This window comes from Lathyrus oleraceus, chromosome 7 (assembly GCF_024323335.1).
Source record: "Lathyrus oleraceus cultivar Zhongwan6 chromosome 7, CAAS_Psat_ZW6_1.0, whole genome shotgun sequence".
In the NCBI taxonomy this organism is placed as follows: domain Eukaryota; kingdom Viridiplantae; phylum Streptophyta; class Magnoliopsida; order Fabales; family Fabaceae; genus Lathyrus; species Lathyrus oleraceus.
Genome location: NC_066585.1, coordinates 50,169,106 through 50,313,284, shown reverse-complemented (window position 1 = coordinate 50,313,284; position 144,179 = coordinate 50,169,106). Strand labels below are relative to the sequence as shown.

The following is a 144,179-nucleotide window of genomic DNA, read 5'->3' as shown; positions in this document are numbered from 1 at the left end:
GGCCGAATCACCATAGACATCAAGATGCTTGATCCTGAGATCAATGCATTCCTCCAATCCCATAATGCAGGCCTCATACTCAGCCATATTATTCGTGCATTTGAAAGTTAGCCTTGCTGTAAAAGGAATATGTGTGCCCTGAGGAGTAATAATCACTGCCCAAATACCATTTCCATACTGATTTACAGCGCCATCAAATACCATACTCCATCGGGAACCAGGCTCTGGCCCTTCATCGAGTGTGGGTTCATCGCAATCTTTCATCTTCAAATACAGAATCTCCTCATCTGGGAAGTCATACTGAACTGACTGATAATCCTCGATCGGCTGATGTGCCAGGTGGTCAGCCAAGATACTACCTTTGATAGCTTTTTGGGATCGATACTCAATATCTTACTCAGACAACAACATCTGCCAACGAGAAATCCTCCCAGTTAAAGCAGGCTTCTCAAATCTGTATTTGATTGGATCCATTCTGGATATCAACCAAGTCGTATGATTTATCATTAACTGGCGTAAACGCTTAGCAGCCCAAGCCAAAGCACAACATATTTTCTCAAGCATCGAGTATCGAGACTCACAATCAGTGAACTTCTTACTTAAGTAGTAAATAGCATACTCTTTCTTTCCTGATTCATCTTGCTGACCAAGGACACAACCCATTGAATCTTCAAGAACCGTCAGATACATGATCAAAGGTCTCCCTTCCACGGGCGGAGACAGAATCGGAGGCTCGGACAGATACTCTTTAATACTGTCAAAGGCTTTCTAGCAATCCTCGGTCCAATCATGAGACTGATCTTTCCAGAGGAGCTTGAATATCGGCGCACATGTGGCAGTCATGTGGGATATGAATCTGGAAATGTAATTCAAGCGGCTAAGAAAACCTCAGACTTGCTTCTCAGTTTTGGGCGCAGGCATCTCTTGTATTGCTTTGACCTTTGCAGGATCAACCTCAATACCTCTCTCACTGACGATAAAGCCCAATAACTTGCCAGAACGGACTCCAAATGTACACTTGTTGGGATTCAGACGAAGCTTGAACTTCCTTAAACGCTGAAAAAGCTTCAACAAGTGCTCTATATGTTCAACTTCCGTTCTTGACTTAGCAATCATATCATCAACATATACCTCAATCTCCTTGTGCATCATATCATGAAACAAAGTGGTCATAGCTCGTTGATACGTGGCTCCGGCGTTCTTCAAACCGAAGGGCATCACTCGATAACAGAATGTTCCCCAAGGTGTGATGAATGTTATCTTCTCCATATCCTCGGGTGCCCTTTTGATCTGATTATATCCGGAAAATCCATCCATAAATGAGAAGACTTTGAATTTAGTTGTATTGTCTACCAACATATCAATATGTGGTAGGGGAAAATCATCTTTCGGAATAGCTTTACTCAAATCTCTATAGTCCACACACATCCAGACTTTTCCATCTTTCTTAGGCACGGGCAAAATATTGGCCACCCATTGAGGATATGTAGAAGTCACCAGAAACCCCGCATCAATTTGCTTCTGAACTTCCTCTTTGATCTTCACTTCCATATCAGGATGAGTTCTTCTGAGCTTCTGCTTTACAGGCACGCACTCAGGCTTCAAAGGTAGGAAATGTTGCACGATATCAGTATCTAGACCAGGCATGTCTTCATATGACTAGGCGAAGACATCGACGTATTCTCGTAGCAATTCAATCAACCCTTTCTTAACAGATTCTTCCAGGAGTGCCCCGATCTTCACCTCTCGCACACAATCCTCAGACCCCAAGTTGATTGTTTCCAGATTCTCAAGGTGCGGCTGAATGATCTTCTCTTCCTGCTCAAGTAGACGGGTGATCTCATCAGGAGTCTCTTCAACATCATCTTCCTCTGCCTCAAATATAGGGAATTCAAAATTGGGAGATGGCATTGGGTCATTATGTTCAATCGGTCTAGAGATCAACCTGCATAATGATTTTGAATATGAAAAGCTTTAGAATTCAAACAAGGCAAATCATTATGCAGATGAAAAGATTGATTTTATTCTTTTTTTTTTTAAGGTTTTATGTGATCACCAATTTCATGCAAAAAGCGAAAAGGGAAAATAACTTGGAAAAAACAAACATTTAACATGAATTTATTGAATGAAAATATCATTGTATTTATGTTGCCAACAATGTCATCACTTCTCCTTTTGGCATGGGCGAAGGGTTTTTAAACAAAGTGATCATTACGTTGACTTGTGGATAACTGTAGGAATATCCACAACGACCCAATTGTTGCAGATCCCTCCAGGGATGATGAAATTGCCAGAGTCCTCTGCATCCTCTTCCAAGACAACAACAACTTCCTCATCCTGACCAGTATGGATAAAACCTCCACTCTTGAACAGCCCTTTCTCGTTGAAGACCCCAGAAGAAAAGCCAATGCCAGCCCGGGACTTGTTGTCTTCCAACTCAATCATTTTTCCTAAACCAGCAGTTGCACCACATTCGATGGCCAACTTTGCATCTTTATAGGAAGCAAATGAAGGAGTTCTCTTCTCAACAGGCTCAGCTATAGATAAAGCTTGGAAAGGAGTTCCAACTTCATCCTTAGCATCTATGTATGAGAAGGAAGACAAGTGGCTAACCAGGAGAGCTTTTTCTCCCCCTACCACTACCAGTTTCTTATTCTTCACAAATTTCAGCTTCTGGTGTAGGGTGGATGTCACGGCGCCAGCCTCGTGAATCCATGGTCTGCCTAAGAGACAGCTGTATGACGGGTGAATGTCCATAACCTGGAAGGTAATTTGGAAATCACTTGGTCCAATCTTGATTGGAAGATCAACTTCCCCAATCACAGTCTTACGCGACCCATCAAAAGCTTTCACAACTACTCCACTCTGCCTCATGGGAGGCCCTTGATATGACAGTTTAGAAAGAGTGGACTTTGGCAACACGTTCAGGGATGACCCAGTGTCCACCAGCACATTGGACATGGCGTCGTCTTTACAGTTCATGGAGATGTGTAATGCCAAGTTGTGGTCTCTTCCCTTCTCAAGGAGATCAGAGTCACAAAAACTCAAATTGTTACAAGCAGTAATGTTTGCAACAATGTTATCGAATTGTTCTATCGTGACATCATGATCTACATATGCCACATCCAAAACTTTCTGCAGAGCCTCTCTATGGGGTTCTGAATTCAGAAGTAATGATACCACAGATATTTTGGATGGCGTTTGTAGAAGCTGGTCTACAACATTGTACTCGCTCTTCTTGATGAGCTTCAGCATCTCATCGCAGTCTTCTTTCACATTGCCACTCGGGCCAACAGAAGTAGGAGTTATCAATGTAGAGGAGGGTTTAACAGCAAGTGCCGGATTCAGAGAATTCACTGTATTCCCAATCGGGCGTTCAACAAAATCAGCATTAGCTTGGGGCTTGGGAGGTGCTGGAAATACACGACCACTGCGGGTCAGCCCACTTACATCAGCAATATTAACAACAGAGGAGGAAGGCAAAGGCACTTATTTCTCTCCTTCTACAGCAACAACATTGTAACGGAAGGGAATTTCTTTTTCAGAAGAGTACGACATAGAACCGACAGGCTTGATGATAAGAGCAGGGGAAACCTTCTGCTTGCTACCATCGTACTTGATAATAACAGGCTCGGGCATCCGGAACACTGGGGAAATTACGTTGACCTCAGGCTCATCTTCGTCAACATTCCTATTTTGGAGGATCTCAATAACTCTTTCATCAAGCATTTCCTGAAGATCTTTACGCACCTGGCGACAACCCAATCGGTTAACAGGGCAGATTCGGCATCTATCATGATCGTGCTCATAGTGACTGTACTCACACAGCAAATGGTGCAACTCGACCAGAGACTGTCGGATATGACTGACATATTTGACCTTGTATTTGCCAGGGCAGCCCTGGACCATTTTAACAGATTTCCCATGCTCGGGCAATGGGTTCTTCTTCACGTTAGGACCTACGTCCTCAAAACACAGAATGCCACACCTCACAAGGTCTTGAACCTTGGTCTTCAAAGGATAACAATTCTCCACGTCGTGGCCGGGAGCACCATAATGGTATACACAATGCAATTCGGGCTTATACCACCACTGCGGGTTAGCAGGTATAGCCGGTGGGTCTCTCAGAGTAATCAGCTTCCTCTCTATCAAAGAGGGATATAATTCTGTGTACGTCATCGGAATAGGATCAAAAGTGACCTTTTTCCTCTCGTAACTCGTGCTGGTTTGATTACTGTTTCGAGGCTGGTAGGCCTGCTGTTGCGGACGGTGCTGTTGTTGCTGATATTGCTGAGGTGATTGCTGATTGTTGCTATGATGCTGATACTGTTGATTGTCTCTGAAAATAGGTGCTATATGAGCCACCTGGTGCTGGTTACTGGCTGGACGCACAGTCTTCCTCCTCACAAAGGGTCTTCTTGGTTTCACATGGGAGGTCACGACATGTGCCTCTCCATCTTTCTTCTTTGCAAACGCCCTATAACGCTTGGCAGAAGAGCCTTCCTCTCTGGTTAGACGTCCTTCTCTAACCCCTTCTTCTAAACGCATCCCCATATTCACCTTCTCGGTGAAGTCAGAAGGAGCGCTAACAATCATCCGCTCGTAATAGAATGAACTCAAGGTCTTCAGGAAGATCTTGGTCATTTCCTTCTCTTCTAGCGGAGGCATGATATGTGTTGCCACCTCTCGCCACCTCTGGGCATATTCTTTGAATGTTTCCTTGTCTTTTTGGGACATGGCCCTCAACTGATCCCTATCGGGAGCCATATCCATGTTGTACTTGTATTGCTTGACGAAGGCCTCGCCAAGATCGTTGAAGGATCGGATGTTCGCGCTGTCTAAACCCATATACCAACGCAGAGCAGCACCGGACAGACTGTCCTAGAAGTAGTGGATGAGAAACTGGTCGTTATCAGTATGAGTAGACATCTTCCTGGCATACATGATCAGGTGGCTGAGAGGACAAGTATTTCCTTTGTACTTTTCAAAGTCAGGAACCTTGAATTTCACAGGAATCTTCACGTTTGGAACTAAGCAGAGATGGCAGCAGACTTGCCGAAGAGATCCTTTCCTCTAAGAGTCTTCAATTCCTTGCGAAGCTCAAGAAATTGATCATTCATAGCGACCATCTTCTCATAGACATCTGGGCCTTCAGACGGCTCAGAATGATTGATGGTGTCGTCTACCCTAGGCATGGTATGCACGACGGGAGGAGGAACAGCAAGGACCAGGCTAGATGCCGGCATAGAAGCAAAAGTTGGAGCAGGACCCTCGGGAATAAAGTTAGGAGGCATTCCCCACGGAAACCCGGTTGGCATGGCTGTTGGAGCAAAGTGTGCACTGGCAGCAGGCACAGTTGAGGATACCATCTCTGAGATGACTATCCTCTGGGGAGGAGTTGAAGGCGTTGGAGAAGACTGGCTCTGGGCGGCCAAGAAGGATTCCATCAAAGCACTTAGTCTGGCGACTTCCTCTTTGAGTTCACGGTTCTCTTGCTCTAGTTGATCCATCAGTCTTGAAGAGTTGGCTCTAGTGTAGTACCGGTGAGTCAGCTTGTCTTCAAAATAGATGAAGAGCATAGAGTTAGACCACAGGACAAGAGACCGGAAACAAAACCTGCTTATGCACATGATGCATGCAATGCTTGTGCATATGATTTGTTTTTATATTTCAAAGGAACTTTAGGGTTTTATTTGCAAATTTTGGGAATATTAAGCATTTTATCACATATGGAAATATCTCGTCAAATAATATCAGGGAAAAGAAGTACAACATTGTCAATCATGTACAAGAGAAGAGGAAAATAATCATCCTATGGATCCCTAGAAACAATCATCTAAAGCTTGGGACACAGGAAGATAAGATGCACGAAGCCTCTTCACTTCCCTTTCATAGGCTGCCTCCATATCTACCTTCTCTTTGGCAAGTCGGTCGTACTTCCTCTTCCAAAACTTGGAAGACTGAGGGAGTAGAGAAGTCCATGCATCGTTAGGATCATCAATAACTTGATGCTCGAGGAACTCAATCAAAGCATCCTTCTCCTTAATCTGCTGAAGCAACTCTTCACGTTCACGGATCCAGGCACGTGAGCGGTCTTCGTCTCTCAACTCCTCTACTCCTTGATTAGGGACGGTTGAAGGCCCAACCACAATCATAGGTGTAGGTCTCGGATACTCGTAAGGCAAGAGATACTCAGACGCTCTCTTCCTTACCCAAGCAGTGTAAGGCTCCAAAGCAATGCAATTCTTAGGGCCCAACTCCTTCCTTCCTTTCCTATGAATCTTACGCCAAGCACGGACCATCCTAGCTTTCAGGCCTTGGGGATCTTTACCCTCCTGAAAGAACACACCTTCTAACAGAATGTTATTAGGTTTATCCTTTAGGGGGAACCCAAGCTGACGATGTGCCAAAACAGGGTTGTAGTTAATCCCACCACATGTACCAAGAAGAGGCACATTGGAGAATTCACCACAAGAGTCGATAATCTGCACACCATCATACACGCGGTTATACCAAGAGATATCATCATTAGTGAGAGACATAAGTCTCGTGGACCACCGTAGACATCCCTTGTTCTCCTTGAAAGCGACCGTCTGAGGTAAGTGAGAAATAAACCACTTATACAACAGAGGCAAACATCACACAATGGCGCCACCACCCTTTGCATTCCTCATATGCAAAGAGAAATAAGTATCTCCCAACAGAGTAGGAACGGGATTAAGAGTAGAAAAGATCCTAATAGCGTTCACATCCACAAACTTGTCGATGTTGGGGAATAAAACGAATCCATAGATGAGAAGTACAAATATGGCTTCAAAAGCATCCTCACTCATGGCCTTCCCATACATAGTAGCTTGAGCAATGAGGAACTAAGAAGGGAGACCTTGAATTCCACCTTTGGTAGTCATATGAGCACCAACCAAAGATTCATCTATGTGCAACATGTCTGCTAACTCTCGAGAAGTAGGAATACTCTCCAAGCCACTGAACGACACCTGATCCAGAATATGTATACCCATAAGACAAGCATACTCCTCAAGGGTAGGCAAAAGCTAAAAGTCCGGAAAAGTGAAGCAACGGTACAAGGGATCATAAAAATGCACCAATACACTCATCAACCCTTCATCCACCTGTGTAGTCAGAAGAGGAAGAAGCTTCCCAAAACGAGCTTTGAAACCCAAGGGATCTAGTACATAGGATGTCAAATTCCTTAACCCTTTCAGATCTGGTTGTCTGAAGCTGTACTTCTTTGTATTTCTTCTTTGTCTTTCCATGTCTGAAAATTTTGCAAATAAACCCCTTAAGTTCCTTGAAAATTTCCTTTTATTATTGATGATATGGATGCAAATGAGTGCATGAATGCATGAATGCAACAATCACACTCAAGGAGCAAGCAAAGCACACCAAACAAAGGTCATGGGATGGATCATATTATCCTTAATATCAATCATCCATTTTGGTGGATTATGGTTTACACCTTATCAACACCCAAGTTCCATTGATATTAAGGATATATGAACGGATCAACCATGAATCAAGGGTTTGTTGCAAGTCACGAGCATGGAGTCTTGGTTAAGAACCACCCAAAGGGAATGTACTAGAGTTTAAACCTGCCAAACATGTTCTACAAGAGGTTCCCATTGTCATCATCCCATCTTTCGGATATTATCGGAGAAACGACTACTCGTATTCCAAATATATTCTCAAGAGAGACTCTTATGAGTGTAGTATCACGTAACAATCGTATCAAATCTTACACTTGAACGACTTTCGCACTACATCCTAAGAATAGGCCAAGATGGGTTTGGTAAACTAAGGTCCTTGGCTTCTAAGGTCTATATTGGAAAGAGTAATGTCTAACCACAACTTACTTGTGTGACATTATTGATCCCAACATGACCTCCACCAAGTGAATGGACTTGCAAATCAACTTGCTAAGGAATAACTCCACACAAGTCAACAAGACTATGCCATTCTCCTATCCTAAGTGCACTCGAGTCCGGGTGTAGAACTCATCTCACAAAGATCACCAAACATACAAGGAATTAATATCAAGCAAATCAATCATTACATACAATACAGTAATCCCAAATTTGCACAAAAATATGTCACAAAACAATACAATACAACAAGCATGAAAAGTTGGCAAAACCCACTAGGCACTTGGCTCCCCAGCAGAGTCGCCACTTTTCTGTAGCGGGGTATTCGTTACCATTAGAGATATTGACTAAATCCAAGGTAAACCATACAAGTCGAGTCGCCACCGCACTTCTATTTATCCAAAGGAATGGTTAGAAAGCGAACAAAAACCTAATAGTTTTAACAAAAACTAGTAAAAGAGACAGAGATCTGGGTAAGGGGGGTGGTTATGCCAATGGGAAGGTGTTAGGCACCCAAAACATCCTAGGTACTCCTAGGGAGCCCTTTTCATACTTGTTGTAAAGGTTGTTGTTTTTTGTGAAAAATTTGTTTGGGCAAACATGATTGAAGAGATGAGAAAAGAATATACAAGTCTATTTACATTTTATGTTTGGATGGATAAACCCATTGCCTACGTACCATCTTAAAAAAGATTAGGATCAAAACCTCGTAGTTCAGGGTAAAAATCTCAAAACAAATGAGTGGATTGATTGGTCCAAAAGCCTTAAGGTCTTTTGTTATCAAAGGGAGAAAACCCAACCTAAAACCACAAGTCCACCATGTGAGGATAGCTTCAACATACTAGTGAGGGGTTAACCCTATAATAAGCATGGAAGGCTCATTGTCCATCACTAAGGACAAAGGTGAGTATTACATCTACCACAAAGATAACTCAAACCTAATAGCTAAAGGTTATGGAAAAATTTGATTAAGAAGTGGCCATTGGAACCACAAAAGAAATTTGAATGGGTTATATTTACCAATTAGAAGTATGTACAAAAATGGTCAAAGTTGACTTATAGATTCAATTCAAAATAAGTGTTATGAAAAGAAGGTTTGAAAATCAAAAGCATAAGGATTAGGTTTCTAATGTTGAAAACAAATGAAATGTTTGCACAATTTATTTTTGGCTTGGGTTAGAGTGGAGAGAAGAAGAATGGCTAAGTCCTAAGTGAAACAAAAAGGTGAGGGATAAGAAAATGAACCACACTAGGAGTTCCTCTCTTGAGATCATATTGATGATCCAAGTAGCTCCCATCCTTTGGAGTAAGCAAGCACAAGTAAATATTTCAAGCAATCAATCAAGCAAAGAATGCTTCATGAATCCTCCAATGGCTTTTGTATCTTTCATTTTGGATGCTCATGGTAATGGTTCCTCAAAGTTACTCAAGGTTGGAATCCCCTAGCACAAGAAAAACACACATCAAAAAGTTCTATAAACAATCAAGGAATGGACAAGAGGGGGTTTTAGAAGATAGTCCTTTCAAAGTTCTCTTCAATCTTTATAGCACTCTAAAGGCCCAATGCCTAGTTGCTCTTTGACTTTTATAGCACTCTAAAGGCCCAATGCCTAGTTGCTCTTCAAATTCCATTTGCTTAGGTAAGGTCCTAAATTCTAAGTCTATATTTTCCAATTCTTGGTATGTGGTTCACAACAAACAGACAAACACAAACACAAAAGATATATACACAAATATAAACCCAAGTGGGCAAAAGGCAAATGGCATTAACATAAACATGTACTCCAATGAGCAAAGGAAAAAGCAAATGAATAATATGTGCAAGAATTGTAAATTGCATAAAAGTAAATTGCATAAAGTAAAAGTTAGTTGTTAGTGGTTAATAGTTAGTATGCCATAAGGCAAAATTTAGCGCTATGTTAAGCAATCGTAATTGGACTTATGTAGAAGTCACAACTATCTGAGGCCGGTCAATAATAATGTAGGCAACAAACACAAGTTAGGAGTCTTGATTAGTGAACCAAGTCCCAAAAACTTGCCATGCCAAAAAAGAAAATGAGAATTGATCTTGTATTGGTTTAAGCCTTTTGCAGGATTTAGAAGACAACATATCCTTAATGCAAAGCCATTCACTTGATCAATTGATCAAGATGAATTAGATTTGAATCAAGGAATGTTAAGTCTCCCTAATCAATGCTAACTTATCAACCTTCAACTCATTGATCAAAAAGAAAAGAAGTAGAAGAAGAAGAAGGAGAAGATGGATAAAAGAAAATGGAAATGACAAAATAAAATGCATTAAACGGAAGGTCATGTACCAATCCTCATATGTTGACCAATAACATTGAAAGTCAAGGTCAAACAACCAAAAACAGAAGTGGGATGAAGATTGGAAGTCAAGAAATGAATAAACTATTTTTGGCATTTTTTTTATTAAAATAAACTTGAATTAAAAATAAATGGAAAGGTCAAACTTCAAAATCACCTCAAATCAACTTTGAAAAGTCCAAGTGATTTATCCTAAGTTCAACAAGGTCAAACAAAGTTTGACAAAAAATTTCAGCATTTTTAAAAGTCAGAAACTATTTTTAACCAATTAAAAATGAATAAAAATAACCTAATTGAACTAAAATCTCAAATAAATCTCAAATCAATTCAAAAATTGATGAGAATATTTTTCATAGATCCATCATCATTCAAATAGGTTAGGAAAATAATTTTGTATTTTATGAATATCAAAAACTATTTAAAATGAATTAAAAATAACCAGAAAAGAGAAAATTACTAAAAAATAGCAAATGATAAAATAAAAAATATTAAAAATCATTTTTAGAAACTAGAATTTATTTGGGAAATAATGCAATTGGTCCCATATTTTTTGGAATTAAAATGAGAGAGATATGCTTTTTTGAAATAAAAGGAAATAAACAAAATAAAAACGGAAATTAGAAAATGCAAAAAAACGAGAGCCCTTGGATCTGAGCTCATTAATTGAGCTGGCAGATCCAAGAATCCAGAGACGCGCGCTCATGAAACACCACAGTCAATGCGTGCACACGTGAAGAAATTAAAGGTCATAACAAGCAACGCTCCTGATTGCATCTGGAAATCAGATCAAGCGGTCCAGATTCAAACTGGACACGATGAAGCCACCGGAAACTTCATCTTCTCCGGTGAGCTTCCCAGATTCCGGCCATGTTCAAAAAAATGCAGAAACGCAAATGGCCACCAAATGAGGCGATCTATATATCAATCAAAAGAGGAAGTTATGTACATCATTCCTATACCATGCACTTCCACTCTAGATCCCTATAAATGGAGAAATCAGAGCTGGAAGTATGATGGTGTTCATCATGAACTTCATGTTTTTGCAAAATTGAAAGCACAAATCAAATGCCTCTATTGAAAGGACTTCAGCCAACATTAGATCCAAGCAAAAGAGTCCATGGATGAAGAGAATCGAGGAAATTACCAGTTGGAGTGCAAGCTTGAGTTCTGGTGAATTGAGCACGAAACCTTGCTTGCTTTATCAAAACAGAAGTCCAATGGATCAAGGTGAAGAGGTCTAGGAACTTTTAGATCAAAGAAAACAGTCGAGGAAACTGAATTCAAGATCTGAAATTTTTAGAGAAAAGAGAGAGTTCCTTTGGTGTGAGGGTGTGGATTCAATTCAACAGAGTTTCAGGCACCTTCAGGTTACTCAAATGAGAGGCATGAGCATTGTATTTATAGCAAAAACATGGCTGAAATGCATGATCAAAGTGTTGCATGAATGGAAAGGGCCTCCATGCATGGGCCTGTACAGGCGCATGGAGGGCCCAATTCCACTTGGATTTGCAAGCTGATGCCAAATAGAATGAGAATGGACGTGCAGATGGTGTATGTTGAGCTCATGCAATGCAATTTTAATTGATTTCCAAAAAATGCACCAATACGTTCATGCTTTCGAAAATGGCATATCCAAAAGTGACACATAGCCTTATGGGTAATGGTTGGAAAGCTTTTTGCATAAGGAACAAATGTCAAGTTGATCAAAATTTTATTTGGGCCTTGGAAATTAGTGAAATTTGAGCTTGAAGGGTGATGTGCAAAACATGCCAAGGCAAGGTTTCTAAAATTGGCCAACTTTCAAGCCCTTCTGTTTTGATGATGCAAGCTCCAAATGAAACAACCTCCAACATCAAAGTTGTAGATATTTTCAAGAAAATAAAAATGGACTTAAATTTTGCATCATTTAGATTTTTTATGAAAGAGTTATGGGCACTTGAAGTTGGACTTTTTTGACTTTTAATGCATTTGGTCAAAAAGGACCTATAATGTCTTGCATTATCACATGTACATCCTTTGAGATTTTGAACTTTTGTTCAACATAACATTTGAAGTAGACATCTTAAGCTTTCCAATTAACTTGATCCCACCTTAAAATCATAAAAAATGAGTGAGTTATGTCATTGGGAAGTTGACCCAAAATTAGGGTTTTAGTCAAGATGACCTATAATGTATTGGAATGGAAGATGGTCTTCCAAGATTAAAATAAATTTTTGATGAACATGAAATTTGTTCATGTAGTCCTTAAGAACAGTTTTTCTTTTGGAACCATCTCCATTTGACCAACACATAAAAAGTTAGGTCTCAGTGCATTTCAAAATAGTCAGATGAATTGACTGATCAACTTCTCAAGTCCATGACTCATACCTTGATGAATTGATGATTGAGGATACTCAAATAAGTTCAAATATGCATGAAATGATGAATTAAAGAACTTCCCTTGATTGTATTTGACCATGGGCTGAGGTTGCTTCATGAGCAAGGCATTGTGATGCACAGATGGATTAGGGCTTCTCTGGGGAACAAACCTCAAATCCTTTGACTTATCTTGATCAAATTGACAAATTGAGATACTTGGGAGGCATATATGATGATTTAGAGCTTTGGGAACCATTTTCATGCTTGCTTCCTCCTCCTCCTGACCATGTTTTTTTACCAATGACCTCCTTGAAGCTTTTGATCTTGTGATTGCTCAAGCTACAACCAAAAGATGTTAGTGACATATTTTTGTGCTTTTGGTTAGTAAACAAAATGAGAAAAGCAATGATATACAATTAAAGCATGCTTGGTGATCTCAAACCACTCACAAAGAGTCCCACCCAAAGGCAAAGGGAACCAAGATGCTCAATGATCCTTGAGGCTATGCAATGAAATGTTATGATGCCATGGGGGATCTTAGGGGCAAAATTAGGGTCTTACAGATGCCCCTATTAAAGGTCATTCTAGCCGGAGAAGGGAAGGTTAAAATCTTCATCTCGACGAGGTAGAATGGGCTTAAATAATAACAAAGAAACGAATTTTGGTCCCTAAGAGAACTCATGATGCAAATGTATGTATGCAAAAGGTAATACCCTGTGGGTATATGCGTCCACAATGGTAAAGATTAAGAGGAAAGTGATGACTCCCATGAATAATTCATTCTATGGGGCAGAGACTCTACTGGGGAGTAAAGGACTAAAAATGCGTGAGCAGGTCACGACTCAAAACCGGGGAAAAGAATCTCCAAAGGGAATAAATCCATTGGAAAGACTCGAGCTGACTCAAAGATGCATGTATTGGGGAATATGCCAATACAGCGAAACTATCCGCAATGGATACTTCGGATAAAAATCCGGACGAAGACAATCCACTAAGGACTCGCTGGGGATACCCAACAGAATCTCCTAGGGAAGCAGGGGGATGAGGTATTACCGGTTACCGGGTAATAAGCTCAAAGAGACATGTGATTTGAACACCGGTATAAGGGTGAGAGATACCACATACTCAGGAAGAAATGAATATCTAAGACCGGTATAAGGGTGAGAGATATCAAAACTTCAAAATATCTGAGGAAGACCTAAAAAGGTATATTTAAACTCAGGAACTCTGACTCCACAGGGGACAAAAGTCATAAAAGGGAGCAGAAGGAAGGGACACCAGGGATACCGGTTACTGGGCATATAATAGGTGACCAACCAAGGCGTGAACTGGGGAATATTTCTAAGACACTCATCATACGAAAGAGCGCTCAAAGCAAACTCGATTACGGGATGGACATTCGATTCCAAAAAGGGATACGAATCTTACACAACTGGGGAAGAACAAAAGGCTTCGACCAAAGAGTGCATGAGATATATTATCTATTACCGTCAGAACGTAGATAATATACTCGCATGGAAGATTATCCACAACCGGTTACGGGGTTAATAAAGGATAGATCGACCGACAAAGAAAGGCATCGGGATACCGAAACTAGGTATATAATGATGACCATTCAAGGGGAGCAACAACCTTTACCGGCAATCGGTATATGAAAGATGACTTGCTGGGGATAAACTGCCTGATCAGAGCAATCATCCAAGAGATATATCACCGGGGGTGAAGGATTTATCAATACCGAATATTGGATAATGATAACCGTCAAGGAGGGGATTACATCTATCGGATACTGGGTAGAAAACCACGGAAAGGTAACCGTCATCGATTAGGATGAAAAAGAGGTTAACTCTGCAAGGGGAAGAGAATAGGGTTTACAACCACCGGTATCAGGTTAAAAGACCACAGGTTCCGTCGGGGTAATATGAATGATCACTAATCATGAGTAATTATTCATTTATACCACAGGGAAGCAAAAGGAAACAGTCATAAGATGCCAATTTAGGATCAAACCAAAGAGGCAAACTGAATCAAGACTCGCCCTAATGAGGATATAACTCAATTGGGGGACCCATCCCAATATATGTGTTGGGAGGAAACGGAAGCAATCATCATCCACAAGGATATATCTCAGTGGGGAATATGGAAGAAAGGGATAGACGCTTTCTGCCTATGGAGCTAACTCTATATGGAGAGATCATACACACACATCTGCTTGGGGAAATCTATATCACCATTAGCAGGAGACAACAAAAAAACGATATATGGAAAAGAAATGCAGCATGAATATCTGAATGTTATAATTATGCATGTATATGCGTTATTTATGTATGATGAATGCTGATAAACAGACATATCTAACACAAACAGATCCAGGAAGTAAGCACACAAACATCCGGTACTTCATCTCAAGAGAGAAAGCCAAAATCACCAGAGAGTGACCAATCTGCCGGGGATCAGAGATACCAGAGGACAATAACATCTCTGCAGGGGATGAATCATCAGTCTCAGCTGGGGAAAGAGCTTAGGGCACAGGTAGAATCTACCACATAAGCAACTCTATCGGGGAATCTATCCGAGGGATAAAGTGATTCTGGGGACTAACCACCAAGAATCGAATCTTCCGGAGAGAGCATATCTGCTGAGGAGGAAAGATCACTGCTCTGCTGAAGGGAATAGAGGTAAATAACCTCAACAAGCACTCCACTTGGTGGGATAAACCACAACAATATCTGGGCGGAAGAGGATACAATCATGCCAGGAATATGAACAAGTGTCTTACCCTGTTGGAGACCATACTACCCTTGGGAGAGCACTGAGGATCTCTTAAGTATCCTTTTGTCTCTGTGAATGTTCACTTTTTTTTAAAACAATTTATGAAGAAATTTGTTTGTTTAAAATAATGATATTTTCTCAACTAAAATCTGCAAAACATTTGTTGAATAGAAACAAATAAGAGTGCAAATAACAGGATAAAAGGCTCAAACTTATTTGATGGAATGGTAGTCTGCAAATGGCAAGACTCCATAGATATTTACAAGTTTGAAATTGGTGATATATATTGGAAAAGGGCTATATTGAACATAATGACCATTTCTCCACCAATTCCGAATCCGATGTATATGAAGCTCCAGTTAATGACGAATGAACGAGAATCTCTGACGGATGATAACGGTAGAACAAAGTCTTGTCAGGATGTAATTACTTGCCAAATCCCTAATTTTTGCCTAGATTGCCCCAGGATGAGGTATCAATCTAGCGGGATATAAATATTCATCATTTTTTATGTCTCTAACTTTTTCCTGGACCGTCCTTTCGGGTTTCCAATCCACCGAGACGTTCATTTTTGCCTAAGCTGCCCTTTCGGGTTTTCAACTTAGCGAGCTATTCTGTTTTTATTTTTAGGCGAAGTATTTCTTGACTGCATCTGAATTCACAAGACGAGTGAAATCCTCCCCATCCATAGTTGTAAGTATCAAAGTGCCGCCTGAAAAGGCTCTCTTAACAACATATGCACCTTCATAGTTTGGAGTCCACTTGCCCCTGGAATCGGGCGCGAAAGACAAGACTTTCTTGAGCACAAGGTCACCTTCTCGGAACACACGAGGCTTGACCTTCTTATCAAAATCTTTCTTCATTCTCTGCTGATATAACTAACCGTGGCACATGGTAGTCAATCTCTTCTCTTCTATCAAATTCAGCTGGTCATAACGACTCTAAACCCATTCAACATCAGTCAACTTGGCCTCCATCAAGATTCTCATTGACGGGATCTCCACCTCTACTGGGAGTACGGCCTCCATGCCATAAACAAGAGAGAAAGGGGTTGCCCCTGTTGAAGTGCGGACAGATGTACGATATCCATGTAAAGCAAATGGCAGCATCTCATGCCAATCCTTATATGTGACAACCATCTTCTGGATAATCTTCTTGATGTTCTTATTAGCGGCTTCAACAACCCCATTCATCTTTGGTCTGTAAGGAGAAGAATTATGATGTTCTATCTTGAACTCACTACACAGTTCTTTCATCATCTTATTATTCAAGTTAGATCCATTATCGGTAATGATCTTATCTGGCACACCATATCGGCATATGAGTTGTTTCTTGATAAACTTCACAACCACCTGCCTGGTCACATTTGCATATGATGCCGCTTCAAATATGCATGAAATAAGTTCAAATATGCATGAAATGATGAATTAAAGAACTTCCCTTGATTGTATTTGACCATGGGCTGAAGTTGCTTCAAGAGCAAGGCATTGTGGATGATCAGATGAACTAAGGTTTCCTTGAGAAACAAACCCCAAATTCTTTGACTTGATTTGGTCAAAAATGATTAATTGAGATGCTAGGTGTAAGACCCTAATTTTCCCCTAAGATCCCTCATGGCATCATAACATTGCATTGCATAGCCTCAAGGATCATTGAGCATCTTGGTTCCCTTTGCCTTTGGGTGGGACTCTTTGTGAGTGGTTTGAGATCACCAAGCATGCTTTAATTGTATATCATTGCTTTTCTCATTTTTTTTACTAACCAAAAGCACAAAAATATGTCACTAACATCTTTTGGTTGTAGCTTGAGCAATCATAAGATCAAAAGCTTCAAGGAGGTCATTGGTACAAAGACATGGTCAGGAGGAGGAGGAAGCAAGCATAAAAATGGTTCCCAAAGCTCTAAATCATCATATATGCCTCCCAAGTATCTCAATTTGTCAATTTGATCAAGATAAGTCAAAGGATTTGAGGTTTGTTCCCCAGAGAAGCCCTAATCCATCTGTGCATCACAATGCCTTGCTCATGAAGCAACCTCAGCCCATGGTCAAATACAATCAAGGGAAGTTCTTTAATTCATCATTTCATGCATATTTGAACTTATTTGAGTATCCTCAATCATCAATTCATCAAGGTATGAGTCATGGACTTGAGAAGTTGATCAGTCAATTCATCTGACTATTTTGAAATGCACTGAGACCTAACTTTTTATGTGTTGGTCAAATGGAGATGGTTCCAAAATCAAAAATGTTATTAAGGACAACATTAATAACTTTCATGTTCATCAAAAATTGATTTGAAGCTTGGAAGACCATCTTCCATTCCAATACATTATAGGTCATTTTGACTGAAACCCTAATTTTGGGTCAACTTCCCAAGGACATAACTCACTCATTATTTATGATTTTGAGGTGGGATAAAGTGCATTGGAAATCTTAAGATGTCTAATTCAAATGTTATGTTGAACAAAATTTCAAAATATCAAAGGATATACATGTGATAATGCAAGACATTATAGGTCCTTTTTGACCAAATGCATTAAAAGTCAAAAAAGTCCAACTTCAAGTGCCCATAACTCTTTTATAAAAAATCCAAATGATGCAAAATTTAAGTCCATATTGATTGTATTGAAAATATCTACAACTTTGATGTTGGAGGTGTTTTCATTTGAGGCTTGCATCATCAAACCAGAAGGACTTGAACATTGCCCAAATTTGGAAACTTTGCCTTTGCATGTTTTGCACCTTACACTTTAAACTCAAAATTCACTAATTTCCACACTTCAAATGGATTTTTGTCCAACATAACATTTGTTCCTTACATCAATACCTTTCCAACCATTACTCACATGCTCATGTTTGGATTTGGCAAATGGCATTTTCAAAGAGGAAAAGTTTTAGGCATAATTGTGCATAACATGTTGGAACTTATTATACAAGCTTGTGCATTGCCAATTACACGTCCATTTCAGCTCAATCATGTCTCAGATTTTATTTGGCATTGAATTTGGGCCTTTTGAATGATCATACAAGCCCATGCAAAGAGTATCCATTTGCCATGCACACTGATTGAATCACACTTGCCTTGCCTCTCCATCTATAAATAAGAGCATCATTCTATTCAATTTTCATCCATGAACCAACCTGAAGTGCTGCAGAAATCAAAACCGAGCCACACCTAAAGGAATTATTTCAATTTTCTTCAATTTCTTAGATCTCAAATTCAACTAAATCAGGTTGAATTTCTAGATCTAAAGTTCCTAGACCTCTCTCTCATACTCCATTGATCTTCTGTTTGGCCAAAGGAAGCAAGGAAGCAAGCTCAAATCTCCAGAATTCAAAGGTGATCATCAACTGGTTTTCTCTTCGAAACTCATTACTCTTTGATCTATTTTCCTGGCCAATGTGTTCTCTGAAGTCCTCACTTGAGAGGCAAGCTAGTGGTAGCTTCAATTTCGTGTTTTATTGAACTGTATTTTTTATACCTGAATCTTCCAGCTCAGATTTCTTACTCTATAGGAATTTTGAGTGTGATTCAAGGTTACAAGGGTGATGTACATCACCCCAGCTTCATTTTGATATGTGGGTCGAGAATTTTGGTTGAGGTTTTTGAACCTGCAATTCTGGCCGGAGTTTATGTACTCACCGGAGAAGACGGTGGCGCTGGCCACCGTCCCATTGCCAGATTGATCCTGGACCGTTGGATGCTTTCTCCAGTTTATATCACAACCGTTTGATCTTATGACTTTTATTAAGTGTCCATGTGATGCGTTTGACTGAGGACCATGGTGAGTGCGCGTATAAGATCCATTAGATCTGCCAGGTCAATTAATGAACTGGATCCAACGCCTCTCCTTTTTCCTGATTTTCTGAATTTTCATTTAATTTCTTTTATTTCCATTTTTTTTCAAAAATTCATATCTACTTTATTTTTAATCCAAAAAATATGGGACCAATTGCATTCTTCTCCAAATAATTTCTAGTTTCTAATTTTGATTTTTTATATTTTATATTTTGTCATTTGATATTTTTTATGAATTTTCTCTTTTCTGGTTATTTTTAATTCATTTTAAATAGTTTTTGATATTCAAAAAATACAAAAATATTTTCCTAACCTATTTGAATGATGATGGATCTATGAAAAATATTCTCATCAATTTTTTAATTGATTTGAGATTTATTTGAGATTTTAGTTCAATTAGGTTACTTTTATTCATTTTTAATTGATTAAAAATAGTTTCTAACTTTTAAAAATGCTGAAATTTTTTGTCAAACCTTGTTTGACCTTGTTGAACTTGGGATAAATCACTTGGACCTTTCAAGGTTGATTTGAAGTGATTTTGAAGTTTGACCTTTCTTTTATTTTTTTATTCAAGTTTATTTTAATATTAAAAATGCCAAAAATATTCTGCTTATTATTTGACCTCCAATCTTCATCCCATTTCTGGTTTCTCATGGTTTGAATTTGACTTCAAATGTCATTTGGTCAACACACATGGATTGGTACATTTTATTTCACCTTATGCACTTTATTCTTTTCATTTCCCTTTCCATTATTCATCTCTTTCTTCTTCTTCTTCTTTTTCTTTTTGATCAATAAGTTGAAGGTTGATAAGTTAGCATTGATTAGGGAGACTTAATCTTCCTTGATTCAAATCTAATTCATCTTGATCAATTGATCAAGTGAATGGCTTTGCATTAAGGATAGGTTGTTTCCTAAATCATGCAAAAGACTTAAACCAATACAAGATCAATTCTCTTTTTCTTTTTGGCATGGCAAGTTGTTAGAACTTGGTTCACTAATCAAGACTTATAACTTGTGTTGTTGCCTATATTATTATTGACCGGCCTCAGATAGTTGTGACTTCTACGTAAGTCCAATTACGATTGCTTAACATAGCGCTAAATTTGCCTTATGACACACTAACTACTAACACTAACTATTAACCATTAACATTTACTTTTGCTCTTTACTCTTATGCAATTTACTATTCTTGCATATATTATCCATTTGCTTTTTCTTTTGCTCACTTGAACACATGTTTATGCTAATTCCATTTGCCTTTTGCTCACTTGAGCATATAATTGTGTATATATATCTTTTGTGCTTGTGTTTGTCTGTTTGTTGTGAACCAAATGCAAAAAATGGACAAAAGGACTTAGACTTTAGGACCTTCCCTATGCAAAATGGAGTCAAAGAGCAACTAGGCCTCATGCCTTTAGAGTGCTATAAATGTCAAAGAGCAACTAGGCCTCATGCCTTTAGAATGCTTAAAGCTTGAAGATGAACATTGAAATGACCATATTCTAAACTCCCTCTTGTCCATTCTTTGATTTGTAAATAGAACCTTTTGATGTGTGTGTTTCTTTGTGCTAGGGATTTCCACTTGAGCCAAATTGAGGAACCATTACCGTGAGCTCCTAAGAGAGAGAGATTCAAGACATTGAGGAACCTTCCAAAAGTTCATTTGATTGTTGATTGCTTGAGTTTATGCTTATGTGATTGCTTATTCCAAATGATGGGAGCTACTTGGATCATCCATATGATCTCAAGAGAGGAATTCCTTTTTGTGGTTTTGTCTCTTATCCCTCACCTTTTGCATTGCTTAGGATCTTAGCCCTTCTTCTTCTTCCCTCCACTCTAACCCAAGCCAAAGCTTTTGTGCAAACATTTAACATTTGTTTTCAAACATTAGAAACCTAAGCCTTATGCTTTTGATTTTCAAACTTCCTTTTCCTAACACTTATTTTGAATTGAACTTCTAAGTCAACTTTGACCAAATTTTGTACATACTTTTCATTGGTAAATATAACCCATTCAAATGTCTTTTTGTGGTTTCAATGGCCACTCTCTTAATCAATTTTTTCATAACCTTTAGCCATTAGCTTTGAGTTATCCTCGAGGTAGATATAATACTAACCTATATCCTTAGTGATGGACAATGAGTCTTCCATGCTTATTATAGGGTTAACCCCTCACTAGCATGTTGAAGCTATCCTCACATGGTGGATTTGTGGTTTTAGATTGAGTTTTCTCCCTTGGATAACAAAAGACCTTAAGGCTTTTGGACCAATCAATTCACCAACTCATTTTTGAGATTTTTACCCCGAACTACGAGGTTTTGATCCTAATCTTTTTTAAGATGGTACGTAGGCAATGTGTTTATCCATCCAAACACAAAATGTAAATAAACTTGTATATTCTCTTCTCATCTCTTCAATCATGTTTGCACAATAAATTTTCACAAAAACAACAACCTTACAACAAGTATGAAAAGGGCTCCCTAGGAGTACCTAGGATGTTTTGGGTGCCTAACACCTTCCCATTGCATAACCAACCCCCTTACCCAGATCTCTAACTCTCTTTTACTAGTTTTTGATTCGATAAAACTTTTAGGTTTTTGTTCGCTTTCTAACCATTCCTTTGGATAAATAGAAGTGCGGTGGCAACTCGACTTGTATGATTTACCTTGGATTTAGTCAATATCTATAATGGTAACAAATACCCCGCTACACAAAGGTAGAACTAGTCTGGATTTTCAGCAAGGCTCATCAACTGCAAGGTCTGAGGATATGCAACTTAGCTTCTGTGGCAGAGGGTTCATTCATGGCAATAACAACACTTAGCTGATGTGCTAGAGGATGACAAAGAGGAAGACTGCACCAATTTTGTGACGCGTGGAAAGGCTTGCAACAATTGAATTGTTGTTGATATTCCTGTTATTTTGCATCGATCTAACTAATTGCTTTTATATGTTTTAAAAAATCCTTCTCCTATGCCTAAGGGAGAAGTGAACATGTGTGGGCATTTTGAAATTGATCATTAATAAAATTAATTCTATTCATCCACATCTATGATGTTTTGTTTTTACTTTGTGCTTTATTATGAAAATGATAATCACAAAAAACATAAATAAACAATATAATTGTCCATCTGCATAATATTTGGTCAATAATTCACTTCTCTAAAATTAAAATATCAAATCATTATGCAGGTTGGTTTCTAACCCCATTGAATACAATGATCCTTCTCCTTCTCCAAATTTTGAATTCCCTGTGTTTGAGGCTGAGGAGGAAAGTAATGAAGAAGTGAGTAATGAATTATCTCATTTTCTTGAGCATGATGAAAAGACCATTCAGCCATTCGAAGAGCAGATTGAGTTAATCAACTTGGGTTCCGAGGATGATGTGAAGAAAGTCAAGATTGGGTCTCGACTGTGTCCAGATGTTAAGAAGGGGTTGATTGATCTTCTTCGAGAATATTCAGATGTGTTTGCTTGGTCCTATCAAGACATGCCTGGTTTGGATTCTGATATTGTGGAGCATAGATTGTCGTTGAAGCCAGAATGCCCGCCAGTCAAGCGGAAGTTGAGAAGAACGCATCCTGATATGGTTGTGAAGATCAAAGAAGAAGTGCAAAAGCAAATTGATGTTGGTTTCCTTGTGACCATTGAATATCCGCAATGGGTGACCAATGTTGTGCCTGTGCCGAAGAAAGATGGAAAAGTTTGCATGTGTTGACTATAGAGATTTGAATAAATCCAGTCCGAAAGATGATTTCCCTTTGCCACACATTGATATGTTGCTAGACAACACTGCTAAATTCAAAGTCTTTTCGTTTATGGATGGATTTTTCGGATATAATCAGATCAAGATGGCACCCGAAGATATGAAGAATACCACATTCATTACACCTTGGGGAACATTCTGTTATAGAGTGACGCCTTTCGGTTTAAAGAATTCTAGTGCAACTTACCAAAGAGCAATGACTACTCTTTTTCATGATATGATGCATAAAGAGATTGAAGTTTATGTCGACGACATGATTGCTAAATCAATTGATGAAGAGAAACATGTTGAGCATTTGTTGAACCTATTCCAGCGTTTGAGGAAGTATAAACTCCGTTTGAATCCCAATAAGTGTACTTTTGGTGTTCGTTTTGGTAAGTTGTTGGGCTTTATTGTCAGCGAGAAGGGTACTGAAGTTGATCCTGCCAAGGTCAAAGCAATACAAGAGATGCCTGCGCCTAAAACTAAGAAGCAAGTCAAACGTTTTCTTGGCCGCTTGAATTATATCTCAAGATTCATTCCACACATGACTGCCACATGTGCACCTATATTCAAGCTTCTTTGGAAATATCAGTTTTGTGATTGGCCCGAAGATTTCCAGAAAGCTTTTGACGGTATCAAAGAATATCTGCTTGAACCTCCGATTTTGTCTCCGCCTGTGGAAGGAATACCATTGATCATGTATTTAATTGTGTTTGAAGATAGTATGGGTTGTGTTCTAGGTCAATAAGATGAGACTGGAAAGAAAGAATTTTCAATTTACTACCTCAGTAAGAAGTTCACCGACTGTGAGACTCGGCATTCTATGCTAGAGAAGACTTGTTGCGCATTGGCTTGGGCTGCTAAGCGTCTGCGTTAGTATATGTTGAATCATACCACTTGGTTGATATCCAAAATGGATCCAATCAAGTATATATTTGAGAAACTTGTTTTAACTGGGAGAATTGCCCGTTGGCAGATGTTGTTATCAGAGTATGATATTGAATACCGATCTCAGAAAGCAATCAAAGGTAGTATCTTGGCCGACCATTTGGCTCACCAACCAATTGAAGATTACCAGTCAGTGCAATATGATTTTTCTGATGAAGAGATCTTGTACTTGAAAATGAATTATTATGATGAACCATTGCTTGAAGAAGGGCCATAACCTGGTTCCCATTGGGGCATGGTATTTGATGGAGTTGTTAATCAATATGGAAATGGCATTGGGGAAGTGATCATTACTCCTCAAGGCACACATCTACCATTTAAAGCTAGATTGACTTTCAAGTGTACAAATAATATAGCAGAATATGAAGCCTGCATTATGGAGCTCGAAGAGGCCATTGATCTCAGAATCAAGTATTTAGATGTCTTCGGAGATTCTGCTTTGGTTGTAAATCAGATCAAAGGTGAATGGGAGATGAATCAACCCTATTTAATATCGTATAGAGATTATGCGAGGAGGATTTCAACTTTCTTTACCAAGGTTGAATTTCATCATATCCCTCGAGATGAGAACCGGATGGCAGATGCTCTTGCAACGTTGGCATCAATGATTATAGTGAAGTATTGGAATGAAGTTCCCAATTTGACTGTAATGCGTCTTGATAGACCAGCTCATGTGTTTGCTGTTGAAGAGGTCAAAGACGACAAGTCGTGGTATTACGACATCAAATGTTTCCTCCAAAGTCAGATTTACCCGTTTGGGGCATTTTTGAAAGATAAGAAGACTTTGACAAGATTAGCCGGCAATTTCTACTTGAATGGTGATATACTGTACAAGAGAAAGTACGATATGGTTCTGCTCAGATGCGTGGATAAACACCAAGTAGACTTGTTGATGACCGAAGTGCATAAAGGCTCCTTTGGTACTCATTCCAATGGACATGCGATGGTGAAAAAGATGTTGCGAGCAGGTTACTATTCGCTGACAATGGAATCTGACTGTTGCAAGTTTGTGAAGAGATGCCACAAGTGTCAAATATATGCTGATAAGATTCATGTTCCTCCGACACTATTGAATGTTATCTCTTCCCCATGGCCCTTGTCCATGTGGGGAATCGATATGATTGGGATGATTGAGCCCAAAGCTTCGAATGGACATCGTTTCATTTTGGTGGCAGTCGAAACTTCACAAAATGGGTTGAAGCGGCATCATATGCAAATGTAACCAAGCAAGTTGTTATGAGGTTTATCAAGAATCAGATCATATGCCATTATGGTGTTCCAAGTAAGATCATTACTGATAATGGATCGAACTTGAATAATAATACGGTGGAAGCTCTTTGTAAAGACTTCAACATTGCACATCATAATTCTTCTCCCTACAGACCTAAGATGAATAGGGATGTTGAAGCTGCGAACAAGAACATCAAGAAGATCATTCAGAAGATGGTTGTGACATATAAAGATTGGCATGAGATGCTCCCATTTGCTTTGCACGGGTATCGTACATCCATCCGCACTTCAACAGGGGAAACCCCTTTCTCTCTTGTTTATGGCATGGAAGCACTGCTCCCCGTAGAGGTTGAGATTCCATCATTGCATGTGCTCATGGAAGCCAAGTTGACTGAGGTTAAATGGTGTCAGACCAGGTTTGATCAGTTGAATTTAATAGAAGAGAAGAGATTAACTGCCATGTGTCATGGTCAGTTATATCAGCAAAGGATGAAGAAAGCTTTTGATAAGAAGGTCAGACCTCGGGTGTTCAGAGAAGGTGACCTTGTGCTAAAAAAGATTCTATCTTTCAAACCAGATTCTAGGGGAAAATGAACTCCTAATTATGAAGGCCCATATGTTGTTAAGAGAGCCTTTTCAGGCGGTGCTTTGATTCTTACAACTATGGATGGTGAAGAGTTCACTCGTCCTGTGAACGCAGATGCAGTCAAGAAATACTTCTCCTAAAAAATAAAAAATAAAGAACAACTTGCTAAGTTGAAAACCCAAAAGGGCGTCTTAGGAAAAAAATGAGCGTCTTGGTGGATTGAAAACTCGAAAGGGCGATCCAGGCAAAAATTAGTGACATAAAACAGAAGAATTTTCCTGATAAGTTGAGTACCCCTACCTTGGGGCAACTTATGCAAAAAATTAGGGATTATGGAAAGTAACTGCATTTTGCCGATCTTCCAGTCCTGGAAAGACTTTTTTGAGCACAAGGGTTGACGTCAATTCATCATCCCCGGTAGCGGTCAAAAGCACAGTGGATATCAAGAGTTGGTGGAAGGATTGGCGGTCAATTGTATTTAATGTACCCCTTTTCCATGTAAATTACCATTTTCAACTTTGTAAAGATCTATGGAGTCTTGTCATTTACAGACTACCATTCTATTAAATAAAGTTGAGCTTTTATCCAATTGTTTCTACTCTTATTTATTTAAGCCAAATAGTTTTAAATTTTATTATGATCATTTTTGAAATTAAATTTTTTAATCAAAATCATTTTCTTAGACATATAAAAGAAAGAATTTTTCAGAGGCAGTTTTAAAGCAATATCAACAGCATTTCGAAAAATAGCAAGTCTTAAGTGTGGAGCTCTATGGGTTCCCCAAGCAGATAACCCTTCAGGTATCCCTAGCCGAGTTTGTTGATCTAGTTCCCCTGTGGAGTGTTTGATCCCCAGCGGAGCTTCTATACTTTTCCCAGCTGAGTTGGTTTATTCAGTCCTCGACAGAGTTTGTGTACTCCTTAGCAGGGTTGATTTTCTATTTTGATCTTCAGCAGAGTAAGATGATTTCCCTAGTAGATCACATTGGTTTCTCCATCAGTAGCCATCCGACTCACTCCCAGTCAGAGTTTCCACCTGGTTTCTGAGCAACTATTTGTGTTTATCCTCTGTATGGTTGTCTCCCATTTGATATGGTGTTGACCTAAAATTCCCTGCAGATTCGATAATATTTCCTTTCCTCAGCAGATCTCCTCCTTCCCCAGATAATGTTGAGCCTTTGGGATGTTGATTTGCCTGTTCTCCGGCAGTTGTATCCCTTTGTTGTGGATTGACCGAGGATTGTACCGATGATTCAAATTTTTGCGACACCTTTGTATCCTTTGCGATTGTTTTGTCAGCATAATCATCATACATATACATATACATATACATATACATATACAATCATAATTTCATGATTACATATTTTTGCATAATCATATTTGTTGATTCATTGCCTGAGATTCTATTTCTTTGTTATGGAGGTACTTTATCCCCTTACAAGTTCGGTATCTGTCATCTCAATGGTAGAAGTGTCGGCCCCTTAAGCAGAAAGATTTTAACCTTTCTCCTTTCCCCACTGAGTTATTTCCTCGTGGATGATCATTGTTTTAGTTTCCTCCCCAGTTGATTACCTGGATGGAATTACTCCCCTTGAGTTATATCCTCATTGGGTTGAGTCTTGAGTGACCTTTTCTTTCTAGATCTTACCTAGATAGATGCTTTTGGTCCCCCGAGAGCATATTACCTAGTAACTGGTAATATTCTTCTCATGTTTTCCACTTTTGCCCAATACCCGGCAAGAGCAACTTTTTCTCCCCAGCGGATTCGTTTTCACGTTTCCCCAGGAAGTATATCCTTGATATGTTCATCCTAACCGATGACATATATTTTCTTCCCTTGCCAGAGTCTATCCTTGATATGTTCATCCTAACCGATGACGATACTCTCATCCTGTGGTATTCTACCCAGTAAAAAGGTAGTTGTAATCCCTATTTTGTTCCCCAGAGGGTTAATCCTTGATATGTTCATCCTAACCGATGACAAATTTCCTCCTCTTTGTAGTCTTCTATCCAGTAACCGATAGTTGTAAATCTTGCTCTTCCCCTCAACAGAGTCTATCCTTGATATGTTCATCCTAACCGGTGACATATTTTCTCTTTGATGGTATTCTATCCGCATTCGATAGTTGTAATTCCTCCTTTTTGCTCAGTTAGTTTATCCTTGATATGTTCATCTTAACCGATGACAGATATCCTCATTAACATACCAAGCAAGTCTATCCTTGATATGTTCATCTTAACCGATGACAGATTTTCTTCCATTCTGAGTCTATCCTTGATATGTTCACCTTAACCGGTGACGGATATTCTCATCTTTGGTCTTCTGCCCAATAACTGGTAGTTGTAAATCCTATTTTCTACAGTTTTCCCCGACAAGGCTATTTTTACCCAATAACCGGTAATGAATATTCCCTCCTAGTAGTTCCCAGCGAGTCATCCTTGATATGTTCATCCTAACCGATGATGGATGTCCTCTCTAACAGATCTCTATTATCTCCTTACCCAGTAATAGGTAGCGGATAATAGATTTCTGCTCCTCCTGCGTTGAAGTTTATTTCTTCCCCAGTTGAGTTGATTGTGCATTTTCCTTAGTAAAATAACTTTTCCCTGCATTGATTCAAGAACTTCAGTTTTATCCTGATCTACTTGTAATCCTCTGCAAATGTTTTGTGTCCCCGACTGAGTCTTTCCATTTTATGGAATTCCTCTAGTCTGGCCATCAGTTTTAAGTCGTAGCCTGGTTTACGCGTAACCTTTTATCCCCCCATAGACTTTGTCTCCCCAGTGAGTTTTCCTCACGGAAAGCGTTATACTCCTGCGGATCTTCGGTCTCTCTGATTTCTTTTCCTTTTCGACAACATTTCTCCACAGAGAATTTGCTTTTACATTCACATCATATGCATCATGAGGTCTCTTAGGGACCAAAATTTGTTTCTATATGTTGTTATTTAAGCCCATTCTACTGAGTCGACACGGAGATTTTAACCTTCACCTCCTCAGTTAGAATGTCCTTAAATAGGAGCAGCTGTAAGACCCCAATTTTGACCCTAAGATCCCTCATGCAATTTCATTATATGAATTAGCATTGGGATCATACCTTGGCATCCTACTTACCCCTCTCTCATTGGGTTTGTTTTGGGAGAGATCACCAAGCACCATGTGATTGTATCATACTTGTATTTTATCATTTCACTAACCAAAATACCAAAAGTATGTCTTTGTATTTGCCTAACTCTTTTGTAGGTAGGGCATGATCATCAAAATTCATCAAGTTCACACCTAGGGTTTGAGACCCTAATGGCTAAAAGCACAACCAAGGATTGATCCACAAATGGTTATAAGCATCATATATGAGTCCCCATGATCTCTACATGTCATATTGATCAAGTATTCTTCAAGAGTTTGGAGGTGATTTGCCTTGGAAACCCTAGTTTGACTGGGTATTTTGAGTAACTTCTCCAATAAGCTATCTCACCAATTGATCAAATTTCTCAAAGGTACACTTCAAATTTCATTATCTTATGCATATATGATCTACCATGGGCCTAAAAAGTCAAGAGAATTGAAGGTTAGCAAATTGGTTGATGGTAGTTGGCCAGATGAATTCATCTAATCAAAATTGGGTCTCCCTAGACCCTATCTCCTACAATTTTCATCATATGAAAATAATTCCAAGAGAAACGTTACTCTAAATGACATTCCAAACAACTTTCATGTTGAGACCTAGAGCTAGTTTTGCTTGGAAAATCATTTTCTATGTTGAAACATTATAAGTCATTTTGTCTAAACCCTAATTTGAAAATCACCTTCCCAAGGCCATAACTTGCTCAATTTTTATGAGATGAAATATTTCCAAGTTGCACAATAAAATTCAAGATGTATGATTCAACTTTGATGTTTGGAGTAAGAGCCAATTCAACTTTTATGAGCATGTGATATGAGGTTACATTATAGGTCATTTTTGCCTTATACCTTTGAGCAAGTGATTTTCCCCAACTTCGAAAATGCATAACTCTATCATTCTAAATCCAAATGACATGAAATTAGTGACCATTTTGAAGTTATTTGAAATAGCTACAACTTTTAGGAAGACACCTTTCTCATTTGAAACTCGTATAAAAAGTTAAGTAAGATGGAATATTGAGATATATGACTTAACACTTAGAAAAAATTTCAACATGTTGAAATTTCCAAACTTGCACCTCAAAATTCACCATGATCCAAGTTCCAAATGAAAAATTGTCCAACATCAAAGTTTTTTCCCTTGATCTAAGCTTTGCAAAGAACCCAAATTCATGCATTTTGGATAAGGTTTGCTAGGGCTGCGCATGACTTTAATAGGTCTGCATGATTGGAAGAAATCAAATGGCAAAAACTCCATTTCACTCTGCCTTGACATCCAAGCATAGTTTGAACTTCAGAACAGTTGCAAGTGGATCAAATTGGATTGCTTCATGGGCTTGTACATGCCCTAGTAAGCTTGTGCATGAAATGTCCAAATTTAGCAAATTTTCAAGTATGCAAATATCAATCCCAATTACTATAAATACAGGCCCTTGGAGCTCAATTCAAACACACCTTGCGCGCCAGTTTTTCCCCCCAATTCAAACCCTCACATTTCAAAGGAAAACTTGAGAATCTTCAACTTGAAAATTGAGTTTGAATCTCACTGTTTGGAGATTCAAAAACTCCAGGATCCAAAGACTTGTACCATTGCTAAACCTCTCCTGCAAGCTTCTCAAGTGTGATAAGATAAAGTAGGAAGCAAGCAAGATCCATTTCTGCACATCATTGAAGGTAAATTTCAGAAAAATTCTTCTCTTCGATTCTCACTTAATTCTCATCAACTCTCTTAGATCTTTGGTTGTCTGAAGTCCTACCAATGTAGGCAAGAAGATTGAGTTGCTTTGAGGTCAAATCGAAGCAACTCAGTTGACACACCTCAAAATTTAACTCCTCATATCTTTCTATATATTTTGAGTTAGTTAAAATTGAGGTCAGATTCGTGCTCTACGCCATTTTTTCATTCAGATCATGTCCTCCATTTTCATTTTCTTGATGGTGATGAGTGAACCAGTCAGGTGGACCTCGCCTGAGAAGGTGACCGGAGGTCCAACGCCGGTGGTGGGATGGATAGGTTCTGAGCCATTGATCTCTTTTAAATTGTTTTAATCTCATGCGTTGCTTTTAAATACCAAGCCTACACCGTGTTGACTGCAGTGCATCATGGAACACGTGCGCTGGTCCACTTGATTTTTGTTTTAATTCATTTGATTTTCATTAATTCATATTAAAATATTGATCCAAAAAATATGAAAGTTTCACAAATTTTTTTTAAATAAATTCCTCTTTCATATTCTAAATTAAAATTATTTTTTGGGTCATTATTAATATTTTTCATGATTTAATTGATTTTGTGATTATTTTTAATTGTTTAAAAATACTTTTAAGTCTTTAAAAATTCTGAAAATTTTCTCCAAGGTCCTTTGACCTTGTTTGACCTATGATAAATCTCATGTTCATTTCTTTTGTGTTTTGAAGAGGTTTTAGGAATTTGACAAACCATATTTAATTTGAATGCATTATTTTAGTATTTTTAAATTGAATAAATGCCAAATAATTGTGTTGACCTCTTGTGATGGTTTGTGTAAGTTTTACTTGTGTTGTTGGGCCTTAGTCGAGGTTGATTTTACTTTGCTAGGTTAATATCATTAGATTTAGGGGATTGATGGAATGTACATTCCATCTCCCAAAATGAATGAATGATATTAACTTGGTAAAAGTCTCCTTTGACCAATTTGAGTTATGATTCATTCCCCTCCCTCTTCATCTAATTCCCCTTCTTTATGCATTCATTTCATTTGGCCTATGACATCTCAAAATCCTAAGGCTAGTTGATTGCAAAATCAACATAAGTATGGATGAAATTAGGCCACCTCTTTGCGTATTCTTTTTGTGTGTGGTATGTTTCATGAGCATAGTCCATTATACTATGTCTCTAATATGCATTAACACCAAAATTCTATTGCCCGACCTTAAATAGTTGTGACTTCTACATAAGTTCAATTACGATTGCTTAACATAGCGCTAAATTTTTGACACAAAAGGCATAACATTCTAGTTAGTGAGATTGTAAGTCTCCCCCTTTTCATGGTATTGTATGGAAACTTGGCCTTTTTTTCCTTCCTTTGGAAGATGTCTTGGTTCAAGGATCCATGCTTATGACAAGTGGGTTGAGTGTTCTCCAAAGAATGACTTAAAAAAAAAAGAAGCAAAAGCAAAACAATACTAACTTCTAACTCATTAACAACTAACATTTAATTTCAAGCCATTTACTTTAAAGTCATTTAATTTCAAGTCTATATTCATTTACCATTATTCATACCATTCTAATTGTTTATGTTAATGTCATTTTCACTTTGTCCATTTGGACCATATTGTGTGATATATCTTGCTTATGTATATTTTGTTTGTTTGTGTGGTCTTTGACCATTAATGTACATAATAACAACAAAAAAACCCTCAAAAACTTTTGTGTGGACTGTTGACTTGATCTTGGACTATTGGACTTAGAATTTAGGCAACATTCCTATGCTAAAGGACTTGGCCAATGTCAACTTTTGTGAAACCAAGTGCTTGTAACTTGAAACTTCATCTGATACATCTTTGAAGATCCCTTTGAGTTCATCTGCAACATGATCATTATGAAACTGTTATTTTGAACCTGTGACTTGTGAAATTCATCTGCTATATGGGCTAATTTGAAGAAGATCATGGAGTGGCTAAGATTGGATATGGATATCTTTATTTGATACCTTGCTCTTCAAGATTGATATAATATGCATTGTGTGTTGCTTGATTCTAAATGTCCAAGGGAATTTGGGTTTCTATATGACATTCTTGTCTATTGGATTGCTACCCATTGGTTAGATCTTTTCAACTCTTAACTTTTATTTTTGTGCATAGGATTAGTCTCTTCATCTCCTCCCCACTTCTTTAATTTAAAAAACTCTCCCTCCTTTTAAAAATTCTTCTTTGCTTGAGCTAGTTTTGTTTTAAACTTTGACCACTTTGCAAACTAGAAACTTTGGCCTTATACCATTGCATTTCAAACTTCTTTTCTTAATCAAACTTGTAAATAGACTTAACTATACTTGACTTAAAATTTCAAAAGCCAAAAATAACTAACTCATTCAAACCATTTTTAGGCCCTTGTGCCTTTCAAATTTAATTTTTGATTAAAAGCAATGCATCCGCTTTGAAATTTGTATCACGAACTACGAGGTTTTGATCCCTCATTTTTATGTTGCTATGTAGGGACAAGTCGGAAGGTCTTGTCAAACACAAAAATATAATTAATGAATTCTTTTCTCATCCCCCCATTCTATTTGTTTGTAAACATCACTTTGTACAAAATACATATGCACACAAGAAACGGCTCCCTAAGAGTACCTAGGACACTTTGGGTGCTAACACATTCCCTCTGTGTAACCAACCCCCTTACTTGTAATCTCTGACATTTTATTAGTTTTGATTCGAAAACTTTTTACTTTTGGGTTTTGTTCGTACTTTTCCCTTTTCCATTGGAAACAATAAAAGCGCGGTGGCGACTATGGTTTTATTGATGTCTAGCTTATCCATAGCTTGATGATCATGAATTTACCGCTACAGGAATTAGGAAGAATATCCGTTACCGGTTAGGGTAAACATATCAAGGATAAACTTCCTAAAAAAGTAGGAATTATATATATCGGCTACTAGATAGAATACCAAAGAGAATATCCATCACCGGTTAGGATGAACATATCAAGGATAAACTCAGCAAGGGGAAACAGGATTTACAACTACCAGTTACTAGGCAGAAGACAAAAAAGAGGAAATAACCCGTCATTGGTTAGGATGAACATATCAAGGATTAACTCTGAGGGGATAAATAAGGTTTATATCTACCGGTTATTGGGCAGAATACCAAAAAAAAGAAGAAAATCCATCATCAGTTACGATGAACGTATCAAGGATTAATTCTATAGGGAATGAAAATAGGGATTATAACTACCTTTTTACTGGGTAGAAAACCACAAAAAGAAGAATATATGTCATCGGTTAGGATGAACATATCAAGGATAGACTGCCTGGGGAAACGAGGAAACAAATCCACTAGGGATAGCAAAAGAAGTAAGTTACTTTTACCGGGTATTGGGCAATAGTAAAATACTCGAAAATTGAGAGGAATATTACCAGTTACTAGGTAATAGACTCTCAAGAGACCAAAGATATCTATCTAGGAAAGAGCTAGAAATACACGGTCAAGCAAGGATTCAATCCAATGAGGATATAACTCAAGGGGAGTAGTTCCATCCAGATAATTAAACTCGGGAGGAAACTGAAACAATAATCATCCATGAGGAAATAACTCACTGGGGAAGTGAGAAAGGTTAAATTCTTTCTTTCTAAGGGGCTGACACTCTACAATTGAAAGAGGACAGACGCACCAAACCTGTATGGGGAAATAATGTCACCATAACAGGGGATCAGAATAATGAAATGCCATAACAAATACATAATGGATTATCTGATGTTGTAAGTTAGGAATGAATATGTATATGTTTGATGATTATGATGACAAAACTATTACAATGGATACAAATGTTACAGTTTTGAATCATCACTACAACACTCGACCAATCTCGACAAGATGGAAACACCAACTAGAGAAACGTGTTAGGGAAGATACAAATCATCTGGTGTTGAATGCTTCAACCCTGGATGGGGAAAGAGCAAGAAAATATGTCGGGGAGAAAAATTGTCCACTATGCAGGGAATTTTAGATCAACACCATATCATATGGGAGATAACCTCGCAGGGGACAACTTCAAACATTGTTCCAAAACAAATACCGTTGTATCTGAAGATGAACTCCGCCGGGGAGAACATGAGAAAAGACTATGTACGGGTTCTAGGAAAATTGTTGAGGGTGTGAGCCCATAATTCAGCTAGGGAGGTGATTACGAACACAACTGGGGAAACTGACTTGCTGTTGGGGAGAGGTTATCAACTCAGCTACTTGGGGAAGACCAACCATGCTTCTCACTTTAGGACTTACTTGTTCTCAAATTGCTCTTGATATTCCTTACTGAAATTGATTGCTTTTTGAAGTGATTGCTTTCATATCTTAAGAAAAATGATGACTTTTATTATTTAATTTATTTTGAAATTATCATCATAAAATTCAATTCTATTAAACTGAAAAATAAATATGAGTAGAATCAATTGGATAAAAGCTTAACTTTATTTAATAGAATGGTAGTTTGTAAATGACAAGACTCCATAAATCTTTATAAATAGTTGAAAATGGTAATTTACATGGAAAAGGGCTACATTGAATACAATGATCACTACTCTCCTCCTACCAACTTCAATATCCGTTGCACTTTTTGGCTTCGGTTGAGAATGATGAATAAAAAATGAATGACTTGCTCAAAACTGCTCCCACGCTTGGGGGACCAAACGATTGCAATTACTTGCCATAATCCCTATTTTTGCATAAATTTCCCCAAGGTGGGGTACTCAATCTATCGGGATGGATTTTCGGTTTTATGTCTCTAACTTTTGCCTGGATCGCCCTTTCGGGTTTTCAATCCACCGAGACGCTCATTTTTGCCTAAGCCGCCCTTTCGGGCTTTCGAATTAGCGATTTGTTCTTTTTCTTTTTAGGAGAAGTATTTCTTGACTGCATCGCCATTTATAGAACGAGTAAACTCCTCACCATCAATAATTGTAAGAACCAAAGTACCGTCTGAAAAGGCTCTCTTAACAACATATTCATAATTAGGAGTCCATTTGCCCCTGACATCAGGTTCGAAAGATAGAATCTTCTTGAGCACGAGGTCACCTTCTCTGAACACACAAGGCATGACCTTCTTATCAAATGTCTTCTTCATTCTCTGCTGATATAGCTGACCATGACACATGATAGTTAATCTCTTCTCTTCAATCATGTTCAATTGATCATATCTGGTTTGACACCATTCAGCTTTTGTCATCTTGGCTTTCATCAAGACACGCAATGATGGGATCTCAACCTCCATGGGGAGTACAACATCCATACCACAAACAAGAGAGAAAGGGGATGCCCCTATTGAAGTGCGGACGGATGTACGGTACCCATGCAAAGCAAATGAGAGCATTTCATGCCAATCTTTGTAGGTTACAACCATCTTTTGAATGGTCTTCTTGATGTTCTTATTTGCAGCTTCAACAACCCCATTTATCTTAGGTCTGTAGGGAGAAGAATTATGGTGTGAAATCTTGAAGTCTTTGCAAAGATCTTCCACCATATTATTATTCAAGTTCGATACATTATTAGTAATGTTCTTACTTGGCACACCACAACGGCATATAATCTGATTCTTGATAAACCTCACAATGACTTGCTTGGTTACATTCGCATATGATGCGGCTTCAACCCACTTTGTGAAGTAGTCAATAGCCACCAAAATAAAGCAATATCCGTTCTAAGCTTTTGGCTCAATCATGCCGATCATATCAATTCCCCACATGGAGAAGGGCCATGGAGAGGAAATGACATTCAACGGTGTCGGAGGAACATGAACTTTATCTGCATAGATTTGACACTTGTGGCATTTCTTCACAAACTTGCAACAGTCAGGTTTCCATTGTCAGCCAATAGTAACCTGCCCTCAACATCTTCTTCGCCATAGCATGTCCGTTGGAATGAGTACCAAAGGAACCTTCATGGACTTCAGTCATCAATAAGCCTGCTTCGTTTCTATCCATGCATCTGGGCAGAACCATATCGAAGTTTCTCTTGTAAAACAAATCACCATTCAAGTAGAAGTTGCCAGCTAATCTTCTCAAAGTATTCTTATCTTTCAAAGATGCCCCAGGCGGGTAAATCTAACTTTGGAGGAAACTCTTGATATCAAAACACCACGGCTTCTCATCTTTAACCTCCTCTACAGCAAACACATGAGCTGGCCTATCAAGACACATCACATTCAAATTGGGAACCTCATTCCAAAAGTTCACTACAATCATTGAAGCCAATGTTGCAAGAGCATCTACCATCCGGTTTTCATCTCGAGGGATGTGATGAAACTCAACCTTTGTAAAAAAAGTGGAAATTCTCCTTGAATAGTCTCTATAGGGTATCAAACCAGGTTGATTTGTCTCCCATTCACCTTTGATCTGATTCACAGCCAAAGATGAATCTCCGTAAACGTCAAGATATTTGATTCTGAGATCAATGGCCTCTTCAAGCCCCATAATGCAAGCTTCATACTTAGCCATATTGTTTGTACACTTGAAATTCAATCTAGCTATAAATGGAAAATGAGTGTGCTGAGGATTAATAATCACTGCCCCTATGCCATTACCATACTGATTAACAGCTCCGTCAAATATCATGCCCCAGCGGGAAGCAGGTTTCGGCCCTTTTTCAAGCAATGATTCATCACAATCTTTCATTTTCAAGTACAAAATCTCTTCATCAGGAAAATCATATTGCACTGACTGGTAATCTTCAATTGGTTGATGAGCTAGATGGTCAGCGAAGACACTACCTTTGCTCAATTTTTGAGATCGATATTCGATATCATACTTGGATAACAACATCTGCCAACGGGTAATCCTCCCAGTTAAAGCATGCTTCTCAAAGATATACTTGATTGGATCCATTTTGGATATCAACCAAGTAGTATGATTTAACATGTACTGGCGCATACGCTTAGCAACCCAAGCCAATGCACAACAAGTCTTCTCAAGCATAGAATATCAAATCTCACAGTTGGTGAATTTCTTACTGAGGTAGTAAATAGTGTATTCTTTCTTTCCAAATTCGTCTTGCTGACCCAGAACACAACCCATACTCTCATCAAGCACAATTAGGTACATGATCAATGGTCTCCCTTCAACAGGTGGAGACAAAATCGAAGGCTCAAGCAAATACTCTTTGATACTATCAAAAGCTTTTTGGAAATCTTCGGTCCAATCACAAGACTGATCTTTCCGAAGAAGCTTGAAAATAGGCGCACATATGGCAGTCATATGCAATATAAATCTTGAAATATAATTCAAGCGGCCAAGAAAAACTCTGACTTGCTTCTCAGTTTTTGGTGCAAGCATCTCTTGTATTTCTTTGACCTTGGCAGGAGTAACTTCAATACCCTTCTCGCCGACAATAAAGCCCAACAACTTGCCAGAACAAACACCAAAAGTGCATTTATTGGGATTCAAGCAGAGTTTATACTTCCTCAAACACTAGAATAACTTCAACAAATGCTCAACATGTTCTTCTTTATCACTCGATTTAGCAATCATATCATTAACATATACTTCAATCTCTTTGTGCATCATATCATGAAAAATATTGGTCATAGCTCTCTAGTAAGTTGCACCAACACTCTTTAAACCGAAAGGCATCACTCTGTAACAGAATGTTCCCTAGGGTATAATGAATGTGGTCTTCTCCATATTCTCAGGTGCCATTTTCATTTGATTATAATTGGAAAATCCGTCCATAAACGAAAAGAGTTTGAATTTGGCTGTATTATCTACCAACGTATCAATGTGTGGCAAAGAAAAATCATCTTTCAGACTAGCCTTGTTCAAATCTCTATAATTAACACACATGCGGACTTTTCCATATTTCTTCGGAACAGGCACAATATTGTCCACCCACTGCGAATACTTGGAGATAATCAGGAAACCAACATTGATCTGTTTCTGCACTTCCTCTTTGATCTTAACTTCCATGTCAGGATGAGTCCTTCTCAATTTCTGCTTGACCGACAGGAATTCTGGCTTTAACAACAATCTATGCTCCACAATCTCGGAATCCAACCCAGACATGTCTTGATAGAACCAAGCAAACACATCTGAATATTCTCGAAGAAGATCAATAACCCATTCTTAGCCTCTGGAAATAGTTGAGACCCAATCTTGACTTCCTTCACCTCATCTTCGAAACCCAAGTTGACTAGTTCAATCTACTCTTTGAACGACTGAATGGTTTTTTCCTAATGCTCAAGTAGATGGGATAATTTATCATATACTTCATCATCAGTCTCTTCCTCAGCCTCAAACACAGAAAACTCAAATTTTAGAAACGGAGTAGGATCATTGTATTCAATGGGTTTGGGAACCAACCTGCATAATGATTTGATATTTTGATTTTAGAGAATTGAACTGTGACCAAATATTATGCAGATGGGAGATTATTATTTTTCTTATGTTTTTTGTGATTACCATTTTCAGAAAAGCAAAAAAGTAAAATTAAAACATCATAAATATGGATGAATAAAATTGCATTTTATTGATGATAATTGAAGTGCCAACAATGTTCACTTCTCCCTTAGGTACAGGAGAAGGATTTTCTTAAAAATGAAAGACAAATTACTAAGAGAGATGAATAATAGTAGGAACATTGACAGCAACCCAATTGTTGCAAGTCTGACCATGCGTCACAAAGTTGGCGGAAGCTCCGTCTTCATCGTCCTCATACTCGACCATAGCAGTTGAGTGTTAATCATTACCATGAATGAACCTTCCACTGTGGAAACTCGGTTGAACATCTTCAGCTTTGACATTGAATGACCCTTGTTGATATCCTAATCTAGCCTTGTTCTTGTTTTCAACGATCTCTATCACACGACCCCACTGATCATTGCTGCCAGCCTCAATAGCCTTTTGTGCATCCTTTAAAGAATACATGGGTGCCCCAACTTTCTTTACTTCATCAGCAATAGACAAGGCTTGGAACGGCGTTTGAACCTCCTCCTCAGCTTCAACATAAGAAAAGGATGACAAATGACTTACTAACAGTGCTTTTTCTCCACCAACAACGACAAGTTTTTCGTTCTTCACGAATTTCAACTTCTGGTGTAGAGTCGATGTCACAGCTCATGCTTCATGAATCCATGGCCTGCCTAATAAACAGCTATAGGCCGGGTGGATATCCATTACCTGGAAAGTAATTTGGAAATCACTCAAACCTATCTTAACTGGCAACTCCACTTCACCAATGACGGTTTTGCGAGAACCATCAAATGCCTTAACGATCACGCCACAGTACCTCATAAGGGCGCCTTGATAAGAGAGTCTAGATAGATTTGATTTCGGAAGCACGTTCAAAGAAGAACTAGTATCAACCAACACATTGGAGAACACATCTTCCTTGAAGTTCATTGAAATGTGTAGCGCCTGATTGTGATTTTTGCCTTCCTTAAGAAGCTCTTCATCACAAAAGCTCAGATTATTGCAAGAAGTGATGTTAGCCAAAATATGGTCAAACTGATCCACAATAACATCGTGCTCACTATAGGATTGCTCTAATACCTTCTGCAATGCTTATCTGTGTGCTTCAGAGTTCATTAATAGGGACAACACTGAAATCTTTGACGAGTTTTGGAACAACTGTTCCACCACATTAAACTCACTCCTCTTAATCAATCGTAATACCTCATCATCATCATTAGGCTTCACTTTGTTGGATTCACCCGAATGACACACTGGAGCACTAACTGGATTCACCAAAGGCACATCCACCTTCTTATTGGCTAAAACATCCTCTACTTCCCCCGGAAAGACCGGACCGAAGACACGACCACTACGGGTCACCTTTGAATATCAGTTATATTCACCACAGAATCAACTACGGGTAATGGAATCTCTTGACCATTCTCCACCATGGTGGCATTATACTGATAAGGAACAACTCTATCGGATGCATACGGGACAGGGCCCGCTAATCGTATAACCAACGGTGACCCCGATCTATTGACGTTATTGCTACTGCTGCTATCAAATTGAATTATTACCCGCTCAGGGGTCTTAAACACTAGAACAATCACGTTAACATCATCTATATCCCTTGACTGTTGAATCTGGATTACATTCTCATCCATCAACCTCTGGATATCTATCTTGATAATCAAACACCCCCGAGGGTTCATGCTACAAATCGCACAAACATCATGGCCGTGCTCACAGTCACTGATTGTACACAAGATCCTATGAATCTCTACCAACGACCTACGGATACGTCGTACATCAAACACCCGGAAATTCCCTGGACAACCATCTACCATGTTGACTGAAGCATTACCATGAGCAGGCAACAAATTGGCTTTCACATTAGGCGCACGGTCCTCGAAGGACACCATCCCACTCTTCACAAGTTTTTATACTTCATATTTCAGCGGGTATCAGTTCTCAATATCGTGGCCAGGGGCTCCTTGATGAAAGGCACAACGGAGTTCAGGCTTGTACCACCATGGAAGTGGTTCGGAAATTTGTGGAGGATTTCTGGGTTGAATAAGGTTCTTGAGAACCAAAGATGGATATAATTCGGCATATGTCATAGGAATAGGGTCAAAGGAGACCTTTTTCCTCTCAAAATTTTGTGGTTGATTATTTTGTTGTTGTAGTTGGTTCTTTGTTGCGGTTGTTGTTGACGTTGTTGTTGTTGAATCGGAACAGATTGATTATTGAAAAACACAAGAATTAAGGATGAAACTTGATGTTGATGCTGACGAGGTTGAGAACTCCTTCTGACATGAGGCCTCCTCTATCTATCTACAGATACTGAATTGGTTTCCCCCTCCTTTCTCTTGGAGAAACCACCACCATACTTCTTACTAGATGACACCTCTTCCTTGGACATGCGTCCTTCACGGACTCCTTCCTCTAACCTCATCCCCATATTTACCATTTCGGTAAAGTCATTGGGGGAACTGGAAATCATACATTTGTAATAAAACGAACTCAGGGTCTTCAAGAAAATCTTCATCATCTGTCTCTCTCTTCCAATGGAGGATTAATCTGAGCAGTAAGTTCCCTCCACCTTTGAGCATACTCTTTGAATGTCTCCTTATCCTTCTGAGACATAGACCTCATCTGATCTCTATCAGGCGCCATATCCATATTATACTTGTACTTCTTAACAAAAGCTTCACCCAAATCATTGAAAGTACGAACACTTGTACTCTCTATCCCCATATACCATCTCAGAGCAGCACTAGTCAAACTGTCTTGAAAGTAGTGAATCAACAACTGATCTTTATCAGTTTGAGTTGACATCTTTCTGGCGTACATGACAAGATGGATAAGTGGACAAGTATTTCTCTTATACTTTTCAAAGTCAGGGAAATTTAACTTCATCGGGATCTTCACATTCGGCACTAGGCAAAGTTCAACAGCACTTTTACCAAACAGGTCTTTTCCACTCAATGTCTTAAACTCCTTTCGTAACTCAAAGAACTGATCCTTCATCTCGTCCATTTTCTCATACATGTTTGGACCCTCAGATGGATCAGAGTGGTAGATAATGTCCTTGACACGAGGCAAAGTATGAACAAGTGGCGGTGGCACATACATGACCGGGCTAGATGTCGGCAGAGAAGCAAAGGTGGGTGCAAAACCTTCAGGCATGAAGTTTGGTGGCATTCCCCATGGGAATCCAACTGGCATGGAAAGACCGGAATGGCTGGAAGAAATGTGAAAAATTGAGGTAGCAACCTCAAAAATATCCGTCCTTTGGGGAGGAGTTGCAGGAGTTGGTGAAGACTGGCTTTGCGCAGCAATAACAGACTCTATCATGGCAGTCACCTGTGCAATCTCATCTTTCATCTCTTTGTTTTCTTGTTCCAAATGTTCCATGATCTTGGGTTGATTGACGCAAGTGTTGTATCGGTGAGTTAGCTTGGCTGAAGCACAAAAGAATAACCAATAAGACAATCTGGTAGAAGAAAACCTGCTATGCAAATGATGCATGAAATGCAATGTTTTTGTTTGTTTTCAATTTCAAGGAACATATGAAATTCTATTTGCAAATATTAAATAGTAACAATTTGATTTACCATAAAAATCTCTTTTTATTCATAAAATTTGGAAGGATTACACTAAGTACAGTTTCAGAGACCAAAATATAAAGTACAAGAGAAAAGGAAACTAATCATCCTAAGGATCCCTTAGCAATGGTGTCAGATGTTCTAGATGTGGGCGCGTACTTCCTTCGAATGCATTGAATCTCGGACTCAAAATATGTCTTCACCTGAGCTTTCTCAAGGACAAGATGATCAACAATCTTCTTCCAAGCACCGGAAGGCTGAGGCATACTAAAGGAAGATGAACCTTTTGGCTCTCTCTGTCTCTTCACTGCTCGGTCTTCAAGAAGTTCAATAAGCGTGTCTTTGTATTTCGACTCAGACTGCAACTCTTCATACTTTCAACTCAAAGCATGGAACCATTCTTCCCACATATCTCTCTCTTGCTTCATCTTAGTGAGTGTGTATTCTGACTCCTCTACGTCTTAGTTAGGGAGAGTTGATGGCTCAGCCACAACCAACGACATAGGTCTTTCACAAGCATACGACATCTTCAACTCCAAAGCTCTCTTCTTCACCCAAACAGTGTAAGCTTCCAAAGTTACACTGTTGCACGGACCAAGCTCGGATCTTCCCTTACTATGTACATTATGCCAAGCATGTGTCATCTTCTGCTTCAAATGTTGGGGATCTTTACCCTCCTGATAAAAAAGACCTTCTAACTGAGTGTTATTAGGTGTATCTCTCAAAGGGAACCCAAGTTAACGACGAGCCAAAGCAGGGTTTTAATTGATTCCTCCTTGTGTACCAATGATAGACACATTAGATAACTCACCACAACTATCAATAATATCCACACCACTCAATGCAGAACCATACCAAACAATATCATCATTAGTGAGAGACATGAGTCTCTGAGACCACCGTAGACATTGTTTGTTCTCCAAGAAAGCAGGCGTCTGAGGCAAGTGCAAAATAAACCACTTGTACAGAAGAGGCACACAACAAATAATAGTTCCACTCCTTTTAGAATTCCTCAAATGCAAAGAGAAATACATGTCACCCAACAGAGTAGGAACAAAATTCCAAATCAAGAAGATTCTAATGGCGTTGACATCAACAAAACCGTCAATGTTAGGGAACAAAGCCAAACCATAGATGAGCAAAACAAAGATGGCTTCAAAAGGATATACACTATCATCTTGAGCAAAGACAATAGCTTTTCCAATGAGGAACTCATAAGTCAACCCAAACATTCCTCCTTTCTTCACCCAATGAGTCTCAATCTCAGACTTCTTCAAGTGAAGAGCTTCAACTATGATGTGAGATCTGGGAATCTCTTCCAATCCACTAAACGTCACTTTTTCAGAAACGGGTATTCCCAAGAGATGGGCATACTCCTCTAACATAGGCATAAGCTGATAATCAGGAAAAGTGAAGCAACGATAGAGAGGATCATACAACTGAACCATCACACGCATAAGTCCTTCAACTACATCAGCGGATAACACATATAACAACTTCCCATGATGTTGCTTGAAGTCCAAGGGATCTAATACAAATGATGACAACTTCCTTAGCTCTTTCAAATCCGGACATCTGAAATTGTACTTCTTAGTGTTCCTCCGTCCATAATCCATGGTCCGAAAATATTAGCAAATAAGACCTTAGTTCCTTGAAATTTACTTTCTTTGATGAATGTCATGATGCACATGTATGCATGAATGCAACAATCACAAACAAGGGATCACACACAAGGCAAGCACAAACAAAGGGCAAGGGATTGATCAAGTCATTGTCAAGATCAATCATCCATTTTGGTGGATTATGGTTTTCACCTTATCAACACCCAAGTTCCATTGATATTGACAAGACTTGATCGGATCAACCAAGAATCAAAGGGTTTCTTGTGAGTCACGAGCATGGAGTCGGGTTAAGAACTATCCCAAAGAGGTGTACTAAGGATATCAACCTGTAGATCATGTTCTAAAAAGTTCCCAGAGTCTTAATCCCATCTATCGAATATTATAGGTTAGGATGACTGACTCATCAACCCATAATATTCTCAAGAGAAACTCGTTTGAGTGTGGTATCGCGTAACAACTGTTATCAAGTCTACACCTGAACAGTCTCCGCACTACGTTCTAAATAGGCCAAGTTGGGTTAAATGTTCTACGATCCTCAGCTTCTCGGACCCCAAATTAGAGAAAGGAATGCCTATCTACAAATAACTTGTGTGACATCAGTAACTCTAAAAGGGTCTCCACTGAGTATATGGATCTCAAGCCAACTTGTTAAGGACTACTCCACACAAGTCGAACATGACTATACCATCCTCCTATCTTAATTGCACTCAAGTTCGGGTTAGAACTTATCTCACCACTTAGAGATCACCAAGCACAACAAACAAATTATATCACACAAACAAACATACAAACATCAAATATACAAATATATACACATAAAAAGTAGGCTAAACCCACTGAGGACTACTCCCCAGCAGAGTCGCCACTTAATTTCTGTAGCGGTAAATTCATGACTATTAAGCTATGAATGAACTTAACGTCAATAAAGCCAAAGTCGCCACCGTGCTTTTATTGTTTCCAAAGGAAAAAGGAAAAGTACGAACAAAACCAAAAGATAAGAAGTTTTCAAATCAAAACTAATAAAATGCCAGAGATTACAGGTAAGGGGGTTGGTTACACAAAGCGAAGGTGTTAGCACCCAAAGTGTCCTAGGTACTCCTAGGCAGCCTTTTTTATGTGTGTAAGTGTATTTGGTATAAAAAGATGTTTGAAAAAAAATAGAGTGTGGGGATGAGAAAAGAATTCATTGATTATATTTTTGTGTTTGACAAGACCTTCGGTCTTGTGCCTACACACCAACATAAAAATGAGGGATCAAAACCTCGTAGTTCGTGGTAACAATTTCAAAATGAGTGAATTGATTTTAATCAAAAGTTAAGCGAAAAGAGGAATAAAGGGCCCAAAAGTTTGAATGAGTGTTAGTTCTTTTTGTCTTTTGAAATTTAATAAGTAGGAGAAGATGAAGAGGCTATCCTAAGCACAAATTAAAAGTTAAGAGTTGAAAAGATCTGACCAATGGGGTGAAATCCAATAGACCAGAATGTCGTATAGAAAACCCACTTTCCCTTTGGACTTTGAATCAAGAAATTATCCACAAGCAATTAGCAATATGAAGATCAAGGCATCAAATAAAGATAGCCACATCCAAGCAAGTAAATCCATAACTAGCATTCTTCTTTGCCTTCTCATGTATCAAATGAAATAATCCTTGATCAGCCCAGAATAAGACATTAGACACAAGATCAAAATAACATTTGGAATCTAGACAATGTAGCAGATGAACTTAAATAACCCCCAAGACTTGCATCAGATGAAGCTCAGTTCACAATAACTTGGTCTCTGAATGTTGGCATTAGCCAAGTCCTTTTGCATATGGAATGTTGCCTAATTCTAAGTCTAAAAAATTCAAATCAAGCTTAACAGTCCACACAAACATTTTTCTAAGGTTTTTGTTATTTATTAAGTATTTTAAGGTCCTAAGACCACAAACACAAACAAAATACACAAACAAATATATACAATCACAATATATGGCTCAAATGAGCAAAGTAAAAATGGCATAACATAAACAAGTTAATAAAATGAAAATGGTAATGAAAGGTAAATGACTTGAAATTAAATTACATAAATTAAATGACTTGAAAGTAAAGCAAAGTTAATAATAGTTAGTGTTAGTCAAAGTTAATTAGATGTTAGTTGGTTTTGCTTTTTAATTGATTAAGTCATTCTTTGGAGAACACTCAACCCTCTATTCACAAGCATGAATCCTTGAACCAAGACATCTTCCATAGGAAGGAAAAAAGGCCAAGTTTTCACATAATACCATGAAAGAGGGGAGACTTATAATCCCACTTACTAGAATGTTATGCCTTTAGGGTCAAAATTTAGCTATATGTTAAGCAATTGTAATTGGACTTATGTAGAAGTCACAACTATCTTAGGCCGGGCAATAAAAATTTAAGTGTTAATGCATGTTAGAGCTTTGGTATAATGAACCAAACACCTAAAATATACCACACACTAAAAGAAAATATCAAAGGGGTGGACCTATCTCATCCCTACTTGTATTGGTTCATCTGATATAAAGTCATTGATGAACCAAATAGCCTTAGGATCTTGAGACTTCATTGGTCAATGAAAGGAATGGGAAATAAAGGGGATGAAGACGAAAGGGGAGGTGAGATAAGAGAAACACAAATTGGTCATGGAGGAAGTTTATCAAATTAAAATCATCCATTCATTTTGGGAGATGAAATGTACATTTCATCATTCCCCTATATCCAATGATTTTTATCCAACAAAAGTCAAATCAACCTGGGCCAAGGCCCAAACAAATAGTCAAACATCACCAGACCAAAGCAATAGCTCAACATAATTTTTACACTATTAATCAATTAAAAATCTAATTAAAAATGAATTAAATTTCAATTTCAATTGGCCAAAACATAAAACCTCTTCAAAACACTAAATAAATAGCCAATAGATTTATCCTAGGTCAATAAAGGTCAAAGGACCTTAGACAAAAAAAATCATGATTTTTGAAAAGTCAGAAGTATTTTTAAACAATTAAAAATATGCATAAAAACAATTAATTCATGAAAAATACCAAAATTAATCCAAAAAATAATTTTAATTCAGAAAATGAAAGAGGAAAATATTTAATTTTTTTTGGTGAAAGTCCCATATTTTTTGGATTAAAAATGAAATTAATATGAATTAATCAAAATAAATAGATTAAATGAAAACCTCTTCAAAAAAACCAAATAAATGGTCAAGAGATTTATCCTAGGTCAATGGAGGTCAAAGGACCATAAAAAAAAATCATGATTTTTGAAAAGTCAGAAGCATTTTTAAACAATTAAAAATATGCACAAAAACAATTAATTCATGAAAAATATCAAAATTAATCCATAAAAAAATTTTAATTCAGAAAATGAAAGAGGAAAATATTTAAAGATTTTTGGTGAAAGTCCCATATTTTTTGGATTAAAAGTGAAATTAATATGAATTAATTAAAATAAAGGAATTAAACATAAAATCAGAAATTAAAATAAAATCCAAAAAAACAAGGGCCATCAGATCTCCCTCATTAATTGAGGTGGTAGATCTGATGGCCAAGCGCGCACTATCCACGATGCACCAAGTCAAATGCGCCACACCAATGGTAATCATAACCAATGGCTAAGATTAAAACATTTTGAATGGAATGGCTGAGAGGCGTGACAACACACCATCGGAGCTAGGGCTCCGATCTTCTTCTCCGGTGGACCTCACCAGACTGGTCCACCATCAACCATCACTAAAATAAAAAGCAAGGATATGGATTCAAAGAAAAAATGCATAGGAGCTCGAATTTGGCCTCGATTTTCTCCAATTCCAAGTATATAAAAAGATACAGAGATTTGAATTTTGATGATCATGATCTGAGTTGCTTCGATTTTACCTCACGGCAACTTAATCTTCTTGCCTACATTGGTAGGACTTCAGCCAACCAAAAATCACAAAAATGGTGAAGAATTGAGGGAGAATCGAAGAGATGAAAATTTTGAAAAATTACCTTCGAGGGAGCTTCAAACTTGCTTGATCTTGATTCCAATTGTGCTTGGCTTTATTTCAGAAGCTTGTAGGAAGTGATTGAGATCAGAAAATGGCCTGGACTCTTGGAGTTTCAATCTCAAAACAAAATGAGATTTGAAGCTTGATTTTCAAATGAAAACCTTCAAGATTATCCTTTAATGGCAAGGGTTTGGATTGCAGGTTCAAAGCTTGGGCACGAGGTCCTTAATTCTGAGCATGAGGGGTTGCATTTATAGGCCATGAGATTCATTTCCACACACTTCCAAAAATTGCTAATTTTAGCAATTCACCTTGCATGAGTGTGTGATAGGCCCATCAAGTGATGTATTCAGGTTCAAAAATGAGTGAGAATCATGCTGAAATCATGTCATGTGGACATGCATTTGAGTTTGAAATGTGGAAGTGAAAATCATCCAAATGGTACCTTTCATTGCACCCATGCGCAAGTCCTTCATTCTTTGGCCAAATGAGATGATCTTGAACTTTTTGGAAAGGTGAGATCAAGGGGAACAAATTTCATGTTTAATAAGTTTTTATTTGAAGATTATATAATGATTAATTTTGAGGTTGAAGTTTGTGAAATCAAACATATTTGAAAATTTTCGAAGTACCAAGCCATATGTTCACTTCTTCCACCTTGAATAACTTTTTCTATAGACTTCAAATTAAAAATGTTCCTTCATAAAAGTTGTATATCTTTCAAAGATATTAAACTTGATCACAAATTTGACCCCATTTGGATTTGTCATGAAGGAGTTATGCATTTTAGAAGTTGAGGAAAATCACTTGTTCAATGGTAATGGCCCAAAATGACCTATAATGTTTCCTCTTGGCACATGCATTTTCAAGTTGAATTTGAACTTCCTCCAAACATAAAAGTTTAATTATACATCTTGAATTTGATCATGGAATTTTAATGGATTTCATCTCATAAAAAATGAGCAAGTTATGGTCTTGGTAAGTTGACCTCCTAACTAGGGTTCAGACAAAATGACCTATAATCATTCATAATAAAAAATGACTTTCCAAGAAAAACTAGCTCTTGAATTCAACATGAAAGTTGTTTGGAATGTCATTTTGAGTAGCGTTTCTCTTGGAATCATTTTTATATGACAAAATGTGTAGGAGATAGGGTCTAGGGAACCCCAGTTTTAACCAATTGACTTTCTCTAGTCAACCACCATGAACCATCTTGCTATCTTGGAATTATCTTGATTTTTGGGACTCATGGAGGATAATATATGTGTAGGATAATATAATATGAAGTACCTCTTGAAATATTTAATCATATGTTGAGAAAACTTGTTGAGGAAGTCACACAAGATACCCAGATGAATTAGGGTTTCCAAAGCCAATAAGTTTCAAATTCTTGATGAGTTCTTGATCAAAATGATATGTGAAGACCATGGGGATCCATGTATGATGTATAGATCCATTGTGAACCATTTCTTGATTGGTCTTCTTGCATTAAGGGTCTTAAACCCTAGATATGAGCTTGGTGTGGCATTGGTGAGCCCACACACTACCTACAAAAGTAAAAAACTATACATTGACATATTTTTGGTATTTTGGTTAGTAAATAATGAAAAAAAAGTATGATACAATCAAATGTGCTTTGTGATCTCTCCCAATGCATACCCAATGAATGAGGGGTAAGGAGGATGCCAAGGTATGATCCCAAGGCTAATGCATATGATGAGATAACGTGAGGGATCTTAGGGTCAAAATTGGGGTCTTACAATAGGCAACCTCCCTATGCTTTAACGATTTGGCCAATGCCACTATCTGAGACAAAGTTATTCTTGATTGTGCCTTTCATCTGATGCAAGCCTTGAGAGACCTTAATTTATCTGTCACTTTGTCTTTGGGCTTAAATGTTATACTGTTATTATTGTTGATACCTGATGATTGCTTCTGAGTTCACTACAAGGAATATTTTCATCTGATACATTGGAAGATATTGAAAACTTCTAGATATTGGAATGCTTGATTGGACATTATGGCTATCTTTATTTGATGCATGGGTCTTCATATGGTTTGCGTAGATATTGCTTACGCTTGTTGCTTGCCCAAAAGTCCAAAAGGAAAATGGATTTCTATATGACATTCTTGTCTATTGGATTGCATCCCACTGGTCAGATCTTTTTAACCCTTAACTTTTAATTTTTGTCTAGGATAGTCCCCTCACCTCCTCCCACTTCTTTAATTTCAAAATCTCTCCCTCTTTTCAAAAACCTTCTTTGTTTGTGTTTTTCAATTTAGACATGTTTTAATGATTAGAAACTTTGGCCTTATGCCATTGAATTTTCAAACCTTTTCTTAAATCAAACTTGTGAATGAATTTAACCATATTGACTTAAATTTCAAAAAGACAAAAAGAACTAACAACCCTATTCAAATCTTTGGTCTTTTGTGCCTTTCTTTTAAACTTTTGATTAAAACCAACTCCCCAACTTCTTTAATTTTTTTACCACGAACTACGGGGTTTGATCCCTCATTTTTATGTTGGTATGTAGGCATAAGACCGAAGGTCTTGTCAAACAAAAAATATAATTAATGAATTCTTTTCTCATCCCCCCACTCTATATTTTTATCAAACATCATTTTAACCAAAACACTTGTAAAAAGGCTCCCTAGGAGTACCTAGGACACTTTCGGTGCTAACACCTTCCCTCTGTGTAACCAACCCCATTACCTGTAATCTCTGACATTTTATTAGTTTTGATTTGAGAACTTCTTATCTTTGGGGTTTGTTCTTAATTTTTCCCTTTTCCTTTGGACACAATAAAAGCGTGATGGCGACTCTGGTTTTATTGACGTCAAGTTTATCCATAGCTTGACGGTCATGAATTTACCGCTACACCCACTAACACGTTATACTCTTTGTTTATACACTAACCCCTTTACTAACTTGCTACTATTATGTCTTGTTCATATAACTTGTTAATATTGTGCTTTTTCCATATAATTTGTTCAATATAACTTGTTAAATAAATAAAATCAATCTTTCAATTTTGGATTGTATAGTCTTCTTTTTGTTAATCTATTTATAGATGGGCTTGAGGTTGAACAACTTTCATTGTTGAAAATCTAGGGTAAGTTGATCCATTCATCATCTTACTTACTTTTCATTAGTGATAATTTATCCCTCGATGCACCATATTTTGAATCTATTGACCTAAAGATAGATAATCCTGAAAAGTTGTCCACTTGTTCATAACCCTAACTTTAACTTTGTTAACTTTGATTATGAGTAACCTTTTATTGTTATTATTATCATTGTTATCATTCATTGTTATTTACTATCATTTCATTTACATTTAAGTACTCATTATCATCATCATTGTGCAAACTCATCATACATATTTTACTATTGTCTTTAATTATTGTCATCATAAAATCAACCAAAACATGGTAAAATTATAAGACCAAAAACAAATCATGGTACTTAATCAACTTAGACTTAGAGGATTCCATTTAAGACCTCTGAATGGAGCCTTTTCCAATTCCCTTGTGATACTTTGTAAACTTTGGATTTCATCTGTAACTTGCATATCTGTTGTAAGAATGATATCATAGCACCACCTTAGGGGGACATGTTTGTAAGACCATTATTCTTTGTTTAGCATATGTCACTTTTTCACACACAAGGCTTTCTCTAAGTCTACCTTACAATGAGACCCCTTTATTTTCTTGTTAGTTACTTTGCATTCATGTTGCATAAGCCAAATTTCTCAATCAACTAAATAAACTCTTGATCCAACGTCAAGTGGATTTTTCCTAATCAAACTTAATACACTTAATAACTACGATTAGTATTGTACGCCACGAGCCTTAAGTGGTGGAGAATGAGTGAGAATGGAGAATTCCTTCTCTCACTCTTATTATTTTGGACACAAGATGTTTGGCTTGTTATCTAGAATATTCACCTCTACCCATATACTTTAGTACAATCTAATCATAAACTCTTTTCATAAACCCTTGTTCAAGGTCAAATCAACACAACCCATCAAACCCAATTTTTGTGCCTTAGGGCACCCATTTCAAAAACCCTTTTCTCAAAGGTAAAATCAATCAACACACAAACATTTTCTACTCTGAACTACGGAGCTCTAATTCCTCATCCCCGAATGAGTGATACGTAGGAACAAGGGCCTCAATCCTTAGCGAGCACTATAATAAAAAACCAAAACCCCTCTCTTTCACACACTTTATTTTGAAAATAAAACAATAACTGATAAATCCCCATGTATGTAAACAACCCAAATGGTTCCCATGCATGGACGTGAGGGATGCTAATACCTTCCCCTTGCGTAACCGGCTCCCGAACCCTAATCTCAGTTACAAGACCGATTCCTTATTCTTTTCTAGCACTTCTTGTGTGTTTATATTTTTTGAGGGTTTTATCGACTATTTCCCCTCGCCTCTCTGATGGAGGCACACAAATAAAATTCAGTGGTGACTCTCCTGATTTAGTTCAAAAGTCCCAACTTTTCGTTATCACATTTAACCCCGATAGCGACAGCTGGAGACTCTGCTGGGGAACATAGATTCCTAAGCAAGTCTAGCCTATTTTGGATTGTTTCTCTTACATATGTACGTGGAGGTTTATTTGTTATTTATTTTTCCTATATATATTACTTTTATTTCTAACTTGTGTTTATTGTCTTTGTTTGATCGTTGGCCCGTAAATTTGGTCTCGTGACGAAGAAAATTTTGAAGCAATAATGATTGCAAAGAAAACCTTGTGTGAAAGACTCGCCACCCGATTCTAAGAGTTTGCTTGAGATAGGAGAGGTTGATTAGTATTGGTCCGTGAGGTTCCTTCCTCCTTAGGGTCGTATGAGAACCTCACTTAGTGGTTGATTCTCTTAAGGGATTGATAATTGTTGTGCTTTCGGCGTCAGCATCCTTTCATTTACTAGAGTCAGTAACTGTAGCGGTAAATTCATGATCATCAAGCTATGGATAAGCTAGACGCCAATAAAACTAGAGTCGCCACCGCACTTTTATTGTTTCCAAGGGAAAAGGGAAAAGTACGAACAAAACCCAAAAGTAAGAAGTTTTCAAATCAAAACTAATAAAATGTTAGAGATTACAGGTAAGGGGGTTGGTTACACAGAGGGAAGGTGTTAGCACCCAAAGTGTCCTAGGTACTCCTAGGGAGCCCTTTTTTGTATGCATATGTATTTTGTACAAAATGATGTTTACGAACAAATAGAATGGGGGGATTAGAAAAGAATTCATTAATTGTATTTTTGTGTTTGACAAGACCTTCGGACTTGTGCCTACGTACCAACATTAAAATAAGGGATCAAACCCTCGTAGTTCGTGATAACAATTTCAAAGTGGATGCATTGCTTTTAACAAAAATTAAGTTTGAAAGGCACAAAGGCCTAAAAATAGTTTGAATGGTTTAGTTCTTTTTGGCTTTTTTAAAGTTTAAGTCAAGTATAATTAGAAGTATTTACAAGTTTGATTAAGAAAAGAAGTTTGAAAATGCAATGGTTTTGAAAAGAAGTTTAAGCCAAAGTTGAAGGTTAAGAAAAACAAGAAAGGGGGTTTGAATTGTTTTGGAAATAAAAACTTTTTCAGAAATTAGACACACACAGAATAAAAAGGAAATGACACGGAACTTTATACTGGTTCGCTTGAAATTCAAAGCTACTCCAGTCCACCCGGCCAAGATGATTTCGCCTTCAAAAAGGACTTAATCCACTAATCTTGAAAGATTACACAACCAATCGTCTAAGAGAATAATCTCTCAGCCCTCTCAAGTATTGAGACTACGCAGAGTCACTTGAGGATGTAGTTCAAGAAAGAGTATAAATTGTAATGTAAAGTGCTTCTAACAGACAAGCAAGAATTACAGAATTATAAAAAGAATAGCTTTTCACGTAAGAGCAGCAACTCGTGAAAGAGAAGAATGAAATTGAGAGTTTTCGTTTTCTTGTGTGTCTCAGGTGTGTTCTCTTGTGAAGTATTTCGTCCTTTATATAGTCGTTTTGAAGGACCGTTGGAGTGATGACAGGATCTTGGTCATTGAAGAATTTTTAATGTCATTACTCTCCTTGTTTCTTTCTAAAACAGTTTTGAGAGCCTCATTATTTCCTTCTTGAAATAGTTTCTTTCCAAATACAGATTTCTTTTCAGTTACGTATTCTGAGCTGGTGAGTCTGCGTCAGAGTCTTGATAGATCAGAGTTTGCCTTCAGAGGATAATTATGTCTATCCACATCAGAGCTTTTCAATGCTCTAGACTTCTTTAGATTTAGAGTCTGGATTCAGTATTCTTTTATCGGAGTTTCTGACTTCTTAATGTTGCACTGGTATCTGCATTGATCAGAATCAAAACCTTTTGGACACATTCTTTCTGAGTAACCTCTGATAATCGAATATTTTGTATCTGATGTAATTCTCTATCTGATGTTTGATCAGAGTCCTGCACACTAAGAAAAAATCTCGTTAGAGTACTATTTTTGTTTCATCTTTTGTAATCATCAAAATCTTAGAGGTATATTGTAGAACCAACTTTGTTCTTACAATCTCCCCCTTTTTGATGATGAAAAAACAATACAGAGTAAAGGTGAACATTAAAGGAAATTTTAGATCAGATAGTACAGTGGGCTCCCCCTGAGTTAGATCCTTAGATAACTCAGAAGTTCTTACCGGACCTTCCTTGGTTTAGTGCTTTAGCTACTTTCCTGCATATCTTTAGTCATTGATTTAGTCAAAGTTTATTGAAAATGTTTGCAGTGCTTGAGAGGATTTAGTTATGTTTTCATCAGAGCTGTTTAATTCTCCCCCTTTTTGTCAGAATCAAAAAGACATAGCAAAAAAAGGTTGATATTGATAAAAGGCATTTACATATAAGCAACACATATGTCAGAAAGCAGAAAGCAAAGAGAAAACAACAAAATCAGAGAAAGCAACACGCAAATAGCCTAGGTGCCTAAGGGTTTGGAGGCGGAGGCATCCTTTGGAGCAACTGGGACAACATTATCTAAATGTTGACGTTGACTGAGTCCTGTTAATCCAGCCTGGTCCGAACTACCTGTTGTTCTTTCTTGAGTTCCTCTAGAGTCTTCAAGACCAGAGGGACGAACCCAGAGTTGGAGTGCTCCCCCTGAGTCAGTTCATCAGCATTGGCTTTGGCAGTAGCTTCTTCAGCAATGTGAGCTGCTTCTTCAGTGTCGGCTTTAGCTTTTGCCTCAGCCTCAACAACAACAACGTCAACATCAACCTTTGCTTCAGCTTCTCTGATTCTGTGAAGTTCTTCTTGGCGCGCTTTCTCTTCAGCTTCCTTCCTTGCCCGTTTCTCAGCTTCTCTGGCTAGGCGCTCTTAAAGTCTAATACCAGCGTCTCTGATAAAGTCGTTGCAGACTTGTTCAGAGAGGCCTTTCAGCTTGAAGGCTTTAGAGGTCATCCAGCTTATCACTCTGTTCCAGCGGATCCTTACAGCATAGGGCTCATCACTGATACTAGAGTTGATGGTCAGAGACTTGACCTTCTCAACTGAAGACTCTGCAAAAACCTAGATTGCTTCTTCAAGGGTATGAAGGGTAGTTTCTGGTTCAGTGGTAGAGGATGGGGAGGGTGAGGAAGGTGAGTTAGGGGAACTTAGATTAAGTGTGGGAGTTGTTGGGTCAACAGAAATGACGGGTGGTGGTATGTCAGAGTGGGTTTGTGAGGATAATTTAGGTTATGGGGTTGGTTCAGAGTGGGTTGGTTGTGGTTCAGATGATGTTTGAGGTGATTCAGATGTGGTTGGATTTGGATGTTCTGGAGGTGGGGAAGTGACTTCTGGTTCTGGTTCAGGTTCAGGATGTGATGGTTGTTGAGAGGTCATAACACGGGCTTGGAGTTGAGCCAGAGTGGGGGATTGGGGGTCAGATGGTTCGGTATCAGAGGAGAGTTCGTAGTAAGGTGGGGATTGAGGAGATGGTGATGATGATGGTGAGGTGGTTTCATTCAACATTTTTGCTTCTGAAACTGGTAATGTTGTGGTGGCGAGGTTGAATTTCAGAGAAGGTGGGTTAGAAGATTTGGTGGTCGAGGGAGGAGTTTCAGCAGAGGTATATATGGGAGTTGTTTGGGGAAGAGAAGAAGCAATTGGTTTAATTTTGACAAAGCGAGGGAGAGATACAGACTTACCTAGAGAGCCAACCAGAGGAACTAGGGGTCTTGATCTAGAGGATTCTCCCAACTTAGCTTTCTTCGCCTTATTGGATTTCTCAGAGGGTTCCCGTTTCCTCTTCATGAAGTGATGTGGATGCTCATGAAGCCAATCCACTGTGAATTCAGAGATATCCACCCCTTGATTGGCAAGATCCTGTAGATAGTAGGCTACTACCTCTGGAGGGTCAATCTTGGAGAACAGGTAGAGTCCGTTGGGAATCTCCCTCTGATCTCTGAGTGCTTCCTAGGAGGTATCAAGTGTTGGTTTGACTCTTACTTGATCAATGATTCCAGGCTCTTCAGATTCCAAGCATTCATAGGTCTTCCAGTGTCAATGGTGACATCTTCCATGAGTCTGAGCTGAATTAGGTGATCCACGAGGCAACTCTCGATCAATACATCAGATATCAGCCTCCCCAAAGGGATGTAGTTCCTTGTCTTCATGTTGTTTCTGGTGTCTTTAACTGAATCTCTAAGGTATTTGAAGAGGAATGCAGGTAGACACAGTTTCAGACCCTTGTGAATGTAGTACAAGATACACTTCTGATCTGTGTTGATGTAGTCGGAAGAGTTTGAAGCAGGATGATGATGGATGGTGCCTAAGATGATCTTCAGCCAGACCCGGAGGTTCTGATGTAGCTCCTTGTTCTTGGAATGCTTGCCTTCAACACTCTGTTGGAATATGGTAGGGTTGATTTCCTGGGACAAGTACTTTTCCCTAGGGTTTATGTTGTAGATGCGTCTTTCTCCTGTCTTCTCCATGTTCATAAGGGAGGCAATTAATTTTTCAGTGATGACTATCTTGACTCCCAGAATGTAGGAGACAATGTAGTGATCATCTGAGTCTGCGAAGCACCAGAACTCCTTCACCAGATTCGTGTACACAGGGCCATAGAGGCGTTGAAAGTAGGTTTCCCACCCTTGCATTTTCAATTCTCCAGTAAGGTCTACACCATTTCGCTTCATGTTTTCGAAATCAACCAAAGATTTACATAGAACTTCAAGCTTATCGAAGGGAGTTGCTAGATGAATATGGGGCTCACGATCAAGGACGTGGGGTTCCCTGTAGACTGGGGTTGAGACGACGCTGGTGGTTGCAGTAGTTTGTTGGCTAGAACTGGGTGCTTGCTCTGTTGAGTTCATTTGTTGGGAGAAGTTGTAAACGGATTGTTGCTGAGAATCCATGAAGAACAGTAGAAGATGATGATGAATGTTTGAAGATCTTGATGAAGACTGCAGAAATCCCTTGAAAGAGATGAAGAACTGAGAGAGAGGGGTTTGTGAGGTCGTGGGTGTTAAAGTGTGCAAGTGTAGTTTGTGAAATGAATATATACATATTTAGGGTGCATGCAAAACGACAATAGAAAGTGAGTTTAACAGTTAAGAAATTGAATGCAGCACGTTAACCAAGTAAGCACGTTTGGAGGAGAATGATTACAACCCATGATGGAGGTCTAATCCCCAAATCAGCACACTGCTCGAGGAGATATCAAGAGTCTTTTTCTGGATTTTTACTAGACAGCTGTGTAGAAGTTCTAAGGTCAGACGCAAGATGTACCAAATGTTACTTTATCTGACCTTCAGGAATACCAAAGGGTTGGATCCTGAGGATTTCTAACTCAGATGACTTCTAACTGGTAGTAGCATCAGAGTCAGATACAGATTCCAGGTGTTTACTTCAGAGTCTTATTTTTCTATTTCAGAGGCACATTTCATTCTGGACAATTTTGAATGTTTAGATTTTTCAAGATAAAAAAGAATCTATCTTCAGCCAGGGCTTTGGTAAAAATGTCAGCCCATTGATGGTCTGTATCAATAAATTTTAAAGTGATTACCCTTTTCTGAACATAGTCTCTAATGGAATGATATTTTATTTCTATGTGCTTAGCTCTGGAATGCAAAATAGGATTCTTACTTAAACAGATGGCAGCAATATTGTCACAGAAAATAGGAACGTTACTCTCAAAAATCAGAAGATCTTCAAGTTGATTCTTCATCCAGAGCATCTGAGTAGTGCATAGTGATGCTGATATATATTCTGCCTTTACGGTGGACAGAACTATGGTTGATTGCCTTTTGCTGGCCCAGGATATCAGATTCTTTCCTAAGAACTGACAGTTCCTAGATGTACTTTTACGTTCCATTCCGTCTCCTGCGTAATCTGCATCACAATAACCAGAAAGTCTATACTCTGATGTTTTCTCATACATCAGGCCCAGGTTAGGGGTTCCTTTCAGATACCATGAGTATTCTTTTAACAACTGTTAAATGAGATTCTCTAGGATCTGATTGGAATCTGGCACAGAGACATACACTAAACAGAATATCAGGATGTGTAGCAGTCAAATAGAGAAGAGAGCCTATCATACCACGATAGAGCTTCTGACAAACTTTCTGGCTAATTTCTTCTTTTCCCAGAATGCAGGTTGGATGCATAGGTGTCTTAGCAGGTTTGCATTCATCCATTTCGAATATCTTCAGAATGTCTTTTATGTATTTACTTTGATAAACGTAGGTAGCTTCTGAAGCTTGATTGATTTGAATCCCTAGAAAGAACTTTAGTTCTTGCATTAAGCTCATTTCAAATTCTTCCTGCATTAGCTCAGAGAATTCTTGACATACAGAAGGGTTAGCTGAACCAAAAATAATGTCATCAACATATATCTGGCATATCATGAGATCATATCTAATGTTTTTACAGAAGAGTGTAGAGTCAACCTTTCCTCTAATAAAATCATGTTCCAGAAGGAAGTTACTTAATCTATAATACTCAGTGATTTCTTAAGTTTAAAAACGTGTTCTTGACATTTAGAGTTTTCAAAACCTGGAGGTTGATTGACATAAACTTCTTATGATATATAACCATTAATAAATTCACTTTTGACATCCATTTGATATAGTTTAATAGAATGATTTACAACAAATGAAACAAGTAAATGAATAGATTCTAACCTGGCGACTAGGGCAAATGTTTCATTGTAGTCAATGCCTTCTTGTTGACTATACCCTTGTGCCACCAGTCGAGCTTTATTTCTGACAACTTCTCCTTTCTCGTTCAGTTTGTTTTTAAACACCCATCTAGTTCCAATAATGTGAGTTCCTTTAGGCTTTGGAACAAGATCCCAGACGTCATTCTTTGAGAATTGATCTAGCTCTTCTTTCATAGCTAGAACCCAGTCATTGTCTTGAAGTGCCTCATCACAGGAAGTAGGCTCAATCAGAGATACTAGTCCTAGAGGGATTTCTTCAGGAACTTTGAATGTTGACCTAGTTCTGACAGGTTCATCCTTGTTTCCCAGAATCAAATCTTCAGAGATGTTGGGGCGGCTTCTTGGTTTCTTCTGGATAGTTGAGGCTTCAGTTGCATCTGGACTTTGTTTATCAGATACTTCTGGTGCTTTGGTCTTTTCGTCAGAACCTGCAAGAGTAATCTCCAGATCTGCAAGTTTCTCAACTAGTTTTGACTTTTCAGGGTCAAGCTTATCATCAAATCTAACATGGATTGATTCTTCCACAATTTTGGTTTCTGTGTTGTATACTCTGTAGCCTTTAGAGCGTTCTGAGTATCCTAACATAATACCTTTTTGTGCTTTTGAATCAAACTTGTTCAGATGTTCTTTAGTATTCAGAATAAAGCAAGAGCATCCAAAAGGATGGAAATAAGAAATGTTGGGTTTTCTTCCCTTGTACATTTCATAGGGAGTCTTTTCCAGAATAGGTCTTATAGAGATTCTATTCTGAATATAATGCGTTGTATTTACTGCTTCAACCCAAAAGTGCTTAGCCACATTTGTTTCATTGATCGTGGTTCTGGCCATCTCTTAGAGTGTCCTATTCTTCCTTTCTACAACTCCATTTTGTTGTGGAGTTCTAGGACAGGAGAAATCATGGGATATTCCATTAGAATCGAATAGTTCTTCAAAAAATTTATTTTCAAATTCTCCACCATGATCACTTCTGACTCTGATGATTTTGGAGTCAAATTCGTTTTGCACTTTTGAACAGAAGCTAGTGAATACAGAGTGAGACTCACTCTTGTGCTTTAGGAATTTTACCCATGTCCAGCGACTAAAATCATCAACAATGACTAGTCCATATTTCTTTCCATTGACTGATGCTGTTTTAACAGGCCTAAACAGATCAATGTGAAGAAGTTCCAGAGGCTTAGAGGTGGAAACAATATTTTTCTTTTTAAAAGATGTTTTGGAAAATTTCCCTTTTTGACATGCCTCACACAAAGCACCTGAAGAATACTTCAGCTTGGGTAGACCTCTGACTAAATCGAGTTTTTTAGCTGAGAAATTTTTCTCATGCTAATGTGGCCCAAGCGTCTATGCCATACCCATTGCTCTTCGTGAACAGACATGTTGGTTCTATGTGTTGGCAGCAATTTTGGTAAAACAAAGAGTGTTCACAAGATGTTATGTGTGATGTCTTAACATGAGATATCCTATGTACCTGCTGGAGTTCAAGAACATGATAATGCAGGATTGTTTCAGAATGTCATACACAAGGTCATGGCATCTGATATATGTGTACCTGCTGGAGTTTAAATGAAAGACATGTTCATGCAGGATTGTTTCAAGATGTCATACACAAGGTCATGACATCTGATATGGTTGTACCTGCTGGAAGTTATAAAAGGAATTATGGAATTATGCAGGATTTTTCCAGGATGTCAGACCCGATGTCATGACATCCTGTACATAGAATATTCAGTATGAATGTCTAGTGTTTTGTGATTGCATAATTAATGGCAATCTATGTATGATTGAAGATCTGATTTGCAGGCACATTCAATCATGGATTACAACCTGATTTACTTATTTTCCAAAGAGATCTAAGCAGCTGTCATAAGAAGATTTGATTGGAAAATAGATTTAGGGTTTTCAAGATGTCCAAGCCCAGCTGAAAGCTTCTATAAAAAGGGACTTAGAAAACCTGTTTTACAACACAACCAATACTGAGCGAAATATAGAGAGAGAGCTAGGGTTTGTGTCTGTTTAGTCGTGAGACTTGTAAGCCATTCAAGTCATCTTTTGATGATTGAATTGGACTGATTTGTGGTTGTAATTTGTCACTCTAAAGCTGTTAAGCAAGAGTGTGTGTCTACTTGATCAAAGCTATGAAGCAAGATCAAGTGTGTGTCTTCTTGATCAAAGTTGTGAAGCAAGATCAAGAGTGTGTCTTCTTGATTGAAACTGTGAAGTAAAATCAAGAGTGTGTTATTTAAAAATGTTTTCTTTTCTCAAGGGATTGTTATTTAAGATCACATGTGTGATTGTAGGGAAGTGAGTGGGTTCTCATAACTAAGAGTGCTTAGGTAGAAATTGCACGGGTAGAGATTAGGTGAGAAAGACTGTAACTTGTTGAAGTGTACGGAGAATCTTTGAACTGATTCTATTTTAGTGAATTTCCTTCCTGGCTTGGTAGCCCCCGGACGTAGGTGAGTTGCACCGAACTGGATTAATAATTGCTTGTGTATCTTGCATTACTATTCTCTATCTTTATTCTGTTTGCATTACTCAGATATTAGTGTTGTGACATTACCTTCGACATCTCATATCTGATACCAGAATTTCAATTGGTATCAGAGCAGGCATCCTGCTCTGGTTCTGGGTGAGATCTAGGGACAACACTTTCTGGTACAATGAAGAGAGATAGAGGATCTGTTCACAGGCCACCAATTTTGGATGGTTCTAACTACGACTATTGGAAACCTCGAATGGTAGCCTTTCTAAAATCTCTTGATAACAATGCTTGGAAGGCTGTGTTGACAGGCTGGGTGCACCCTGTAGTTACTAAAGAAGGAGACGCCACTGTTGAGGAAAAGCTTGAAGAACAATGGTCCAAGGAGGAGGATGACCTAGCCCTTGGAAATTTTAAAGCATTGAATGCCATCTTCAATGGAGTAGACAAGAACATCTTCAGATTAATAAACAACTGTGAAGTAGCTAAAGATGCTTGGGACATTCTCAAAACCACTCATGAAGGCACCTCTAGAGTGAAAATGTCTAGACTACAGCTGCTCACCACCAAGTTTGAAAACTTAAGGATGAAAGAAGATGAAAATATTCATGAATTCTACATGAGTATCCTTGAAATTGCCAATGCCTCTGGAGCTTTGGGAGAGAAGATGTCAGATGAAAAGTTAGTAAGAAAAATACTCAGATCACTCCCCAAGAGATTTGCTATGAAAGTAACAGCCATAGAAGAATCTCAAGACAACTCAAATATGAGAGTTGATGAGCTAATTGGATCCCTCCAAACATTTGAGATGGGAATATGTGATGGAGGTGAAAAGAAAGCCAAGAGCATAGCATTCATGTCAAACGCTGAAGAGGAAGATGAGGAAGGTGGTCAAGATATTGATGAAGATCTGGCAAATGAGATAGCAATGCTTGGAAGACAGTTCAACAGACTGATGAAAAAAGTAGATGTGAGAGCAAAGGGCAATGTCAAGAACATCGCATCTGACATCAGTAAATCCAACAGCTTTGGTAAGAAAACAAAGTCTGAAGAAAAGCCCAAAGAAGTTCAGTGTTATGAGTGTAATGGGTATGGTCATATTAAAACTGAATGTGGGACCTACCTCAAGAAACAAAAGAGGAGTCTTGTTGCCTCTTGGTCTGATGGAAGTGAAACAGAAGAAGCTACAAACTATGTGACTGCATTGACAGGAAGATGGGGGTCTGAGGAAGAGTCAATTGATGATGAAAGAACCTTTGAAGAGCTGGCCACTACCTACAAAGAGTTGTGCCTCAAAAGTGCAGGAGTGTGCAAACAAGTTGAAAGCCAGAAGAAAGTGATAGCTCAACTGGAAAATGAAAAGGAAGAGTATGTGGAAACCATCTCAAAATTGAAGACTGAAGCTGTATTCTTGAATTCCAAATTAGATGAGATGACTAAGTATGTAAAAATGCTTAACAATGGATATGCCATCTTAGACAAGATTCTCCAGACTGGCCAAATAACAGGAAACAAATTTGGCATTGGATTCAAGGTTGAGTGCAGTTACACTGGTTGCAAACCAAAATCCAAACCTAAATGCAGCCATGTTAAAAGCAAACTTGAGATGTCACATCAGATGTCACAACAGCGGAAAGGGAAACATCAAAGATGGAGATGTCAATACTGTGGAAAATTTGGCCACCTAAAGCCCTTCTGCTATAAGCTATATGGTTATCCTGGCCCTGTTCAGTCTCAATACCAACCAAGATCCAAGCATCACAGGACTGTCAACAAAAAGCAATGGGTTCCTAAGACAAAAGTTAAAAGTCTAATAGCTCACACTTCCCTCAGAGTTTCAGCCAAAGAAGATTGGTATTTTGACAATGGTTGCTCCAGAAATATAACTGGGAACAAAAATCTGCTAACTAAACTTCACCCTCATGCCATGAGTTATGTTACCTTTGGTGATGGTGCAAAGGGTGAAATCAAGGGAATGGGTAGGCTGGATTGCCCTGGAGTTCCTGACCTTGACGATGTCCTACTTGTTAAGGGATTAACTGCTAATCTTATAAGCATCAGTCAATTGTGTGATCAAGGTCTGAATGTAAACTTCACCAGAACTGAATGTCTGATTACTAACAAGGAAAATGAAGTAATCATGAAGGGAGTTAGGTCCAAATACAATTGCTACATGTGGAGCTCTCAAGAAACTGGATACTCTTCAATGTGTACCTTAGCCAAAGAGGAAGAAGTGAAGATATGGCATCAAAGATTGGGCCACCTGCACCTTAAAGGTATGAAGAGGATCATATCAGTTGAAGCTGTTAGAGGAATTCCCAACTTAAAGATTGATGAGGGAAAAATGTGTGGAGAATGTTAGATTGGAAAACAAACAAGGATGTCACACCAGAAGCTCAGACATGACACCACTACCAAAGTCTTGGAACTTCTTCATATGGACTTGATGGGACCCATGCAAGTAGAAAGCCTTGGTGGGAAGAAGTATGCATATGTGGTGGTGGATGATTTCTCCAGATACACCTGGATCAATTTTATAAGAGAAAAATCTGATGTATTTGAAGTCTTTAAGGAGCTTTGTCTGAAACTTTAAAGAGAAAAAGAAAGTCTTGTTATCAAAATTAGAAGTGATCATGGGAAGGAATTTGAGAACAACAAATTTGCTGAATTCTGCTCTTCAGAAGGAATTCATCATGAGTTCTCATCTCCCATCACTCCCCAGCAAAATAATTTGGTGGAAAGAAAAAATAGGACTCTTCAAGAATCAGCCAGAGCTATGATTCATGCTAAGAAATTGCCCTACCATTTTTGGGCTGAAGCCATGAACACAGCCTGCTATGTTCACAACAGAGTGACATTAAAGAAAGGGACTCCCACAACCTTATATGAAGTATGGAAAGGAAGAAAACCTACAGTCAAATACTTCCATGTATTTGGTAGCAAATGCTATATCTTGGTTGATCGTGAGCAAAGAAGGAAGATGGATCCCAAAAGTGATGAGGGAATTTTTCTGGGCTATTCAACAAACAACAGAGCTTACAGGGTCTTTAATTCCAGAACTAATGTATTAATGGAATCCATTAATGTTGTGGTTGATGACCAATAGACTGATGTCACAGACGATGTCGAGACATCTCTGAATGATTCTCTAGCTGACTTCTTAGACAAAAATAAGGAAGGAGAACCTCCTCAAGTTGAACCTGAAGATGACAAAATCAACAAGGGACCCTCTATCAGAATTCAGAAGGATCATCCCAAAGATCTTATCATAGGAGATCCAGATAAAGGAGTCACTACTATATCAAGGGAAGTGATCTCACATGGCTGCTTTGTGTCAAAGATTGAACCCAGAAATGTCAAGGAAGCCTTGATTGATGAGTTCTGGATCAATGCCATGCAAGAGGAGTTAGGCCAATTCAAGAGGAATGAAGTATTGGAATTGGTTCCTAGACCTGAAGGAGTAAATGTCATAGGTACAAAGTGGGTATATAAGAATAAATCTGATGAACAAGGGGTTGTTACTAAAAACAAAGCTAGATTAGTAGCTCAAGGATATACTCAAGTTGAAGGAGTAGACTTTGATGAAACATTTGCTCCTGTAGCTCGCCTTGAGTCCATTAGATTATTGCTTGGAGTGACATGTATTCTGAAATTCAAACTGTTTCAAATGGATGTAAAAAGTGCCTTCCTGAATGGCTACTTAAATGAAGAAGTATATGTTGAACAGCCTAAAGGATTCACAAATCCAAATCTTCAACAACATATGTACAGATTGAAGAAAGCCCTCTATGGGTTGAAGCAAGCTCCCAGGGCTTGGTATGAGAGACTCACAGTGTTCCTCACTGACAATGGATACAGGAAATGAGGTATTGACAAAATTTTGTTTGTGAAGAATGAAGGAGGGAAGCTCATGGTGGCACAAATATATGTAGATGACATTGTATTTGGTGGGATGTCAGAACAGATGGTTGAACATTTTGTTAGACAAATGCAATCTGAGTTTGAGATGAGCCTTGTTGGAGAGTTGACCTACTTTCTTGGGCTACAAGTCAAACAAATGGAAGACTCTATCTTTCTATCTCAAAGCAAGTATGCCAAGAACATTTTGAAGAAGTTTGGCATGGAAAATGCAAGCCATAAAAGGACACCTGCTCCTACTCATGTGAAAATCTCCAAAGATGAAAATGGTGTCAGTGTAGATCAGAGTCTATACAGAAGCATGATAGGTAGTCTGCTATATCTCATAGCAAGCAGACCTGACATTGCATTTGCTATAGGTGTTTGTGCTAGGTATCCAGCTGAACCAAAAGTCAGTCACATAAACCAAGTGAAGAGAATACTGAAATATGTCAATGGCACCAGTGACTATGGGATGTTGTATACTCGTGGATCTGGATCCATGCTGACTGGTTACTGTGATGCTGACTAGGCTGGAAGTGCTGATGATAGGAAAAAAGCACATTTGGAGGATGCTTCTTTTTAGGGAACAATCTGATTTCATGGTTCAGCAAGAAACAAAACTATGTATCTCTATCCACTACTGAAGCTGAATACATAGCAGCTGAGAGTAGCTGTTCTCAACTGGTCTAGATGAAGCAAATGTTGTCTGAATACAATGTCACACAAGAAGTCATGACATTATACTGTGATAACCTGAGTGCTATAAATATTTCCAAAAATCCTATTCAACATAGCAGGACAAAGCACATTGACATTCGTCATCACTTCATTAGAGAACTTGTAGAAGAAAAGATCATAACTCTGGATCATGTTACTACTGAAAAGCAATTAGCAGACATTTTCACTAAAGCTTTGGATGCCAATCAATTTGAATGTTTAAGGGGGAAGTTGGGGATCTGTGTTCATGAGAACCTATAGCAAGCAAAGGAGTTTGTGTTTGTTTATCCCAGAGGATATTTCTGACTGGGTGAAGTGTGCTGTGGCGAAGACTGGTCTAGTATGGCTGAAGATGTGTTGCTGATGTTCTGGATGCTGAAGTTTTATTGTTTTAAAATGTGTAATTTGTGGGAGTCCTCATTGATGCTTGTTTGTAATATTTTGGGCTCTTAATGAGTTCCATGGATTTGTTCATTATCTCAGCTATCTCAGCTGTGTATGATGATGGTTTGTATCTCCTGAACAATTATGTTTTAACATTTTTAATGTTATAACATATGTGCTGACATTCTCTGCTAGGATAATTGACATTTATTTTGTCTAATTGGTCTCCTTTGGTCAATTTTGACTAAAAAGGGGGAGTAATGTTTATGTGGAGCTGGAGCTGTGAGGAGATGTATGTGCCTGGACAGCTATTGTTGGAGGAAGTGCACAGGTATTAAAACAGAACGTGGGATGACTGATGTGGTGCACAGGTGTTGATGTTGAAGCAGATGTCAGAATGACATTCTGATTGTTACAGGTGCTGTTATTTTCATGGAGATGAATGCAGAGATTTAGGGGGAGAAGTAGTACCCTTGTGCATTTGTGTGTCTTACTAGTTGCATCCATAACTAGTAATTTTGTTTTTGTTGCACATATTTAGGGGGAGGAGAAGTACCCTTGTGCATGTGTGTATTACTAGTATCTATTTCTAGTAATTGTGTTTGCTTCTGCTGCTGTTTAAACTGTTGTTTAACTACTGATAGTTTTCTTGTGAACAAAAAGGACAAACATATGTTTTAGCCAAAATTTGCCAAAGGGGGAGTTTGTTGGTTCTATGTGTTGGCAGCAATTTTGGTAAAACAAATAGTGTTCACAAGATGTTATGTGTGATGTCTTAACATGAGATATCCTATGTACCTGCTGGGGTTCAAGAACATGATAATGCATGATTATTTCAGAATGTCATACACAAGGTCATGGCATATGATATATGTGTACCTTCTGGAGTTTAAATGAAAGACATGTTCATGCAGGATTGTTTCAAGATGTCATACACAAGGTCGTAGCATCTGATATGGTTGTACCTGCTGGAAGTTATAAAAGGAATTATGGAATTATGCAGGATTTTTCCAGGATGTCAAACCCGATGTCATGACATCCTGTACACATAACATTCAGTATGAATGTCTGGTGTTTTGTGATTGCACAATTAATGGCAATCTATGTATGATTGAAGATCTGATTTGCAGGCGCATCCAATCATGGATTCCAACCTGATTTACTTATTTTCCAAAGAGATCTAACCAGCTGTCATAAAAAGATTTGATTGGAAAATAGATTTAGGGTTTTCAAGATGTCCAAGCCCAGCTGAAAGCTTCTATAAAAAGGGACTTAGAAAACCTGTTTTACAACACAACCAATACTGAGCAAAATATAGAGAGAGAGCTAGGGTTTGTGTCTGTTTAGTCGTGAGACTTGTAAGCTATTCAAGTCATCTTTTGATGAATGAATTGGACTGATTTGTGGTTGTAATTTGTCACTCTAAAGCTGTTAAGCAAGAGTGTGTGTCTACTTGATCAAAGCTGTGAAGCAAGATCAAGTGTGTGTCTTCTTGATTGAAATTGTGAAGTAAAATCAAGAGTGTGTTATTGAAAAGTGTTTTCTTTTCTCAAGGGATTGTTGTTTAAGATCACAAGTGTGATTGTAGGGAAGTGAGTGGGTTCTCATATCTAAGAGTACTTAGGTAGAAATTGCACGGGTAGAGATTAGGTGAGAAAGACTGTAACTTGTTGAAGTGTACGGAGAGTCTTTAAACTGATTCTATTTTAGTGAATTTCCTTCCTGGCTTGGTAGCCCCCAGACGTAGGCGAGTTGCACCGAATTGGGTTAACAATTGCTTGTGTATCTTGCATTACTATTCTCTATCTTTATTCTGTTTGCATTACTCAGATATTAGTGTCGTGACATTACCTTCGACATCTCATATCTGATACCAGAATTTCAAGACAGAAGGCATTTTACATTTTATTCTTTTAGGTCTGAAAGATTTATCTTGTAAATATTATTTTTCCTCCTGCCAATGAATAAGACTGTTCCATTGTTCTGATTAATTACTTTACATGCTTTTTGATTGAAGATTACATCATAGCCGTTATCACTTAATTGACTTATTGATAACAGGTTATGCATTAATCCTTCTACATAGAGGACATCAGATATAGAGGGAAGAGTTCCATTACCAATAGTTCCGGAGCCTCTGATTCTTCCCTTCTGATTTCCTTTGAACTCTACAAAGCCCACATCTTGAAGTTCCAGGCTTTGGAACATATACTTTGTTCCCGTCATGTGTCGCGAGCATTCAGAGTCCAGGTACCATGACTGGTGTCTTAACTCGGCTGCATAAGATATCTACAACATAAACATCTTATCCTTTGGTACCCAGAATCTTTTGGGTCCTTTATGATTAGTTTTCCCAGAGTTTCTTAGAACTTTGGGTTTTCTAGCATTATCAAAACGTTGTGCTTGTGTATGTGTGTAGTGATAAGAAAACGGAGATTTAGGTTTGTCATTTGTGGAAGATTTATCTTCACTGGGGACATACCCTATTCCTCTTTTATTATTCCGACTTACTCCATAAATCATGGATGCCATTTTACTTCTCTCTATCCCATTTTTCAAAAACTTTTGAAAAGATTTTTGATATTCATATATTACTGTGTTCGAAGTTTGTGGAGCTTGAGATAATGCTTCTTCAAGTTTTGAGCATTGTTTCTTTATGGAATCTATTTCTAATATCAAAGTTCGGTTTTCATCTTTTAGTTCTGAAACTGTCATCTCAAGTTTACCACATTCTTTTATGGTTTCTTCAAGAACCTCTTTTATATCTTTAAATTTTTGTTTAAGTTTCTGATATGACTTTAGAGTTTTATAAAGGCATGATTCAAGGTCAGAGAGAGAAAGATCAGAAAAGACCTCTTCAAAGTCAGATTCTCCATCTGATGTATTTCTGGAGGTGGTAGCCATGAGTGCAACATTTTCCTGTTCTTCAGAGTCTGATTCTGAGGAATCAGATCCACTATCATCTCAGGTGGCCATCAGTCCCTTTTTAGTTCTGAAAGAACTTTTCTTGAAATTCTCTCTTCTAGAGCTTTCTTTCTTCAACTTGGGACATTTATTTATGTAATGACTTGTTTCCTTACATTCATAGCATGTTATATCTTTGTTTGACTTACCTCTGGAAGTTGATTCTGATCGATCCCCCTTGGGTCTTGGTCTTCTGAAGTTACTATTCCTTTTTCTCCAGAGTTGTCTTACTCTTCTGGTTAAAAGGGATAATTCTTCTTCGTCGTCAGAGTCTTCCTTCTCAGAGTCATCATTGTCTTCCTCTTCAGCCTGGAAGGCTTTGTTTCTATCTGGTTTGCGTCTTTCGGATCTGGACTTTAGTGCTACAGACTTGATCTTTTTTTGAGCTTCATCGTCCTCCAGTTCTATCTCGTGGCTTCTGAGTGAACTGACGAGTTCCTCAAGAGTGATATTGTTCAGATCTTTTGATAACTTTAAAGCTGTGACCATGAGTCTCCATTTCTTTGGCAAGCTTCTAACGATCTTTTTGACACGATCCGCAGTTGTATAGCCTTTATCCAGCACTTTGAGTCCTGCAATTAAAGTTTGAAATCTAGAAAACATTACCTCTACAGCTTCGTCGTCCTCCATTTTAAAGGCTTCGTATTTCTGAATTAGAGCCAGAGCCTTTGTTTCTTTGACTTGAGAATTTCCTTCGCGAGTCATCCTCAGGGAGTCAAGTATTTCTTTAGATGTTTCCCTGTTGGTGATTTTTTCATATTCATTGTAGGAAATGGCATTGAGCAGTATTGTTCTGGCTTTGTGATGGTTTTTGAATTCACGCTTCTGATCATTATTTCCTTCTTGAAATAGTTTCTTTCCAAATACAGATTTCTTTTCGGTTACGCATTCTGAGCTGGTGAGTCTGCGTCAGAGTCTTGATAGATCAGAGTTTGCCTTCAGAGGATAATTATGTCTATCCACATCAAAGCTTTTCAATGCTCTAGACTTCTTTAGATTTAGAGTCTGGATTCAGTATTCTTTTATTGGAGTTTCTGACTTCTTAATGTTGCGCTGGTATCTGCGTTGATCAGAATCATAACCTTCTGGACACATTCTTTCTGAGTAACATCTGATAATTGAATATTTTGTATCAGATGTAATTCTCTATCTGATGTTTGATCAGAGTCCTGCACACTAAGAAAAAATCTCGTTAGAGTACCATTTTTGTTTCATATTTTGTTATCATCAAAATCTTAGAGATATATTGTAGAACCAACTTTGTTCTTACAAAAGTTTCTATCTTTTTGCAAAGTGGTCAAAGTTTTAGGAAAAAACTAGTTTAAACAAAGAAGATTTTAAAAAGGAGGGAGAGATTTTGAAATTAAAGAAATGGGGAGGAGATGAAGAGAATAATCTTATGCACAAAATTAAAAGTTAAGAGTTGAAAATATCTGATCAATGGGTAGCAATCCAATAGACAAGAATGTCAATAGAAACTCAAATTCCCTTGGACAATTAGAAGCAAGCAACACACAAATGCACAATTATATCAATCTTGAAGAGCAAGGCAATAAATAAAGATAGCCACATCCAAGCTTTAGCCACTCCATGATCTTCTTCAAGATAACCCATGTAACAGATAAATTCACAAGTGAGAGGTTCAAAATAACAGCTTCATAATGATCTTGTTGCAGATGAACTCAAATGGATCTTCAATGATGTATCAGATGAAGTTTCAAATTGCAAGCACTTGGTTTCACAAAAGTTGGCATTGGTCAAGTCCTTTAGCATAGGGAGGTTGCCTAAATTCTAAGTCTAATTGGTCCAAAATCAAGTCAACAATCCACACAAAAGTCTTTTAGGGTTTTTATTCTTATTATGTACATTAATGGTCAAAGACCACACAAACAAACAAAATATATACAAACAAGATATATCACACAATATGGTCCAAGTGGACAAAGTGAAAATTACATTAACATAAACAATTAGAATGGTATGAATAATGACAAATGAATAAAGACTAAAATTAAATGACATTAAAGTAAATGGTTTGAAATTAAATGTTAGTTGTTAATGAGTTAGAAGTTAGTATTATTTTGCTTTTGCTTTTTTTACTTGAAGTCATTCTTTGGAGAACACTCAACCCACTTATCACAAGCATGAATCCTTGAACCAAGACATCTTCCAAAGGAAGGAAAAAAGGCCAAGTTTCCACGCAATACCATGAAAGAGGAGAGACTTACAATCTCACTAACTAGAATGCTATGCGTTTTGTATCATAAATTTAGCGCTACGTTAAGAAATCGTAATTGGACTTATGTAGAAGTCATAACTATTTAAGACCGGGCAATAGAATTTTGGTGTTAATGCATGTTAGAGACATAGTATAATGGACTATGCTCATGAAACATACCTGTCACACCCTGATTTTGACCCTAAATCACGGATTCCGTACATCCATCATAGTTGTCACATCTCAACATAGCAAACCATGCATTCCATACCGCAAATGCCTAGAATATCAGTCGAAATAATTTTTTTGGATCTACAGGCAAACCGATTGAATTAACCGACGGATGTGCGTCAAGTCAGTGGATGAAATTTTTTAAAATCAAGCTTCTAGACATCAGCTTTATTAATCTATGTTTTGCGTAGTTTAATCTAGTATGCTTGATTTATTTTTCAACTAATTTTTTGGCCACTTTTTGATCAGCTCGAGCCTGTTTAACCGGTCAAAATTTATTTCAAAATTAAAAGAAACGTTGTATTTTTCCAATAAGTTTATTTCGCACTGATCATTTTGGTGCATTCATTTTAATTTTTCGAGCACTTTCGCGCTCGACTTTTATTCATTTTGAGTCCATATATTTTTATATTTTTGTCAACATGTTCATAAAAAAATAAATAGAATTAATAAAATAGTTATTTTAATTTTATCTTATTTTTTTAGAAATATTTTATTTTTATTTGACATAGTTATTTTAGTTTCATTTTGATTTCAAATAAATATTGAAGGGTAAATTTGGCATTATTGAATATTAGAAAACCCTATATTTATGCTATATATACTTTCATTGACAAAATGAAAAGGGAGACCACTAAGCTGAGTGACACAAACGGCGGATTTCTCTTTGTTTTCATATTTTTTTTCTTTTTCTTGTGTTTGATTTTTTAAGAAAAGAGATAGCAAAGGATATTTAATGATTCTCTCCTTTTTTATCCAGCATACCACTATTCATGAAACGATTACACAAATACAACATCACTTCCTCTCCTCCTTCTCACACTAAAAGAACCAATTGAAACATCCATTTTTCTAACTTCGGGGAAATTCATCACTGGTACATCGGACTACTGCGCCAGGCACGCCTAGTACCATCGTGGATTCAATCACCTTCATGTAGTTTTCTTTTTCTTCGATATTCAAACTTTTACTTATTATGTATTTTACTACATTTTATTTTGATTTTTACATGTTATATATACTCTTAGTTTTAAATGTTTCATATATATATATATATATATATATATATATATATATATATATATATATATATATATATATATTTGTTGAAATTTGTGTATATAACATTGCTTTTTATATGTATAAACTTAATAAAGCTATTGTTTGATCTTAATAGGTAGATATTTATGGTTTATTTTAAGTTTATTTTATATATATATATTTTAATTGTTATATTTTTTAAGCTTAGTATTTTCTTTTCTATTTTGGTTTATATATATATATATATATATATATATATATATATATATATATATATATATATATATATATATATATATATATATATATATATATATATATATATATATAATGTGGTAATACTATTATTATATTTTATTCTTTTAAGTTATTATTATTATTATTATTATTATTGTTATTATTATTATTATTATTAATTTTTTTTATTACTTTGAGTTGGTGTAAAATTGTAACACTGTTTTAATAATAACAATATGCTTGATTGTTGATTGGTTTCATTGCTTTGTGACTGCGGAGTTAAAATCAAATTTAACTTTCGAAAATTGTTTGCTCGCATAGATTTTGGTTGTTCAGCTTTTTATAGAATGATTCATACATGAATCCACTCTATGTAGCTTAGAGCTAAATTCTGTTTGCTCTCGATTTCGGTTGACTTTTAGTCTCGTGGTTTACTCTTGGGCCATCTTACAATGAGCTATTTTCTTTTTGCATACTCACATTTACTTGTTTGTATTTCAATTACCCTAAAATTATTTCAAACCATTTTCTTAAATAAAATTGGAAGAAAAGGATTACCTGGGTGAAAGGTCCAGTTGTAATCTCGAATGCTAGGCCCAAGTTGTAAGAGCTTGCAAGCCATAAGTATTCGTCTTCTCTTCAAAACACTCCAATATTCAAATTATTTTCATAAGTAAGTTGGAAGAAAAAGATTACCTGGATGAAATATCCAGTCGTAATCCCAAATATTAGGCCCAAGTTGTAAGAGCTTGTAAGCCCTACGTGTTCGTCTTCTCTTCAAAATACTTGTAAATATTAAAACCTCTTTTCTTAATAAATTTGAAAGAAATAGATTACCTGGGTGAAAGGTCCAGACGTAGTCCCGAGTATTAGATCCAAGTTGTAAGAGTTTGCAAGTCATAAATACTCGTCTTTCAAGCCCAAAAATATATTCAATCAATCAGAACTCTTTTTTCGCCGTCGTGCGATTGATCTTAAAACCTTTTCATAAACGAAATACATCTTGTCTTAAGATGATGTGAAGCAATTCTTCGGCCATAATTGTTGAGTTGAGATAAGTGACATTTTTCTGAATGTTGATTTGTAAATCTATTCAATGTGTGGTATATGTCTGCTCCACATCTGTTTTGGGCAAAACAATGTTTTCGTCGATTAATACAATATAGATTTCGCTAAAATCGACCAACAAACAAACATTTTCTACCCAGAACTACGTGAGCCTTGAGTTATCTATTGCACATAGAGATACGTAGGAGCAGGATTTGTAAATCTTGTCAGGCCCATTAATAAAAAACTTAGGTTTAGTCCCCTTCGTTTCAAAATCCAAAAACATTCTTCTCTCTTCTGTTCTTTCTTTCCCACCTAATAACTTGAGAAGCCTAACACTTCCAACTAACACTAACGCGCACAACTAACCTAATGGTTCCTGTTGAGCATAACAGACGTGGGGGGTGCTAATACCTTCCCCTTGCGTAATCGACTCCCGAACCCTGACGTTGGTTGGGAAGACCATAATCATTATCGTTATTTCTTGAGTTTTATCGATATTTCCCTTTTCCTTTTAGGAATAAATAAAGTTCGGTGGAGACTCTGTTTGGTCCATCATGCGAGCGTGCGATTGCACTTCGTTTAAGTCGTGTTCTCGTTTTTCGAGGTGCGATAAATGGCGATTCTGCTGGGGATAACATTTCCCTAAGTGAGTCAAGCCTAGTTAGGCCGTTTGTGTGCCTTTGTTTGTTTACTTGTGTGGCTTTTCTTTATTGTTTTTGCTATCTTTATTGTCATATTGATAAAATATGTTATATTGGTTCCACTATGCTTTGGTACTTGGATACTCTGGTTGCAAATCTTGTGGGAAAAACTTTTTACCCGAGTCTCGAGTAAAAACATAAGATAGGACGAGGTTGAGTAGTGCGGGTCTGCGAGATGAATTTCTCGTTGGGTCAGTACGAGAACCTCACTTAGAGTAGATCCTTTGGAGGATGTTGTTGCTCGGCAAGTAAGTTGCCGTAAGCTTCGATATTTTCATAAGGATCCATGACTCTAAGGACCATTTGTAGAACCTTAATCATGTGTATAACTAGGAAAGATGGTTGCGTAGTATGGGTCTGCGAGATGAATTTCTCGTTGGATCGATGCGAGAACCCCACTTAGAGTAGATTCTTTGGATGAAGTTGATGCCCGACAAGTAAGTTGTCATAGGCAGCAAACAGTATAATGGATCCATGACTCTAGGAACTTTTTTGAAACCCTAGATCATACCCGGTGAGAACCTATTCTTGGAAAGTAATCAGATTCATCACTACCTCAGAATTTTGAACCCGTGAATTGAGGAAAAAACAAATATGCATGGCTTGCATTGAATTCATTCACATTCCATTACATCTGCATCTCATCATAATGCATGTCTTTTTCAAGACAAAATACCAAAAAAGCTCATCCATCCTTTGTCCATGATCAGCAAAGTGATTCCTGATACGCGTTTGGAACAAAGAACCATGTCTCAAGAGATGATGGACGAGCTAAGGAAAAGTCAAGAAGCATTGAAGAAGGAACTCAATCTTTTGAAGAGCCAAATGGGATGGGTCGTGGAAACCCTGCAAGCCTTATTGAGAAAAGAGGTTCATCCCATACCCATTGCTGCAATGGAGGGAGCTACTGCTCCACATCCATCCGGTGTTACCCCAAGTCAAGGGCAATTCTATATGGCAACTCCTCATCTACCGGCATATGGCCCTCCCTCAGGATGTCATCATCAACATCCTCTGGATATTCCTCCTCAAAATCACCAAAGTCAGGTTCGGAACAAAAATCAGAATCAGAAGAAGGGGAACAAAAATCACAACGACCCGATTCCGGTGCCATATAGCAAGCTTTACCCGCAGCTGATCCAGAATGCTTTGGTGACCCCTCGAGCTCTCACACCTACGTCACCATACCTGCCATGGTACAATCCAAAGGCAACATGTGAATTCCATAAAGGGGCAGTGGGACATGACCTAGATTCTTGCTTAGCACTGAAAGCCTTGGTACGAGAGCTGATTAACAAAAAGCGCTTAGTCTTTGAAGAAGATCACCCGAAGGTCAAGTGCGGATACCATACTGGAACAATGGGGCACTCCTTCGAGGAATGAAAGAGTTTTAAGTTCAAGCTTCAAAGATTGATTGACATTAGGTCACCAACACTCAAGGAGGAAAGCTCAGGTACATACATCTTGATTTCTGGGCCAAGTAGCGAGAAAGGCAAAGGACCTCAAAAACCCCTCAAGGTTTTGTACCACAAGGAAGAAGTCAGGGAGGTGGATAACGAGATATCATCGTTTCACGATAAGAGAATTGAGATATCACCTTGGATTTTTAATGTCACGATCCATGCAAACGAAAGCAAAGGAGAAGTAAGTAATGGATCCAAGAAGGCGGGTTCCAATGATGAGATTGAAGATAAAGAATTTGAAGATCGTCGTGCCAATGTAAAAAAGCTTATTGATCCCAACTTTCAAGTGGCTGAAAATGAGCAGTTAGCAATGCCTAAAGTGCCAAACCAACAACCACTACCTTTTGGTATTCATTGCCAACAATCTTGGTTTACTCCTCATCCAAATCAACGAGCCCAAGGCCCGAGATATTGGAATCAACGTCAAAATCAGCCTAGGCCTCAAAATAACTTGGAAAGAAGAAATGTTCCTTGTCATCCAATCCTCATGACATATAGCCAACTTCTACAACCTCTAATTCAAAACTCGTTAGTGGTTCCCAAGTCTCTCAATCCGGATTCACAACCTTACCCACCCGGGTATGACCCAAATGCGCAATGTGGATATCATGCCGGACCAGAAGGGCATTCAACCGAAGACTGCAGTGCTTTCAAAGCCAAAGTACAACAGTTGATTGACAACGGGTACATAGCCTTTCAAGAAGGAAGCTTGGTGGTAAACGTTAACCCATCGACCGGATAAGTGCGAAGATCTCAAGGGGTGTCCCCATAAGTTAATGGATCAAGTTTGAAGAAGTCATTCCCTAAAGATGGCAATCATTTGGTTATTTCAGCATTTCTTTTGTAGTTTCCTCGCATGTTGATTGTTAATTGCTTTTAAGCATTGTTGTTTTCTTTGAATTGGTAAGACTAATGAAATGTTTATGCATCTTTTGAATTAATCCATTCGTATTCACTCGTTTTTCATTTATGTTAAAAAACAAAAATACTCCTCTCATTAACTTTTGTTTATCAAACCGTTGTGTTAACAAAGATTAGAAGGAGGATGATGAAAATGAAACACCTGAAATTGTTGTGGTATGCTTTTGAATAAAACCTTGTCGATGATGTAAGGCATTGTTTCAAATTCCCAAACACTGAAGAGATAAGGAGTTAATCCCTAGTCAGCCACTTTGAGCCTAGAAGTTGGTGTTTATTTCGGATCTAAAACCCTTAATCTTAACCTGGGGTAGGGTAGTTATGTTCAGATAGTTTGACTGTGCATTCGATCTTTCAAAAGAATCTGTCCATCTGTACACCTCCAAATAGGTTCAACCACTTGTTATTCTTTGCACACATCTTGAAGTGTCGTAGAAACTGAGAAAATAAAAAAATTATAGTGGTTCTACCTCATCCACCAATAATATGGCAGTCTCCACCTTTCAAAAAGAAAAGCCCGCTAAGTCAAACACCTCAAAAAATGGCTTAGGCAAAAATCAGGGCATCCCGATGGATCGAAAGCTTCAAAGAAGTGGTCCAGGCAAAATTAGGGATAAAGAAAATCAATCAAGTGAGGTCACCAAAATCCTCAACAAAAACAAAATAAGGTGACTCCCATTTCAAGAGAATCTCATCTTGAATCCTCATTTTCACTTTCGCACCTTCGAAGTCGAATGCATGTATTGAATTAACTGAACATAGGAACTGGAGATCATCAAACAGAAGGGGTGGTAAAAATTAAATTTTGAGCCTTATATCCTTTTGTTTCAAAAAAACCGTGAACCAGACCATATTACAACCCTTAAAAGACCTAATTGAGGCAAGGTCTATTTTGAAAACATACTACGACAAGGTTGTGTTAACCTAACTCCAAACGATCTTTGTTAATCATTTGATTACACCATCTTGTACACTATGAGTGACTAGATCATCATTGTGTTCTTCTCATTGACCCACTCACTATATTTCACCCATTCATATCAATAAATTTTGATTTCAAATTTTTGCATAAGCACTGCATTAAAAGTACCATTTTTTGAATGAACAATCTTATTTGCAAGTCAACACTTAGAATTAAAGAAATTCCAAAAATATACAATTGAGGAACTTGATAGAGTGGAAGAAGTCCAGTCAGGGGAAATCACTTTGAGCATCAGTCGATCCGAGCCAATCACCTCAAGGTTCAGTTAGCCAAGAGTAATTTGCTTCGAGACTCAGACTAGGGCACCACCTCAAAAGCTCATTGAGTCCAACTAGACAAGGACAGTCAATCAGAAGTATACCATTCCAGGTTTTGGTTAATTAGGGTGAGATCACTGCGGTATTCAAACATTAGGGCAAGCCATCTCGAGATTGTCTCATGTCAAGTTGTTTCAAACTCACTTTCAAGGTGAACATTTTCAAAGATCAAGCAGACTGGGACAAGATGAGCTACAGAGGGGCATACCCCTTCATGCTTTCAAACTGCTCAAACAAATTCTGCCATACGTCAACAACTATTGAGTTCGAGAAGAGTGTCAGAAAATCATGCTAGTATAGTTCATTAATCCTAAAAAAAGGATCACATTGGCTAAGTTTGTGGCTGTCAAGATTGATAGAATTCTCCTTTGACAATATCTATCACATATATTTGGTTGAGTTCTTGGTGTTGAGGAATCATGATCTCCATAAAAAGCCTTTACAAACTCCCAATCCACTCAACTGTTAGCATCTTCATATCATGATCATTCATATGTAATCTATAAAAATAAATTCAAATCATGCATAGCCGAAATGTACTTCACGCTCATTTTGAATTGACCCAGGTCTTTTTGTTGATCCTATATATTTTGACCTCTAGTTCTAGTTTGTGTTGGGTGCCCTTAAACCATCATCCAATTTTCGCAGTCATTTTCAAGTCCAACTCAGTTGGCACCTATCAAAAAATTTGTCCAAGAGCTTCTTTTCCTTTTTGGATTATCCGATGAATTTACGGATTACTCCTTTGTTTATTGATGTATTCCCATTTGTTTTCCCACCTATCTTATGTATTCTTGAGTAAGTTTGTATGTATTCTGATGTATTTCCAGAATTTCCTTGATGTATTACCGAATGTGTCAGTATTCTGATGTATTTCCAGAATATCACTTTTAATTCTGATGCATTACAATAATTCGTTTCTTTTACTCTCCGATGAATTCCCAAACATGTCATTTTTGTTCTGATGCACTTCCAGAACTTCTATGCCATTCCTTGGCATGATTTCAAGACTTATTGGTGTCTCTTAAAATTCAGTTGTTACTAGGCATTATTCCAATCTCAGTGGTCACTAGAACTCATTTTAAACCCAATTTTCGTTGGCATCACTGTCACTCCATTTGTAAATACAATCGTAATTGGTATCTGAAGTTTGGTTGTCGCCAACATCATTTCAAAGTCCAGTTGTTGTTGGAAAACTCTGTTGTAGCCGATATTTGTTTTACTAATGCCTTCGAACAAGTCCAATTGTTGTTGGCAAAATCCGTTAAAAGATGGTTGCAATCCATTGCTTACGATAAAAGTCCAATTGTTGTTGGCAAAACCCATTAAAAGCTGGTTATAATCCATTGCTTATGGTCAAAGTCCAATTATTGTTGGAAAAATCCGTTAAAAGTTGGTTGTAATCCATTGCTTATGGTCAAAGTCCAATTGTTGTTGGAAAAATCCGTTAAAAGCTGGTTGTACTCCATTGCTTACGGTAAAAGTCCAATTGTTGTTGGCAAAATCCGTTAAAAGCTGGTTGTAATCCATTGCTTACGGTCAAAAGTCCAATTGTTGTTGGCAAAACCCGTTAAAAGTTGGTTGTAATCCATTGCTTACGGTTAAAATTCCAATTGTTGTTGCCACGTATAGAGAGTTTGATTACCCTGTCTTTCCTGATGGTTTCGTGAAAGTCATGTATGACTCATCATCTTGAGGAATTCCTAGAAGCTTGGAGGTTTTTCGTGTTAGAAAACTCCAATGATGTTGGTTTTGTTTGATTTCTTTGTAAAGAATCATCGTAACTTTTTGCGTGGATGATCTACTTTTAAGAAGACTCTCGCTTATCTTTGCTTTGCATAAGTTCCCTGTTAGAAATCTCCAAAACTGTCAGATGTATCCTAAAGTGTCAGGTCATGTATGAACCTATTGATGAAACTTGCTTTGTTTGTTTTCCAATATTTTCAGGACATGTGTGAACCTGATGTTGAAGTTTTCTTTGGGTTTTCTAGTGTTATCAGGTCATGTATGAACCGTTTGTTAAAATCTATGTGAAACCTCCAGAATTGTCAGGTCATGCATGAACCTGTGAATATACTTTCTTTGAATTTTCCAGTGTTGTCAGGTCACGTATGAACCTGTTTATAAAACTCCCCTCAATTTTTCCAAGTATTGTTAGGTCATGTATGAACCTATGGATGAAACTTACTTTGAATATCCTAATGTTGAGGTCATGTATGGACCTATTGATTTAGCTTTCCTTGATTTTCTAGTATTGTCAAGTCATGTCTGAACCTGTTGCTAAAACACTTTGAATTTTCCGATACTATCAGGTCACGCATGAGCCTGTAGATGGAACCTTTTGATATCCCCCAACATTTCCAGGTCACATTTGAACCTATTATTGAAACTCTTTGAATATTTCAATGATCAGGTCATGTATGAACTAACCGATGGAATTCTTTGATTTTTTCCAGTGTTGTCAGGTCATGTATGAACTTGTTGACTAAACTTTCCTTGATATTCAAGTTGCCATCAGGTCATGTCTGAACCTGTCGTTCAAACCTTCTTTGTATGTTCCCAAATGCTGTCAGGTCATGTTTGAACCTATTAATTGAGCGCTCTTTGAATATTCTGGCTTTGTCAGGTCATGCATGAACCTGTTGTTAAAATCTCTGTGCATATTCCCCAGTTGTCTTTCCTCTAGTAGGATTGTTATCTCTAATGAATTTCTAACCTCATTTTTTATTTTATGTGGGTCACCTTTACTATATGTCTACATCATTCCCCATAGATCTTTATTTCGTCCTGCATCCATCATAAAGCATCCTACTAGGATTTATCTTATGTTTGATCATATCCCTAGCAGATCAAAATAAAAAAAGGAGAGAGTCTTGCATCAGCGCATATCATATCATATCATGTCATAGGGATTCAGGATCAAAATCTAGGTCTTCTTAGTATTTAACTATCTTCCACTATGATCATATGAAGAGTGTCCTACTTCATATTCTCTTGTTGAGGACACTTAAATAGGGGCAACTGTCACACCCTGATTTTGACCCTAAATCACGAATTCCGTACATTCATCATAGTTGTCACATCTCTACATAGCAAACCATGCATTCCATACCGCATAATGCCTAGAATATCAGTCGAAATAATTTTTTTGGATCTACAGGCAAACCGATGGAATAAATCGACGGATGTGCGTCAAGTCAATGGACGATTTTTTTTAAAATCAAGCTTCCAGACATCAGCTTTGTTAATCTATGTTTCACGTAGTTTAATCTGGTATGGTTGATTTATTTTTCAGCTAATTTTTTTTGCCACGTTTTGATTAGCTCGAGCCTGTTTAACCGGTCAAAATTTATTTCAAAATTAAAAGAAACGCTGTATTTTTCCAATAAGTTTATTTCACACTGATCATTTTGGTGCATTCATTTTAATTTTTCGAGCACTTTCGTGCTCCACTTTCATTCATTTTGAGTCCATATATTTTTATCTTTTTGTCAACATGTTCATAAAAAAATAAATAGAATTAATAAAATAGTTATTTTCATTTTATCTTATTTTTTAGAAAAATTTTATTTTTATTTCACATAGTTATTTTAGTTTTATTTTGATTTCAAATAAATATTGAAGGGTAAATTTGACATTATTGAATATTAGAAAACCCTATATTTATGCTATATATACTTTCATTGACAAAATGAATAGGGAGACCACTAAGCCGAGTGACACAAACGGCGGATTTCTCTTTGTTTTCAGTTTTCTTTTCTTTTTCTTGTGTTTGATTTTTTAAGAAAAGAGATAGCAGAGGATATTTAGTAATTCTCACCTTTTTTATCCAGCATACCACTATTCATGAAACTATTACACAAATACAACATCGCTTCCTCTCCTCCTTCTCACACTAAAAGAACCAATTGAAACATCAATTTTTCTAACTTCGGCGAAATTCATCACTGGTACATCAGACTGCCGTGCCAGGCATGCCTAGTACCACCGTGGATTCACTCACCTTCATGTAGTTTTCTTTTTCTTTGAAATTCAAACTTTTACTTATTCTGTATTTTATTACATTTTATTTTGATTTTTACATGTTATATATATTCTTAGTTTTAAATGTTTCATATATATATATATATATATATATATATAATTGGTTGAAATTTGTGTATATAACGTTGCTTTATATATATATATATATATATATATATATATATATATATATATATATATATATATATATATATATATATATATATACACTTAATAAAGCTATTGTTTGATCTTAATATGTAGATATTTATGGTTTATTTTATATATATATTTTTTAATTGTTATATTTTTTAAGCTTAGTATTTTCTTTTCTATTTTAGATTATATATATATATATATATATATATATATATATATATATAATATGGTATTATTATTATTATTATTATTATTATTATTATTTTATTACTTTGAGTTGATGTGAAATTGTAACACTGTTTTAATAATAATAATAATAATAATAATAATAATATGCTTGATTGTTGATTGGTTTCATTGCTTTGTGACTGAGGAGTTAAAATCAAATTTAACTTTCGAAAATTGTTTGGTCGCATAGATTTTGGTTGCTCAACTTTTTATAGAATGATTCATACATGAATCCACTCTAAGTATCTTAGAGCTATATTCAGTTTGCTCTCGATTTCGGTTGACTTTTAATCTCGTGGTTTACTCTTGGGCCATCTTACAATGAGCTATTTTCTTTTTGCATACTCGCAATTACTTGTTTGTATTTCAATTACCCTAAAATCATTTCAAACAATTTTCTTAAATAAAATTGGAAGAAAAGGATTACCTGGGCGAAAGGTCCAGTTGTAATCTCGAATGCTAGGCCCAAGTTATAAGAGCTTGCAAGCCATAAGTATTCGTCTTTTCTTCAAAACGCTCCAATATTCAAATTATTTTCATAAGTAAGTTGGAAGAAAAAGATTACCTGGATGAAATATCCAGTCGTAATCCCGAATATTAGGCCCAAGTTGTAAGAGCTTGTAAGCCCTACGTATTCGTCTTCTCTTCAAAATACTTGTAAATATTCAAACCTCTTTTCTCAATAAATTTGAAAGAAATAGATTACCTGGGTGAAAGGTCTAGACGTAGTCCCGAGTATTAGACCCAAGTTGTAAGAGCTTGCAAGTCATAAATACTCGTCTTTCAAGCCCAAAAATATATTCAACCAATCAAAACTCTTTTTTCGCCGTCGTGCGATTGATCTCAAAACCTTTTCATTAACGAAATACATCTTGTCTTAAGATGATGTGAAGCAATGCTTCGGCCATAATTGTTGAGTTGAGATAAATGACGTTTTTCTGAATGTTGATTTGTAAATCTATTCGATGTGTGGTATATGTCCGCTCCTCATCTGTTTTGGGTAAAGAAATGTTTTTGTCGATTAATACAATATAGATTTTAATAAAATCGACCAACAAACAAACATTTTCTACCCAGAACTACGTAAGCCTTGAGTTCTCTATTGCACCCGGAGATACGTAGGAGCATGATTTGTAAATCTTGTTAGGCTCATTAATAAAAAACTTAGGTTTAGTCCCCTTCGTTTCAAAATCCAAAAGCATTCTTCTCTCTTCTGTTCTTTCTTTCCCACCTAATAACTTGAGAAGCCTAACACTTCCAACTAACACTAACGCGCACAACTAACCTAATGGTTCCCGTTGAGTACAACAGACGTGCTAATACGCCCCCCTTGCGTAATCGACTCCCGAACCCTGACATTGGTTGCGAAGACCATAATCATTGTCGTTCTTTCTTGGGTTTTATCAATATTTCCCTTTTCCTTTTTAGGAATAAATAAAGTTCGGTGGCGACTCTGTTCGGTCCATCATGCGAGCGTGCGATTGCGCTTCGCTTAAGTCGTGCTCTCATTTTTCGAGGTGCGACAATACCACACACAAAAAGAATATGCAATAGAGGTGGTCTAATCTCATCCATACTTATATTGATTTTTCAATCAACTAGGCTTAGGACTTTGAGATATCATAGACCAAATGCGATGAATGCATAAAGAAGGGGAATGAGATGGAGAGGGATGGGAATGGATTAAAACTCAAATTGGTCAAAGGAGGACTTTTACCAAATTAATATCATTCATTTATTTTGAGAGATGGAATGTACATTCCATCAATCCCCTAAATCCAATGATATTAACTTGACAAAGTCAAATCAACCTTGACCAAGGCCCAACAACAAGAGTCAAACTCAAATAAGTCGTAACAATTGGTCAACACAATCAATTGGCATTAATTCAAATTAAAAAAACTAAAATAATACATTTAAATTAAATATGGTTTGCCAAATTCCTAAAACTTCATCAAAAAAACCAAAGAAATGGCCATGAGATTTATCATAGGTCACACAAGGTCAAAGGACCTTGGAGGAAAAGTTTCAGAATTTTTAAAGACTTAAAAGTATTTTTAAACAATTAAAAACAAACACAAAATCAATTAAATAATAAAAAATATGAATAATGATCCAAAAAATGATTTTAATTCAAAATATGAAAAAGGAAATTATTTGAAATTTTTTGGTGAAACTCTCATATATTTTGGATCAGTATTAAAATTAATATGAATTAATGAAAATAAAAGGAATAAAAGAAAATCAGAAAATACCAAAAAAAACGTGAGCCACTTGATCTCCCTCATTAATTGAGGTGGCAGATCAAGTGGCCTGAAACGCGCGTTCCACCAAACACACGGGTCAGCACGCTGCAGGGATGGTATTCATAATAAGCGCTCAGGATTAAAACAAATCAACTGGATCCTATGGATGGAAGACGTGCCAACATACGACCGAAGCTATAACTCCGGTCTTCTTCTCCGATGGACCTCACCGGACTGGTCCACCCTCAACCATCACCAAAATAAAAAAGGAGGACATGATCTGAAAGAAAAAATGGCATAGAGCACGAATCTGACCTCAATTTCAATTAACTCCAAACATATAAAAAGATATGATGAGTTGAATTTTGAGGTGTGTCAACTGAGTTGCTTCGATTTAACCTCTACGCAACTCAATCTTCTTGTCTATATTGGTAGGACTTTAGACAACCAAAGATCTAAGAGAATTGAGTAGAATTGAGTGAGAATCAAAGAGATGAAGCTTTTTGAAAATTACCTTCAATGCTATGCAGTTCTTGATGTTGTTTGCTCCAAACATGACCTGATCACATATGAGAAGCTAGCAGGAAGTGATTAGAGAGGTTGCAAGATTGTGGATCCTGGAGTTCTTGAATCTCCAACAGTTGAGATTCAAACTCAAATTTCAAATTAAAATTTCTCAGGTTTTCCTTTAGAATGAGAGGGTTTCAATGGGGGGCAAAGCTGGCGCGTAAAGTCTTGTTCAAATGAGCTTAGAAGCATTCTATTTATAGCCAAAGGGAATGATATTTGCACACTTCAAAATCTGTCCAAAATTGGCAATGTGGATGGCACGAGTGCATGGGCATGTGTCCCATGATGCAATGCATTAAGGTCCAAAATGATTCAAATTGAAATCTGAATGAAGCTTGAATGGCAAGGCAATGTGAACTGAAGTTTGTACAATTGATTCTTTCCAATGATGCAACCCTGTTAAAGCCATGCGTAGACCTAGCAATCTTCATCCAAAATGCATGAACTTGGACTCTTTGGAAAGCATGGATCAAGGTGAACAAGTTTAATGTTCAACACTTTTTCATTTGGAGCTTAGAACATGGAGAATTTTGAGGTGGAAGTTTGGAAATTTCAACATGTTGAAAATTTTTCTAAGTGTCAAGCCATATATTTTGATATTCCACCTTGCTTATCTTTTCATGTGAGCTTCAAATGAGAAACGTGTATTCATAAAAGTTGTAGCTCTTTCAAAGACCTTAAAAATGGTCACCAATTTCATGGAATTTGGATTTAGAATGATAGAGTTATGCATTTTTCAAGTTTTGAAAAATCACTTGTTCAATGGTATAGGTCAAAAATGACCTATAATGTATCCTCATATCACATGCTCATAAAAGTTGAGTTTGCTTTCATTCCAAACATAAAATTTGAAGTAGACATATTGAATTTGATTGTGAAACTTCGAAATATTTCATCTCATAAAATTTGAGCAAGTTATGGTCTTGGGAAGTTGACTTTCAAATTAGGGTTTAGACAAAAGGACCTATAATGTTTCAACATAGAAAATGATTTTCCAAGCAAAACTAGCTCTAGGCATCAACATGAAAGTTGTTTGGAATGTCACTTAGAGTAACGTTTCTCTTGGAATCATTTTCTTATGATGAAAATTGTAGTAGATAGGGTCTAGGGAGACCCAGTTTTGATTAGATGAATTCATCTGGCCAACCACCATCAACCAACTTGCTAACCTTCAATTATTTGGAATTTCTTGGTTCATGGTAGATCATATATGCATAAGATGATGAATTTTGAAGTGTCCCTTGAGAAATTTGATCAATTGGTGAGATAGCTTGTTGGAGAAGTTACTTAAGATACCCAGTCAAACTAGGGTTTCCAAGGCAAATCACTTCCAAACTCTTGAAGAACACTTGATCAATATATCATGTAGGAAATCAATGGAACTCATATATGATGCTCATAACCATTCTTGGATCAATTCATGGTGGTGCTCTTTGGTCATGAGGGTCTCAAACCTTAGATGTGAACTTAATAGATCAGTGGAGATCATGCACTGCCTACAAAAGAGTTAGGCAAATGGAAAGACATATTTTTGTATTTTGGTTAGTAAAATGATAAAATACAAGTATAATACAATCACATGGTGCTTGGTGATCTCTCCCAAAACAAACCCAATGAAAGAGGGGTAAGGAGGATGCCAAGGTATGATCCCAATGCTAATGCTTATGATGAAATTGCATGAGGGATGTTAGGGTCAAAATTGGGGTCTTACAGCTGCCCCTATTTAAGGACATTCTAACTGAGGAGACGAAGGTTAAAATCTTCATGTCGACTCAGTAGAATGGGCTTAAATAACAACATAGAAACAAATTTTGGTCCCTAAGAGACCTCATGATTCATATGATATGAATGTAAAAATTAATGCTCTGTGGGGAAATATTTCCACAAAGGAAAATAAATCAGAGAGACCGAAAATCCGCAAGAGTATAATGTATTCCGTAGGAAAACTCACTAGGGAGACAAAGACTCTGGGGGGAAAAGGGTTATGCGTAGGCCAGGCTACGACTTAAAACTGTTGGGGGACTAGAGGAATTCCATACAAAAAATGGAAAAGACTCAGCCGGGGAAAAACAACATCTGCAGGGGATACGAGTAAGTCAGGATAAAACTGAAGTACTTGAACCATGCAGGGAAAGCGATTTCACTAAGGAAATGCGCATTCGACTCGACTGGGGAAGATAAACTTCAACACAAGAGGAGCAGAAATCTATTATCTACTACCTGTTACTGGGTAAGGAGATAATAAAGATCTGACAGAGAGGACATCCGTCATCGGTTAGGATGAACATATCAAGGATGACTCGCTGAGAATCGCCAGGAGAGAGTATTCATTACCGGTTACTGGGTAAGAGTAGCCTTGCTGGAGAAAACTGCAGAAAATAGGATTTACAACTACCAGTTACTGGGCAGAAGACCAAAGGTGAGAATATCTGTCATCGATTAAGATGAACATATCAAGGATAGACTCAACAGGGAAGAAAATCTGTCATCGGTTAAGATGAACATATCAAGGATAGACTTGCCTGGGGCTGTCAAGGAGGATACCCGTCATCGGTTAGGATGAACATATCAAGGATATACCTGTAAGACCCCAATTTTGACCCTAAGATCCCTCATGGCATCATAACATTGCATTTACATTGCCTCAAGGATCATAAGCATCTTGGCTCCTTACCTTTGGGGTGGGGTCTCTTGTGAGTGGTTTGAGATCACCAAGCAGGCTTGAATTGTATATTATTGCATTTTTCATTTTTATTTACTAACCAAAAGCACAAAAATATGTCACTAACATCTTTTGTTTGTAGGTTGAGTAGTCACAAGGTCTAAAGCTTCTAGGAGATCCTATGTGCATTGATATGGGCAAGAGAAGATGAAAGAAAGCATGGAAATGGTTCCCAAAGTTCTCATCCATCAAGTGTTCCTCCCAAGTATCTTAATTCATCATTTTGATCAAAGCAAATCAAAGGGTTTGAGATTTGTTTCCCAAGGAAACCCTAATTCATCTGTTCTTCAACTATGCCTTGCTCATGAAGCAACCTCAACCCATGGTCAAATACAATCAAGGGAAGTTCTTTAATTCATCATTTCATGCATATTTGAACTTATTTGATTTCCCTCAATCATCAATTCATCAAGATATGAGTTTTGGACTTGAGAAGTTGATCAGTCATTTCATCTGATTATTTGAAAATGCAATAAGACCTAACTTTTTATGTGTTAGTAAAATGGAGATGACCCCAAGAGAAAAACTGTTCTTAAGGACCATCTGAACAACTTTCATGTTCATCAAAATTTGATTTGAATCTTGGAAGGTCATCATCCATTCTAAGACATTATAGGTCATTTTGACTGAAACCCTAATTTTGGGTCAACTTCCCAAGGACATAACTCATTCATTTTTCCTAATTTTGAGGTGAGATCAAATGAATTGGAAAGCTTAAGGTGTCTAATTCAAATGTTATGTTGAGAAAAATTGCAAAATCTCAAAATAAATACATGTGATAATGCAAAACATTGTAGGTCACTTTGGACCAAATGCATTGAAATGTGAAAAAGTCCAACTTCAAGTGCCCATAACGTCTTCATCAAAAATCCAAATGATGCCAAATTTAAGTCCAAATTGATTGTCTTGAAAAGATCTACAACTTTCAGCTTAAAGGTTTTATCATTTGGAGCTTGCATCATTGAGACATAAGGGCTTGAACTTTGGCCAAATTTGAAAATTCCACATATGCATGTTTTGCACCCTACACTTCAAGTTCAATTTTCACTAATTTCCAAGGCCCAAATGGAGTTTTGATCAACATGACATTTGTTCCTTATGCAATAAGCTTTCCAACCATTACTCATAAGGTTGCATTTTAATTTTGGACATGGCATTTTCAAAGACATCAATGTAATAGTGCATTTTATGAAAATCATTTCAATTGCCATGCATGAGCTCATACAATCTAATCTGCACGTCCATTCTCATTTACTTTGACATAAGCTTGCAACTTCAAGTGGAATTGGGCCCTCCATGCGCCTGTACAGGCCCATGCATGGAGGCCCTCTTCACCATGCACCCACTTTGCTCATGCTTGCAGCTCCCTTCATCTATAAATACAAGGCCTTGGCTTCATAATTTCTCAATCTAAAGGCGCCCCAATTACTGCTCAACTGAAAACTCAACCCTCACTAAAGGAATTATTGCATTTCTGTTCAAATTTTTCAGATCTGAATTTTGATTTCATTGATCAATCTTCAGATCTCAAAGTTCCTAAACCTTCTCTACTTGATCCATAGTGCTTACTATTTGCAAAAGAATCCAAAGATCTTGACTCAAATCCTTGCAATTCAAAGGTTTTCTTCAACTGAATTTTGCTTCGAATCAGCTTGTATAGTGTTCCATTTGCTTTGATATTGTGTGATCTGAAGTCCTCTGCATAGAGGCAACATTGCTATGCTTTCAATTTTTGAAAATCATTGAATTCACTTGAACACCACAAAATTTTCTACCTCTGATTTCTCTCAATCTAAAGATCTAGAGTGGAATTGAGTGGTACAGGGGTGATGTACATCACCCCAACTTTCGAATGATGCATGGATCGTGCATTTTGGTTGCCTTTTGAATCTCTACAAATTTTGAGGTGGCCGGAAGTTGGCCGGAGAAGACGGTGGCGCTGGCCACCGTCTGGTCTCCAGATTCAATCACATCCGTTCATGGCCTTTTCCAGATTGAATCTCACGTGTCCCTTGTTATGACTTTTTTTTAATGCTCCATGTGATTAGTTTGACTCACGTGTTTGGTAGGCGCACACTGTGATCCATATGATGCGCCAGCTCAATTAATGAGCTCAGATCCAACGCTCCACGTTTTTTTTTCTCATTTTCTATTTTCTGATTTTATTTTATTTTATCTCTTTTAATTCCATTTTATTTCTAAAATTCATATCTCTCTCATTATTGGTCCAAAAATTATGGGACCAATTTCATTCTACTCCTCTTAATTTCTACTTTCTAAAAATGATTTTTAATATTTTTTATTTTGTTATTTGATATTTTTTAGTAATTTTCTCTTTTCTGGTTATTTTTAATTCATTTAAAATAGTTTTTGATATTCAAAAAATGCAAAAATATTTTTCCAACTTCTTTAAATGATGAAGGATCTATGAAAATATTCTCATCAATTTATTAATTGATTTGAGATTTATTTGAGATTTTAGTTCAATTAGGTTACTTTTATGCATTTTTAATTGATTTAAAATAGTTTCTGACTTTTAAAAATGCTGAAATTTTTTGTCAAACTTTGTTTGACCATGTTAAACTTGGGATAATTCACTTGGACTTTTCAAAGTTGATTTGAAGTGAATTTGAAGTTTGACCTTTCTTTATTATTTTAAGTCAAGTTTTATTTTAAATATTAAAAATGCCAAAAAATATTTGATTTGTTTCTTGACTTCTAATTCTCATTTTGCTTCTGTTTTCCATTGTTTGACCTTGATCTTCTCTATCTTTGGTCAACACTTGTTGATTAGTACATACCATTTCCATTAATGCACTTTAATTCTTCATATTCTTCTTCTCCTTCTTTTTATTTTTTGATCAATGAGTTAAAGATTGGTGGTTAGCATTGATTAGGGAGGTTTAAGCTTCCTTGATTCAAATCTAATTCATCTTGATCATGGATCAAGTGAATGGCTTTGCATTAAGGATAGATTGCTTCCTAAATCATGCAAAGAACCTAAATCAATACAAGATCATTTCTCATCTTCTTTTTGGCATGGGAAGTTGTTGGAGTTTGATTCACTAATCAAGATCTCTAACTTGTGTTGTTGCCTACATTATTATTGATCGGCCTCAGATAGTTGTGACTTCTACATAAGTCCAATTACGATTGCTTAACATGGCGCTAAATTTACCTTATGGCACACTAACTATTAACACTAACCATTAACTATTAACATTTAATTCTTGCTCTTTACATTTATGCAATTTACTATTCTTGTACATATTATTCATTTGCTTTTTCCTTTGCTCATTTGAGCACATGTTTATGTTAATGCAATTTGCCTTTTGCTCACTTGAGCACATAATTGTGTATATATTATTGTGCTTGTGTTTTGTTGTGATTGTTGTGGACCAAATGCAAAGAAATGGATAAATGGACTTAGTTTCTAGGACATTCCCTATGCAAAATTGGAGTAAAAGGATCTTAATATTGAAGATGGATTAGAAGGATCAAACCTCTAAACTCACTCTTGTCCATTCTTGATATACTTCATAAGACTCTTTGATGTGTGTGTGCTTTTGTGCTAGGGGATCCTATGAGAATTTAACTTGAAGAATCACTGCCATGTTCACCCAAAGTGAAATATACAAGAGGCATTGGGGATCTTCTAAGAAGCTTGTTTGATTATGTTGATTGCTTGAGCTTATACCTATTTTGCTTGCATATTCCAAAGGATGGGAGCTACTTGGATCATCAATATGATCTCAAGAGAGGAACTCCATTTATGGTCTCGATTCTTATCCCTCATCTCTTGTATGATTAGGACTTTAGCCATTCTTCTTCTTCCCTCCACTCTAACCCAAGCCAAAACTTTTGTGCAAACATTTAACACTTGTTTTCAAACATTAGAAACCTTAGCCTTATGCTTTTAATTTTCAAACTTTTTTTCCTAACGCTTATTTTGAATTGAATATTTAAATCAACTTTGACCATATTTTGTAAACACTTTTAATTGGTAAATACCACTCATTCAAATATCTTTTTGTGGTTTCAATGGCCACTCTCTTAATCAAAAAAATTTCATAACCTTTAGCTATTAGGTTTGAGTTATCCTTGAGGTAAATGTAATACTCACCTATATCCTTAGTGATGGACAATGCGTCTTCCATGCTTATTATAGGGTTAACCCCTCACTAGCATGTTGAAGCTATCCTCACATGATGGATTTGTGGTTTTTAGGTTGAGTTTTCTCCCTTGGATAACAAAAGACCTTAAGGCTTTTGGACCAATCAATTCACCAATATTTTGAGATTTTTACCCCGAACTACGAGGTTTTGATCCTAATCTTTTTTAAGATGGTACGTAGGCAATGGGTTTATCCATCCAAACACAAAATGTAAATAACTTGTATATTCTCTTCTCATCTCTTCAATCATGTTTGCACAAATAAATTTTCACAAAATACCAACCTTACAACAAATGTGAAAAGGTCTCCCTAGGAATACCTAGGATGTTTTGGGTGCTTAATGTAACACCCCGATTAAAATAAGAGAATTATTTAATTGAGTTAATATTATTTTATTAATTTAATTAAATAAAGTTGAATTATTGGGAATTATTATTATTATTATTATAGATGTTATTGATTTTAATAATAATTAAATAAATAAAATAAATGGAATATGAAGAGTGGAAGGGTAAAAGTGGAAATGGGATAAAAGAGGCCAAAGTGAGAACTCAGGTTGTTTTCACGTGTTTTGCCTCAGAGTCAGAGAAAGAGGGAGAAACGCTGAAGAGAAAGAGAAGGAAGAGGAAAAGGCCAAAGAGTGCTCAGAGTTTCCTTCAATCCAAAGAGGTAAGGGGTCTGAACCTTATTAAACGATAATATGCGAGCAATTTCATGATATCTGTTGGATTATTGATGGATTTTGGGGATTTTAGGGAGATTGGGAAAGTTGGGGTTTTGATGGGAAATCCTCCGATCTGTGAGTTTTGTTGAGTTATATGCACTGTAATCGAAGTATGTTGTGTATATATGACTGTTAAATGTCGATATTGAGTTGTTAGCTGTGGAGTATGAGTTGTGGCGAGTAGAGAAGCAAAGCTGCGCTGGTTTCCTCAACAGAGGGCTTCTGTTCGCACGCGATTCGCGGCGCGAAGCCCAGTTCGCGGCGCGAACTGGGCAGGATTCAGAGGAGTTCTGTAACGCATCGTTCGCGGCGCGAACCCTGCTTCGCGGCGCGTACTGAAGCGAATTTAATTGTTCGCGACGCGATCCTTCGTTCGCGGCGCGTCCTGGAAAAATGGAGGAGTTCGCGGCGCGTCCCTATGTTGGCGGCGCGAACTGGGAAAATGCAGAAACTAATGTTGGTGAGTTTTGAGTACGTTGAGTTGCGAAACTCTTAGTAAGTCGCTGTAATTGTATTATAGACAATTAACAGTGATTATATGATTGTGTATGAGGTGTTTATGATGATAATATGTTGAATTTACGTGTTTACTTATGAATGTGTTATGTGACGATGTGATATCGTTGTAATGTTGTTGTTGTTTTGTTGAGTTGAATGTCATGCTATTAATGATGATGATAACATGACTATATGATGCTGTTGTTGCTATGTTGATTATGATGCATGTTTGGTGTGCATGCATTCATGAAAGGCCGATGCCTAGTGATGAACGGACTGAGTTCCAATGATGTTGTTGACTCCGGGCTTGTTGAGAGGCTTGGTTCCTTGTGGGGAACTCGGATTCTATGGTGATGAATCTGGGAGTGGTGATCCTGTAGTTGGTCACAAAATGGGTATACCGAGTCGTGTTAAGTCATGCATGGGTGTGTGCATTGCATTTGATATGTTGTTTTGTTGATGTTCATGAGTATGTTGATTATGATGATTATGATGAGCTGTGTTGGTATATGTGAAATATATTTATGTTTATATTTCTGTCGTGATATTATTATTTAATAATGTAATTCTCACCCCTTCTGCATGTGTTTATGTTCATCTATGATGAGCAATGTGCAGATAAAGAGGAGTAACTATTGTTGAGGTTTGAAGAATAAGTGTAGAGTTATTCTACAGAGTCGAGTCAAATGCTCTGGTCATGTGACACCGGGGTTATGGGATTCGATAGATAGTGGTCATTATTTAAGTTGTTTATGATGACTAAATGTTGAGATGTTTTGTTGAGAATATGTTGAGATATTATTATGAATTGTTATATGATGAATTATAATATTAGTGTCGTTGTCCGCTGCGAAGTTTTAAATATTAAATAATATGTTTTATGTTGTAATGCAATAAGTGTTATGTTGTAAGAAATGTAAACTCTTCTACATGTTGTACTCTGATAATATATTTAAATATGTCGTTTGGGTAGAAGGGTGTTACATTAGTGGTATCAGAGCATTGTCAGTCCAGTCGAGTCATAATGTGATGTTTTCCCTGTTGGTCGATTAGTGTAAATGACACTGTCGATATTTAACGGTTGTAGTTGTGTCGTGCAGAGTATGGCTGGAGAAAATGACCGTGCGATTGCTGAGGCTTTGGCTGCTATGGCGCAGGCTATGCAGGCGCAGCAGAATCCGCCGGTCGACGAGTTTAAGAATTTGGGAAGGTTTCTGAAGAATAACCCTCCTACATTCAAGGGGCGCTATGATCCAGATGGTGCTCAGATTTGGCTGAAGGAAATTGAGAAGATTTTCCGGGTGATGACGTGTACTGAAGCACAGAAGGTGCAGTTTGGTACGCATATGTTATCTGAAGAGGCTGAAAACTGGTGGGATAACACTCGACAGAGGATTGCAGTACCAGGTGCTGAGATGACTTGGGAAAGGTTCAAGACGGCCTTTCTGGAGAAATATTTTCCTGCTGATGTGCGATGTAAGAAGGAGATGGAATTTCTAGGACTGAAGCAGGGTAACATGTCTGTTGCTGATTACGCTTCGAAGTTTGAGGAGCTGGTGCAGTATTGTCCTCATTATAATAATGCTGATGCTGAGGAATCCAAGTGTGTCAAGTTTGAGAACGGGTTGCGTCCCGAGATCAAACAAGGCATTGGTTACCAGGAGATTCGTAGGTTTCCTACACTGGTTAACAAGTGCAGGATATTTGATGAAGATAGCAAGGCTAGGACTGCTCACTACAAGAGTCTTAGTGAGAAGAAGAATAAGGATCGTGGTAGTCCTTATGCATCTCCGAATGGTAAAGGTAAGCAGAAAGTGGTAGATGAGAAGAAGCCAAGTGGGGGAGGATCTCCCATAGCTGGTAAATGTTTCAAGTGTGGCGAGCCAGGCCACCGTGCCGATAGCTGTACCAAGAAAGTGCTGAGATGTTTCCGATGCGGTCAGGCGGGTCATAGAGTTACGGAATGTAAGGATGCTGGTCCGACATGTTTTAATTGTGGCGAGAAAGGCCATATCAGTTCGCAGTGCTCGAAACCGAAGAAGGCGGCTACTGCAGCTCATACTACTGGTAGGGTGTTTGCTCTGAGTGGGACTGGAACTCCTAAAGAAGATAATCTGATTAAAGGTACTTGCTTGATTAATAATGTTGAATTGCTTGCTATTGTTGACACTGGTGCTACTCATTCGTTTATTTCGTATGAGTGTGCAACCAGGATTGGTGTGATCATGTCGTCCCTAGGCGGAAGTATGGTGATAGATACTCCCGCTAATGGTTCTGTGAAGACTTCTGTTGTCTGTCGAGGTTGTCATTTGACGATCTTTGAGAGAGAGTTCGTGGTTGATTTGGTGTGCTTACCCTTGCACCAAATTGATATTATTCTGGGAATGAATTGGCTAGAATTCTATGGCGCGTTTATCAACTGCTATAGTAAGACGGTGCGGTTTTCTGAAGTTGGTGAGAATGATGAGGCAAGATTTCTATCTGCTAGGCAGGTGGGGGAATTTGTGAAAGATGAAGCTCAGATATTCGCTTTATTTGCGTCTCTGCAAGCGGATAAGAAAGTGGTGAGTGTAGATTTTCCTGTTGTCTGTGAATTTCAAGATGTGTTTCCGGAGGATGTAAGTGAATTACCTCCAGAACGGGAAGTCGAATTTGCCATTGACTTAGTACCAGGTACGAGTCCAGTGTCGATGTCTCCTTATAGAATGTCGGCAACTGAATTAGTTGAATTGAAGAAGCAACTTGAAGAATTGCTTGAGAAGAAGTTTGTGCGTCCAAGTGTTTCTCCTTGGGGTGCACCAGTATTGTTAGTAAAGAAGAAAGAAGGTACGATGAGGTTGTGTGTCGATTATCGGCAGTTGAATAAGGTGACTATCAAGAATCGGTATCCATTGCCGAGGATTGATGATTTGATGGACCAGTTGGTTGGAGCTCATGTTTTCAGTAAGATTGATTTGCGGTCGGGTTATCATCAGATCCGAGTGAAGTCAGATGATATTGCGAAGACTGCTTTCCGTACGAGGTATGGTCATTATGAATACACTGTAATGCCGTTCGGTGTGTCTAATGCTCCAGGTGGGTTTATGGAATATATGAATCGTATATTTCACCCGTACCTTGATAATTTTGTTGTGGTGTTCATAGATGATATATTGATATATTCTAAGACGGAAGAAGAGCATGCAGGACATCTGAGAATTGTTTTGCAGGTGTTAAGAGAAAAGAAATTATATGCAAAGTTATCTAAATGTGAGTTCTGGTTGAAGGAAGTGAGTTTCCTTGGCCATGTGATTTCGAGTGGTGGGATTTCTGTTGATCCTGCTAAAGTTGTTGCTGTATTACAGGGGGAGACTCCGAAGTCTGCTACTGAGATACGCAGTTTTCTGGGGTTAGCTGGTTATTATCGCAGATTTATTGAGGGCTTCTCTAAGTTGGCATTGCCGTTGACGCAGTTGACTAAGAAGGGTCAAGTGTATGTGTGGGATGCAGCTTGTGAAGCGAGCTTTGTGGAGTTGAAGAGGCGGTTGACCAGTGCTCCAGTGTTGATCTTGCCTAATCCTGGTGAGTCCTTCGTTGTTTATTGTGATGCTTCTTTGATGGGTCTTGGTGGTGTTTTGATGCAGAATGGTAAGGTTGTAGCTTATGCTTCTAGACAGTTGAAAGTTCATGAGAGGAATTATCCTACGCATGATCTAGAACTTGCAGCTGTTGTATTTGTGTTGAAACTGTGGAGGCATTATCTGTATGGTTCCAGATTCGAGGTGATCAGTGATCACAAGAGTCTGAGGTATCTGTTTGATCAGAAAGAGTTAAATATGAGGCAGAGGAGGTGGTTAGAATTACTGAAGGATTTTGACTTTGAATTGAGTTATCATCCCGGTAAGGCTAATGTAGTTGCAGATGCGCTGAGTAGAAAGTCTCTACATATGTCTATGATGATGGTTCGGGAGCTTGAGTTAATTGAACAGTTCCGTGATATGAGTTTGGGTTGTGAAGTTTCCGCTGATAGTGTAAAGTTGGGTATGCTGAAGTTGACTAGTGGAATTCTGGAAGATATTCGGAATGGTCAGCAAGTTGATGTCGCTCTAGTTGATCATATTACTATGGTTAACCAGGGTAATGGTGGTAATTTTGAGATTGATGAGAATGGTATCCTGCGATTTAAAGGTAGAGTTTGTGTTCCTGAGGTGTCTGAATTGAAAAAGAGTATTCTTGAAGAGGGCCATAGGAGTGGATTGAGTATCCATCCAGGTGCAACTAAAATGTATCAAGATTTGAAGAAGTTGTTTTGGTGGGCTGGTATGAAAAGAGATGTTGCTAAGTTTGTGTATGCCTGTTTGACTTGTCAGAAGTCAAAGATTGAACATCAGAAACCGGCAGGTATGATGCAACCTTTGAAGATTCCTGAATGGAAGTGGGATAGCATTTCCATGGATTTTGTGACGGGATTGCCGAGGACGGTGAAAGGTAATGATTCTATTTGGGTGATTGTGGATCGATTGACTAAGTCGGCGCATTTCTTGCCGATGAAGATTAATCACTCTTTAGAGAAGTTGGCGGAGTTGTATATTGAGGAGATAGTGAGGCTACATGGTATTCCATCCAGTATTGTGTCTGATAGAGATCCCAGATTTACTTCTAGATTTTGGGAAAGTTTGCAGAAAGCGTTAGGGACTAAGTTGAGGTTGAGTTCAGCTTATCATCCTCAGACTGATGGTCAGACTGAAAGAACTATCCAATCCTTGGAGGATTTGTTGAGAGCTTGTGTGTTGGAGCAGAGTGGTTCTTGGGATAGTTATTTGCCGTTGGTGGAGTTTACTTATAATAATAGTTTTCATGCTAGTATCGGTATGGCTCCATATGAAGCATTGTATGGTAGGAGGTGTAGAACTCCATTGTGTTGGTATGAATCAGGTGAGAGTGTTGTACTCGGACCTGAGATTGTGCAGCAGACGACTGAAAGGGTTAAGATGATTCAGGAGAAAATGAAGATTTCTCAGAGTCGTCAGAAGAGTTATCATGATAACAGGAGAAAGGCACTTGAGTTCCAAGAGGGAGATCATGTGTTCTTGAGAGTTACTCCGACGACGGGTGTGGGTAGAGCTTTAAAGTCTAAAAAGCTTACTCCGAGGTTTGTGGGTCCGTATCAGATTTTGAAGAGGGTTGGGGAAGTGGCGTATCGGATAGCTTTACCGCCGTCGCTTTCTAATCTGCATGATGTGTTTCATGTATCTCTGTTGAGAAAATATATTGCGGATCCTTCGCATGCTGTTCAGTTGGATGATATCCAGGTGAGGGATAATTTGACCGTTGAGGTGTTGCCAATTCGGATAGATGACCGAGAAGAGAAGACCCTGAGAGGTAAGAAGATTGCTCTAGTGAAAGTTGTTTGGGGAGGTCCAGCTGGTGAGAGCTTGACTTGGGAGCGTGAAGATCAGATGAAGGAGTCGTATCCGGCTCTATTTGCTTGAGGTATGTTTTCGAGGACGAAAACTCTTTTAGTGGGGGAGAGTTGTAACACCCCGATTAAAATAAGAGAATTATTTAATTGAGTTAATATTATTTTATTAATTTAATTAAATAAAGTTGAATTATTGGGAATTATTATTATTATTATATAGATGTTATTGATTTTAATAATAATTAAATAAATAAAATAAATGGAATATGAAGAGTGGAAGGGTAAAAGTGGAAATGGGATAAAAGAGGCCAAAGTGAGAACTCAGGTTGTTTTCACGTGTTTTGCCTCAGAGTCAGAGAAAGAGGGAGAAACGCTGAAGAGAAAGAGAAGGAAGAGGAAAAGGCCAAAGAGTGCTCAGAGTTTCCTTCAATCCAAAGAGGTAAGGGGTCTGAACCTTATTAAACGATAATATGCGAGCAATTTCATGATATCTGTTGGATTATTGATGGATTTTGGGGATTTTAGGGAGATTGGGAAAGTTGGGGTTTTGATGGGAAATCCTCCGATCTGTGAGTTTTGTTGAGTTATATGCACTGTAATCGAAGTATGTTGTGTATATATGACTGTTAAATGTCGATATTGAGTTGTTAGCTGTGGAGTATGAGTTGTGGCGAGTAGAGAAGCAAAGCTGCGCTGGTTTCCTCAACAGAGGGCTTCTGTTCGCACGCGATTCGCGGCGCGAAGCCCAGTTCGCGGCGCGAACTGGGCAGGATTCAGAGGAGTTCTGTAACGCATCGTTCGCGGCGCGAACCCTGCTTCGCGGCGCGTACTGAAGCGAATTTAATTGTTCGCGACGCGATCCTTCGTTCGCGGCGCGTCCTTGAAAAATGGAGGAGTTCGCGGCGCGTCCCTATGTTGGCGGCGCGAACTGGGAAAATGCAGAAACTAATGTTGGTGAGTTTTGAGTACGTTGAGTTGCGAAACTCTTAGTAAGTCGCTGTAATTGTATTATAGACAATTAACAGTGATTATATGATTGTGTATGAGGTGTTTATGATGATAATATGTTGAATTTACGTGTTTACTTATGAATGTGTTATGTGACGATGTGATATCGTTGTAATGTTGTTGTTGTTTTGTTGAGTTGAATGTCATGCTATTAATGATGATGATAACATGACTATATGATGCTGTTGTTGCTATGTTGATTATGATGCATGTTTGGTGTGCATGCATTCATGAAAGGCCGATGCCTAGTGATGAACGGACTGAGTTCCAATGATGTTGTTGACTCCGGGCTTGTTGAGAGGCTTGGTTCCTTGTGGGGAACTCGGATTCTATGGTGATGAATCTGGGAGTGGTGATCCTGTAGTTGGTCACAAAATGGGTATACCGAGTCGTGTTAAGTCATGCATGGGTGTGTGCATTGCATTTGATATGTTGTTTTGTTGATGTTCATGAGTATGTTGATTATGATGATTATGATGAGCTGTGTTGGCATATGTGAAATATATTTATGTTTATATTTCTGTCGTGATATTATTATTTAATAATGTAATTCTCACCCCTTCTGCATGTGTTTATGTTCATCTATGATGAGCAATGTGCAGATAAAGAGGAGTAACTATTGTTGAGGTTTGAAGAATAAGTGTAGAGTTATTCTACAGAGTCGAGTCAAATGCTCTGGTCATGTGACACCGGGGTTATGGGATTCGATAGATAGTGGTCATTATTTAAGTTGTTTATGATGACTAAATGTTGAGATGTTTTGTTGAGAATATGTTGAGATATTATTATGAATTGTTATATGATGAATTATAATATTAGTGTCGTTGTCCGCTGCGAAGTTTTAAATATTAAATAATATGTTTTATGTTGTAATGCAATAAGTGTTATGTTGTAAGAAATGTAAACTCTTCTACATGTTGTACTCTGATAATATATTTAAATATGTCGTTTGGGTAGAAGGGTGTTACACTTAAAACCTTCCCATTGCATAACTAACCCCCTTACCCCGATCTCTGACATTTTACTAGTTTTTGATTCGATAAAACTTTTTAGGTTTTTGTTCGCTTTCTAACCATTCCTTTGGATAAATAGAAGTGCAGTGGCGACTCGACTTGTATGATTTACCTTAGATTTAGTCAATATCTCTAATGGTAATGAATACCCCGCTACAGAAAAGTGGCGACTCTGCTGGGGACATTTGCCTAGTGGGGTTTGCCTACTTTTCATTTTTGTTGTATTGTATTGTATATTATTTTGTGACATATTTTTGTGCAATTTTGGATTACTGTATTGTATGTAATGATTGAATTGCTTGAATATTAATTCCTTGTATGCTTGGTGATCTTTGTGAGATGAGTTCTATACCCGAACTCGAGAGCACTTAGGATAGGAGAATGGCATAGTCTTGTTGACTTGTGTTGAGTTATTCCTTAGCAAGTTGACTTGCAAGCCCATTCACTTGGTAGAGGTCATGTTGGGATCAATAATGTCACACAAGTAGTTGTGGTTAGACATTACTCTTTCCACTATAGACCCTAGAAGCCAAGGACCTTAGTTTACCAAGCCCATCTTGGCCTATTCTTAGGATGTAGTGCGAAAGTAGTTCAAGTGTAAGATTTGATACGATTGTTACGCGATACTACACTCATAAGAGTCTCTCTTGAGAATATTTTTGGAATACGAGTAGTCGTTTCTCCAATAATATCCGAAAGATGGGATGATGACTATGGGAACCTCTTGTAGAACATGTTTGGTAGGTTTAAACCCTAGTACACTCCCTTTGGGGTGGTTCTCAACCGAGACTCCATGCTCGTGACTTGCAACAAACCCTTGATTCATGGTTGGTCCGTTCGTGTATCCTTAATATCAATGGAACTTGGGTGTTGATAAGGTGTAAACCATAATCCACCAAAATGGATGATTGATATTAAGGATGACATGATCCATCCCATGACCTTTGTTTGGTGTGCTTTGCTTGATCCTTGAGTGTGATTGTTGCATCCATGCATTCATGCATCCATTTGCATCCATATCATCAATAATGAGGAAATTTTCAAGGAACTTAAGAGATCTATTTGCAAATTTTCAGACATGGAAAGACAAAGAAGGAATACAAAGAAGTACAGTTTCAGACAACCCGACTTGAAAGAGCTAAGGAATTTGACATCCTATGTATTAGATCCCTTGGGTTTCAAGGCTCGTTTTGGGAAGCTTCTATCTATTCTGACTACTCAAGTGGACGAAGGATTGATGAGTGTGCTGGTGTAGTTCTATGATCCCTTGTACCGTTGCTTCACATTTCTGGATTTCCAGCTTTTGTCCACACTTGAGGAGTATGCCTACCTTGAGGGTATACCTATCCTAGACCAGTTGTCGTTCAGTGGCTTAGAGAGTGTTCCTACTTCTCAAGAGATAGCTGATATGTTGCACATAGATGAATCTCTGGTTGGTGCTCATATGACTACCAAAGGTGGAATTCAAGGTCTCCCTTCTGAGTTCCTCATTGCTCAAGCTACTATGTATGGGAAGGCCATGAGTGAGGTCGCCTTTGAGGCCATATTTGTACTTCTCATCTATGGGCTAGTGTTATTCCCCAACATCGACAAGTTTGTGGATGTGAACGCTATTAGGATTTTCTCTACTCTTAATCCCGTTCCTACTCTGTTGGGTGACACTTACTTTTCTTTGCATATGAGGAATGCAAAGGATGGTGGTACCACTGTGTTTTGTTTTCCTCTGTTGTACAAGTGGTTTATTTCGCACTTGCCATAGACGGTCGCCTTCAAGGAGAACAAAGGATGTCTACGGTGGTCCACAAGACTTATGTCTCTCACTAATGATGATATCTTTTGGTACAACCGTGTATACGATGGTGTGCAGATTATCGACTCTTGTGGTGAATTCTCCAATGTGCCTCTTCTTGGCACATGTGGTGGGATTAACTATAACCCTATTTTAGCACGTCGTCAGCTTGGGTTCCCCCTAAAGGATAAACCCAATAACATTCTGTTAGAGGGTGTGTTCTTTCAGGAGGGTAAAGATCCCCAAGGCTTGAAGGGAAAGATGGTCCGCGCTTGGCGCAAGATCCATAGGAAAGGAAGGAAGGAGCTAGGTCTGAAGAACTGTATCGCTTTGGAGCCTTATCATTCTTGGGTGAGGAGGAGAGCTTCCGAGTACCTAATGCCTTATGAGTATCCAAGACCTACACCTTTGGTTGTTGCTGGGCCTTCAACCCTCCCTGACCAAGGAGTAGAGGAGTTGAGAGACGAAGACCGTTCACGTGCCTGGATCTGTGAACGAGAGGAGTTGCTTCAGCAGATCAAGGAGAAGGATGCTTTGATAGAGTTCCTCGAGCACCAGGTTATTGATGATCCTGATGATACATGGACTTCTCTACTTCCTCAGTCTTCCAAATTTTGGAAGAGGAAGTACGATCGACTCGCCAAAGAGAAGGCAGACATGGAGGCAGCCTATGAGAGGGAGGTGAAGAAGCTTCGTGCATCCTACCTTCCAGTCTCCAGAGCTTTAGATGATTGCTTCTAGGGTTCCATAGGATGATCATTTTCCTTCTCTCTTGTATTGTATTTGGTTATCAATATTGTACTTCTTTGGTGTAAAAATATTTCCAAATGATATTGATATAATATTTCCATATGTGATAAATGCTCCAATATTTGCAAATAGAACTCTAAAGTTCCTCTGGTAAATAAAAAACAAATCATATGCACAAGCATCGCATGCATCAAGTGCATAAGCAGGTTTTGCTCCAGGCTTCTTGTTCTATGGTCTAACTCTGTGTTCTTCATTTATTTTGAAGACAAGCTGACTCACTGGTACTACACCCGAGCCAACGCATCAAGACTAATGAATCATTTGGAACAAGAGAACCGTGAGCTTAAGGAGGAAGTAGCCAGATTGACTGCCCTGGTGGAGTCATTCATGGCTGTCCAGAGCCAGTCATCTCCGACACCTTCAACTCCTCCCCAGAGGACAGTCATCTCTGAGATTGTCTCTTCAACCGTGCCTGCGGCCAACGTCCACTTCGCACCAACAACCATCCAGCCAGGTTTCCGTGGGGGATGCCTCCCAACTTCATGCCTGAGGGTCCTGCACCCATCTTTGCTTCTCTACCGGCATCTAGCCCGGACCTAGTTGTTCCTCCTCCTGTCGTGCATACTATGCCCAGAGTAGACGACACCATCTACCATTCTGAGCCATCTGAGGGCCCAGATGTCTAGGAAAAGATGGATGCTATGAACGATCATTTTCTTGAGCTCCACAAGGAATTGAAAAACTCTCCAAGGAAAAGACCTTTTCGACAAGTCTGTTGTTGAACTCTGTTTGGTCCCTAATGTCGAAATCCCTGTAAAGTTCAAGGTTCCTGACTTTGAAAAGTACAAGGGAAATACTTTCCCTCTCAGCCACCTGGTCATGTATGCCAGGAAAATGTCGACTCAAATCGACAATGACCAACTTCTCATTCATTACATCCAGGACAGTTTGTCCGGTGCTGCCCTGAGATGGTATATGGGCTTGGATAGCGCGAACATCCGATCCTTCAATGACCTTGGCGAGGCCTTCGTCAAGCAATACAAATATAACATGGATATGGCACCCGATAGGGATCAATTGAGAGCCATGTCCTAGAAGGACAAGGAAACTTTCAAAGAATACGCCCAGAGGTGGCGAGAGGTAGCAACACAGATTGTGCCCCCACTGGAGGAGAAAGAAATGACTAAGATCTTTCTGAAGACCTTGAGTTCTTTTTATTACGAGCGGATGATTGTCATCGCTCCTTCTGACTTCACCGAGATGGTGAACATAGGGATGCGTCTGGAAGAGGGAGTCAGGGAAGGGCGCCTGACCAGAGAAGAAGGCTCTTCTGCCAAACGGTATGGGACATTTGGAAAGAAGAAAGATGGAGAGGCACATGCTGTGACCTCCCATGTTAAACCAAGAAGACCCTCGGTAAGGAGGAAGACCGTGCGTCCGGCCGGTGACCAGCATCAGGTGGCTCACATAACATCTGTTTTCAGAGATAATCAGCAATATCAGCATCACAATAATAATCAGCAACAATAACATCCGCAATATCAATAACAACAACACCTGTCCTCAACAGTAGGCCTACCAGCCTCGAAACAGTAATCCATCCAGTACAAGCTACGAGAGGAAGAGGGTCACCTTTGATCCTATTCCCATGACATATGCAGAATTATATCCCTCTTTGATAGAGAGGAAATTGATTACTCCACGAGACCCACCGGCTATACCTACCAACCCTAAGTGGTGGTATAAGCCCGAATTACACTGCGTTTATCATTCCGGTGCTCTCGGACATGACGTGGAAAACTGCTATCCACTGAAGACCAAGGTTCAAGACCTTGTGAGATGTGGTATTCTGTGTTTCGAGGACGTAGGTCCCAATGTAAAGAAGAACCCATTGCCCGAGCATGGGAAATCTGTCAACATGGTCCAGGGTTGCCCTGGTAAATACAAAGTCAAATATGTCAGTCATATTTGACGATCTCTGGTCGAGATGCATAGACTGCTGTGTGAGTACAGTCATTACGAGCACGACCATGATGGATGCCGAGTTTGTACTGTTAATCAAAGAGGATGTCGCCAAGTCCGCAAAGATGTTCAAGAAATGCTGGATGAAGGAGTCATTGAGATACTTCAAAACAAAAATGTTGATGAAGATGCTGATGAAGTCAATGTAATTTCTCCGATATTTCGGATTCCCGAGCCTGTTATTATCAAGTACGATGCAGCAAGCAAAAGGCTTCTCCTTCTTTGATCATTAAACCAGATGGCCCTGTGCCATATTCTTCTAAAAAAGCAGTTCCTTATCGCTACAATGTTGTAGCATTAGAGGATGGGAAAAAGGTGCCCCTACCCTCTTCATCTGTTGTTAATATTGTCGACGTCAGCGGCCTGACCCGTAGCGGTCGTGTCTTCTCGGCTCCGCCGAAACCCCTGATGTTCGAAGAGCTGATGCTGCTGATTATGCTGAATGCCCGGTTGGGATTGCTGCTAACACTCCGAATCCTGCCTCTACATTGAGAACTCCTATCTCTGTTGGCCAGAGTGGCGATACGAAAGAAGACTGTGATGAGTGTCGCAACCTGAAAAATACGGTATGCGAAAAAACAACCGGCGAGAAAGAAGTGACAGAAGAGTCGCCACCGTGCGTTATTTATCCCAAAGGAGGGAAAGGAAACGCTTGAAGTAAACCTGAAGAGAGGAAAGGAAAAGACAAGGTCTCGCAACCAAATCTTGGGTTCGGGAGTCGATTATGCGAAGGGAAGGTATTAGCACCCCTACGCATCCGTAGTACTCTACGGGATCCACTCTTGTTGTTCTTGTCTAAAGGGTGTGTGTTTATCTAATGTACTATTTACTAAAAGGGTCAAGAGAAAAATGACTCGCACAGATATCGCATTCATTGCATACGTATCTCATCTGAATATGAGAATCAGAGTCTTCGTAGCTCGGCTACCTATGGGTGAAAGAGATGTGTGCTCGCCAAGACATCGCGTCTTATGCCTACATATCTCATCTGGAATGAGAATTAGAGCATAATGTAGTTCGGCTAACTAACGGGAACAAAAGTCTCGATTGCAACTAGGGCAAGAGAAAGGGAAGGTCTCGATCGCAACGAGGGCGAGAGAAAGGATCGCAACAAGGGCGAAAGCAAACAAGGATTAGTTGTTAGCCGTTAGTCAAACTCGGCAAGACATCGCATCTTGTGCCTACGTATCTCATCTGAACATGAGAATCAGAGTTGCCGTAGTTCGACTAACTGACGAGAACAAAAGTCTCGATTGCAACTAGGGCAAGAGAAAGGGAAGGTCTCGATCGCAACGAGGGCGAGAGAAAGGATCGCAACAAGGGCGAAAGCAAACAAGGATTAGTTGTTAGTCGTTAGTCAAACTCGGCAAGACATCGCATCTTGTGCCTACGTATCTCATCTGAACATGAGAATCAGAGTTGCCGTAGTTCGGCTACATAGGGATTGCCATCTGAACATGGACTTACAAAGGAGGACACTAGTTGTGTCCAAGGAGAGTGGGCAATGTGTTCACGTCCTAGCAGCAGGTGTCGCAGCTCGCTGAATCGAGTCTTAGGCGGTTACCTCTTTGCAATAGAACGGACTACATGCCACAAGATCGGAGACGCTCGGAAAGGTCTAGAAGTGGGGGAAGCTCTTCCCTAGAGTTGTCATGCAATATGTACTTAAGTGTTAGGATTTACAAATGGGAATATCTACCTAATGTTAGCATGCAAAGAATATGGGAATTCTACCTATGTTATCATACAAAAGAATAAGGGAATCCTACCTATGTTATCATACAAAAGGATATGGGAATCCTACCTATGTTATCATACAAAAGGATATGGGAATCCTACCTATGTTATCATACAAAAGGATATGGGAATCCTACCTATGTTATTATACAAAAGGATATGGGAATCCTATCTAAAGGGTGCTACCTAATCGGGACAAGGATCGACGAATGGAGCAAGGAGAGGTGCTAGGGATAAGGGTGGATGGCGATGCATGAAGCAATCGACTTACGAGGTTGATGGCGATGCATAAAGCAATCGACTTACAAGGTTGATGGCGATTCATAAAGCAATCGACTTACAAAAGGGTGGATGAATACGTGTTGGTTCTGTTAGGTTTTGAAAAATGATTACTCGACGTTGGATCGAGGTTTTGATCTTGTTTTGAAATGGTTATCGAATGTTCATTTTAATTCTTGTATTAACAGATGAATAAAGAATGAAAGAATAAATATTATACATTTCATGGGAGAGGGATACATTTGTAATGAATTGGGATTGTACATGGCAATCAAACAATAATAATATACGCCTCATACAACATACAAGTAGGCCACAGTTAATCAAACAAGTAAGATATAAACAAGTATATAATCAAATCAAATAATCAAAGAATGAAATAATGAAGCATTAAACAATGTATGAGAAGTATAAACATATTAAACAATCAAACTATAAAGACATGGATGAAAGAAACAAGTATAAAAAATATCATATGAATAAGACAAGTGAAATTATGCACACAAAGAATCAATGAATAATTTAATCGGGAAATGATGCAAGGATCAAATGAAATCAAGATGAAAGGCCTCTAATATGTGGCACATGAGATGAACAAGGGAGGATCAAAAGATCTCTTCAATTGCCCTAAGCAATCTCTATGTCAAACATCAATCATAGAAAAGTCAACCGAAAAGTCAAGTCAACTTAAAAAATATCAAATAAATAGTAAATTAATTACAAAAATTATGAAAAAATAAATTAAAAGAGGTGGGGTCAGTACATCATCATCCCCTAGAAAGGTTTCAAAAATAATGAAAATTGGTTATTGAATTAATTGAATCAAAACAAGGGTCAAACCAAAAGTCAAACAACAAGACTAGGTTAGCAATAAATCAAAAAATAAATAAAAAATGGAAAATAAAAAATTCAATAAAAGGTCAAGTTGACCATGAGACATTGGTCAACCATCATCCCAAAAATCAGAATCTAAAAATAATTTTTAGTTATGGAAATAAAATAAATAAAAAAAAGTGTATTTAAAAGGACTATTTGAAATAAATAATTGAAATAAAACAGTAACATTAAATAAAAACGAAAGTAAAAATTAAAAAAAATTAAATGAAACATTGAGGAATATAAAAAGTATTTTTTTGTATCTTTATAAATGAATAAAATATTTTTATTAATTAAAATGAAAACAGTAATTAAATGTGGAAAGAAAAAAAAGAAAAAAAGAAATGAAAATAAAAGTGATAATGTGAGTGATGGGCCAGATGGGGGGTGGGAACAGCAGGCGCCAAGGGAGGCCCGGTCCAGCGAATGGTGTGTAACAGCATGTGACAAGGAAAAATAAGAGTTCATTTAAAATAAATATGTTGCACATTGGTCAATTGGACAAAATACATTAAGTCATATAAGACAAAATGAAGCACCAGGGCCAGGACCCAATACCGCGTGCGCGATCCAGTGGCTCTTGCGAAGCCACGTCAGGCTCGGTCCATGCTCTCGCGGCGGGATTTTTCACGAGATTAAGTATTGATTGAACTTAACCCGTTTGAAAAATATTTTAAATGCAAGAGTCGCCACCGTCTTTTATTTTATCCAAAAAGAGGAAGGGAAAAATAACGATAAATCCCTTTAGAGTTACGGGTTCGGGGGTTGGTTATGCAAAGGGAAGGTATTAGCACCCTCTACATCTGTGGTACTCCACAGGAACCTTTTTGCTTATGTTTATGTGAATGCTTTGCTTTTTTCGCTTTGATCGTTTGATTGGGGAGATGAGAAAAGAACTTGATTTTATTGCTTTTGGACTCGATAAAGTCGTAGACTTCATGCCTACGTATCTCCAAGGCGCAATGGAGAAATCAGAATCCACGTAGTTCTCCCAAAAGAAAAGGGGAAAGTCTGTTTTGTTGATTTTAGATTGGCATGTCTTGCCATCTCTTGCTCGACCTAGGCGGGAGGCTTCGAGACTGACACGTCCTTTTGAAAATGTTTTTAAACTGAAAAGTCAAAGCTGGCAAAAGATTTGAATGAGCCTAAACCCTGAAACAATAAATAAATGGGCTCATTATAAGGAAGCCTAAGAGTAAGCTTGTGAGTGTGTGAAAAGGGTTTCTTAAACGGCGACCGTTGGAAACGCATCGGGTTTCTCTTTTTGGATTTTTCGATTTTTTAACATAAAACGTGAACAATACGATTAAACACACAATACAGAAAATAAAAAAATGCGAGAAAGTAAATTATTACAACACAGTTAGCTATGAATAGTTAGTATTACGAATAGTTAGTGGAGTTAATCGAGCTGAAACTGAAACGAAACGGTTAGTAACAACATAAACAAATATAAAAAAACAATATAAACATTTACTTTAGACAAAATAAACATTTGATATAAATAAACATTTAATTAAAATAAACATTTAAACAAATAATTAATTTAACTAACATTTAAATAAAACATATATGCAAAATAATAATAAAAGATAAACAATATTTAGTAAACAAAAGTAATATATATATATATATATATATAATATATATATATATATATATATATATATATATATATATATATATATATATATATATATATATATATATATATATATATATATATATTATTTTTTAGACAATAAATATATAATAGACAAAAATATATATATGTACATTTAGACAAATAATATATAATAGACAAAAATAATATATATATATATATATATATATATATATATATATATATATATATATATATATATATATATATATATATATATATATATATAATATATATATATATATATATATATATATATATATATATATATATATATATATAGACAAATAATATATAATAGACAAAGATAATATATATATATATATATATATATATATATATATATATATATATATTTATTTATTTAGATATATAATAGACAAAAATAATATATATATATTTTTCCTTACTGATCCCCCTTCTCTTTTTCCTTACTAACAACATCTATCTATATATATATATATATTTAGATTACTTAAACAATAGGAAACCTAAAAAATATCTAACATAAATTAATAATATATATTTAGATTACTTAAACAATAGGAAACCTAAAAAATATTTAACATAAATTAATAATATATATTTAGATTACTTAAACAATAGGAAACCTAAAAAAATATCTAACATAAATTAATAATATAATTTATATATTATATAATAATAATAATAATAAACTAATATAATATTAATCCTAATTAGATAAACTAATTAACAACTAAACACAATTAATATTAAGCACAAATAATATTAAACGGCACACGATTAAAATACGATAAAATCGAGCGACACGAATGCGATAAAAATGATGACAATTTGCACAGCAAAACAGACAAATTGATAAAACCAATAAACCAGTAAACCGGTAAACCAGTAAAATCAACAACACGACTCAAACAGACTCGATTAAATCACACGGCACAACACGTAATTAAATAAACAACCCTAGGCAATAATAAAATCAACACGACATCACGAAAACGCTGACAAACACAATCACAAATAATCGGACAATACGAAAACTCTAATATATTCGAAATACAGTCAAAATACCGACAAACAAACAATTAAATAGATAAAAACGCACAAAACCTAATCGAAGCGATGCCACGCACAAAAGAGATAAGCGAGATAAATACGAGGCAACGATATCGGCCAGGTTTTGCTAAAACAACGAAATACAACACGGTAAGCAACGAAAACACACAAAACTTAATCAAACCAGTTGTCACGCGAAGTTTAAGAAATTGAGATGAATACGAGACAACGAGATTAATCAAGATGTGGTCAACAAAGCCAAAGTCAAATTTTGGGGTGCGACAGATGCCCCTATTTAATTAACTTAGGCCAGATAGCCGGAGGCTATCGAATGGCGTAAGGTAATTAAATATGACAAACGCCACAAAATTTGACCGCAAATGCATGTATGCATGATGCAAAAGACAGACAGACACAGAGACACAGGAGTGCAAACTCTACTGGGGAAGGACATACACCGACTCAATGCATGAAGGTAAACACTGAGAACACTCAGCTGGGGAAGATTCACTACCTATTCATAGATGGAAAATAGGAGGAAAAGAGATATCGACTCAATGCATGACGATACATCACTATCTCATAGATGAAAGTGGGAAAAGATCAATATAACAAGAGTACTGATGTGACAGTACATTACCAACTCAAAGATGGAGGTAACAGAAAAGATGAATACCAACTCAAGGATGAAGGTATAACAAGGGCATAATAAGAATCGAACTACGTTGACTCATGGTTGACAGCTCACTACCCACTCATTGATGAGGTAAACAGGACATGCCAACTCAAAGTTGAAGGCAAGCTTCAAAAGATTGATAATAACACTGCTAGGGAAATCAAATTCCAACTCATTGATGATGGTGTAGATGAAGAATCAGATCTAAGGATCATTGTGCAGACTTACAGTTGAATGCACACTACCAACTCATTGATGAGGTAGACAGAGAAATGCCGACTCAAAGTTGAAGGCAACCACCGATTCATTGACAAAGGTGTTTAAAAGAATTTAGAACATATTTTCCTGGAGATGTTTATCATTACCGACTCAAAAATGACGGTGGAAGGACAAAATATACCTAACTCATAGATGAAGGTACTCCATCAACTCAAAGACGAAGATGGAATCAGAAGTTATTTGTGCAGACTCAAAGATGAAAGCACACTATCAGTTCAACAAGGATCAAACATACCCTACTCATAGATGAAGGTACTCCATCAACTCAAAGACGAAGATGGAATCACAGGAAAATGTGCGAACTCAAAGATGAATGCATATTACCAGCTCAAAGTTGCAGGTACTTCACCAACTCAAAGACGAAGGTGGAATCAAAAGGAATCTGTGCTAAACTCAAAGACGAAAGCACGCTACCAGCTCAAAGTTGCAGGTAGAACCATGGAACTTTCTGTGAGGATGTTATCAACTCATAGATGGAGATAGTAATTAATTTATCCGAGGGATAACAAAGGTTACCACTCATGGATGTAGGTAACTCAAGTTTGTAACGGGTACCAACTCAAAGATGAAGGCATAAAGGACTTGGACACAATATCTGTCATGTCTGTTTTACTGAATGAGAGTCACAAAGACTATATTGTTGCCTTCTTTTACTGGAAATTTCTGAGCTTTATCTGGAGACACGAGGTTCAAACTAGGATAGAACTAGAATGAAACGGTCAAACAAGACTTCAACTGAAGAGGAATGAACTCATCAGGATTTACAACTGAAACAACCATCTTCCACGAGGCATAGATCTCTGTGGGGAACATGACCAATAAAAGGTATTTTGCTGCTTATGAGGATACTCTATATGGAGAGATTGACTCAACCCACAATATAAACAAGGAAGCAAGGTGCATATGAATGCAAGCATGATATGTCATAGATATGCATGAATATTTAGTAATGAATGCATGATGGACAAACAAAACTAGGAATAACTAAAAATGTTAACAACTGCATAAGGACTTGCTGGAGATTTGCACTGAGACTCGCTAGGGAGTAGTACAAAGACTTGCTGGGGAATTGGTACAAGAGCACCATATCCAGGTTTTTTTAAAAGTCTGTCTCTGCTGAGGATTCCGTAGAAGAATGGAGATGCCTTCTACTTCAAAAATGCAGGAGATTCCCTGTGGTTCTTGAATTTGTGAGGTATATGAGGATTGGACCTTTCTGAGGACTCCGCTGGGGATACAAGGTGTTATCCTATGGAAATAAGATGATATTGTAAGAGAAGTCCTGCAATTCTTGAATTTGCTGATAATGCAGAAGGGATTATTCTTCTGGAAGACTCTGCTGGGGATAAAGTCCGCTAGGGATAGGTGGTATCTTTCCAAGGAATAAGAATATAGGGGAAATCTATCCTTGATTTTTTTGCTTTAATTATCATGGAGACTTTCTGTATCTGAAGACTCTGCAGGGGATTATGGTGTCTGATATCTGGTTACGAGATCTTTCCTCTAGGAGACTCTGCCGGGGAACAGTGATGTCTGACCTTTGAATATAAATGAGAATTTAGGAGAAATCCTGCAATTCTTGAATTTGCTTAAAATGCATAACACACTCTTCTTTTACTACAAAACATTACTGAGGAGGAGACATATCCTTCTATTGAATGGACAGAGAACAACAGGAGATTCCCTGTAGTTTCTGAATATCAACTTTCTTCACTCGCTGAGGGATGGAGACCTCTGTATTACTCCTGCTCAGGGAAATCAAATCTTCCTTCTCATCCTCTGCTGGGGACATTGCTGATCCCGCTTTAATAAATTACTGGGGAAATACCTGTAGTAATCCCATAGGCTAAATCTGTAACTTAAAACCTGGATCAAAGTCTTCATGATCAATTAACCGGGGAGTCTTCATGATCAATTAAACTGGGGAGTCTTCATGATCAATTAACTTGGGAGTCTTCATGCCCCAAGTGAAGGGGATAAACTTCTTGAAATATTTCTTGCATGATCTCTTGAGGAAAACTAGGAAGCATGGCTGGGGATATCCAGAATCACAACCTCTGCTGGAGAAATGTTACTGCCAAGACACCTGTGGAGATTTTTTCATCATATACATATAAGGATAGTAATATGAACATGTCTAGTTGGAATCACATGATTTCAGAATTACTGGGACCACATGTCTCAATCCTTTTATTGATGTCCACAAATCAAAATAAATAATCTTTATATTTTTCAAAAACTGTTTTTAATTCAAAACTTTTGTTTCAAAACATATCTGTCAAAGTAAAAGAACTTTCGTAAATTGAAATGAAAATTAAGAGTGCCAAGAAATATAGAAAGGCTCAAATTGATTTGATAGGATGGTAATCAGCCAACAGCGTGATTCCATAGATCTTTACAAATTGGAAAATGGTAATTTCGTGGAAAAAGGGTACGTTGAACTACAATGACATCATTCTCTCTTCCACTTTTGACCTGTATTGCAGCCTTGAGAAAGTTGGAGAACTGTTGAAAATATTCTGATACTTCAATGATCTTATCTCTGTTATGCAGTTACTTGCCCGAAATCCCTAACTTTTGCCTAGATTGCCCTTTCGGGTTTTCAATCTACCGGGATAATATTCTCTTTGTTTTTTTATGTCTCTAATTTCTGCTTGGACCGCCCTTTCAGGTTTTCAGTCCACCGAGACGCTCATTTTTGCCTAAGTCGCCCTTTCGGGTTTTCAACTTAGCGAGCTGTTCTTTTCATTTTTTAGGCGAAGTATTTCTTGACTGCATCTGTATTCACGGGACGTGGAAGCTCTTCACCATCCATGTTTGTAAGAATTAAAGCACCGCCTGAGAAGGCTTTCTTGACAACATAGGGTCCTTCATAGTTAGGAGTCCACTTGCCCCTAGAATCATTGTGAAATAGTATCATCTTCTTGAGCACAAGGTCACCCTCTTTGAATTCTCTCGGCTTAACCTTCCTATCAAATGCCTGCTTCATTCTCTTTTGATATAACTGTCCATGGCACAAGGCAATCATTCTTTTTTCTTCAATCAAATTCAACTGATCGTATCTGCTTTGACACCATTCAGCCTCTGACAACTGAGTTTCCATTAGTATCCTCATTGATGGAATTTCAACCTCTATCGGTAACACAGCTTCCATACCGTATACAAGTGAAAATGGGGTTGCCCCAGTTGAAGTACGGACTGATGTTCTATATCCGTGTAGTGCAAAAGGCAGCATTTCATACCAATCTTTGTAGGTAACAACCATCTTTTGAATGATCTTCTTGATATTCTTATTTGCAGCTTCAACTGCCCCATTCATCTTGGGACGGTAAGGAGAAGAGTTGTGATGCTCGATCCTGAAACTTTCACATAATTCATCTATCATTTTGTTGTTCAGATTGGAGCCATTGTCAGTGATGATCTTGTTTGGAATGCCATATCGGCAAATGAGATTATTTTTGATGAATCTGACCACCACTTGCTTTGTCACCTTTGCATACGAAGCTGCTTCCACCCATTTGGTGAAGTAATCAATTGCCACGAGAATGAAACGGTGTCCGTTGGAAGCTTTGGGTTCAATCATACCGATCATGTCAATGCCCCACATTGAGAATGGCCAAGGAGCAGAAATCACATTCAAAAAGGTTGGTGGTACATGAACCTTATCAGCGTAGATCTGACATTTGTGACACTTCTTTACAAATTTGCAGCAATCTGATTCCATGGTCAACCAGTAGTAACCAGCTCTCAACATCTTTCTTGACATAGAGTGGCCGTTTGCATGAGTACCAAAGGACCCTTCGTGAACTTCTTTCATCAACATTTCTGCTTCCTTTTTGTCAACACATCTGAGTAAGACCATGTCATAATTCCTCTTATAGAGCACATTCTGATTAAGGAAGAAACTGCCTGACAATCTTCTCAAAGTCTTTTTATCTTTTTCTATTGCTCCAAGAGGATACTCCTGAGTCTGAAGGAAATCCTTGATATCGTGGTACCATGGTTTATCATCAAAACTGGCCTCAGCTGTAAACACATGTGCTGGTCTATCAAGTCGCTTGATCACAATTCTGGGTACTTCGTTTGGAAAACCCACTTGATACATTGAAGACAACGTAGCTAGAGCATCCGCCATATGATTCTCATCCCGAGGAATGTGATGCAATTCAACCTTGGTGAAAAAAGTCAACAATCTTCTTGCATAGTCTTTGTATGGGATCAAGCCAGGGTGGCGTGTTTCCCATTCTCCTTTGATCTGATTGATAACTAACGCTGAGTCACCATAAACAGTAAGATTTTTGATGCGGAGGTCAATGGCTTCTTCAAGACCCATGATACAGGCTTCATATTCAGCAATGTTGTTTGTACATTCAAAGCAAATTCTTGCCGTGAAAGGAATATAAGAACCTTCTAGAGTGATAATGACTGCACCTACTCCATGTCCATAAACGTTGGAAGCTCCATCAAATACTAAACCCCATTGAGAATCTGGTTCAGGCCCTTCTTCAGGAAGTGGCTCTTTACAATCTCTGGATTTTAGGAACATGACATCTTCATCAGGAAACTCATCCTCATTATCATCGTGATCTTCAACGGGTTGGTGAGCAAGGTACTCAGCCAACACACTGCTCTTGATAGCTTTCTGGGTATGATACTCAATGTCGTATTCTGATAACAGCATCTGCCATCTTGCAATCTTACCAGTGAGTGCAGGCTTCTCAAAAATGTACTTGATTGGATCCATTTTGGATATCAACCAAGTGGTGTGACTTAACATATACTGCCTCAATCTCTTAGCAGCCCAAGCCAATGCACAACATGTCTTCTCGAGTAAGGAGTATCGTGATTCACAATCAATAAATTTCTTGCTTAAGTAGTAAATGGCATGCTCTTTCTTTCCAGTTTCGTCTTGTTGACCCAGAATACAGCCCATAGAATTCTCAAGCACTGTCAAATACATAACCAACGGTCTTCCAGCAACAGGTGGTAACAAGATAGGAGGCTCCATGAGGTACTCTTTGATACTGTCAAATGCTTTCTGATAATCCTCTGTCCAAACACAATTCTGACTCTTTCTCAGCAATTTGAAGATAGGTTCACAAGTGGCAGTCATGTGAGAAATAAACCGGGATATGTAATTCAATCGTCCTAGAAAACCTCTCACTTGCCTTTCTGTTTTTGGTGCGGGCATCTCTTGGATAGATTTTACTTTATCTGGATCAACTTCAGTGCCTTTTTGGCTGACAATGAAGCCCAAGAGTTTACCTGACCTGACGCCAAATGTGCATTTGTTTGGATTGAGGCGAAGACGGAACTTCCTCAATCGTTGAAACAGCTTCAATAGATCTACTAAGTGGCCTTCTTCTGAACGAGACTTCGCGATCATGTCATCCACATAAACCTCAATCTCTTTGTGCATCATGTCGTGAACGAGCGTTGTCATGGCTCGCTGGTAAGTAGCACCTGCGTTCTTCAACCCAAACGGCATTACTTGATAACAGAATGTTCCCCATGGTGTTATGAAGGTAGTTTTTTCCATGTCTTCGGGAGCCATTTTGATCTGGTTATACCCGGAGAATCCGTCCATGAAGGAGAATATGTCAAACTTTGCTGTATTGTCTACCAACATGTCAATGTGAGGCAGGGGGAAATCATCCTTTGGGCTTGCTCTATTTAAGTCACGATAGTCGACACACATTCGTACCTTCCCGTCCTTCTTAGGAACTGGCACAATATTTGCTATCCACTCTGGATACACTGAAGTGGCAAGAAAACCAGCATCTATTTGCTTCAGAACTTCTTCTTTAATTTTGACGGCCATATCTGGATGTGTTCTTCTTAATTTCTGTTTGACCGGTGGACATTCTGGCTTCAAAGGTAGCTTGTGCTCTACGATGTCAGTGTCGAGACCAGGCATATCTTGATAAGACCAAGCAAACACATCTACATACTCTTTCAACAGGCTGATCAATTGCTCCTTGACCTGTGGGGATAACAATGCTCCAATTTTGACTTCTTTCACATTTTCTTTCGAACCCAAGTTGACTGTTTCCAAAGGCTCCTTGTATGGCTGAATAGTGTCTTCTTCATTTTCAAGCTGGCGGGCGACCTCTTCTGGAATCTCATCCCACTCTTCCTCTTCAGCTTCGAATACAGAATGTTCAAAGTTGGGAGATGGCATGATGTCATTGTGTTCAACGGGTTTAAGTAACCTGTACAAACAATTGTTTTTAGAGGACTGACCATGACATGCAAAAATGTGTTCTTTTTAAGGTTTTTTTTTTTTTTTTTTTGTGTTACCATTTTCCGAAAAAGCTGAAAAGATAAAAGGACACAAGTGTATAGGAACACAAAAGATCTTTTTCATGGATAGTACGTTTTTGACAAAAGTGCCCATTTTACAAAATTAATGCTTCGCGCTTTGGGCTAAAGCGGAAGATTTTTGAAAACTGAAAAGCTTAATTACTTTGATATGTGGACACAATGTGGGATGTCAACTGCGGTCCAGTTCTTCATAACTACTCCTGGTGTCACAAATCTGGGGCCTTCGTCTTCTGTCTTTTTCTCAAAAGTATCCTCTTCAACTGCTACCATGTTGATAAACCCACCGCTGTGAAAGATATCTTTGAAAGGTCGCACCACTGAAGTCTGCACTTGTTTTCCATCAACAAAGCCTAATCCTGCATGGTTAACGTTTTCTGGCAACTCTATCACCTTGCCCCACATTTCTGTAGGACCTGTCTTGACAATCTGCTGGGCGTCTTTGAATGACGCGATTGAACCTTCACTTTTCTTGTAATCATCGATGGTCAGGGCCTGAAATGGAGTTTGAACAGCCGTCTCGTCTACTTCTATCACACTAAACGATGAAAGGTGGCTAATCAGCATAGCCTGCTCCCCATTAACCGTCACTATTTGCCCATTCTTGAAAATTTTTAACTTCTGGTGTAATGTGGATGTAATGGCACCCGCCTCATGAATCCATGGGCGTCCGAGCAGACAACTATAAGCTGGCACTATATCCATAACCTGGAAAGTGATCTGGAATACATATGGTCCAATACCAATAGGCAAATCAACTTCTCCAATGACTGATTTTCTTGATCCATCGAACGCTTTCACAATAATTCCACTGTGCCGCATTTGCCCCCCTTTGTACTTTAGCTTCACCAAGGTAGACTTGGGCATGACATTCAGAGATGAACCGGTGTCAATTAGGATATTAGACAAAGAATCCCCTTGACAATTGGCTGAGATATGGAGAGCGAAGTTGTGATTCTTTCCTTCTTCTGGCAGTTCTTCATCACAAAAGCCTAAGCCATTGCACGAAGTGATGCTGCCTACAACATTGTTGAACTGCTCTGCTGTTATATCCTGTTCTACAAAGGCTTGATCAAGCACCTTCAGTAGTGCTTCTCTGTGGACAGCTGAATTCAATAATAAGGACAGGATCGAGATTTTTGACGGTGTCTGTAGCAACTGATCTACCACTTTGTAGTCACTGAGCTTGATAATTCTAAGTAGTTCATCTGTTTCTTTATCAAGGGTTGAATTGCTTGTTTGCCCTTCTGCTTCTCTTGTCACTGGTACCACGACTACTGGATCTTTCTCAACATTTCTACTTGGGATAACCGGCGGAGCGAACACGCGGCCACTGCGCGTCATTCGGCTATTTGCTGCGATATTGGTAACTGAGGCTAAGGTTTTAATCTCGACCTCTTTACCGTTCTCAATAATAGTTGCTGCATAGCGGTAGGGGACCGCTTTATCTGAAGTGTAAGGCATTGGGCCCGGAGGGCAAATCACCACTGGCTCCCTCGGATGATAAGCTATCTCTACTTTCTCTGGAATGTTGAAGCAAGGAATGATGACATTCACCTCTTGTTCTTGTGATTCTGGAGAACTCACTTGTCTAGAAATCTGAATCAAACCCTGATCAAGGACGCCTTGCAAATCATCTTGAATCTTTCTACAACCTCTTGAATTGACTGAACATGTACCACAGATCTGGTGGTCATGTTGGAATAGACCATGAGCACATAAAACAGAATGAATTTCAACCAAAGACCGCCGAATCTCCTCTATCTTCGTAACACGTTGTTCATTGAGACAAACTTCTATATTGTTCACTGATGAAGGACCATGACTTGGCATTGGATTGTCCTTCACATTGGGACCCATGTTCTTGAAGGTCAGGATACCTGCTCTTGTCAACTTTTGTACTTCCAACTTTAAAGCAAAACAGTTGTCTAAGTCATGACCTGGAGCATTCTGATGAAAGGGACAAGATACCTCTGGCTTGTACCACCAAGGTAGCACTTCTGGTACAAGAGGTCGTGGTCGTGGTTGCACAAGGTTTTTAGTGATCAAAGCTGGATACAATTCTGCATATGACATTGGAATTGGATCAAAATTGGTTCTTCTTTGCTGCTGTGGTGGACGTTGTTGTAACTGATGTTGATGTTGTTGAGGTTGATGTTGTTGCTGATACTGAGTATTCTGTTGGAAGCGGTTGGTACGCTGCTGAGGGTATTGGACTTGAACTGGAGCGGAAGTGATTACTGGAGTCACGGCTGCTATATGTTGGTGTTGGGAATGGTAAGGATAATTGATCCTTCTTGGATGATTATAGGACACAACATTAGTTTCTTGTTCCTTCTTTTTCATAAAACCGCCGTACCTCTTTGCCCCGCTTGAAGATGAACTTCCTTCTCTGACTAGACGCCCTTCTCGAACTGCTTCCTCTAAACGGACTCCCATGTTTACCATGTCAGTAAAGTTTGTAGGAGCGCTTGCAATCATCCTCTCGTAATAAAAAGTATCAAGAGTCTTTAAGAACACTTTTGTCATCTCCTTTTCTTCCATAGGTGGAATAACCTGTGCTGCAATTTTGCGCCACCTTTGCGCGTATTCACGGAATGTCTCCTTTTCTCTTTGTTGCATGGACCTCAACTGATCTCGGTCTGGCACATTATCAAGGTTGTATTTGTAATGTTTGATAAAGGCCTCGCCTAAATCGTTGAAAGTCTTGATCTGAGAACTGTCTAATCCCATATACCAGCGTAAAGCTGCACCGGTAAGGCTGTCTTGAAAACAATGAATGAGCATCCTTTGGTCGTTGGTGTACATTGACATCTTTCGCACGTACATAACCAAATGGGTCTGTGGACAAGAACTTCCTTTGTACTTTTCAAATTCTGGTAGTTTAAATTTTGCTGGCATCCTTACGTCTGGAACCAAACACATATCATTTACATCTCTGCCAAACAGTTCTTTCCCACGAAGAGCTTTTATCTCTTTTTGTAATTCCGCAAACTGATCCTGGAATTCATCCATTCTATCATTGAGACCAGGATCCTCACTTGGGGTAGGGCCGTGATAGACAGGTTCTCCTAGGTGAGGAGTATAGTGAACAACGGGAGGCACATTAGTGAAGACAGGAGCATTTGGTGGAACGAACTCTTGTTGATATCTATCTTGATTAAGATCCCTGGGTATTTCCCAAGGACGGGATGCTGTGATGGTAACAGAAGTGACTGGGACAACGTTGATTTCTGAAGCGATGACTGTAGTGACGGGTGCTGCTGTTGTCTGATTCTGAATTTGAGGTTGATTCTGTGCCGAAGTCTGTCCTGAATTATGAACTTGAGCCCTAGCCTGGGCTTCCTCTGCTTGTAGACGGGCGGTTAACATTTGGTTGCGCATCTCTGCTGCCTGTGCTTGCGCCTGGATCTGTGCATCTTGTGCTTCGGCAACCTGAGCTTGTGCTGTTTGAAGTTGAGCAGCTTGGGCTGCTTGGTTTGCTATCAATGTCTCGACCATAGCAGAAAGGCGGTCAACCTGAGCTTTCAATTCTCGGTTCTCGTTATCTGTTATCTCCATTCTTCTTTTGTAGTTGGCTCTTGTGTTGTAATTATGCGTCAGCTTGAAATGGATCTGCTGGCGGGAAGCAACTGTTAGAAGACTGGACCAAGACAGACAACCTGTATGCACGTGATGCATGGATATGCAAAATGAATGATTTTCCAAGGAACTCTAAGTGAAGGAAAAGATAGAATTGCAAACATTTTTGATAACAAAACAAAATTTTTCATTTTAAGCATTTTTATCAAAATATACAAAGTTATCAACCCAAAATACAACCAAGAAAACCATTTAAGGACATGTGTCATCAGGACGAGCATAAACAAGTAGGAGTTGTCCTTCAAGTCTCTCAATTCTTTCTTCATAGGCCTTCTGCATAAAAGCTTTCTCCTTCACCAAACTGTCTACAAGACCTTTCCATGCACCTGAGGACTGTGGAATCTGGGAGTAATCTGTTGTGCCTGAGGAAAATAAATCCTCTTGCACCCTTGGACGTTTACCTGCACGATCTTCTCCACTCTGCTCCTTTAACTGTCTCTGAAGTTCTTCATTTTCCATTTCGAGCACCTGGGCCTTATCCTTCCAAGCGTCTCTCTCTTTCTCGACCCTCTCCAAGGTGGCTTGGAGTTCTTCTTTGTCATCTAGCGGAAGGTAGGGGGTCTTCAACGAAGCGGGTTTGATAGGATCATGATGTGGGTATGGCATTTTCAACTGTATAGCTCTGGCTCTGATCCACTGGAGGTACGGCTCATAGGAGGTACAATCTTTCTTACCCAATTCAAGTCTCCCTTTGCGACAAACACGATGCCAAGCTCTTACTACTCTCTCTTTCATGGTAGGGTCCTCCTCGTTATCCCTCAAGAAAATACCTTCTAAAAGAATGTTAGGAGGCTTGTCCTTCATAGGGTAACCGAGTTGTCTCCTAGCAAGTACTGGATTATAAGAAATGATTCCCTTTGTGCCCATGAGGGGCACATTGGGGAACTCCCCGCAACTATCAATGATCTTCACATCGTCTAAAACTCTACTATACCATGCAATATCTGACTGGGTAAGAGACATAATCCTCTGTGACCACTGAAGTCCTGACTTGCGATCCCAAAAAGTAGCTGACTTAGGAAGATGAGAGACAAACCATTTGTAGAGTAACGGTATACAGCAGACTATGGTTCCTCCTCCTTTCAAAGTACGGTAATGGATGGAATGATAGGTGTCTCCGAGCAAAGTTGGAACAGGATTACCACTTAGGAAGATGCGTATAGCATATGAATCCACAAAACCTTCAATATTAGGAAATAGTAACAAACCGTAGATCAACAAGGCGAACAGATGCTCCACAATAATATCACAACCTTGACTGGCAAAATAAGAAACCTTCCCCATTAAGAACTTGGCAGTGAAACCTGGAAGTCCTCCTTTGGTGGTGAAGTTATTCTTGAATTCTGACTTCTTCATGTACAACACTTTTGCAAGAGAACTGTGCTCGGGTAACTTTTCTGAACCAGAGAAAGGTACTGTATCAGCAACTGGGATGTGAAGCAACTGGGCATACTCTTCCAATGTAGGCATGAGTTGATAGTCTGGGAATGTGAAACAGTGATAGACTGGATCATAGAACTGTACTAATGTCTGCAATAACCCTTCTTCCATCCTAAGCGTCAATAAAGATATAAGTGCCCCATATCTGTCTCTGAAACCAATAGGATCTGCGATCGAAGAAACCAGTTTCTTTAGTTCATCTATCTTTGGATTGATGAGATTGTACTTTTTCACACTTCTCCGTCCAAAATCCATGTTTCCTGCAATATTTGCAATCCTCACTTTAAGTTCCTTGGAAAAAGGTTGAAATGATGGGAATGAATGCATGTCATGCATGAATGCAACAAACACAAACATGGTCAAACAATACAAGGCTCAAGGTTCATCAGCAGCATGGAGTTTAGGACAAAGCCCCAAGATAAGTTCTAACGTTCACCTGCCAAACGGGTTCTAAAAGTTCCCAAGGTTATGGATCCTTCTTCGGATAATACCGAGTTAAGAAACTGCTCGCTTTCCAATATTATTCTCAAAAGAATCTCGCTTGAGTGTGATATCGCGTATCAACCAAACCAGACTTTTGGTCCGAAGTGGTCACCGCATCACATCCTAAGTAAGGCCAAGATGGGGTAAAGGTAAACTAAGGCCCTTGGCTTCACGGGCCCGTCGAAAGCAACAATGCCTCACAAATGACTTGTTTAGCACTATCACCCTCAAAGAGGTCTCCACCAAGCGGACAAAGGCTCAAGTCAACTTGGTAAGGATTGTCTCCTATCAAGTCAACCTGAATTATCATCCATCCTATCTCAAATGTGCCCCAAATCCGGGTATAGGATTTATCACAAGTATCCCCCAAAACCCAAAATAACAAACATTACAAACAATACAATTTAGCAAATATTCACAAAGCAAACATATAAACAAGCAAAGATAGGCTAAACCCTCAAATAAGTTTAAGCATATTTCCCCAGTGGAGTCGCCATTCTGTTGCGGCGGGATTTTTCACGAGATTAAGTATTGATTGAACTTAACCCGTTTGAAAAATATTTTAAATGCAAGAGTCGCCACCGTCTTTTATTTTATCCAAAAAGAGGAAGGGAAAAATAACGATAAATCCCTTTAGAGTTACGGGTTCGGGGGTTGGTTATGCAAAGGGAAGGTATTAGCACCCTCTACATCTGTGGTACTCCACAGGAACCTTTTTGCTTATGTTTATGTGAATGCTTTGCTTTTTTCGCTTTGATCGTTTGATTGGGGAGATGAGAAAAGAACTTGATTTTATTGCTTTTGGACTCGATAAAGTCGTAGACTTCATGCCTACGTATCTCCAAGGCGCAATGGAGAAATCAGAATCCACGTAGTTCTCCCAAAAGAAAAGGGGAAAGTCTGTTTTGTTGATTTTAGATTGGCGTGTCTTGCCATCTCTTGCTCGACCTAGGCGGGAGGCTTCGAGACTGACACGTCCTTTTGAAAATGTTTTTAAACTGAAAAGTCAAAGCTGGCAAAAGATTTGAATGAGCCTAAACCCTGAAACAATAAATAAATGGGCTCATTATAAGGAAGCCTAAGAGTAAGCTTGTGAGTGTGTGAAAAGGGTTTCTTAAACGGCGACCGTTCGAAACGCATCGGGTTTCTCTTTTTGGATTTTTCGATTTTTTAACATAAAACGTGAACAATACGATTAAACACACAATACAGAAAATAAAAAAATGCGAGAAAGTAAATTATTACAACACAGTTAGCTATGAATAGTTAGTATTACGAATAGTTAGTGGAGTTAATCGAGCTGAAACTGAAACGAAATGGTTAGTAACAACATAAACAAATATAAAAAAACAATATAAACATTTACTTTAGACAAAATAAACATTTGATATAAATAAACATTTAATTAAAATAAACATTTAAATAAATAATTAATTTAACTAACATTTAAATAAAACATATATGCAAAATAATAATAAAAGATAAACAATATTTAGTAAACAAAAGTAATATATATATATATATATATATATATATATATATATATATATATATATATATATATATATATATATATATATATATATATATATATATATATATATATTTATTTTTAGACAATAAATATATAATAGACAAAAATAATATATATGTACATTTAGACAAATAATATATAATAGACAAAAATAATATATATATATATATATATATATATATATATATATATATATATATATATATATATATATATATATATATATATATATATAGACAAATAATATATAATAGACAAAGATAATATATATATATATATATATATATATATATATATATATATATATATATATATATTTATTTAGATATATAATAGACAAAAATAATATATATATATATATATATATATATATATATATATATAGATAAATAATATATTAAAACACATGTCGGCAAGCCGGAACTTTGCCGATTTCAGAGATAAGTGAAGAATATTACCTTGTGTGAAGAGGATGAACTTCTGATCGTCCAAATGATCGACCGAAAGCTGGAAACCGTCACCGACGCAGTGCTGGCTGCCTTCGTGAGTACCTGACTTCAACGTCGCTTTTGATCGGTGAAACGACGCCGGAATAAAATGAACCTTGGATATTTGTGACTTGGACTCAACGAACTTCAAAGATATGAAATCGGTTTTGTGTTTCGGTGAATAATCGGGACGATTTTGGATTACCGAAAATGAAGAACAAGTGAAATACGGTAATGCTTTTGGAAAAATATTTCTTTTCAATTCTCTGTTTCTCTCACCACACGTTTTTTTCCTTACTGATCCCCCTTCTCTTTTTTCTTACTAACAACATCTATATATATATATATATATATATATATATTTAGATTACTTAAACAATAGGAAACCTAAAAAATATCTAACATAAATTAATAATATATATTTAGATTACTTAAACAATAGGAAACCTAAAAAATATTTAACATAAATTAATAATATATATTTAGATTACTTAAACAATAGGAAACCTAAAAAAATATCTAACATAAATTAATAATATAATTTATATATTATATAATAATAATAATAATAAACTAATATAATATTAATCCTAATTAAATAAACTAATTAACAACTAAACACAATTAATATTAAGCACAAATAATATTAAACGGCACACGATTAAAATACGATAAAATCGAGCGACACGAACGCGATAAAAATGATGACAATTTGCACAGCAAAACAGACAAATTGATAAAACCAATAAACCAGTAAACCGGTAAACCAGTAAAATCAACAACACGACTCAAACAGACTCGATTAAATCACACGGCACAACACGTAATTAAATAAACAACCCTAGGCAATAATAAAATCAACACGACATCACGAAAACGCTGACAAACACAATCACAAATAATCGGACAATACGAAAACTCTAATATATTCGAAATACAGTCAAAATACCGACAAACAAACAATTAAATAGATAAAAACGCACAAAACCTAATCGAAGCGATGCCACGCACAAAAGAGATAAGCGAGATAAATACAAGGCAACGATATCGGCCAGGTTTTGCTAAAACAACGAAATACAACACGGTAAGCAACGAAAACACACAAAACCTAATCAAACCAGTTGTCACGCGAAGTTTAAGAAATTGAGATGAATACGAGACAACGAGATTAATCAAGATGTGGTCAACAAAGCCAAAGTCATATTTTGGGGTGCGACATATGCAACGTGAAGAGAGAAAAAAAAAAGCAACATGCAGCTAGTGCATTCACGAAATAGAGGACCAAATTACTTCATCTTCCACACAATTTATCTCCCTCTCCAATGCATGAAATCAAATGATGTAAAAACCAAAACTCAAGTTCAAAGTGAGAGGAACACCATGGTGTTTTATTTTGTTAAAAATGGTGACTCAAACATGGTAAAAAGTGGACAGCAAGGTGGACATATGAGCACAAGTGTGAGCAGAAAAATTAATTTTTACAAAAACTTAACAAAACAAGTAAACATATGGTTAGCAATGTACACAAGCATGGCACAAAGTATGAGCATGGTAAAATAGCATGATGATGAGCATGGTGGTGTCATGAGAAAAAAAAAGTAACAAGCATCATGTAATGGTAAGCATAAGAAATTACATATATCCATGGAAGAAGAAGTATGAAGCTTACCTAGTGGAGGCAAAGAAGAGGAATAATGCTGCTGCTTGTGCTTTGCAAACTTGTAGAATGGAAATGGGATGAAATGGACTTCTTACTCCTTTCCTTGCTTGCTCTTGCTCAACTCGAAAATGGCAGCCACCACCTTTAGGTTAGGGTTTTAGTACTTATATATGTTGGGTTTAAAGTGTCTAATGTGCTGAAATCCAATCTGTTTTGGTTATGTGCATTTGGAGCAAAAATGGCAATGTGAGGTGGTATGAGCAAATCTCTTGTTTTGGCAAAACTTAAGTGAGTGGACAAGATAAGTACATGGCCAAATGAGGTAAAGAAAGTGGGCTGGTTGGTTTGTGCAGCATTATTGGTCTGGTTTGGTAGGCAAGAAAATAAGTTCAAGTGAGTGACTTTTGGACCATGTATCTTGATGATTGTGTGACCAAATGGCAAGGTAATGAAAGCAATAGCAAGAGGGTATGGCACTTAGCATTTTCCATGTTGAACATATCTTGAAATGATGAATGGAAAGGGATGGAAAATAGCCATGAAGTTCAAGTTTCCAGGTTGCCAAAACAGTTGGGCCAGTTTGGCCTAAGTGCTGTCCAAAATTTTAGTTCATGATGCCAACTTTAGATGAATGCATCTCTCCAACCAAAAATCCAAATGAGGTGATTCCAAAAGGATGTGGAAGAGGGCATAACAAGGTACAATTTTCATGAAGAAAGTGTTTCCATAAGGTGCCTTGAAGTGCAAGAAATCTGGCCCACAAGTCTTGACAAATTTTACAATTTTTGGACTTGGAAAATTTTCTAAAAGTGTCTTAAAATAAAGTCCTACTTTGACCAAGCATAACTTTCAAAATTTTAATCCAAATGAAACAAACTATAAACCTCTAGAAAGCTTGGAACAAAAGGAAAAACTTTAATGTTGGAGAAATTTTCAAATGGAGATGGCATCTGGGTGGAAAATTGGCTTAAAGTGGATGCAAAAACCATAAAAACTTGTCTTAAATGGAAACTCAAACATTTCCATATTTAGTCATTTTTCCAACTCTTGATTAAATGGTGAATCCATGATCCAATCTTGGTCAAATTTCACATGTGGGCTTCCTTGGGCATGAATTTTGAGATCCCACCTTCAAAATGTCAAGAGTTGACTTTTTGACCCCACAGTTGACTTTTCCCAAACCGTCTAATTCCCGATTCCATTGATCAATTGAGGCACCTCTGGCTCAAATAAAAAGTTGATTTTTTGCATGTAGATCCTTGCGGACATGTGGAGGGCCATGGAAATGAGTTTCACTCAAGGAATCAGAAATAAACCGATTTTATACCAAACCCTAGTTTTAGGGCAAAAATGACTAGGATCTGATTGCACTGATTGCCAATGGATCTTTCTGTGATAATTGTGGATCTTCTTAGGCCAAGATGCCTCTATAATCACGACATGAATGAACCCCTTCACTTCCAACCAAACCTTGCCTGTTGCAGGTAGCCATGAAACCCTGATTTTTTTGATTAAATCCATATGCACACTCTGAGAGCTCTGAATCTTTCACTGATGAACTGAGGACCATAATAAGACATATGGAACCCCTTGAGACCCTTGAGACTTGTATATTTGGAGAATGAAATTCAATTCTCAGTCTTTCTCTGTGTAGGCTCCTTCTGTTGAGGAGTGATCAATAAAACCCTGATTTCCCAAGTCACTGATGCAGTATGCAATGAGTATGACCTAGTATGATGCTAATGCAATGTGAAACACAATCTCATGCTTCCAAGAAAAATGAAGGGTGAATTTTGGGGTATTACAGCTGCCCCTATTCAATCAACTGGAGACCCGAAAGGAAGATAGCAGCGGCTTTCGCACTTTCGAGGTATCAAGGGATTGAATACAATAAAAACCCGGAAATTTACACTGAAGTGAAGTGAAGTAACAATGCCTGTCAGAATCGGCAAAGAGGTGGTTTTGAACAAGAATCCGTCTGGTACGGTGAGAGTCGGTCTGAGTACCGAAAGAGAATGTAAATCTGAATATCGAAATACATGGTCACAGAGGAATAACCTATGGCCTGAGTGCCGCTCATCGGTCTGAATACTGGAAATGACTTGGATCTGAACATCGGGAGATATAAGATTGCTAATATCGGTCTGAACACCGAGAGGCTGGCCTGAATGCCACAAGTTGCATCGACTTGAACGTCAGAAACTTCTTCGATCTGAATATCGGAAAACTGGCCTGAATGCCACTTCGGTCTGGATACCGGAAACTGGCCTGAATGCCACAAGTTGCATCGACTTGAATGTCGGAAACTTCTTCGATCTGAATATCGGAAAACTGGCCTGAATGCCACTTCGGTCTGGATACCGGAAACTTTCATGCCTGTCAGTATCGGCAAAAATAGGAAAAAATGATAATGGAGGCGGCACGTGGGCCAACGACCCATGCTGGGGAGGATAAGACATGAACAACCTTCAGTCTGAGCACTGGAAACAAACTTCTGGCTTGTCACTTGGGATACCGAGAATGTTTCATGCTTACATGCGTATGTTTGAATTTTTCAATGGCGTAATGCTCCATGGAAATGCTACGCGATTTGGAAGGATGCAATGCAATATGATTCTACATGCAGGGATGCGAGATGCTAGGGAGGATGCCAAGCCGAAGCAAGGAATCCTGTTGGGGAAATGATCACAATCTTCTAGACCTTGGCAAGGCTGCTGGAGATGCACAACGCAAAGGACTATGTGGGGAAATGACCCGCCACACGGTGTTCTAGCAATGACGAAATACCAAGACTCTGACTGGGGAGAGAACGGCGCTGAAAACCTGTTGTTGGGGAAAGCGATAGTGGTTCTGGAAACCATGGTCCACGAGAGATGACTCAGCAAGGGGGAGCAAACACCGATACAGTACCGAGGTTATGCTTCCAGGAAAGAGATCATCGATCTGGGAACAAAATCATCGATCTGGCATCGAACTCTAAGGAGCAACTGCTTCTGCTGGGAAGATACAGTCTGGCACTGTCAACTCCGCTGGGGGAGTGTATAGTCTGACACACATGCTTAGGAAATGCCCCGAGGGTATCTGTTCTGAATAGATGATCCAAAGCACTTAAAATTCACAGCGATTTTTAAATGTTTATTAAGCATGTACCTGTAAAGCCCTTATGTGTCATGATGCAATGTTTATCAAAAATTTGGACGTCATTTTTTGCAAACAAAACAGTAAAAATGAAAATGAAAACAGAGATATACTGAATAACATGATTTTATTGATTGAATGGCCTCTGAATAGGCATTTACGTCAGGAAGCAATCCCTAGGAAGAGGTAATCGCAAAACAGAAATTAATCTAATGGCAATGTGAAATGGATTTCTATTGGGTTCCAGTTCTGCTATGACTTGCCCGTCTTCAAGATCTTCCAGATGATCAGCCTTCTGAAAAGGTGATTAGATTGTTTTCTTTCTTTTGAAAGTTTCCAGTCATCGACATGAGATGAGATTCAAAACTAACTCAGAACGCAGTCATTCGCTTAATCCCTAACTTTTGCCTGGATCGCCCTTTCGGGTTTTCAATCCACCGGGATACCCATTTTTGCCTAAGTTGCCTTTTTAGGTTTTCAACTTATCGGGTGTACGATCTTTTCATTTTTAATCCCTAATTTTTGCCCGAACCTTTTCATTTTCTTGGTTCGTCAGGATGCCCATTTTTGCCTGGATTATTCTTTTTACTGTCCAGGGGGTCTATTTTTATGCGAAGTATTTTTTAACTGCGTCTGAGTTTACCGGGGAAGTGAAGTCTTCACCATCCATAGTTGCAAGCATTAAGGCCCCACCATCAAAAACCTTGGTGACAATATACGGTCCCTCATAGTTAGGAGTCCACTTGCCCCTGTGATCCGTCTGAGGAGGAAGGATCCTTTTCAACACCAAATCTCCGACTTGGAAACATCGAGGGCGCACTTTATGATCAAAGGCTCTCTTCATCCGACTCTGATACAACTGCCCATGACAAACGGCTGCCATTCGTTTCTCTTCGATAAGACTCAACTCATTGAACCTTGTCCGAATCCATTCAGCTTCATCTAGCTTGACATCCAACAGGACTCTTAGAGAAGGAATCTCCACTTCAACAGGTAGGACTGCTTCCATACCATACACCAGGGAGTAAGGGGTTGCCCCGGTCGATGTACGCATTGAAGTGCGGTACCCATGTAAGGCGAAGGGTAGCATCTCATGCCAATCTCTATACGTAACGACCATCTTCTGCACAATCTTCTTTATGTTCTTATTTGCTGCCTCAACAACACCGTTCTTCTTAGGACGATAAGGGGAAGAATTGTGATGCTGAATGTTGAAGTTCTGACACAACTCCCTCATCATTTTGTTATTGAGATTGGAACCATTATCAGTAATGATTCTTTCGGGAATCCCATAGCGACAAATGATTTCTTTCTTGATGAAACGGGCAACCACATGTCTGGTGACATTCGCGAACGACGCTGCTTCGACCCACTTGGTGAAATAGTCGATGGCAACAAGGATGAAGCGATGCACATTGGAAGCAGTCGGCTCAATCTTTCCAATCATGTCAATGCCCCACATAGCAAACGGCCACGGCGAAGACATCACATTCAGAGGATTCGGCGGTACATGCACCTTATCAGCATAAATCTGGCATTTATGACACTTCCGAGCATACTTGAAACAATCTGATTCCATGGTCATCCAATAATAACCCGCCCTCAACAATTTCTTAGCCATTGCATGTCCGCCGACATGAGTACCGAAGGAACCTTCATGGACTTCCTGCATTAACATGTCCGCCTCGTGTTTGTCCACGCATCTGAGCAAAACCATGTCGAAGTTCCTCTTATACAGCACATCGTCTTTGTTCAAGAAGAAACTGCCTGCCAATCTTCTCAAAGTCTTTCTGTCATTGTTGGATGCCCCTGCAGGGTACTCTTGATTCTTCAGAAAGCACTTGATATCGTGATACCAGGGCTTGTCATCAACCATTAGTTCAGCGGCAAACACATACGCGGCCCTATCAAGGCGCATAACATCGATCCTAGGAGCATGGTTCCACCGAACCACCTTGATCATGGAGGATAGAGTAGCAAGAGCATCTGCCATTTGGTTCTCATCACGAGGTATATGATACAACTTTACTGTTGTGAAGAAAGTCAACAGTCTTCTCGTGTAATCTCTGTAGGGGACCAGAGTGGGCTGGAGAGTATTCCAATCACCATTCACTTGATTCATCACTAGAGCTGAATCTCCGAAGATGTCCAGAGTCTTGATTCTCAAATCAATGGCTTGCTCAATACCCAAGATACAGACCTCGTACTCAGCTTCATTATTGGTGCACTCGAAAGTCAGACGAGCGGTGAAAGGCATGTGGGCACCTTTCGGAGTAGTAATGACAGCGCCAATTCCACTTCCTTTGGCGTTGACGGCCCCATCAAACGTTAAAATCCACTTTTCATCAGGATCAGGTCCCTCCCCAACAACTGGCTCTTCACAGTCTTTCATCTTGAGGAACATGATGTCTTCATCTGGAAAATCAAACTTCATCGGCTCATAGTCTTCAATCGGTTGTTGAGCAAGATAGTCTGACAGAATACTCCCCTTGATGGCTTTCTGGGATGTATACTGGATATCATACTCTGTCAGTACCATTTGCCAACGAGCAACCCTTCCGGTGAGAGCTGGCTTCTCAAATATGTATTTGACTGGATCCATCTTGGAGATTAGTAAGGTTGTGTGAGTCAGCAGATATTGTCTCAATCGCTTAGCAGCCCATGCAAGTGCACAACATGTCTTCTCAAGCATTGAGTATCTCGACTCGCAATCTGTGAACTTCTTACTCAAGTAGTAGATGGCATGTTCTTTCCTACCTGTCTCGTCGTGTTGACCGAGAACACAACCCATAGAATTGTCAAGTACTGTCAAGTACATAATCAGCGGTCTCCCTGAGACTGGAGGCATAAGGATAGGAGGATTCTGCAAATACTCTTTTATCTTTTCAAAAGCCCTTTGACAATCGTCGTTCCACCTGATAGCCTGATCTTTCCACAACAATTTGAAAATTGGCTCACACGTGGCTGTTAGGTGAGAGATGAACCTTGCAATGTAGTTCAACCTTCCTAAGAAACCACGGACTTGCTTCTCTGTTTTTGGCTCAGGCATTTCCTGTATTGCTTTCACTTTGTCAGGATCCACCTCAATCCCTTTTCCGCTAACAATAAAACCCAGCAATTTTCCAGATCTCACCCCGAAAGTGCACTTGTTCGGATTAAGCCTCAGCTTGAATTTCCTTAAACGCTCAAACAGTTTCTGCAGATTCACCAGATGTTCTTCTTCTGTCTGAGATTTGGCAATCATATCGTCCACATAAACCTCGATTTCATGATGAATAATGTCATGGAACAGAGTCACCATAGCTCGTTGATATGTTGCCCCAGCGTTTTTCAGACCAAACGGCATCACCTTGTAGCAGAAGGTCTCCCATGGGGTTATGAAAGTTGTCTTCTCCATGTCTTCTGGTGCCATCTTGATTTGGTTATAGCCAGAAAAACCATCCATGAAGGAGAATACCGAGAACTGAGCTGTGTTATCCACCAAAACGTCGATGTGAGGTAATGGGAAATCATCTTTAGGACTGGCTCTGTTCAGATCCCGGTAGTCGACACACATCCGTACCTTTCCATCCTTCTTAGGTACTGGAACGATGTTTGCGACCCATGGCGGATAATTGGTAACCGCTAGAAACCCTGCATCCAACTGTTTTTGCACTTCTTCTTTTATCTTGACAGCCATCTCTAGTCTTGTTCTTCTGAGCTTCTGCTTGACCGGAGGACAACCTTCTTTGAGAGGCAAGCGGTGTACCACGATGTCTGTGTCAAGCCCTGGCATATCCTGATAAGACCAAGCGAAGACGTCAACATACTCTTGCAACAGTTCAATCAACCCCTTCTTCACATCATCTTCCAAAGCAGCCCCTATCTTGATTTCTTTCTTGACGTCCTCGGTGCCAAGATTAATCACTTCAGTAGACTCTTGATGCGGTTGAATGACCCTTTCCTCCTGTTTCAACAGCCTGGCAAGTTCTTCAGGGAGTTCACAGTCTTCATCACCCTCTTCTTCAGCTTGGAAGATTGGATTTTCGAAGTCGAAGCGAGCCATAGCAGAACTGTTATCAATAGGATCCGGTGATGTGCATCTGCCTGAGTGATGGTATGTGCTTATGAGTGTGAACAGTGAGTGAAAACTAAACAAAACATTGCCAAATATTTTTATTCTTTTGAAATTTTGAAAACTGCAAAAATAGAAAGACAGTGAACAAAATGTTTGAATGCAAAAGACGTCCTTCATTTATGATAAACAATGCAGGTATTCACATAGATGAGCCCTATAATGAGTCATTACGCCCTGGGCGGAACGTAAGACTTGGACATGCATGAATAAACAAAGAAAAATTACTCCTCTAGAAGAGTGACTTGGACAATTTCCTCGGAAGACCAATTGTTGATGACTTCACCAGGGATCCTCGGACGCACCCAGTTGTCGATGTCGCAATCACTATCCCCATTTTCATCGTTGATCGTAGAGATCTGGCCATATTGGATGACGCCAGCACTAGAGAAAGTAATCGGCCCCTGACGAGTCTGAAGTGCTGAAGTTGTAGAAGTCAGCGCTGGTTGATACCCAATCCCGAACTTGTCGTCCTTCATTGGTAACTCCAACAGACGTCCCCAACCGGGAGCAATACCTGAATCCACCAAGGCTTGCGCCTGCTTGAAGGATGAGATAGGTGCTCCTGCTTTAACCCCTTCCACCGGAGCTGCATCCTTGATCTGAACTGACTCAAAGGCCTAACAGAGAGTCTCATGAATTTCACCTTCTACCTCTACGTACTTGAAGGTAGACAGGTTACTTACCAGTATGTCCTCCTCACCACAGACGGTGACAATTCTTCCATTGACTGGGAACTTGATCTTCTGATGCAGTGTTGAGGAGACTGCCCCAACATTGTGGATCCAAGGACGACCCAGAAGGCAACTGTACGAGGGACTGATATCCATCACATAGAATACGGTGTTGAAGGTTTGTGATCCAATCTGAATTGGCAATTCTACCTCTCCAAACACCGACCTCTTAGAACCATCGAAGGCTCTCACCATGAGATCGGAAGGTTTCCAGATCAAACCTTCTACTTCTAACCTTGACAGGGCTCTCTTGGGTAGCACATTGAGAGAGGAACCTGTATCCACCAGAACATGAGATAACACGGTGTCTTTGCATTCCATTGAGATATGCAAAGCTTTGTTATGGTTGCGTCCAGCTGGTGTTAAGTCAGAATCAGTAAAACCCAATCCGTTGCTTGCATGAACATTTGCAATGATCCCTTCTAGTTGGTTTACTGAGATCTCCTGAGGCACATATGCAACATTAAGGACGTTCAGAAGTGCCTCCCTGTGTGCCTCTGAACACAACAGGAGTGAGAGAATGGATATCTTAGACGGCGTCTGAATCAACTGATCGACTACTTTGTAGTCGCTTTTCTTTATAATTCTTAAAAGATCGTCCACATCATTCGAGAAAGTGGGCTCAGAACCAGCTTGGGGTGCAGAGGTACCCTCATTCACGACTTGTTTGCCTTTGGCCTTAGCCGCGGCATCAGCACTATCAGCTTGGCTAACCGGTGGTGAGAACAATCTACCACTCCTGGTGAATCGCCCGATTCCACCAACATTGTCCACTGCGGGACCTTCAACTTTGAGTTCAGACTTTTGACCCTCTTCTACCTTCAAAGGTCATTCCACCCCATGATCGTGTGTGTATACACTCCCCCCATAATGCCAAGGAATGGCCCTATCGCTTGTGAAAGGTAAAGGACCAGGGGTTGTGATTGTCATAGCGGCCGGTCGCACTGGTGGCACTGGTTGCGCTTCTGGCACACTTATCTGATTAGTCGGGTAAAAGATGGTAATAGTAGCGACATCATAGTCCTACTCAGGAATCTCATTCATTGAAACAAAAACATCCGGAACACCGGAATCAAATTCAGTTACATCAAAATCAGACACATTGTTTGGTATATCAGCAACAACATTTGAAAAATTAAATACATCAATGGGAAATACAAAGTCAGCAGGAACAACATCTGTGAATTCTTCAACAGCATCTTCAAACACCTCTTCAACTACCTCTTCAGCAAACTCTTTGACAGACAGGTCTTCAACTTGGAGGGTACCATTGTCAAGCAAGACCTGGATACCCTGCTGCAGCTTCAAGCAATCCTTACCCTGTGTAGCGCAATCCAAACAACCTTTCCCACAACCGGGGAAAACATCGGCATTCAGCAAGCATTCCTTAATTTCCAACAACGGAGTCTTCAACTTCAACACATCCTTAACAGACTTGGCTTCTTCCTCCAGCATATTAACGTTTGCACCACCATGCTGTGGCATGGGATTGTTGACGACATTAGGAGCCGGTGCAAGGCTGATAGCCTTTGAATCAATGAGGTCCTGAACTACGTGCTTAAAAGCTTTGCAGTTCTCAATATTGTGGCCAGGTGCCCCAGAGTGGAAGCTACACCTAGCATTGGCATCGTAACCCACCGGAAGTCTACCAACAGGAGGAGCCAGAGTGCGTAACTGCACAAGTTGTAGCTGTTGAAGACTTGTAAGCAGCTCAGCGTACGACATTGGAAGAGTGTCGAAACGCCGGTGCATCATCCTCTGCCTCTATTGATAGGAGGGTATGTTACCTGGCTGTTGTTGTTGTTGATACTGAGTTTGCTGACGTTGTGGTTGTTGTTGTTGTAGTGGTGCTGCAGCTGGAATGGTCACAGCCGCAACATACGGTCGCTGATGATAGTTTTGAAAATTATTCCTCCTGTTTTGATATGAAGACACAGAATTCACACCCTCTTCCCTCTGCTTCTGTCCTCCCATAAATGGCTTCTTTACTCCTGGCGAAGATCCACCTCCATTGTGGCTCTTGTAGGTCTTCAGGTGATTCTCCACCCTCTCTCTGGTAGAGACCACATCAGCGAAGTTGGAGGCATTGCACCCCACCAGACGCTCCAGGTAAGGTCCAGGCAACGTATTCATGAACATGTTGGCCATTTCCTTTTCCAACATGGGAGGTTGAACACGGGAAGCTGTCTCCCTCCAGCGTTGAGTGTATTCCCTGAAGCACTCATTGCTTTTAAGAGACAGGTTCTGGAGTTGAGTTCTATCTGGGGCCATGTCTGCATTATACTGGTATTGCTTCACAAAAGCCTCCGCCAAATCCCTCCAGCAACGGATGTGGGCTCTATCCAACCTCATGTACCATTCCAGGGATGCCCCAGCTAGGCTGTCCTGGAAGAAGTACATAAGTACTTCTCGTCATCAGAGTATGCAACCATCTTTCGGAAGTAGGCTTGCACATGGGTCTTCGGGCAAGAGCTACCATTGTACTTGTCAAAGATTGGGACTTTGAACTTCGGTGGGACCCTCACGCCTGGGACCAATCCCAAGTCAGAAACATCTACCCCTAGGGGGTTTTGTCCTTCTACCGCCTTCAGCCTCTCCTCTAATCTCCTGAACATGGGATCCATACCATGGCCCAAACCAAAGTCTTCTGGCAGCAAGAACTGATCATCTTGATCATCGTGAATGGGTTGTTGATCGTGGTTGTTATGTGGGATCGGGACAGGCCCCGGTCCATTAACCTCTGCAATTGGAGGATCAGTCACGACCTCTGGTTGAGTAGTTGCGGGATTTCTTTGTATCATTTGTCTAATCTCTTGCTGTCCTTGCACCACATCCATGAATTGGTTCATGCGGACCCTCATCTCACCAAGTTCTGCTTGTAGACTTTCCATTGCTTTCTGCGGGTACCGTACCGGTGAATTCCTGAATCAGCTATCCTGCTAGTGGAACACCAAATAATATGAGAACACCGCAGCGGTACCTGTTATGCAAGATATGAAAATGAATATGTAAATGCAATGACATGTTTATCAAATCCAAAAGGTATTCTACCCCCTTGATTCCAGTCTCACATCAGGTGAATAGTGCAAGAAGACCGAGTCATGGATAAACCTCTGAGATCAATATGCAATAAAGGGAAACCATCAAACAAGTTCAAGGAAAGGGGCCTTAGCCGAAAGTACATCAAAAGAGGATCTCCACAACAAGCCTGTGGATCATCACTACACAACACCAAAGCAATAAGTAAAGGGAGGAGCAATAATCAGGACTCAGCCTCCTGTGTACAAACCATAAAGACTGCTCCTTACTTCAGCCAGCAATGCCATCGTGTCAGGATGATCTGGGAATTCTATCAAACGCCAGATAAGCAGATTCCTCTGGTGAATAACTCCATCCAACTCGTTGATGTGCTCTCTGTAGTAATTCCCATCATCTTCTCCGAATACCTCTTCAAGTCTGGATTTCTTCAAACCTGCCAACACCTTAAGTTCTTCAATCTGTCCTCGAGCCTCATTGAGTTGATCGGTGATGTAACCATTAGTAGAACGGGCGCACAGAAGCTCATTGTTCTTCTCTTTTAGCGAAGTTTTCAATTTCTCCATCTGACCAGTCAGTTCGGTCACCGTCTCCTCCTCCTTTGCCTTTCGAGAAGTTGAAAATGCATCCCATTGCTCTTGCCACCCAGCTAATTTACCATGAGCATCCATTAACTGTTGCTTGACTCGCCTCAACTCAGAACTGGATGATCCTAAGGCCTTGTCTGTCTTCCTAAAGAAGTCCACCTCCACAGCTAATTTCCTCTCTGCTTCCTCTTGCAATCTGACGGCTTCCCCCTTCTGATATTCTGCCTTATAGAATTGATGCATACAGTCCTGCAACTTCGCACTTAAGCCCGAGTTCTCGGTTTGAAGTCCCTCCATGGCATTCTTCAATTTGTCATACTCCTCTCGGCTCACCATCGTTGACTGCTCAGGAGTAGGTGGATACAAAGGTTCTTTAATAGGAAACGGCAGACCAAACTCTTCGACTCTTCCTTGAAGCCACTCTCCATACTGAGGGTAAGTTCTACAATCTCCTTTTCCAAGCACAGTTCTTCCTCTCTTGATCACCTTGAGCCAGGCCTCAGCTGCCTTATGGGATACAGTCAAATCAGGCGAAGAATGGAAAAACAGAGATTCTTCCACATCCTTTTCCAAAGGCGGAGTTCTTAAAGCATATCCAAACTGTCTGACTGCTAGAGAAGGATTATAGTTGATTCCTCCTCTTCTTCCTACCAACGGTACATTTGGGAAGTTCCCACAACTGTGAATAATATCCGCCCGAAGCAAGCTCCGGTCAGACCACCAAGAAATATCTTCAGCTCTCAACCCCATCAATCTCTTCGGCCAAGTCAACGAGTCCTCAACATCAACGAACGCTCCTGATTTGGGTAGGTGAGAACCGAACCACTTATAAAACAAAGGCGCACAACAATTCACCAATCCTCCTCTTCTATTCTCATTCCTGTGATGCACCGAATGAAAGAAATCTCCTAGCAAGGTCGGCACTGGATTTCCCAACACGAAGAGGCGTATTGCGTCCATGTCCACAAATTTGGCAACATTAGGGAACAGGACAATCCCATACACACAAAGAGCCAACACAGCATTGAAACCCCTCTGGTCACCATCTTCAAGTTTCTTCTTTGCTTCTCCCAGCAGGAAACTCAAATGAAAACCACTGACTCCTCCCTTCTGACACATATTAGCCTTCAAGACTGATTTTCCCAAATATGTGGCCGAAGTAACCATGCTGAGATCGGGCAGAAACTCAGAATTGTAGAACAACAACTGTGACTTGATAGGAACTCTGAGAAAACTGGCAACTCCTCCAAAGTAGGGACCAAAATATAATCCGGGAATGTGAAACACCTCAATGGAGGGTCATAGAACTGCAACAATGTGAATAGAGCATCATGTTGATCCTTGGAAAGAACCGTGACGAAACTTAGAATCAAACCGTAATCCTTTCGGAATCCTTCTAGAGAATCAGGATCCAATAACTTCATCAACTGTTGAATAGGCTCCAGACAAACCACCGGAAACTTGTAGGCGACATGTCTCTTTCTGCCAATATCCATCTCTAGAGAACCAAAAAAACCCGACCGGAATCAAGAAGAAGATGTAAACCCCCTAGAAATGGATAAACATGTGTTAAATGATATGAATGCGGAATGATGTGATGCAATGCAGTGACATGGAAATCAGGACTGCTATATCTGCTTGAACATCTGTCGGGTTGCATTGTCTGAACAGAAACCCACTGAGGAATGTAATACAACACCAAAACTCTGCTCCAGAAAACCGGGTTGGTTGGAGGTTAAGGTTCCCTGAATTTAGCCCGCCCCTCACTGGTAGGTTCTAAGAACAGAAGTTTGTCAGCTTTAGCCCTTCAGTCGAGAATAATACGTTTACCACTGAAGGTTTGGCATTATTACGGGATAAAAGACCTCTGCTGACTCCCCTCAACAGGACATCCTAAAGCAAGTTCCCAGTCTCGGGGTCCTCGGATTGAGCAGCGAGAATGCGCCCACCAGAGCTAACATAAACGCGTCTCGGAGGAGAGGCCTCGACTGAGTTCTCGGGAAATGGTCACCAGAGTCGACGATTTCTAAAGGAATATCTGTCGTTATGGAACACCCATAGGACAAAATATATCCAACAGAAACCTCGTCTAGAATGTGGGTCTCATGAACGACTTAACGTAGCAACATACCACGCAAGCCTTATGACTATCCACTCTAACACCTATGTGTACACTCAAGCCTGGGTAGTGGGCTTATCTCTCATAGAACAGTCCCAACCCAACAAACAAACAACCCACAGAACCCACAGATACAACAAACATATGTACATGAATACAATAAGATAAAGCAGGTAAATGCGGAAAGTAAACGACTGTACAAAAGCATAAACACCCAACAAACAAGAAATCTACAAAAGCTAGGAGGGACTCGCTTAGGGAAACCGGGTCCCCAGCAGAGTCGCCAGCTGTCGCAACCTGAAAAATACGGTATGCGAAAAAACAACCGGCGAGAAAGAAGTGACATAAGAGTCGCCACCGTGCGTTATTTATCCCAAAGGAGGGAAAGGAAATGCTCGAAGTAAACCTGAAGAGAGGAAAGGAAAAGACAAGGTCTCGCAACCAAATCTTGGGTTCAGGAGTCGATTATGCGAAGGGAAGGTATTAGCACCCCTACGCATCCGTAGTACTCTACAGGATCCACTCTTGTTGTTCTTGTCTAAAGGGTGTGTGTTTATCTAATGTACTATTTACTAAAAGGGTCAAGAGAAAAATGACTCGCACAGATATCGCATCCATTGCATACGTATCTCATCTGAATATGAGAATCAGAGTCTTCGTAGCTCGGCTACCTATGGGTGAAAGAGATGTGTGCTCGCCAAGACATCGCGTCTTATGCCTACATATCTAATATGGAATGAGAATCAGAGCATAATGTAGTTCGGCTAACTAACGGGAACAAAAGTCTCGATTGCAACTAGGGCAAGAGAAAGGGAAGGTCTGGATCGCAACGAGGGCGAGAGAAAGGATCGCAACAAGGGCGAAAGCAAACAAGGATTAGTTGTTAGTCGTTAGTCAAACTCGGCAAGACATCACATCTTGTGCCTACGCATCTCATCTGAACATGAGAATCAGAGTTGCCGTAGTTCGGCTAACTAACAGGAACAAAAGTCTCGATTGCAACTAGGGCAAGAGAAAGGGAAGGTCTCGATCGCAACGAGGGCGAGAGAAAGGATCGCAACAAGGGCGAAAGCAAACAAGGATTAGTTGTTAGTCGTTAGTCAAACTCGGCAAGACATCGCATCTTGTGCCTACGTATCTCATCTGAACATGAGAATCAGAGTTGCCGTAGTTCGGCTACATAGGGATTGCCATCTGAACATGGACTTACAAAGGAGGACACTAGTTGTGTCAAAGGAGAGTGGGCAATGTGTTCACGTCCTAGCAGCAGGAGTCGCAGCTCGCTGAATCGAGTCTTAGGCGGTTACCTCTTTGCAATAGAACGGACTACATGCCACAAGATCGGAGACGCTCGGAAAGGTCTAGAAGTGGGGGAAGCTCTGCCCTAGAGTTGTCATGCAATATGTACTTAAGTGTTAGGATTTACAAATGGGAATATCTACCTAATGTTAGCATGCAAAGTGAAATTCTGGTGTAGTCAGAATTCAGATGTTCTACTCCACGTCATGACATCTGATCTAACATTGTAACTAATACAGCAAGATAGTTATTAACCACTGTACTAATATGCACAAGTTCACAGATGTCACGACATCTCATTCTATGTCACCCTAGAATGTATGAACACCTGGTTCTGTGCATCAGGAAGAAAGACTCAACAGAAATCAAACCTAGCACTCACTTCTGTTATTTTCTTCCACAGTTATCAGCATGATGAATTACTGTTGTTTGTGGACATCATCTGTTACATTGTTCCAGTGTGTATATCTTTTACTTGTATTTCCTGAATTAAAGGTTGAACACGTTAATCTAATTTCCACTTATTAGATTGCTAACAACTAGGCTATTTGTTAGGTTCATTAATTGTAGGTTAGTAGTTGGTTTCCTGGTTTTTCTCTAAGCTATTGAATCCCTGAAGAATAGCCTGAGAAAAATACTGAACCTGAAAAACCAATCATCCTACACTTTAGCACCTGCTGTTGGGAATGAATGTCACAACATTCAGTTCGACATCCAGAACATATGTTGATTCTGTTATGTTCCTGGAAACGTGCTGTGCTAAGTTTGCAGTACTGTAAA

General features: G+C 38.6%; 1 protein-coding gene across 1 annotated transcript; it reads right to left on the bottom strand.

Moving 5' to 3' along the window:
• Nucleotides 1-55,861: 55,861 nt before the first annotated feature.
• On the bottom strand, nt 55,862-121,747 carry LOC127101957 (uncharacterized). The gene is made up of 2 exons (XM_051039381.1): nt 119,327-121,747; nt 55,862-56,581 (listed from the first exon to the last, which is right to left on the bottom strand). Exons 1-2 carry the CDS (start codon nt 121,745-121,747, stop codon nt 55,862-55,864), a joined length of 3,141 nt encoding a protein of 1,046 aa, XP_050895338.1.
• Between the last annotated feature and the right edge of the window lie 22,432 nt (nt 121,748-144,179).

Coding starts and splice junctions, on each gene's coding strand:
- LOC127101957 (XM_051039381.1), bottom strand. CDS start 121,747: ATGCAACAAAGAGAAAAGGAGACATTCCGTGAATACGCGCAAAGGTGG. Junction 56,582..119,326: donor CCAGATTTGTGACACCAGGA/GTAGTTATGAAG, acceptor GATACCTCCTAG/GAAGCACTCAGAGATCAGAG.